Source organism: Tenrec ecaudatus, chromosome 16 (assembly GCF_050624435.1).
Source record: "Tenrec ecaudatus isolate mTenEca1 chromosome 16, mTenEca1.hap1, whole genome shotgun sequence".
NCBI classification, from domain to species: Eukaryota; Metazoa; Chordata; class Mammalia; order Afrosoricida; family Tenrecidae; genus Tenrec; species Tenrec ecaudatus.
Window position 1 is genome coordinate 81,792,378 of NC_134545.1, and position 143,196 is coordinate 81,935,573.

Genomic DNA, 143,196 nt, shown 5'->3' on the forward strand with positions numbered 1-143,196 from the left:
CGGCACAGGACCAGGGACAGGGGGAGGCTGCACTGCACACGTTGTGAGTCCAGGAAGAAGCCCTGTCGGAGAAGGAGGAGCCTATGGCACGGGTGAGTAACTGCCCCCATGAACAGCTATCTCCTTCGCCAGAGACCAGAAGAATTAGAGGAGCCCTGACTACCAGGACTAAACCCTCTGATCAAAGATTCCATAGAAGAATCCTGATCCAAAGAGGAGGGAACGCCAAACCGAACTTCAAGTTCTCATAGACTCTAGACTTCCTGGAGCTATGGAGAGTAGCTGAGCCCCTGACACCATCTTTAACTCTTAAACCAAAAATATGCCCTGCAGAACCAAACAGTAGTTCAGTTTCACTAGGAAAAAGGATCTGACTTGGCTGTATGCTCCTTTAAGAACTAGCCAGATGAGATCAAATTGACAATGGCAACTTGAAAGATTAGATTCCCCGTACAGCGGGGCAGTGAATTTATGCCCATGAGGAAGGGGCAGGAGGGTGGGAGCGATCGCACGGCTCAAAGAAAGGAGGGCCATGTCACTAATCAGTCCATGCAGGAACTGCAGAATGAGACTCTGTTTTGCTGTGTATCATCTCAACAACATAATCGAGAAATTTTAAGGGAATAAAAGACAAGCGTATGTAATTACAAATAGTAGCCAACACTAGAAAGGAGGCAGCTAGACTGCCGGGAGTACTGATGGAGAGGTGTGGCTTTGCCTGGACATCAGAGAGGCTTCCCGGAGATGCTGCTCAACCTGGTGCTGGTGATGGAGTTGGGACCAGTGCGGTGAAGGACTTCAGGGGAGAGGGACAGCTTCCAGGCAAAGGCCCTGAGGTCGGGGGAGCCTCCAAGCCTGGGATCCCAAAACCTGAAGGCAGGGACTAGAGACTGAGAGCGATGTGCTGGAGAAGGACGTGGGAACCAGTCCAATGGTTCTGCTAAAAAAAAACTCCCCTGTCCGAGAGGTCCCATGGAACCCCCTGCCCCCAAAGCTACTGTAAGCAATGAGTGAGGCAGGGCCTGGCCCTCCTGACTCAGGAGGGCCAGGAGTAAAAGCAGCAAAGCCTATGAGTGGCCCCAGAAGTTGAGCTGATCTCGTCCAGCACTGGGAATGTTGGGCCAAGGACACATTATTTTGTAACTTCTTAGGATGGACTTTTTAAAATTCTGAGGGTCAGACAAAAGTACTGCTGCAAAACCATAGAAACCTTGATCAAGCCACATTCCGGAAATGTCAAGCTATATTGTCTCTAGACAGGTACTCCATCTGGGTCTATAGGCTCTTTAAAGCAGTGTTTCCGCCAAAGCCTCCCCCAAGGGATTCTGCGGCCTTCAACTTGACCATGTCAAATTGAGAACGCCGGCCTCCTCCAGGGGTTCACACAGCGCCCTTTGTCAGTGTTACTTGGGTCCGGGGAACAAGAAGAAGTCTGCAGAGACAGGATGATCAGCACTGCAGGGTAGATGGGATAAGGTTTCCCACTGCAATTCTGGAAGGTCAGCCCTCTCAGCCCTCAGAGAAGAGCAGGTGCGTTGTTGCGACGAGAAACAACTTTCCTGACCTTTTTTCTCACCGCTTCAGTTGTCAAAATTCTGAAACTGTCTTCAAAATAAGGTCCATGACTGTCCGAGTCCTCTGAGAAAATCTCTCAAGATGGCCCCTTTGGAATCCTGATGATGATGATGATGATGATAATCATCTCCATAACCATGCCCAGCAGAATTCCTTGGAAGGCACTGTTCAGATCTGACCCGTTCTTGGAAGGCTCCATAACAAAAGCCAAGGAGCCCTGGTGGCTTAGTGATTGTGTTTGGCTTCCAATTGCAAGGTCAGCAGTTGGAAACCACCAGCCGCTCCCCAGGAGAAAGACGCGGCTTTCCACTGCCGTCAGGCGTTACCATCTCGGAAACTCACAGAGGCAGTTCTACCCTGTCCTATTGGGCGGTTGAGAGTTGGCGCTGACTCAGTGGCAGTGAACTTAACAAGAGCAAGACAAATGTATTAGAGAGAGAGCTTGTCTGCAGCGTCCACTGAACAGAGAGATGTGTGGAAACATTTTGTTTGGAATAAACCCGTGTGTGCATGGACCCTAGTGCTTTTTGACTTCCCCTTGAATCAATACAGAGACAGAGCCTAACGCACAGCCGAGCTTTTTCAGCTACATCCCACTCACTCCTTGAAGCAAATCCCAGATTGTTAGTCTGGGGCGACTAGAGAGACAAATTCAGAGATGCTCATATGGATGTAAGAGAGAACTTTATATCAAGAAGTAATTATGCATCAATAAAACATCCCAGCCCAGTCCAGATCAAGTCCATAAGTCCGATAGTAGCCCATGTGTCCGATACTTGCCTACAAAGTCTGCTTCAGACTCACGCAACACATGCAATGATGCCAAATGCAGGAAGATCACAGGCCTGTGGGTAGAAAGTCTTGTGGATTGAGTGGCAGTTGAAGCATCTCCAGGGCTGTGGCTCCATACGGCTTGTCAACAGGAAGGTGTAGCACAGAGTGTGTCCTGCCTCCAGGGAGGAAGAGAGAAAATTCCCAGGATCCCCATGAAAAGGCCACGGCCACAAGGAAGCACCATCAAGCTGTGACCTGACTGACAGGCTAGACTCCACCCCTGCAACCTATTTATCAAGTGGACATGAAGTTATGTAACTACCACACCCAGATACCAAATACTTCAAAGATATTTCAATATGAATCTCAACAACAAAGATTTATTTTACTGTGGCATAATATACATACATGATGTTTACCGTTCTAACTATTTTTAAGAAGGCAGCTCAGGCACTGAGTCTAATCACAATGGTGTATAACAATGACTACTATCTACTTGACCTTGTCTTTAACATAACCTTATTAACACACCTAAGTAAGGCTCATGATAACACAAAGGGAAATTTCTATCGCTTGATACTTAGGTACTTCCAAAGGGCCTTTCAGGAAGTTATCCCTCTCCAGGTCCCGGCTCCCACAAGCATGAGTAAAAGAGCCTACCTCCAGCACTTTCCCCAACACCAGGTGCCACAATCAGTGAGTCCCTAACCGGTTCGGCCTAAAGCCCAGGGCTAATCTTCCAATTCTAGATCCAGTTGATGAAGAGAGGCAGCCACGGAAGTGCTTTCGATGAAAATCTCGTGTCAACGCCCAACTGCCAGCCTGTTACTGACCCCAGTCGGGTCTTTAAGGGACAGGGGAAGATGACCCCAATCCACCTTGCTGATGTTACACCACTCCCTGGGAATGGGCCAAGGAGGGCTTCCTTGGGGCATTAGAGATCCCAGGAACAGCCCAACGGAAGGAAAGGGCTTCCTGAGTGAGTGGAAATTTAAAGGCTTGACTGCCTTGCTCCTCCTCAGCAATCTTGCCCCTTCGCAGCGCATCCTTGACCGCATCCTTCAATCAGGTACACAGAGTGCATTTTTTAAATAAGGGCAAACTAGATAAATGGGCTTTCAGGTCCTGAGAGCAGTTTCATCCTACGTCATAAGACCAAAGCACTGACAGGTCTCAAACTCTTTACCCATCTTCCCAACCTGACCGAGGCCTGGGCTTTATCTAGACAGGTCTGTGTCTTAGTGCATCCTTCGAATCTCAGCCCAAAATGCAGGCACCGCTCCTTATCCGGTGCGTTTGCTGAGCCCTCGCCAGGTGCTTGGCATTGTGGCCGAGCCCAGGAAAGGCCAGGGGGAGTAAGAGCCAGCACCCAGCCTCAAGGAAGTCACCGTCTCTCAGAGGAAGAACCACCTAACAGGAGCCACAGGGATGGGGATGGGAGGCGGTGGGTGGGGGGAGGCACCTTCACGTTGCTATGGGAATGCAGTCAGTGGAACAAACTCCTCTGCCGGAGAGGATGAGGAAACTCAAAGGGACTAATTCCATGGCTTCAACGTGAACTGCTGCTCTTGGATCACATACAGTAGAACCAAATTAAAGACATCGTCACAAGAGGGGCGCCTTGTGTTTCTTTGATCCTGTAATTCTACTTCTAGCGTTCAAATTACATATTTATTCACTCGTGTGAAATAATTAATGTCTAAGGAAAAACAAACAATAAATAAATGCCGTTTATAGACCAAAGATGAGCAATAACACGCATGCCCATCAGGAAGAGGGGCGGTATTCCTTGTTGCCGGATGCCGTACACACTTACCACAGACTTGCTTGCCTAGACCACAGAGACTGACCCAACGGTTAACACTTTGTCAGCAGATCCCCTCTGCAATGCAGACTGGACTTGATCTGGTTTCCAAAATGTTCTGTATTGTTGGTTTGTTTGTCTTTGATTTTTGTTTGTTCACATTGGGGTGTATCTCAAAGGTATTATGTCAGTGGAGGTCACTCTCTTGAAGCTGTGTTATATGCATTTCCCTTTCTCTGTCTATGAAACCCAGGATTGAGGAACCTATAGGGACGGCAAGTAGAAGAAGGGCAGGGAGGTGGGGGGGGGGGGGAGAGGCGCAAATGGGGGACAATGTTACATTCCTACTTCACATGATTGAAATCTGGAAAGATATGATATGTGTATTACTACTAATAATATTAAAAACAGAAATACTTTCTCTCTGGAGGTGAGACGTCTGGGACCACGGTGCTGGCAGAGCTGCATGCCTCTCCCTTCTTGGTCTCGTCCAGCTTCTGATGGAATAGCCAGCACTCCCTGGCTGTGGCTGCTTCACTTCAGTCTCGGTCTCTGCGGTCACACTGCTTTCCTGTCTGTTTACATCCCTCTTACAAAGATACATGAGTTTGTAATTTGCACTCATTTCCACACACCCCCAAAAAAATCAGGAAAATTTCTTCCAAGCAGATACAGTAATGTGGCTTACAGAGTTCCCAACCCAGCATTAGATAGAAAGCAGAGAAGGGTGGATTAGGAGCCTTGTAGCTAACAGTCCACCCCTTTGGCCATTCAGCATGCGGACACACTATCATGTACATCTCTGAGGTTCCACTCACAGAGTACAATCTTGGTGTTTTGCCTGACAAGATGCAGCAGTCCTTTGTACAAACTCGCCGTTACTTCATTCCATGAAAAGGGATAAGCAAAGTCCCAAGAGGTACTGTGTCTGTCTTTGACCCACAAACTGGGCACCCATTTCTGAAAGATGTTTGTTACTCCTCCGATTCAGACCTGGTTCTGGCTGAATAGATCTGAAAAGCAACTCTGTAACAGCAACCCGCAGGTAAAAGAAAAACGGGGAAGGACAAGAGAAGGAAAACAAAAGGAATTCCTTGATACGGCAAGCCAACACGCGAGAAGCACCGAAGGCGATGTGCACACCTGCTGCTGGGTCCCCTCTTGGGTGACTAGTCACAAGACTATCATTGATATTCCTAATATCCTTCATGCTCATTGTCTTCCCTTCACCCTCAGCAAAACACTAGGCTTCTCAGAGCCCTGTGCTTGAGAGGGTGACCCACACCTGCACTGCTGAAAGGTCTGACTCCTCGGGGGCCCTACCTTTTATCGGTTGCTATAGTTTCCCATCCTTTTTTACTGTTGACATGGATACGCTGCGCAAGGCGCCTTCAAAAGGCCCTGGGGAAAGACCACTTTTTTTTTTAATCCCATTTTTCATGTACTTCTTGAAGCCCCTTCCTACCAAAAGGTGTCCCAAAGCCACCCACATAGCTCTGAGTCCCCTGTGTAGCAGCACCCAATTCCTCCCAGGGTCACTGGAATTCGTCCTCCAGAGGAGCCCCTTGTTGTGTAGCTGTGGTTCAAAGGCACGAGGAGCCCAACGCGGTCGGGTGGCAGTATCCAGGGTCGCTTCAATCGATTCCTCATTGTGTTCCCGGAAGGAAGCCATATTCCCTCCGAGCCCAGGCCTTGGAAGCAGCAGAGCTCGGCATTTCAGGCACAGGAGGCAGCGACTCTACAAGCAAGATACTACATGTGACAAAGCGAGAGCGGCTCTTCCCATGTCTACCTCCTCTTCCTCCTCATGGCTCTGTGGAACCCTGTGCCAAGGATTCACCACTGATTCGAGCATATACTGCATCCTAGAAGATAGAACTGTAGTCTTCCAGGCCAACTGGTTCCACAACCAAGTACTTGGCACACCGCTTCACAATTCCATCTGGCCAACTGCTTCCGAGCTATAGAACGGGTGGTAGGACCGGTAACTCCCGTGAGCACAAATCTATTGCTGCACTTCTAAGTTCTCCGAAATGAGTTCCCTGATTAGAAGCAACATTATGTAAAATGCCATGACAGTGAATGAGGTACTCTGTGAGCACACAGATGGTTGGCTGGCAGAAGTATTTCTGGAAGGGATGGCAAATCCATATCCAGAGTAAGTGCCTATTCCAGTGAGGACAAATCAATGCCCCCTCCAGGATGGAAGAGGTCCAATGTAATCAATCTGCCACCAGATGGCTGGCTGGCTGGCTGGCTGGTCCCCGCCCCCACCCCCCTCCAGGAATGATGATCCTCTAAAATGCCTGGAGGGCATTATCTTTCCTTCCTATCCTCATTTGCTCAGTAATTTTCTGAGGGCCTGCTCTGGGCCAGCCCGATGCCAACCACAGCAGGGACTCTCTGTCAGGCACAGACTCGGCGTGTTCTGGACACGGACACGAGAGGCGGATGGCAGTGCCAACACTGTGACGGGATGGAGAGCGCACTGGGCAGGACATCGGTGGTTTGTTCTTCTTGGTGCCATTAGCATCCACGTGACAAGAAGAGGCACTGGACCTCACTCAGCTCGGTTCCCTTCTCCTTGAAAGAAGACAGGAGCTCGCTGGATGACACCCAGGACCAGGGGCTTGTAGGAAGGGTGGGCAGGACCTCTCCCCCTTGGGGATAGGCAATAAGGGGACCAGTTGTCTAGAAATTTTGAATTAATCTACTCAAAGTTGCTTCTCTCTTTTGTCCATCTCTGTTCTGAATAATTAACTTTTAATGTGTGTCAACTTGAAGTTAGCACTTTTATTACTTATTTATCATTTCATAAACGATGTATTCTGAGTGTGCATTCGTCCTCAAAACTCCGGCATACGAGGGCCCAGCTATGTGTGCTTATTCTTAGAGCAATCTGGTTATGAGTTGGACTCCTTTGAGCTTGCTTTGGGCTAAAATTCAAATAAAGAAATCAAAAAACAGGGAGACTTAGGAAAAGGACCCACTTCCCAGGCCTGCTGCATTAACTCTGGGAAGGTCACCTGCACCATCTAGTGGCCGAAGTGGTCACGACAGGCGCGTGTGCTTGACCGTTCTGCGGAAGGATGGCAACATGTGGCCATGAAGCACTTGAAATGGGACTTGGCTTGTCCACATTAAGCTGTGTTATACGTATAAAACACACACTGCCTTTCGAAGTCTTCGTACCAAAGAAAATGCTCTAAAAATCTCTTTCCGGGGGAGGGAGGGTAGAAATAAGGAGCTGTTACCAAGGGCTCAAGCAGAAAGAAAATGCTTTGAAAATGAGGATGGCAGCCTATGTACAAATGTGAGAATGTCAGAGTCCCCACTAAAAGTACTTAATAAAAAAATTTGTTTTAAGGCAAAAAAGATCTCTTCCACACTTGTGTATAGTGAGATGTGGTTTTATAGTGGTTTTACATGTTGGTTAAAGTGGTAATAACATCCACCCCACCCCTGAGGTTTAATGAAACAAATCAGTCAGAGGGTAGATGACATCCTGGGTCTGCCTAGGTACTGATGAGCAAGTGCTTTCACCTCTCAGGGCCTCCGTTTCTCATCCTTAAAAGGGATTCACGATACCCACACCCTAGGATTAAAGATTCGGCGAGATTAGACACCAAAGCCATGGGGTCCTTTCCGACCCAGAGCAACCCTCCTGGCCTTGCTCTGTGTAGCTGCTTCTCTTCCGTTCAGAGCTGACAAGAGTGGCAGGGACACTGGAGCTGGTGCCAGGCCTCCCAGACACCACAGAGCGGGGTTTAGATGTACTCCTTTCCCCCCAGCTTTATTTGGCCCAGGTATAATTAACCTCGCCCCTCTGCTTTCTGCCTGCTGCCTCCCAGTTCACACAGCTCCCCTCCCCACAGTGACCACCTTCCTGCCCATCCAGCCCCGTTTCCCACACCCAGGAGTGGGGACAAACTGCTCATCCCCACTGCTAACCTCCAATCAGAGCCTCTCCGTGTGTGTCCCAAGGTCTGGTGACTTACACACACACGTTCTTGAGCTTCAGCAATGTCAGGGGTAAGTACAGTCCAGCAACGTCTTGACAAGCTCCGTCAATGAAACTGAAGGGCCTTGTGTGGTGTGATGGTTACGAAATGGGCTGCTAACCACAAGGTCAGCAGCTCAAAACCAGCCACTCCTCCAGAGAAAGGCAGAGCTTTCCACCCCACCCCTAGAGTTGGTCTGGGAAACCCACAGGGCAGTTCCACCTTGTCCTCTCAGGCACTGACTCGATGACAGTAAACTTGAGTTCTTAAGAGATTGCCTAAGGTGCTCTGGAGGTGTATGGCTCAGTGTTGGGCTGAATGTCAGATGCTGGTCACGAACATGGAGAACAGTAGATCAGAGGTTCCTGGCTGGGCAACTCAGGACTCTCTATACATGTTTTTGGTTGGGTAAGGGGCCCTGGTGGTCTACTGAGAAACGTGTTGGGCTGCTAACTGCATGCTTGGCAGTTCCAAACCACCAGCCACTGTGGGAGAAAGATGAGGCTTTCTGCTCCTATAGAGATTCGTCGTCTTGGAAACCCCCAGAGGCAGTTTTACCCTGTTCCTGTAGCATTCCTAGTTGGAATTGACTGAATGGCAGGGGTTCTGTCTGTCTCTCTGTAATGGGCACAGGAGGGATCACTGGGCTACAGAGTAGAAATTCACATTTGGGAGATACTGCCAATCTTCCAAAGTCAGCTAACCAATAGAACACTTCCACCAGCCAAGTTCCAGTTAGGCTCAAAATCCTTGGTGTTTTCTGGGGTTCTACTAATACCAACAATACACTTGTGGTGCGGTAGGTTAGGCATCAGGCTACTAACTGCAAGATCAAAGGTCCAAACCCACCAGCTGGTCAACCTGCTGGTCAACAGCAGAAGGGGAGGCTGTCTGCCCCGGCAAAGATTTAGTCTTGAAGCCTTTTGCAGGGTTGCTAGGAGTCCTGTGGCAGTTACATCATCTCCTGTCAACTGAGCTAAGGGGTGGAGTCCAGCCTGTCAATCAGGCCATCGCCAGTGATGCCTCTGTGGGCATGGCCTTCTCCTGAGGATTCTGGGAACTCCTGTCTTCCTCCCGAGAGGTGGGACACGCACTCTGTGTGCTTCACATTCTGTTGACAAGCCACAAGAAGCTATGCTGATGGAGCCAGAGCCCTGGAAGCAGAGGAGCCGCCTGGAGAGCCGCGCCAGCCTGAGATGCTTCCACAAGACTTTTCACCCACCGCCTGGCATCCTCCTGCCTCCAGTATCACTGCAGGTGCTGCATGAGTCTGTACAAGAATTTATGGACTAATATCAGACGTATGGGCTAATAGAGGACTTGTGGGCGCATACCGAACTTATGGACTTGATCTGAACTGGGCCAGGATTTTTAAATATTCACTTACTCTTGGATATCAAATTCTCTCTCACACACAGATGAGTGTCTCTGGATTTGTTCTCCCGTCAACCCCGACGAACACAAGTCCAGAAGAGTTCGATGACTGGCTTGGCTTCTGCATCGGGACTGCCCTTCTTCGTGCCTGCAGGGCCATCCCAACAACGTGTCATGCCGATAAGCCACTTGTCTCCATTGCTGTCCCCAGGAGGCTGCCCAGGCTACAAATGTGTGTAGACACCTATGGGTACGTGAGACCATTCAACCAGCCTATTACTCATAGTGACAACTTCTTCCACCGCTGGCTGGATTTTTCTCATTCCCCTACTCAGAGCAGCTCCCTCGGATTCCTCAGGCCGCACCTTACCTTCCAGGGTCCCTGTCCAAAACATCCGCCCATAGGCAACTTCTATCCACCCTGCCCTGCCCCAAACCTCCAGAATGGGCCCTGTGCCCCTCCTGCTTTCATAGCTCCTCCCCTACACAACCCACCATCACTCACTGCACTGTGTCACGGGGCAGAAGCAAGGAACTAGACCCGCTTCCTGCCGTGATGTGGATCCATCAGACCACTACCTTCAACTCTCCTGTGTCCTTAGTGATGAGGACCCCCACACTCAGTACAGGTATGAGTCACCCACCTCCTCCACAGTTCAGCACATCCTCTGCAATGAGACTGCCATGTGCCGGGCAGTGAGAGGACAAGTACTGAGTCCAGACTGGGACAAAAGAGTCCCTGCCTCCAAGAACTTGGGTTGACACCACCCAGAACCAATCATTTCCTGCCATTGGGCCCCAAAACACAAAGCCTGCGCTCCTTCCTCCACGCCAAACCAATTCTGATATTGACTAGTAGCCAGGAAGTGGGAAGAGACAATGGGGAGCGCTCGTCGGGAGATGGGTGTAGCGACAAAAATCGTCTCCAGCCATAGGAAGGGGTCCCGTGGTAGCCAGGGACAGGGCAGGGGCCCCAGGGGACTGTCACAGAGCACCCTGGAGTTCTCTGGATTGGTTGCAGGGATGTCTACATCCGTCTAAATATGCCACGGCGCATTTGGAGAGCTGGCTTTGAGACAGACAGATTCATGTCCCCGCACTGCCGCTCACTGGCCTTCCACATCTCCGTTTCTGCCCACTTCACCATCTGTGAGCTAGTCCGACGGTGTTTGGGGTCCTTATTCAAGCAAAATCTCATTCCCGAGTCTCGCAGGACAGCCTCGTCAACAGGGACAGCATAGTCTGTGTGAAGAGAGTGTACCGCACCCTGGCCTGGGAATGCTGTGTGGGGTTTAAAAGCCTGCAGGCACCACTCTCAGTGTCTAGCTGGAGCAAACGACAATGAAGAAACTGGTGCACAGGGCTAATAGGGCCACACAGACCAGAGCCTCTTCTAGCCTGGGACCTGAGGGGCTAGGTGGTACCCTGGCTACATCTTATAAGGTCCCAGACAAAATGGAAGACAAACATAAAAAACTCAAGTTGCACACGCATGCATCTGCATCCTCCTTGTTTGGCAAAATCTCTTTCTTCTCGCCCCTGCCCTTTGTGCCCCTTTCCTTTGGCCCTCACCAGTTTACATCCTCCCTCTGAGAATCTCTCTCAGCCTCACGTGCAGGGCAGAGGAGACGGAACAGGGGGTTAGGGCCCTGTAGCTGGGCCTTAGGGAGTGGGGAGAGCGGGGCAGAGGGTTCTGGGCAGCCCCCAGGGAGCTAACCTGGAGAGAGAGGAAAGAAAGACCCTGCAGGGCTTGATTCCTATTCAGGATGAAAGTCTGCGGCAGTTACATCATCTCCTGTCAACTTGCAAAGGGGTGGAGTCGAGCTTGTCAATCAGGCCACAGCTTGATGACCTCATCTGAAGGTGCCACAGAGATAAACAGCTCACCAGAGGCCAGATACAGAGACACTCCCTGCAAGGCATTCCTGTGGACAAGAAACACGAACAGAGACAGAGACCTGGAGCTAGAGGAGCCACAGGGAGACCCATGCCAGCGCTGAGATGACTCTGCCACCACTGAATCCACAAGACTTTCCACCCACTGGCCGGTGATCTTCCTGCATTCAGTATCACTGAACATGCTGCGTGAGTCTGCAGAGAAATTTATAGACCGGTATCGAACATAGGGACTAAAATCAGACTTCAAGACAAACTGGGCTGCGAGGTTTTCTCATGTGCAATTACTCTTTGATAATAGAGTTCACTCTTACACACGAGTGCCTCTGGATTTGTTTCTCGCGTCAACCAGACTAACAGTCACTCTTCCATTAGCAAAAGTAGCCAAGTCAGCACCAACAGTCTGCTGATCATAGAATGTACCGTGGGCAGAACGTTGTAGCGCACACTTGCCACCCGCCAGGCTCGGTGCATGGCGGGAAGGTCTCGGTATCGGGGTGGTCAAGGACTCTCCTCGGAGTCTTGTGGAAACCACGCCATCTCTCCCAGAGTGAAATGCCCCCCCACACACACATAGCGTTGGACACAACCACGCCCCGGTAACAACCCGCAAGCGGGGTGCTTACATCTGGGAACCAGCTCAGGGCTTGGCACTAGCGAAACACTAGTGCTCGTTGGCGCTGGGTACAGAAGAGGGGACTGAGCGGCCAGGGGCACCGTGCAGTTCGCACAGCCTTGTTAGCTAGAGTTGCCTGACCACCAACTAGTCCTCGCTACCCTGGCTGAGGATATCACCCTGGCTTCCTCGGTGACGGTCACGGCCACTCCTGGAATGAGGAAAGTTAGACCACGTGAGAAACATGGATCCGGGCAAAGCATTCTAGACTCAGCCACGGGAAATAGGAAGGTCAGGTTCCAATCCCACTTGCCCGACTCACCCCAAGCCCCGTCACAGAGCTGGCATAACAAAGCCCTCAAAAAAAGGGGTCACCTCACCCCTTACACCAAGGAACTCAGAGACCAGTCAGAGCCCATGGATAGAAACAAATTTAATTTCAGAATACTGCATGAATATAAAAGATAATACACATGGCGTGGCTTTACAGTTACATATACATTTATATGCTATACAGTCCAACAAAAATGTGCTCAAAGGCAAGCACTTAAGGGACCTCGTCTCGTGCTGAAGGCGCTCAGAGACGTGCCTGAAGGGCTCTGGGGCGAGGAAGCGTGTTGGTTTTTCCCTGACAGGTTCTGCTGGCCCCAGCACATCTGGGGGAGTGCTCAATGGCTGTGGCCTCGCACGCTCCCATCTCCATGGTAACCCAAGCACTCAGGCTATTATGCATTCCACCTCCTCACGAGCCCCCCCAGGATCGTCTCTGCTGCTGGGAAGCTCTCCCTGTTACCTGCCTAGAAAGCCAGCTTTGTACCGTGAGCTTGAGAATGGGTAAGCTGCCACTGGCTTTAAAAGCTTATGGGTCTCAGGAACCCAAGTTGTGCCCAGATGCTAGGGCAGTCCTGCACATGCTGGTCTCTGGGTTGGAATCCAGCTACTTGTATCTCCAGCACAAAAGCTCTGCGCAAAGGAGGGCAAGGCCGAGGCGTTCTCCTGCGGAAATGAGTTCTACTTAAAAGGCCTCAAAGGGGGGGAGCCATAAATTGCAAGCAACGCCATGAGGGCCTGTTGAAAGTAAGGGGAAAGCTCTCGAGAAGTCCAAACCCAAAGACGGCTTCCTCAGTTAACCGTGGCCAGCCGAGATGGGGCATGTCCCAGTGACAGATCAGTTCTCCTTGGAGCAACGTGCTAAACCACATCTGAATAGAGTGCCAGGTGGGAGCTGGGTGGAGACACTCCTCCCAGGATGAGAGGGGGCTGCTCTAACACGGGGACCAAGCGGCTGCCGCACTGGCCACGAGAACAGCCACCTCGTCTCTGTGGTCAACAGTCCCCATGGAGCCCGCTCCCGGTCACATCTGACTGTCCTTGCCCGCTACAGAGAACAGCTGAAGGAGAGTCTGCCGGGAGTCCCTCAACACGTGCTCCGTGAGCAGGCCCTGGTCCGCAGGTCCCACCAGGACTTCCCAGTCCACTAGCTCACCGCCGCAAGAAGTGAGGTGCCCCCCCAGACCCACGGCAACAAAACTCCCGGTTGTAACCAGTGCCAGCCCTGCCCTGTCCACTCACCGCTCCACAGGAAGGCCCATCACCACCGGCCCCAGGGGAAAAGGTGACATTTTAGAAGACAAAAATGAAGAATTCTTAATGGGGTTGTCCCAACATGGAGAATCAACAGAACACCACATTTTACGGACAAAGATTAAAATGTTTGTGAGGTCCTGGCTCAAAAACTGCACCAGCAGCCCGTCTGAGTGGCGAGTAGCGGCAGTCCCCTGCAGCGGCGAAAGACTGGGGGGGGGGGGGGCCTGTGTCTGAGTGGCCCTGTGATGCCGCAGGGCGAGACGGCCGTGTACGTACGGCGGCCCACGGTTCTGCTGCTGCCTCCTTACACTTCCATTCCCGCTGGGTCACAGCCTCCGTGAGGAAAATGACCCACGACGTCCTCAACACAAGGGCAATCACACGCAATAAGTTACTTCCACAAAACACACACAGGGTCACTGTCCCAGGGGGCCAGCTGGACAGAGCCACGTGCGTGCCGGAAACATCCCCGTGGCCACCCGTGCTCCTGGAACACTAGCCATTCCAAGAAGGCCTGAGGACACCCAGCTCCCTCCTCAGAGCCACAGAACCAGCGTGCCCACAAGGAGGTGTCTCGGCCAGCATGCCACTCTGGCTGGTGCCAGGCCCTCGTGAGGGAGACACGGCGCCCTGCAGGGCAGAGCACGCTAGAAGGAAGAAGGCGGGAAGTACCGAGTCACGGGTGGGTACTGCTTCCATCTGGGGGTCCCCAAACCTGACTTGAATGGGGAGGCACAAGGAATGCTGGGTCTTTCATGATAAGGACAAAAGTCGGACAGAAACGGACACAAAAGAAGGTGCTGGCGGTTTGGGAGCGACAGAACGATGTCTGAGCAGTTGGCACAAAGCTCACTGGACAGTGTTCCGAATGCACCCAGTCCAAAGACCGCAGGGCAGTTTCTTCAGCACAGCTGCCACTGCCCGTAGACAGGAAGCCCGTCACCCGGTCCGTCTGGGCGACTGCATCTGCCCAGAGCCTTGTGGCAGCTCCCACACCCAGCTGGGCACAGCTGAACGGGCCCGGGCACACTGTCTGAGCAGGGATAGTTTCTACGACAGCACACGCGGTGTGATGGCACCGTCTCCAAGTCACAGCCGTGTCCACTCCGCCTGGCACCGCGGACAAGCGCAAGCCCCTCATCCGCCCCTGTCAGCCGTTAGAGACAGCAGCGCCCTCCCCTCCTCTGGCTCCAGCTGGCTCGTGGCGATGGTCTAGCCTGCACGCCTGGTCCCTGGGAAGGCAGGCGCAGAAGTCCACTCAGCCATTCCCACAGAAGGCCGGCCGGCCAGCCCCACCCTCCAGAGTATCCCACGATCTACCAAGTGCCAGCACACCTCGGTCAGGCTCTCGGTCAGGGGGACGACACTGGCACCAGAGATGTGTCAGGCCACAGGAAGCTGAACCAAGGAAACCAGTTCGGCCACCACACAATTAGCTTGGCATGGCTGCGGAAGGCGGGAGGGGGGGGCTAGCCAAGGGGGTAGGGAGGGGAAGGGAGGGGCAAACAGTCTAACCATGGAAACTTGTTAAAACTCTTATATCATTCTGAATTCTTCTTCAACATGGCTGCTTCAATGCCCTTCAATCTCAGACCCAAGAAGCAACTGACAATTTCTAGGAAATCTATACATTCTTTGGACACAAATAAGATATTGCAGGATACACCTCACCAAACAAAGATCTGTCTCAGAGCTGAGGTAAACTCAGACTCAGAGACAGCGGAGGCCTTTAGTCCACCTGCCCCCTGCCCCATAGAAATGGCTTCTAGAACATAGAAATATAACAATGAACAAAAGTAAAATAACAACCAAAATACACCACCACCACCCCCAACACTATCAAAACAGAGAAAAGCCAAAACTATCAGTCAAAAATAACACTGGCCCACTAGAATTGGCATCCCTGGTGGCAAACACAGGTCCCATAGTTTTGTAACACAGACTCTGCCTCAACACCACCCTGGCTGGGCAGTGCCCGCCTGACTGCCCATTTGTCTTGTTAGGTGAGCTGCCTGGCTGGTTAGTGGTTTCCCCATAATATTAAAACATAAAATAAAAGTTCCTATTTCATAGCATCTGTTCAGAAGGCACAGTCTGCAAACATCCAGTGAGCGGGATTAGAGGTATCGGTCAGGTATTATTAGATGCTTTCACACCATCCAAAGTGCAGCAAGCAAGCTGCACGTCTGAGCACTGCCGAAGGACAATCCGGGGGGGAGGGGCGGGCGAGTGGGGGCTTCTGGCTCCTTCAGAGGAATCCTAGGTTGAAAGAGAAACAAGAGCTTTAAGCACACTGATGAGCAGTCCTTTTTGCAAACATCCGACCTGAAACCTAGAGAATGTACACCGAATCTATACCGATCTGTGACGGTCAGAGGTCAAGCCCCTCTGGCTCCGTGGCACAGTGGTTAAAGCGCTCAGCTGCAAACCCATCAGCCGCTCCATGAGAGAAAGACGCAGCTCTGCTTCTTAGACGCTCCCCCGTGCAAGTCCTTTCCACAGGGCGTGATGGGCCGGGTCAGCCCCAGCCGGCTCAGTGGCACGATGACTGACCATGTGAACATGACCTCGTCCACAGCCACCAGATCCCAACTCGATGACTACGTCACCTCAGTGACAGCAACAGCTCACGTAGTAAGTGCCTATTTGTGTCCAGGGCTGTGGATGAGCTGTCTCATTTCTCCTCACCATACGTATGCAGCTTACCGTTTTACAGATGACGAAGCTGAAGCTGCAAGGGTTGGCTTGCCCTAAGACAGACAGACAGCTATCCAACAGCAGCAAAGCTGGGACTGGAACCTATGCCGAATCACCCCTCTCAGCAACCCGTGTGTACTAATTGCCTGCTGGGGTACAAGGCACTATCATTATTGGGGCGCTGAGGAAAAAGGAGACAGGAGGCCAAAAATATATTACGTCTGCTCCTGACCTTGGTCTTTCAGAAGAGAAAAGACATACAAAGACTGTGTGAACTGGACCACGAAAACCCAAACCCAAGGCCAGCTAGGCAATTCGACTCAGAGAGAGTTACATACGTCTCCTGGACAGGAGCAGAAAGCCTCATCCGAAGAGCAGCTAGTGGATTTGAAAAGCTGACCTTGGGATTAGCAGTCAGGGTCTGAGCTCTGTGTTGTCTTTTCCCTCCAGGCCTACCAGCTAAAGCCAAGCCTGAGTTATTTTCAAAGGATCCGACCGTACGTCGTTCCATGTCCGTTGTGTCTTTTGTCACTTCCATTCTTTAGGATAACCAAGAGATAATACTCTTCCTAGGCGACAATAATGCTTTGGGAAGAAAGAAATAAGGGGCGAGAACAACCCAGCTCGGTATTCCCTGAGACATGTTACAGCAGGGACTCTTGACCTGGGGTCAAGGGGTCTTGTCAAGTGTCTGACCTTGTTGATGCAAAATCCTAGACAGCACTTTTATGTGCTTTTTCCAGGAGGCAGAATCTGGTTTTCAGTAGTATCCAAACTGTCCGTGTCCCCAAAGGACAGAGCCCCTGTGAGCGCCCTCCACCTGGAGCAGACAGTGGTAGTTCGACCTAGCAGCTGCCTCAAGCAGGCAATTCATCTTAGAGGGCAGGAGTGAGGTGGGCGGAAGGAGAACTCAGATCATCTATTGGAGGTAAGTATGGAGACTCTACTGACCACTCGGTTTCTGAGACCCAGCAGCGGTCCATCCAGGAGGGCCCAACAGGGACCGTGCTCCCGGTGCAGAGGCAGGGAGAGCCTCTCGATCCAGAGCTGGCCCATCTCGTCGGTGGCCCCGGGTGACAAGACTCAGTCTCAGTCGGGTTTTTTCCCTATGAGCACTTGTTAATGCCTTCACGATTATAATAATGTGTTTCCAAAAGTGTTTTCATTGAGTCTCATAGAAAATCTGCGACACAATCCTCCTTGTTTTCAGAGGAGGAAACAGGCTCAGAGGGAGGGACGGCTTCACCAGGTCAGCAGCTCAAATCAGGTCCAACTACAAATCCCCCGTCTGCCCCGTGACCCACACGGCTTCTTCACAAGGAATCACACAGCCGCAGCCTTTCTGCTGGCATTAGACAATTTCTCCCTGCCTTCCATAACCCCAGAGAACGTGGTGTGTGATGTGGTGCCCAGTGTCCTTCTGCGTGAGTCACTGGCTAACAGGGCTGGAGTGTAGGCAGAAAGGAGCACATGGTGAGTGAGCATACTCTCAGAGCGTCGCTGCGTGATTTGCACTCTCAGTGTGCGTAATAAACCTTCCTGAGGCCTTTCACACGCGTGCCAGGTCTGTGCAAGGCCACAGAGAGCAGGTGGGCCTGAGTCCCCCTGGGGCAGCACTGAGCACCCAGACGCCCTCTTAACAACCGGCTGTAGGATGAGCCCGCCCGTATGGTTCCCAAGTCCACCTGGTGAATTCACACCATGCTGAGTGCCTGGAGGCAGCGAGGAGCAACGCCCATGAGAACAAGCACACGTACCTTTTTTCCCCTCCTTCTTCCCCTCACACCATTTCAATCTTGTTGGTGTCATCCTGACAGCGGGGGAGCCGGGCGACAACTGCAAGGAGAAACGTGCAAAAGGCTCCAGTGCCCTGTCACTCCCGTAGACAGAGCCGACCCACCAAGGGGTTGCCTGCTTGTTCACTCACTGTGAACAGCGCGCGGCCGAGTCTGGCCTATTTCACTGAACTGATTTTACTGCCCCTTGGACGAAGGAATCAAGCCCATGGGGAATGTAGGGCCAAAGCCCGGCTCAAATGCAGCCTGTCTTATGGGGTCTTCAGTGAGAAGGAGCTGCTGCTCCCCTCCAATACTTTGTCTATAGAACAGTTCACTATAGGAAGCGGCTTCAAAAATCACGGGGGAAATGGAATTAAAATGGAAATTTTTTCCACAAACTTTTTGAAGACCCCTCATACTGGTTATCAGGGGAGTTGAGAGTATGTGCTGACTGAGTCAGTAAGCCACCGAAAACTCAAGGAGTAGGAAGCAAAAGGAAGGATCCATTGGAAAAAGGCATTGTTGGACGGCCCAGAGAAACATATAAACAGATGACAGCACCGCTACCACTGTCCCCAGTCCCACCCAACTGCATAGACAGCCTGAAGAGCGGGGTCTTACTGAGTGCACATTTTCTTTGCTGGCTCGGCTCAGTTCACCAGTGGCCATAGATTCCGGAGTGGGGTACTGGCTTTTCTTTTCTGACATCACAGGATTCCCCAACACCTTCCGCTGTTTCAGGAAGAGAAAAGACATTGTTTACAAACATCTATTGGATTGATATCATAGCTCAGCTAGCCTCAAAACCTCAGCTTCTTTGGGTTCAAAGAAAACTCAGCCTTCTGATCAATTCTCTATAGATCTTCCCTGGTCATCTTACACAGCATGTTCCAAAAAAACACCAAGCCAACACCACCACGGAGACCAGCGCCCTGCTTTATGAGGTTACTCGTGTGCAAAAGCGCTGCACTGGCAGCAGCTACTTCCGAGCTGGCTGACGCTAGCTCACATGGGCCCCACAGTGTGCCTCTGAGACCGCAGCAAGCTCGTTATCGCCAGCCCAAGTTTCCCCTAAAGGGGTATCATTGTCTCTCGCAGCTATGAACAGCTTCCTTCCCCCACACGTCCCTGCCGCCCCACTAAGGATGCTTCGGCGGATCCGCTTTAAGATGTCACCCCCGCCAGGTCAACCCCGGGACTAGCGATGCAGAAGGGTCTGCAGGAGTCCCTAACAGAGCCACCGAAGGAGCAGGCCTCTCGCCGTGAGGAGCACACGGCGGGCAAGGCTGTCGTTCAGAGGCAGGCTGAGAGTGCTCATCTTGGAAGGGCTCGGGAGCTGATGTAACCTGCTGTAACGGCTGACAGGGACAATTCTGCCATCTTTGGAGATAGCTCCCCCTTTCTCCCCTTGGAGAATAAGTTTGAATTCCCATAAAAGAATATATCAAAATAAGAACATTATACACTACAGCATAAGTATCAGCAGCAACATTCAGGGTATTCTGATGTAATACGTTATTTACATAAGATGAATTCCAGAGGGGGGAAATCTAGCCCAAAGAGAGATCACGGCTGGATAAAAATCAAGGTGCTCAAATGCAGAAATGCTGGAAAAATAAGGCCGGTGCTATCCTTCCTTCAAACGTCAGCTGTCACCTCAGAGGGGGCTGAATCGGGATGCCAGGAGCCCAGGGCTGGTTGTGTAGTTTCTCTTTATTTAATTGTGGTAAAAGTAAACATAACAAGACATTATATCATCTCAACTATTTTTTACGTGTACAATTTATCCACTGAGTTTTTAAAAAGACTTTTCATTACTCCTTCAAAAGCTACTGAACAAAAAGCCGTATCTATTATTAGCTCTCAACTCCCCATTTATGAAGAAAAAACCACTTCTCTGTTTCATAAAATTTGCAGACATTTGTGTTTAACCTGGTCCTAAAATGTCTTCTCCTGATAGCAATAAAAGTTCCTTTATAAGATCGAAAGTCTCTCCTTCATAAATAAATATGCAGCTTTCAGGAGGATATTATGATATGTCATTTCTAGAAACAATTAGCAATACAGTCACTGTCAGAAGAACTCACTAACAACAGAAAATTACGCCCACCTAACTTCAGGTAAAAATACATTTATTTGACTAACACATAAAGATACATTCACTTGACTATAATTTCCTTTTTCTTCAATCAGCTCTGTGACAAAGGAGTCAGAGGGAATGACTATCCCAATTGAGAAGGAAAGAGAGTTTACCCCAAAGCATTTCTTTTACCAGCAGTATCAAACAGAAGCAAACATGCATACAGCATAAACATACAGACCTAGGGTTCTAGAAGGTTCTAGGCAAAGGAATTTTGATGTCAAGAAAAATCTAACGTCCCAGAGGCTATTGATCTCAGCAGTCTGGGACTGAGAATGAATCCTAAACTTCACATGAATTATAACTAAGGCCAAAATCAGAGTTAGATGAAGTTTCAAGTGCTAAGCAGCTGCAGCTTAAAGAATAAAAATACATATAATAAATATATATATAGTTCCTTGTTTCTTAGAGCAAAATGTGTTATTTCAATCAAAGTGCTCATTATAACACACTAGAATGTTAGATTTACAGATTTTACCGAAGTTAAAAACAAACAAAAGCAGAACACAGAATAGTACTGAACTCCAAGTTATAACCAGAATCTTGCCTTATTAATGGCTAGACATTTGAACCCCATAACCAGGGTATCTACTGCAACCTACTGGCAACATGCTTCAACTACATGTTCAGATCACTGGTGAAGACTCAAAAATGTCCTGTGTGGAGCCAGCAAAACCACGGGAGTATGTTTATATTTGTTTTAAACATAATGAAATTGATGATTAGTTTGATACAGGGAAGAGAATACAACTGATAAAAATATTAACTTCATAAAATATGAGTGATCTAAAACTTACTCACCTACTAGAAAATCTAATTTTCTAACTCCCTCCTTTCTCCCTAAAGTCAGAGATTAACACAATGGTGCGTGGGATGCAAATCAAGTCAGAGAGGACTGGAGCGGGTAAACTGCTCATTAACGAGGGCCTGGCCTCAGCTCCAGGAGAGAAAGACAGCCTCGATTTCTTCTGTTCCGTCCCAGAGTCTGACTTGAACAGTTGCTCTCCCGAGCCCTTCACGATGAACCGTTCTTTCGGTCAGACTGTGACATTTCCTCAGAACCAGTGGAGGGTCACAGAGCAGTGCCCCTACCTTAATCAGCCCGCTGAAGGAACGAGAGCGGGTCCTCTTCTGTACCCGGGGAGTAGAAGGTTCTCGCCCTGGGGTCTGGGTCGCAGATTGCTTATTAAACTGAAAGATAATAGAGCAAAGCATGATCGTATCATTCTCCCATCAAGAGACAGCGCTCGGTGACAATCAATGACTCAGCCCACAACAGCCCATGACCAAGTGAGGGTAGCACAAATGGATTCGTGGAGGGACAAGCAAATCCCAAGGTAGAAGTGGGTACTGCCAGTCATCAAACTTCAGGGGCTTGCTCTGCGGGATCCTTTGTGATTCACATGCACCAATGACTGCTCCCACTGAACTGACAGGGACACTGAGGCACAGAGGGCTCTTGTAATTTGCCCCACATCTCCAGAAGGAAATAGAGATTCGCCACAGAGAGCGCCTTTGATCCAAAGTCGAAGACAGGGAATCATTTTGTCTTTGTTTTTTTGGTCTGCTTTTAATTCTACACAGCTAAAACGGTTACTACAGCTCTTTAATGAATGCCTTCAGGACGGCTCCCAGCACTGCCCTCGGAGGAGAATACATCAGAGACGAGCTTTCTAAGAAGAGGGGAGGGTTCAAGCACTGCACAGGCTCATTCAATACTGTGACCAGCACTAAAATGAATAATAAAGCAGCACACCCTTCTTCTACTCTCCTGCCCTTTCGGACCATCCTCGTTAACGTTCTCAGTTGTTATCGGTCCAGGTTCAGATCTGGAGGCTACCACAGTGACAATTTTCTCAAGGTGCATCATCTCAGCAGAGAGGAGCTCTAAACCGCTTCGCTCAGGAAGGTACAAGGACAAGGACAAAGCCGGCCTCCTGCCAATGATGGCAGCAGGGCACTCAGAGGCCCTCAACAGATCCAACTGCAGGTGTGCTCGTTGGTAAAACGCCCTAAAAAGCTATTTAGCAGTATGTATCCAGAGCCTTTAAAACAACTGTAATACTTCTGATTAATTTGCCTATAACCATGAGACTTGGACACTACTAGTGGGAGAAATGCAGCAAAAAAGAGACAGGCTGAGTTTGGCCACTGACACCTGTAGACTTGGTTTAAAGAAAAAAGGAGAAGACGGATGGCAGGTGGACTGGTCTAAAGTTCATGACCTACCACGAGGGGGCCAGGCTTGTTGAGTATTGGTGAGAGCCCATGGTCTAAAGGCAAGGTGACCAATGGGCACCCTGTGGAAGCTGAGTGACTCAGCCCACATTGAGCTGACCAGAATCCGACCAGATGGAGATTTCTGAGCCTGTGAACTGGTGCATATTGTTGCTGACTTTATGGATGGCCTGTCCGGATTTGACGTTGCTTATGGATGCAGACTTCACAAGGTTCCAACTGGAATGAAGATTCTTCACACTGAAAAATGATTGTCTCCTCAGAGCACTGGGTTGATGTAAGTGGGCAGTATAGAAATTGGATACCCAAAATTGGGGGAATAGAGACATGAAGTGGTTGGCTTACAAACTTTCATAGGTATGGGAAAATATTCATAGAACTATAGGATTAAGGTGTAGGTGTTACTTAACTGCAATTGTGAGGCTAAAGAATTGTGTACAGATGCCAAGTTAGGAAGGGGTGGATTGAGATAGTTAAAGTTTATTGTGCCAACCTGGCTGATAAACACATGTGGGGTTAATTCAAAGGCAGAAAGATAAATGGCTCAGCGAGCCTAACCTTTCGAGTTCTCGGGTCTCTTGCTTTCTGATAGTCGGACCAGGGTGTAGCTGCCTTAGCCAGTTCCCTGCTTCAGCTGGTAAGGCTCACTTCCTGCAAGACATCCCTGAGGAGAAGCCATGTGGACCTACTCCTGTGCAGCCCTGGGTGCTGGAGCAGCCTTGTGGAGACCCCTGCCAGGGCTGAGATGCTGACACATTCACTGACTCAGCTTTCTTCCTGCAGTCGGCATCATAATGTGTGTTTTGTGAGATGGAGGAGGACTTTGCAGATTGGTGTTGGACACATGGGTTAATGTTGGATTTGTGGGCTTGGGCACACTGGGTTGAGATGCTTTCTTGATGTGCACTTACCCTTTGGATAAAACTCTCTCTTATACACATGAGTTTCTGTGGATCTGTTTCTCTAATGTACCCACTACTATTACCATTTTACAAAAAAAAACAAAACCTTTTTTGGAAATTCAGAATGATGACATTATTTTCCAAGCAAAGCTAGGGGTTTAAACTTTGCTACAACATACTGGTAACTAATGGGTCTCCCTCAGTACAAACTAGAGATGCTCCAAGCAAACGTGGATCTCCCCGAGTAACTCCAGAAACCCGAGTTAACGCTCCTCTCTCCTCAAGAGGTGCCGATCGGCCGCAGGACCCTAGGGTCCCGCAAAAAAGCCTGCTCTCGTGGCAGAACCATACCGGGGCCAAGAAGAACCAGAAAGGACACGAGATGAATCTGGATCAGCAAGATTCCCTCGTGATTCCACAAGCACATCCTAGCGCCGTCACCCTGTTATAAGCTGTCACCTGTCTCATGAGCTGCCTCTTCTTGGCCGACTCGGGCATGTTGTGGACATGCTGGAAGAGCTCTCGCAGGGCCGCTTCTGTGCGCTGCTGGGTCTCCTCCTGGAGAGAGCACAACTCTTCCCGGGCCCGTTTCTGAGACGTCGCCAGCTGGACAGACTTCTTATGACCCGAGGTTATCAAATCAAGGTCATCCTGAAGGAAATTCCAAAGAAAAGAAAATTAATCTATCCTGGCACGGTTTTTTGCTGTGTGTTTATTTTTTCATGTTCTCACAAAAGGTTGAGGCAAAAATAAAAAAGGAGGGTGGCATAAGGAGGCACAGTGGCATCTTCCTATACCCTAAAACAAGAATAATCTCAGTGCTTTTATCAGAGAGCGAGGACCCCATAATTATCAGTTACATGAATAGTCCCACTGTATAACCTGCCCAGAGAACCCTCCATTCACTCAGAATTTTGCCAAGAGTTATTCTTGCATAGGATTCACTCCTCAAATCATCTTTTAATCTCCGTAATTCTCGTGGCTATCCTGAGGGGAAATGCCCTCATTTCCATTTGGAGAAGGGAAAAGTGAAGTGAAGCACTGTGCTGAGAGTCCCGTGGCACTGATGTGAGGCACCCCGGAGCCACGGCGGACTGGCTTCAGGCCAGGCCCTTTCCACAGGCCAACAGGAGGCAGCGCTGCACGGCAGTGGCAGAGGAACAAAACCCAACTCTAGAGAGAGTCCAGCTAAAGCAGCAGAGATCACATACTAACTCTTTCCCTGGTCATTCCAAATATTTGCTGAGTGAAGGGTGAAACTAACTAACGGAGGAGAAAAACACATATTAGAAGCTTAAGTTTCTAATGGAGACAGTGAGCAAAAATTGTCAAATAGTGACGGTACAGTTCTTTAAACAAACCTCACGTCTGTTTCTGCTTAGGGGACCTTGAGTTGATGTTAATGGTGATGGACGACATGGAAAAGGAGAGCAAGAATGGGTGCACAACCTAGCCCACATGACTGAATTGCACATGTGTAATGTGTAGACATAGGTTGTGTTCTGCATATGTTCATCATTAAAACAAGTTTTAAGGTATTTACATTAAAATGTTATATAAAATGCTTGCACTTGTGACAATCATATGTAATCTTTCTGTTAATAAGCATTACACACACACACACACAAAATAAACATCACACATTTCTCTAAATTCCTGTGGTCTCAAATCTTTTAGTCTCAGTTGATAGCGTTCTCCTACTACTGAGCCTGAAATGAGGATATATGACATAAAAATGTATCTCCACACAAGAATGAAGAACATGTCCTAAACTGATTGTGGTAATGACTGTCCAGCTCTGCTTGATACAAATGAACTACTGAATAGTATGATATTTGAACTATATGCCAATAAACCTTTTTGGGGAAAAATATTTCCATTACTGTCAAATGCTTACGCTTTTGCTATTTAAAGATTGCTTGTCATATGCTACAAAAAATGTGCACAAAACTCGGGGAGAGCCCTTTGCACAGGCAGCCTGCCCATCACTCACGCACAGAGGACCCCACCACCGTGGAGCGCTCTGACGGTTGCAGACCCGGGCATGTCCATCTCAGCACCGACTTTCTTCTTCACACTCATTTTCCTGACCTCCAATGTCTAGACAACTGCGCGGTATAGCACTGTTCTCGTATTCGTGCTTTGCTTTACAAACATGGCTCAGGCCGAAAGCAGCCTCCCGTCCTCACCTTAGATACTTGAGTTCTGGAGCCCAGGTAGTGCGTCCTGGCACATTCCCGAATGTAAGCAGGAGCCTGGACAAGACATAAAAGAAAGTCAAGCCCCAGGGGTTAGTTGTACCTAAAATTCTCCCAGGCCCCAAGGTGCGGGATCCTGAAAAGACATGGCTGGTAGATTAGTTCAGAAGAGTACAAGAGCCTCTAAGTGCCCTGCTCCACAGCTTCCTCTTCCTTGTCAACAAATCACAGGAAAGCTTGTGAAAAGACACCCACCCGTGTAGTAGTTATTGTAAATACTGAAGACAGACTGATTAGCTGCTCACTTCCCTAGGAAACCCGCGTAACCACGAGTTCTCAGGGCAATCAATGGTGGAGCCAGCAGGGACGGAGAGGTCACGGAAGGAGAGGATGCTGTCAAACAGGGCCCAAGAACAAACAGCAGCAAAAACAGGTATTTGTAGTGATGTTCATGTTTAACAAAAAACACCCCAAGTGAGGAAACGAGTCAGTCAGGGTGCAGTGTAGCACCAATGAAACATACAACTTTCCTCTGGTTCTTTAATACTTCCTCCCCTCCCCCCACTATCATGATCCAAATTCTACCTTACAAATCTGGCTACATCAGAGCATGTACACTGGTGCAGCTAGGAACTAGAAACACAGGGAATCCAGGACAGATGATCCCTTCAGGACCAGTGCTGAGAGTAGCGAAACTGGAAGGGTGGAAGGAGGGTGGGGTGAAAAGGGGGAACCAATTACAATGATCTGTATGTGACCTCCTCCTGGGGACCGGTCACCAGAAAAGTAGATGAAGGGAGATATCGGACAGTGTTAAGACTTGACAAAATAATAATAATTTATAAATTATCAAGGGTTCATGGGGGGGGCAGGGAGGGATAGGGAAAATGAGGAGCTGATACCAAGGGCTCAAGTAGAAAGCAAATGTTTTGAGTATGATGATGTCAACAAATGTACAAATGTGCTTGACACAATGGATGGATGTATGGATTGTGATAAGAGCTGCACAAGACCCCAATAAAATGATTTTTTTAAAGAAAAGAAGAAAAAAAACCACCCCAAGTATCCTTTCACATCACAACTGTGAACCATGCGCTGTCAAGCTGGCTCTGACTCAGGGCGACCCCATGTGGGTCAGAAGACAACCGTGCTTCATAAAGCTGCCATGGCTGACTTTTCGGTGCATCTCCAGGCTTCTCCCCCAGGTGCCCCTGGGTGGATTCCTACCTCCACCTCTTCAGTTAGCAGCCAAGACTGTGAGCACTTACCCCACCCAAAGGCTCCTTCACTAATATAGGTACCCTGTATACTCAAACATAAGCCAAGCTGAGTATCAGCGAGGCACCTAATTTGACCACAAAACCTGCAAAAAACTGTTCTGAGAACTTGGCTTATACACGAGTGTACACAGTAAGCATGAGCACATCACAGCCCTGGTAGCACAGTGGTTCCACTTAGTTCAAAAACAGCAGATGCTCCGCAGGAGACAGAGGAGGCTTTCTACGCCCGTAAAGAGCTACTCTCAGAAACCCACCTTGTGCTGTGGACGGGAATGACTCAGCACCGACTCAATGGCAGTGAGTGTGTTTGAACTCACATGCATTATAGGATAAAGCAAAGAACACAGATGAAGGCATTTAAAATCTGGAATGCAGTGTAAGAAACAAAGAGATACAGATAAAAAGTAAAAGAAATCAAGAAGCCCTATACTCTTAAATCCAAATGGGAATTAATGGGGTTTGGGTTTGTTTATTTAATTCTTTACCCCAAAAGAGCCTAGAAGAAATGACACCGCAGTAGCAAAGGAAACACCCAGGGTCACTTAACAAAACCAGTGCTCCTTGGCGAAAGGGCTGATCCAGGCCTATGGCTACGCAAGGACTAAGTGCACGGGTAGCATTTCATTCCAGAAAACAAAGCGCTATCTATGACTGAGGGCAATTGCCACAGAGCCAGCTTGCCAAGGGCTATCATGGTCAAATGAAACAATGTGAAAATCAAAATTAGTATGTGGAAGTGACTAACACTTTAATACATCAAAATCCATGAGTCTCCAGTGCCAGTTATAAAAAGAGAAAAGAAAGCTATTTCAAAGACAGCTGACAAAGATTAAACAGCAGAATTAAAAACTCATTATTTTATAAGTCCCAATGTTATCTTTGATTCCAAACAGGACTATCAACAGATGCTAAAACAATTACATTAAAATGGTAATTATCCTCTAGACACATACTAATTTGCAAAGAAAAAAATGTACCTTTTTAAGTAAGTGATCTAGCAGTTAGTAAAGTTATCGCTAACAGTGGGGACAACCAGCCTCTTATGCTGATGCAGGTGATGTAATATGGTACACACACACACACACACGACCGAGGAAGTAGCTGTGCCAAAAATGCCTAACCTGAGTCTAATCAAGCCTCTACACTTAAATTCCAATGTATGCAATGACATGGGTGGAGCCAGAGGCCTGGGTCAATGACAGTTAGAAGCAGTTACAGCATTCTAGTGGGCTGGCTTCCGGGCCCCTGGAAGAAGAAGCCAAGGGACCCTGGGGCCAAGAGGCTGCGGACCAGACAGAGACAGAGAAGCAGCGCAGCTGAGGACCAATGACTGTGGTTACTGCTAACATCCTAATAAAGCTCATCATCGTCAGTTCTGTCTGTGAGCTCTGTGTGGTCAATGCGATGGACGATGGTGTCTAGCAGGGAAGGAGAGTGTCACGGAAGGAAAGGCTGGTGTCACACAGGGTCACACAAGGACAGCAGGTAGAGGAGGTCTGAAGTCTGTGGCAGTCGGCCTTGGGTTTGTGCGGAGGTGGACGCTCCTTCGCCCTTGTGTAGTAGCCAGAGGTCAGCTATAGCCCCGGAAACTCAAAAAACCAATGACATTATGTGGTGGGGGTGGGGGTGGCGGAGGGGTATCCATGACAGTTCCAGATCAAATTAACAAATAATCAAAAGCCACATATCACCCTTGATTGGCTTATATTGAAGAAAAAAAACAACAATAAAATACATTATTGAGATAAGTGCAGAAATATGGATAAGTACTGCAAAGGAGATTACATAAAAAGTCCTGTTATCTACTTGTGATAATGGCAACAGGAGTTTCAGGGAACATCCTAATTCATAGGAGATAAATGTTCCTGTATTTAGGGGTGACATGTCATGATGTCTACAATTTCTTTCAATGATTCATGGGAGAAAAGCCTGAATACAGAAAGGCAAAGCAAATTTGGCAAAATAAAAGCATCTGTTGAATCAGAGTGAGTTATATTAGTGTTCACGGTTCTACTTCCAATTTCTCTCTCATTTGAAAATGTTCACAATAAAAATTTCTGAAGGGCCTTGAAAAAAATTATAATAGCTATATGTAATTCTTAAATAAGAAAACTATACAGCAGAACTCAGTGCCAAAAGAAATTTCCTCCATACAAGTTATTACAGACCTATGGCACGTCTTCTACAAACTGTATTTACACACACACCAGCCAGTGACCAAAGAGAGACTATGAGTTGAAAAGATGTCCAAATTGGGATTAAATTTGTCTGAGGGTCTTATGTATTGTGTAATTTTTAACTAAGCTAGATTACCTTACATAGCCTTGACTATATATAAACCCCAGTGAACGGAAACGGTGATGATGGCTCCTGAGGGAAAGATAAGCCAGCGTGAGTCAGAGAGGCTGATCACAGCCAAGGACTACAAAGCACTAAGGGGGTCTAGAGAACATGGCCGTGCAGGGGGACAACGCAACCAACCAACCAAGAGGAATGCAACACAATTGAAGGGCGAAAGTGAGAGCCCACCCAGGGACACCCTCGATGAGGAAGATGCCAATGAAGCACAGGAAGGCAAGTCCAGGGGGAAACAGGAGGCCCAGGGCAGGGTGGAGCACTTCCAGTTCACACCGAGAATCCAGGAAAGACACTAACCTCTTGGACTGGAGAAGGGGTGAACAGAACACAAGGAGAACTGGAAGAGAGGAGCCAAAGAGAAGGCCCTCAGGACTAAAGAAGTCTCCAGAGAGGCCATTCTCCCTTAGTGACCCAAGGCCCAAAACCTAGAGAAATAAGAGCAGAACTGGGAGAGGAGGTGTGAAAGGGAAGCTACCGAGAAGGGAAAGGAAGAGTGGACACAGAGCGAGGTTGACGTCGTCTAACCATCAGCACACGCACAAAGCTGAATCACGTACACAAGAGTGTTGCTTTAGCTCCCAGGTCTGCACGCGCTCTACGCTCGAGAGCATGCACAGGAATGGTGCACACTGGACAGCAGACCAGGGAGAAAGGCCTCCGCAACATCAGCAGTGGAAACTGTGGCATGGCGTGGACTGAGAACTGGAATGCGAGTGGCTGAACGCTGAAACCCCACTCTCTAACTTGTGGGTGGCAGCTATGAAAGGTTAGCCCTAAACCAGTGGGAACAAGAGAATGCAAGAGACACGACTGCCAGGTAGCAGGCACCCCTGGGAGGAGTCTCCCAGTTTGAGTCACAGCTGCCGCCTCGTGCGGCCTCATTCCCCACAGCCAGAGCACCCTTCTACTTGCAGAGCCAGCATTGGGAACTGTTCAAGAACTCCTGAAGTTCAAGATTCTTGCTTGGAATTAAAAATTACCCTTTCTTCTGGTATTGAATCCCATTATCTGGCGCCTCACCTCATACTGACCATCATATTGACCTAGGCACCTTAGCTCTGAGTGCATCCCTGACCTTGGTTTCCAATCTGGGCAACCAAGGATTCTCCTCCTTTATTTCTAAACTCTCTAACCACCCTGTAATGGGTAGACCCTACCCCACGCTCCCCCTTAGATGGCCCCCTTCTCCCACAGAATGGAAGTGGGACTTGGGACTTGCTTCTAACCAACAGAATACTGCCACTGTATGTCACTCTTGTAATTGGGTTACATTACACAGTAAGGTAATGAGCTGTCACAATTTGATTACTATGTAAGAGATATGCTGCCCTGAATTGGTAGTACACACTGGCAGTTTCACCCTGCTGTGCTTGAAGAATCCAGCCGCCACAATGTGAAGAGGAGAGGGAGAAACTGAGGGAAGAACTGGCAAGCAGAAAAGTAGGAAGACTGGATGACCTCTCCAGAGGGCACTACAAGAAAAACATGTTCCAAAGACAAGGCCAAGAATGTCACCAGACAAACTCCATCCCGCCTTAGAAAGATCAAAAGGTCAGAGTACTCATCACACAAAGGGCCCTCTTAAGAGAGCAAACGTGTGCCTCGCAGCCATGTCCACCACCCCACCCGCTGTCAGTCTGTCTTATCACAGCGGCTTCTGGGTGGGTGGCTATGAGGCTAAAAGTCCCTGGTACGTCAATATCACAGAAGCGCCCGGAGTGGAGAGGTTTCAGGGGCGCGTCCTCACTAAGAAGAAAGTACTTCAAAACAGGCGCCTATGGAAACCTCGTGGCTCACCACAGAACAAACACTGCCCCACAGAGTGCTGAGAGACGACGCCCTGGGGCTGGAAGGCAGTCAGAATAGGCCGCCCACCAGCACAAAGATGGCGCAGCACCAGGGAAAGCCCGGCCTGGTGCCTGTGAGGTTGAGATCGCTACTGAGTCAGAGGCAACTTGTTGGCAAGTTACACCACAGCTCTCTCAGCGGGGCTCAAGTAGAAAAGGGCTTCTCTTCCCAAGAGCTATGTAGGTTATGGGTGCCTTTGCCTGATGGGATGAACCCTACTGAAGTCTGCAGAAGACCCTTGATGAGTTCTTAAGAAAGTTAGTTCAGCAAAAGCATTGCCCATCTGGACTGAACAGGCTAAGAATACAAAATGAAGAGGCAGACCCTCCAATTTCTTCTGGCAGGAAGCACGCTGATAAAACTATTCGGCTGCCAACAGGTACTACCTAACTCTCAGGAAACAGTGTGGGCACAGTGACCCAGAGGGCAATCTCAGGTACCCTCTAGTCCCCCCGCCTGGGCTGCTCCCTGGGTTTGGTCCCAGACAGTCCCTCTGGGGTCTTGATGTCTTCCAGTCTCACTTTGCTCCGTTTTCGTGTCCTGTTCCTATCCCAAACCCACCCCGCACCTACCTTAAAAAGTTTCTGGGAGTGCTTGATCATAAAAGCCATCCCATTGTTTAATTTTGTGATGTTTTCTTGAAGGTCATTTGCAGTGACCTATTTAGAGGAAAAGAACCAGGAAAAAGGGGGCGGGTATTAGAGCTGGGAAGTAGAAAATAGGTAATTCATTACTTAACAAGCATATTCTTTCCAAGTGTATCATGGTTTCTATCCCTTGGGATTCAAAACAGGCAGAAAGAACAGACTCTGTGTGGAGCCACACTTAGGTTTCTCCAGACGGAATGAAAACAATGGACTTGGGTCTGAGAAGCCAGGGCTGAGCATGCCCAAGGAAGGAACACCACAGTGGATGCCAACTTTTTAAACTAGACTGAACTAGACCAATAGCCAAAATGGGAAAAACTAGGAGTCACAGCACTGCTAGAAAGAAACACGCTCCCTCCCTCTCCCTCTTAGGGCAGGTTTGCATCCTTTGCACACAAATCTCTTGCCTGCGGAGGGAACAGCAGTAGCCGGCTCAGCGGCATCACACCGGCAAGAACGTGTCACTCTGGGAAGTTTCACCAGTCACCCACTCTCCTGCATCAGGCTCCTGAAAGGCTCGCTATGCCTCAATTGGGTCTCCCATTCTACAGTTTCAACCTGTAATTTGTTTCCATTCTGGTTACTGTTCTTGTTCACCTCAAGTTTTAAACCTTGGGTTTCTTTTAGTTCTGCTTGGGTTTCTTCCAGATCAACCCAGCACAAAGTCCCGTTAAAAACACTGTCAAAATGTCATTGAGTCTCTTCATGTTCCTCTTGGCTCTTTTGTGGCACCTGAGCACCTCTGCCATCCTAAAGCCCTCTTCCTCAACCTCATCTCTACTTTCTACTTGTTTTTACCCAACAACGTACTGCCATCAGGTCACTTCTGCCTCATAGCAGCTGATAGAACAAAGCAGAATTGCTGCATGGGGCCTCTGAGGCTGCAATCGCAATGGAAGCAAGCTGCCTCATCTTTCTCCTGCAGAGAAGCTGGTGGTTTTGAACTGCCGACGTTTTGGTAAGCCACCAGGGGCTCCTTCATTGGTACCCAGGCTCCCTAGGTGCTTCTCTGCACAGTCAGTTTACACAGTCAGCGGGTCTGAAAGTACTTCACCAGGACAAGAGTCAATGTCCTCTCCTCCCACACCTGCCTGTCTGGGCAGAGGCTCTCTCTTGCTCCTGGCCCAGAGTTTGATGTTCTCGTTCCCTCACTGCTTGTTAGATAAAAATGCTCCACTCTCTCCTTCCTTTCCTCATTTTTTACAATCTCAAAACTCACTAAGTCAGTTAGAAGCAACCCAGTTATTTCCATTATTCCCAACCTTGTGAACTCAGTGGTACAGGTAGCAGTAGGCCCTGGGTAGGGAGGAGGAGTCTAAGTAGAAAGGGTACAGTGTGAGAAACAGAAGGATTTCTCCCAAGTTGTCTTCCCCAAATATATGCCAAATTTAGCTGCTTGCAAGTGACTATACACTTGGAGGTCATCAGGAGTAGATCAGGGGTTATTCTCCCTAAGAGCTATCAGCCATCTAGAGCAAGCAGTCACCACTGTTTATCCCACAAGTAGGACCCACTCCCTTCTGATAAGGATATTAGTTGACTGTTTCCTTGTAGTAGACCCCAGAGAGGTCAAGCCCACCCAAGGGTGGCCAAGGTTGGGCTGCCATCATGAATCTAGGGTCCTCCCTTCTTGTCACATGGATGCCTCTAGTTCCTCCCCTTCCTATCAATGCTTATAACCCTAGCTCAACTCCTTCCTGCTACGCCTATGCCCATTGTACATCCCCTTCCTATAATGTGTGTGCCTATTGTCCTGCCCCTTCCTGTGACATGTAGTTACCCGTAATCACACCCCCTAAGTAGATAAAACCCTTGGTTATCAATAAACGGGATCTTCCAGCATCCTGCCTGGTCCCTGCCCCACCTCGCCTCAGCCCACATTGTGCACGGACCTGGTTGCTAAGATCATGGCCATCCAGGAGGTGAGCATGCTACCATGAAATGTGTCTGACTCCATTATTTCAATCTCTCTTCTATCTCTCATGCTCTCTATGACTTTAATATAATTTTTATAGCTCTCAGCTGTACTATTGAACCCGTGATTCATGGTGGGGGGTTGGTACCCCTTCCAGCCACAGTACAGGACAGAGGTCACAGAGCTGCTTTTTGCTCCCACCGTTGGTGCATCCAAGATCAGAATTCATTTGAGAGCTCTATTGCTCCTGGAAGTCGCTGAAAAGACCACAATCTTATAATCAGAAAGACGTGCAGCTCTACCCGGGAGCCTGGGCCATGGGAAACAGAAGCAAGGACAAGGCAGTAGGGTCCTCTGTGCCACGCCCCCGTGAAGCTCTCTATGCTGAGTTTAAACTCACCACGCGATTTTCAGAAATTAGAGTTTCTCAGAAGGTTTGCCTCTTCAGAAGGAATGCACCCAAAAAAGCCAAAAACAATGAACACTCTAGTTAGTAATTAAACTATCCTTCTCCACAAAGACTTTCTACTAATAAATGACGGCTGCACTGAAACTTATCAGAGTGATTTACACGTTAAGGTACTAAGAAGGGGCGCTCTCCAGTTTGATCACTTGGGGATGAGCCTCATAAAGCTCAACTCTAGACTCTGGACCCAAGGTCACCTTGCTCAGGGGAGGCCACAGGATGAGGCCCAGCCCAAGAACGCCCTGCGGGCTTCACTCCTCCCCTCTCATCTTCCAGTACTCACATTTTTGGGCCACAGGACATGGGGTGCAAACATAAGCGCAAGGTTATAGGCAGACATCTTATTCTTGTCTTGTTTTTTGGCTGTCTGGTACAAGAGATCTAGCAACAGCTTCAGCAAGTTACGATTGGGCGGTGGGAGGATGAGAAAGAGCAACTGAAGGGCCTCAATTTGCCGCTCCTTATCGGGTACACTGGTCTTGTTGCCTTTATCATCAAATTGCATCAGATCTAGAACAAGAACCAGAGAGGATTGCAGAGGCGGGAGAAAATAACAAGGAGGGCGGGAATCCGTGCTCCTACTTTTATCACCCTCCCAATAGAAAAAGAAAAAAATTTAATTACAGCAAAATATGATAGCAAAACAGTGTCAGTTTAACTCAACTGCTAAAGGGCAAAATAACTCAATTTATAAATGAACAAAGGATCTGCATGGACATTTCTCCAAAAGAATTATACAAATGGTCAATAAGCACATGAAAAGACGTTTAGCATTATGAGTCATGAGGCTACTGGAAGTCAAAACCATAATGCGATCACAAGGCTAGGAAGGCTATTTAAAAATAAAAAACAAGACTGACTGACATGAACAAGCAGTGGGAAGAATGAGAGAGTGGATTGGTGGGAATGTGAAACAGTGCGGCTGCGGTGGAAAAGGCTGCACAGGTAGTTCCCCAAAATCCAGAAGCTCATTGCCACCCTGCATGGGGCTTCCAGGGTTATACATGTTTATGAAGGTAGACAGCCTCATCTTTCCCTCAAGGTGCAGTTGGTGGATTTGAACCGATGACCCTGCAGTTAGCAGTTCATTGTCTACCCTACAACACCACCAGAACTCCTTATAGTCCCTATATGACCCAGCAATTCTACTCCTGGGTATATATCCAAAAAAGATAGGGGCATATTCACAGAAAAACATGCACAGCAGCCTTGTTATGATAGCTAAACTGTAGAAATAACCCAAATGCTCGTCAACTGATAGTGGACACACACAATGTAGCAGACCAAGCAATGCAGCCATGAAAAGGAATGCTGCACCGGTCCGTATACACAACAACACGGATCACCTTGAGATGATCCTAAATTAATGTCAGACGTGCCAAAACGAGGCAGCGTATGACTCCATTTGTAGGATACGTCCAGAATAAATAGGCAGATCCAGAGACACAGAAAGTAGTACGGGGTAGAGAGAAATGCGGGGGGGGGGGGGGGGGGGTGGTGCCTGCTGATGAATATGAGATTTCTTTTGGGATGGATGAATATTCTGGAATTAGTGTTGGCTGTGGACAATTCTGTAACTATACTAAAAACCATTTCAATGGGGTGAGTTTTATGGCATGTGAGTTATATTTTCTATGTACACCCAACCCATTGCTTATTGACATATACTGCATATTGACCAGGTCGTCATATGAAAAGTGGCATACTATGAAAGATGGGGGATGCCCACATCAGCTCACAAGGGTGACTACATTGCTAAACTGCCACATTATACCAGTGCACAACTGCCAAATCCTTACAATCATGACCCAGCCGAGGTGCCGCTTAGCTTCGCCATCGGCCAGCTTTCCGCTCACCCCGCCCCCAGCATTCCTTATAACAATGTCGATCACTCAGGCACAAGACTGGCCTTCCTCTCACAAATGCACACGGTCAGCTATGAAGTCAGTGAGTCAGGAGTACAATGAAAAAACGTAAATCAGCCATCCATGTGAAACACTTGGACTAGATTCTATGAACTAGCTATGTTTTCACATAGCCATATTTGATTTTAGGACAAGGAAGGCCAAGGTGAAATTTTGCTTCAGGAACACAATACTAATTGCCTTTTTCATTTTAGCAATTCCACCCTCCACTCTCTCCCCTGCTGCGAGAAAAACGGGAGTACATCCTGCCTTGAGGCAGGGTTATCCCAGACACGGCCACTATAGGCAGAGTCACCACTTCTCCCTTACAGGGTTCGAGGGCATCAACAGTCTCCAGACACTCTGAATGTAGGGTATGCCTGTATTTATGAAACGCTTCAAAAAGGTCATGGAAACATGGAATTAAAAGATAATGGAATTTTCCCACAAACTTTTTGAAGCTCTCTTATAGACCTAAAAATGATTTTAGTGTGCAGGGTAAGCTCCTTAATCTCAATAACAATTCAAAGGTATTTTAGATTCCAGGTTTAAGAATGTCAGGTGATATTCCTTGCAAATGTTCCCAGTTAATATAAAATGAAAGTAAACACTCCTCCCAGATATCAGCAAGGCAAACCAAATGCCACGGCTGTGCCCCACCTCAGTACGAGCTCAAAGGACAGGGAGCCACGGGGTGAGCGAGAGGAGGGCTCTAGGTGCTGCAGCAAACAAACAAAGCAAGAATCCTTCCGGCTAACGCTTCGGGGGAAAGTTTCTCAAGAAAAAAAGGTGAAAAAAAAAAAAAGGTGGAAACATTTTTTTTCAAACAAAGATATCAATTAATTTCTCCAAAAAAATGATAGCAAATTATATATGACGTTCTAGCAATATCTATTCATTTGTATTATATGGACTGCTACTGCAAAAGCTAAAACAGTCTGTCTGATCACTTTAGATTTTAGAAAATCAAACCTAGTTGAGTTTTTGTTTTGTTTTTATAAGCTAATTCTTTAATGACAATAAAGCGTATCCAAAAGAAAAACTACATATTTTCCCCTAAAATTAGAAGGCAGAGGAAAGGCAAGGCTCAAGGGCAGCAAGCAAAGCAGCAGCAGCACGGCTCTGGATGCCGCATGCTCTTAGAGCTGACAGCGCATAACAGCTGTGCGGTTGAAGAAGGACTTCCCTGCCGTGCGGGCACGGAAGCTGCAAAACGGAACAATCAGGAGATACATTATGTGAAAAAGCAAACCACAAAACCATGTGTATAATGCCCCGCCAGTACATAAAAAGAGGGGGCTAAATAATATAGGTAGGTATTTTCTAAGTATATGAAAGTTTTTCTCAGTGTATGAATGATCCCTAAAAGGATACATTAAAGTCAGCAATACTGGGAGTCTGGGAAGAACTCAGTGCTCAGGCAGAAGGGAAGCTTTCCGTTGTACATTCTTTGGAGTCTTTTGAATTTTGAGCCCTGTGAATGTGCTGCCTTTTCAGAAAACAAAGAACACTATTTTTAAAAGGAATTTCCCATTTGCAAAGGCAGCATGGTGATGGCTGCACAATATGATGAATGTAATTAATGTGACTGAATTGTACATGCAAACAATGCTGTTGAAGTAGTTTAAAAAGAACTGGTTTCCAAAAGTAGAGATGAATTCAAATGAAGCATGATGGTACTTGTTAGCAAACCAAGGTTAATCAGCATGTATGTGCATCAGCATGTATGTGCATCGATCATTGAACAGCAGGCATTTACTGAACAATGGCAATATTCAGAATGGTCTGTATGGGTCCAGCAGGCTACAAAAATAAACAAATGAGGGGTAACTAGAAAATAAATCAAAAACAAAGGACGGTAGGTAGGCAGGTAAAGAGATGGATAGATAGGATTAGATGCAAGAGCAGCTAGGGTTACACAGGCCCAGAGTAGCTGCTGATCACATTAGACAAGATTTAGAATCTCCTTCTTCTCGGACTCCAGCATTCAGAGGAGTACTGTTTCAATTATTGAGGCACAATGTGACTATGTGCTTTTCTATTCTTGCCTAAAAAACTTAAAGGCAAGCTTGAAAGGGTAAACTAACTCCATACAACTTTACTACATCCCAGATCTAAGTTCAAGAATATGTATAAGCAAAAATGGAGGGTCTAACATTAACAAAAAAATAAAAATTGCTTTGGGGGATTAAAAAAAAACCCTCCAGATTTCTTAACCCTCAGATCTAAATATTGGTCTGAGTGGTTACAAAAGGAGGAACAGTAAAATTGAAGTGGACTTGGAATCGTTAGTGACACAGAAGTTCACTTCAAATATTAAAAAAAATTATCTATAAGCATACAAATATAGCCTTATCTAACCAGATAAAATGTATAAAGCCTGCCATCCAATCCAAATTTACCAGGCAATCTATGCAAATGATCAGGGAAAAAAGAAAGTACACATCTTATTTTAAAAGAATCTTATTGAGCAGGAAAAACAAAAATCAAACTTAACTGGCCAATGCTCACAAATACCCAAAAAGTCTCAAAATGCCATTTTAGAGTCTAAACTAATGTTAATACAAGTATTGCTGTGGGTCACAGCAACAGAAAATTCCAAAGGACTTTACAAAATTGGGTGGGAAGCATTTACGCAGCTACCTTCTCAATTTCTATACTCACCAGCAATTTTGAGGTGTGCATGGAAATGTTTATGCGTCAGCAGTGGCTCCGGTAACTCTCCTAGAAACATCTTTAGCAAGGTGGCAATGTCATTTGAGTGAAACACCCCTGATTCCAAGTCAATATCACTCCCATTATTGAGAGCATCCCTTAAAATCTGCTGCCGGACACTATTTCCTGGTACTCGGAATAAACCCTCCACTCGCAAGTCTGTTTAGCATGAAATGAAAATAAAAAGAAGCAAAGAGATAAATATTATTAAAATAAAACCAAAAACCACTGCCATTGAGTGGATTCCAACTCAGAGCAACCCCATTGGGTTTCCAAGGCTGCCCATCTCTACAGGAGCAGGTGACCTTGGCTTTGTTCCCCCAGGTGGCTGGTGGGTTTAAACTGCCCACCTTGCGGCTAGCAGTGCAAGGCTTCCCCACAGCACCACCCGAGCAGCTGTCCACTGGAAAGGCCCTTTGCCAAAGCCTTTCCCACTGCCACTGAGTTCACTCTGGCCCGTGCCGACGCCACAGGACCGCGCACGACTGCTCCGTGGGGTTTCTACTGGAGCAAAGTGCCTCAGCGTTCTCCCAAGCTAGACATGTCAAGCTTAGCACTGCTGTGCTTAACCCACTGTTCCATCAGGACTCCTTTACAAAAGCTTGAGAGCCAGAGTTCTTTGGGGACATATCTGGTCCTCCTTGGGCACCTGGACGTCTCCCAGACTAAAAGACGACTTCAGTCAACCTCTGCAGGTACACATGACAACTGAATTTAACCTAAACAAGGGTGAGAATGAGCTTAAAGAGTAAGCTGGGGAAAAGCCAAATCTCCCTAAAGGCCCTTTCTCTTACCAGTCCCAGACTGTCTTAGGAGGAGCCAAGTGCACCTGTAGAGGCTTGCTGAGTCTATAAACTCTCCTCCACAATCGTAATGAATCTAGCCCTTCTGCACTGCTCCAGGAATTAGAATTCTGACCTGTCAGATCACCTCTCGGTCTCAGGGCTACTCCAGTGAAACTATTCTTTCCCCAACCTGAGGGGTTCACAAAGGATCAGAGGTACAATTTGGATCTGATCTGTAAAAGAAGTTCAAGCTCATATTGACAGCACAGGTGCAAACGCCTGGTGAGAATTTATCTAATAGTAAACGAACAAATGGGAACCTTGGCAAAATGGAGAGCGCACTCTCTGCTCTAGAAGCCCAGGATGCCAGTCGATCTTCCTACTTCCCAGAGAGGCGGAACACCTGAACTCTCCCCATTTTAAAACACTGATAACTCGGTTTGGTTTGGGCCTTTTACAAACAAACAAACCATGAATGCAGATGGCTCAAGCAGAGTTCCCATAGCACACAGACTATGCCATCGTTAGGTGCTGGTGCTGAATTGATCCGAGAAAGCATCCTTGTCCATTTTGGCACCGGAGGAGGCCACCCATCTGACACACGCTCGGTTGTGCTTAAGTAAGCACGTGGGGCAATGACGTGGCCAGCACGGCCACTAAGACCAGGAGCTGGAATTAAATGGCCAACGTGTTCGAATCCTATGATTTTGGAGATGAAAAGTACGTCTGTATCTTTGGGGCTAAATCATGCTCCCTTGAGTTGTTGTTACAACTCTTCAGGAATAAGGCATTTTTCCAAAATAAATACCTTTCTGAGTTAAGGAGAAAATTTGGCTTCATAAACACTATCTAATTTATATACCTCTTTTAGAAGGCAAATCACACATGAAATAAAATTTAAAAGAAAACATAAAGAACTACTCCACCTGAATTTACTGCGGGTCAGCTTCGTTTGTTAATGGGTAAACGTCCCCTACATTCTTGACTTAGAACAGTTACCTCTCACTAGAAAACTGACCGTCTTATAAAACCAAAGAACAGCCTGTCTCGCTGTCTTACTTTTGTGTAGATACTCAATCAGCTGGTATATCTGGGCAATGCCTTCCTCTGTCAGTGGGGATCCAAACACCACTCCTTTTTCTGAAAAGAAAAAAAACAAAAACATGGTAGGCCGGGGCTATGTTTTACACAAACAGCACAAATTCATCTCCCTTCAATCCACTCGAAGCATCCTGTTTTACATTTCAGCAAATGTTTGCACAGTCAGGAAACAAAAGCCATAAAGTGCACTAGAAAATGCAACTACAACTCTCGCCAAGACTGCTGCCGGAGAAAGGCTCCTCTAAGGCGTTCAGGCCCAATGACTCAAAGCATAAACTCAAACTCCCCGCCACTGAGGCAATTCCGACCCTGACTGAAACAACCCACACAAAACCTACCACTAGCACGTGGATATTTAATTTAAAATGCAACGAAAACCAGAACTTCAGAGCCTTCACTGTCAAAGCATCACAGAGGACCCACCACAGTTGGCACCGGGTCTCATCTGTTCTGATACTTTAACTTTCTTTCCTATCTCAACAATCTCTTTATATTTAAGAAAATAAAATATATCCAGACAGTGCTATAATTTCTTCATTTCCTGGGAAGGTTTGGGGGGATGGGCACAGTAATTCCTGTAGGGATCTGCCTTACCAAATCATTCCACGGAATGAAAATAGCTGAGAATCATTGCCATTAAAAAATATTCACGCTTTATGTACCACACGCTTCAGTTGTGTAACTTTTGTTGTAAATATTCTTTACCACACTATTAATAAGACATGAAAATAAAGGTGCCCTTGATAACCACCCAATCATTTTATCTCTTAGAGGCTGAATATATTTGCTGGGGCTTAATTTCTTTTTTATTTAGATAGTTTTTATCATTTTAAAAATCATTTTATTGAGGGCTCTTATAGTTCTTATCACAATACATACATACATCCATTGTGTCACGCACATTTGTACATACATTGCCATCATCATTTTCAAAACATTTTCTTTCTACTTGAGCACTTGGTATCAGCTCATTTTCCTCCTCCCCCACCCTCCCTCATGAACCCTTGATAATTTATCATTTTTTTTCATGTATTACACTGACCAATGTCTCCCTTCACCCACTTTTCTGTTGTCCATCCCCTAGGGAGGGGGTTCTATTTAGATCATTGTGATCAGTTCCCCTTCCCCCCCCCTCCCGCCAACTTCCCCTTACCCTCCTGGTATCACTACTCTCATTGTTGGTCCTGAGGGGTTTATCTGTCCTGGATTCCCTGTGTTTCAAGCTCTTATCTGTAGCAGTGCACATGCTCTGGTCTAGCTGGATTTTTAAGGGGGGAGGAAGCATTAAAGAACTGGAGTAAAGTTGGGTTTCATCGGTGCTACACTATACCGACTAGCTCTTCTCTCCCTTGCCTCCTGATGGTTTATCCCGCCTATCTTATCTAGATATACATGCAGAGACAATTCTAAGCACAAAAACAAGACAGAGCCAAATAAAACAACAACAAAACCAAGGCCAAAAAAGGAAAAGCCTATAAATAATTCCAGGTCTGTTTGTTGACCTTTAGGAGTGTTTTCCGGTGGAAGAGTCTGATAGGGTGCCATGCCTTGGCCCCAAGGTCTATTTTTGGTATTCCCTGGGGACTTCCTTGCTTTGCTCCCCTTGCTGCTCTGTTGCATGCCCTTAGTGTTTCACCCTGATGTGGTGGGGTCAGATCAGCCACAATTCCAGCACTGCAGTGCTCCAGTGCAGTACTACGGGTCAGTGAGGGGCACCGTGTCTCAGGGTGGGGCTGGCCCTATGGCCTTCTCTGTGCATTGGTTGCTCTGAGAAGGAATATCACCCTCGGGGCTTAGTGGGACAGGAGTTTTTTTTATCATTTTTATTACTATTCCTACTTAGAAAAAAAGAGATAATTGACTCAATGTTTTGTGCTGAGTGCCCCCTCCAGTAAGAATGTGCAGGAGGAAAAAAGAGAGACTGTGTAGAGCTGCGAGGGAAGCCAGAGAGCAGCTGAGGGCCGCCCACTGTCACCGTCACCAAGAGTCCCTTACCTTTTCGTTTGAGAGACATGAGAGACCGGAAGAAGCCCGGTGCTGAGCCAGCCCCGCCAGGCAGCTTAAGGTCCACTTCCCCCATCAGCTGCGCCAACTCGGTTCCAGGTAAATCAATGAGCCGTGTGATATTGCTGACCACCAACTCGGTGAACACCTCGGGCTTCTCATGGCGGAGCTTCTCCACAAAGAAATCAGGGTTGAAGATGACGGGCTGGCCTCGAAGGGAAGAGTCATTGCAGATAACAAAATTGCAGATGGCACCTCTGAAAAACAGGGCACAGGGAGGAGTCTTGGCGGGGGGATTAGATTTGTACATGTTTCTCATGCCTTCTCAACCATATAATTATATAAACCTAATTCTCAATCTGCTGACTGCAAAAAGAAGTCAATTTGGGCTTGTTGCTGTTTAGGTTGGAGCCACCTTAATAAAAGATACTTAGGAGTTTTTTCATGAAAAGACCAAAAAATCAAAACCTCTAGTCACTTATTATAAAACCAATGAAATACAACACAAGTCAGCAGGGACAAGTCACCACCTGTCAGTCGGGCAAAGCCGAAGTTCACCTGACTCACAAACATTCCCACACTAGAAACAATCACAACCTGAAAGTTGTCCACTACTACACCCTAGGTAACAACACATTATTCCAGGAAGCACGACACCTCTATTATAACTCATCTAAACACGCTTTGCCGATAATATAGAGACACTTCTTAAATCATGGTATCATGAAAGCCAGGCTTGGGTAAACTTTAAAGTTCAGCACCACTTTCTTGGAAATGATTACATAATTTTAATCAATGGTCCAATCTTTAATTGGTGGTTACTAGATTTTTTTTCTTTTTTCCACCTAAAATGATACTGTACCATGAAAACTCATGTATAACAATGAATGTGTGTACTCAAGCCAGTCACTAAGGAAAAGGAAGCTAAAATATTCATCGGGTCAGTCTTTCTACACACAAAGATAGGTTTTACTCCTGTATAAACTAAAAGATGCCAGTGATTATAATTTAAACCAATTAGAAGTGACTTCATCCTAAAAGTTGACAAGTAGTTTTTTCATATCAGCTTGTAAATTTTTTAAAGTCCCTGTAGAACTATTATTTATAATCACCACCACTGACAAATGACTATACTACAGACAGACAAAAAGTCATGATATGTTAGTACCAGTATGTCTAGTAATTTATCTAGTCTAAATAATCTATGGAATTTATATCATTATTAATTCTGAATAGATTTTTATTTCGGATAAAAGAAAATTTAAGATATAGTGTACATGAACAGTATCCATTATATTTCTGACATAGAGAACGATGATGGCAACAAATGTACTTGACACAAAGGATGTATGGATTATGATAATTGTTGTACGAGCTCCCAATAAAATGATTTTTTAAAAGCCACACACCTTTATTTGATTAACATGCTGAACAAGACTCAGTTACGCTTCTAAAACTTACACCACAGTTGATTCTTCGGCACTTAGCTAGATGGGCACAGAGGTGAAACAGATCAGGAAACACAGAGCCTTGTTTCTTAACAGAACCCTTCCTATCTAGCCCATCCGCGCCCACACAGGTAGGGCACAGAGGGACTGCTGCCCTCGCTCCTGACACACAGCACAAGAAAAAGACAGCTTGGGAGTCCCAGCACACAAGAAGCATGGCTCAATCTCCGTTTCTCGTCCTCTGTGCTCGTGTCTCTCCCTCCTTCCCCTGCTCTTTCCTTCTTCTGTTTTGCGCCACTTTGATTTCTTTCAGCTAGCTCCTCGTTTTTCCTGAGTGGACAACATTGAGTAAGATATTATCGAAGATAGGGAAAGGGTTAAAAAACAGTAACACAGAAGATGAGAAATGGGAAAAGAGAGTGTTTTACTGCTATTGTTTCCGCTATATCTGCATCATGACACCCACCAATCCCTTTCTAAAGAGTAGCTACTTATATATCAAGAAATACATTTAAGAACTTGAAGATTTTGTTTTAGTATTCCTAGTCTCTGATTAGGACTGAGGAAAAAGACTACATTTAAACAAAAGCAATTTCCAACTCTAAAATATCTTATTTTAAAACAAACTAAATTTGCTCAAGTTAAAGAAAATGAGTAAGTTTCTTACATAAGTGCTGAAAGCTTCTGATGAGGCATTGGTCCCTCGAAGAGACAGGGAAAAAGGTTTCTCCTTGCTGGTTGTGACAAAGAAACCCTCTTGTCCCTGCCCAGCACAGCCTACACAAATTCCTGCCATGTTAGAGGACACAAGGGCACATTGTAGGGACTGAAAGGCAGTAGGTATTAGGACTCTCAGTACTATCTACAAGTAGGAACAAAACAGAAATTAAAAATGAGACCAATTAATTTTATTTGCCAATGTGTAGATGAAGTTCAGAAAGCTGTACTAATTGAAGCTTAATGTAAGAGCCTAAGCACAAGTAGTTTTATAATATGGGGAAGAGGAATAATTCCTACCTACCTCACATCATACATAAAAAATAAATTTCAGGCAGAATAAAGCTCTAAAGGTGAAAAATCAAACTTTAAAACTTTTAGAAAACAATGTAGAAGAAAAAATTAATAAGGCAGAGTTTCCTAAGACACTAAAAAGCACAATCCATAAAGAAAAACTTGTATTTAACTGCATTAAAATGTAAAACTTCTTTACAACAAAATGTATAAACAAAAAAGTCAACAAGAAAACAACCTTGTAGAGGGTAACTGAGTAAAAGAGGTATAGAAATATAAGAGAAACTTCTCATTACATGCTCTCTTGTATTTTCTGAATATTTTAACCAAGTGAACATACTACACATTCATAATTAACAAATAAATTCAAGCTAAAAAGAAAAGCTACACACTGGAAAAAGGCATTTGCCATCCATATAACTAACAAGAAATTTATAATCAGAATGTATCAGTCCATTCAACTCATAGAAGAAGGGGCCTGAGTAACAAATAAGCATATGAAATCCAGCTCAGGGTAACGCAAATAAAAAAGCAGTAAGGTAGCTTTCCCTACCTGGCAGGCTGCTCAAAATGATTAGATCCAGATAATACCTTTTTATTCATTGGTTGCTAAGGATTTATTTACTTTTTTAAAAGCATCAACATAGTTTTTATTTCAGGGATAAACTAGACTGTGTTCAAGTATATTACTGTGTATCAAGTATATTACTATAGCAATTACCATCTCTATATTGCTGTGGGTTAAGTTTGTTTATAATTCTCCAGAAATGTTCCTAAATGACACTAGCCTGAAACGTCCCTTTCTTGTAATATCTTCATTAGGTTTTACATCAAGAGCATGCTGGCCTTACAAAGCTGCTCAGAGAACATGTCTTATTCTACTGCACAGAAAAGTTCATTTAAGATTGGTGTTGCTTCCTCCTGAAATGTTTGATCAAATTGGCTGATGAAACCATCTGAAATGAAAGTATTCATTGTGGCAAAGTTTTTAATTATATTTCCACTTCTTTTGTGTTATTGGACCATTCAAATATTCTATTTCTTCTTATATTAATTTCGCCAAGGTGTTTATTTCTAAAAATCTATTTCACCTAAATTTTCAAACTTTATTGGGATAAAGTTTTTTATTATATTCCCTTATGATTTTTGTTTCATTTTAATATCTCTAGTTCTGTGTGAATGCCCTGCTCTTTGTTCCTGATATTGGTAACTTGTTTTCTTTTTTTATCTATAAGTCTTATCAGAGGTTTTATCAATTTTATTAGTTTTCTCCAGGCCTTACCATTTGGCTTTATTGAATCTCCTATAGTAAGCCTGTTACTCCCTTCTTAACTTCCGCTATTATCTTCGCTATTTTCTTCTTTCTACCTTCTATACTCCATTTAGGAAAACAGTGGTACTGCAAATCAACGGGAATGGCTGTTCTTTTTACAAAGTGATTGAGATGTGGGTCAATGAACATGGCCCTTCTTGCCAGACCCCTTATGTGATGCGATATAAATTCTAGCCTGTTTCTGTGGTTAAAATCCCACTTTGGAGGAAATTGTCTGCTGTGCCAATGGACAAGATTAAGAGGGGATATATTCTAAGTCTCTACCTTAGTAGAGGGTGTGACACAAGTCACCACCTTTTGTTTCTGTGGGGGTATGGCTGGCTGAAAAACAAAAACCACATCTCCATCCTATGTCTTTTAGTCTAAAAAGCTTTCCTAAGATAGGCTGGATGAACTATCTGGAGGAAAAACAACGGGACCGACAATTCCGGGGGGAAATGGGATAGGGGGAGGTGGGGGGGTAAGGAAGTGGTGTTAACAAACCCAGGTACAAGGGAACAACAAGAGATCCAAATTGGTGGTGAAGTGGGTGTGGCAGGTCTGGTAGGGAATGATCAAGGGTAAGGTACCGAAGAGGTATTGTTGAAACCCAGGTGGGGACGGAGCATGATAGTGGGACAGGAGGAAAGTCGAGGGAAATAGAGGAAAGAGCTAGGAGGCAAAGGGCATTTATAAAGGTCTAGACAAAGACATGTACATATGCAAATATATATATATATGGATGGGGAAATAGATCTATGTGCCTATATTTATAGGTTTAGTATTAAGGTGGCAGAAGGACCGTGGGCCTCTACTCAAGCACTCCCTTAATGCATGAATACTTTCCTCTATTAAATTGGTATTCTATGATGCTCACCCTCCTGACACAACCGTTGAAGCCAAAGCGGGTGAACAAGCAAATGTGGTGAAGAAAGCTGATGGTGCCCTGCTATCAAAAGATATAGCATCTGGCATCTTAAGGACTTGAAGATAAACAAGCGGCCATCTAGCTCAGAAGCAACAAGGTCCACATGGAAGAACACACCAGCCTGTGTGATCACGTGGTCCCGAAGGGATCTGTTATCAGGCATCAAAGGACAAAAAAATCATATCATTGGGTGCACACCTCCATGATATGATCGCTGAGGACCAACGGGTGCATAAGCAAATGTGGCGAAGAAAGCTGATGGTGCCCGGCTATCCAAAGAGATAGTGTCTGGGGTCTTAAAGGCTTGAAGGTAAACGAGCGGCCATCTAGCTCAGAAGCAACAAAGCTCACATGGAAGAAGCACACCAGCCTGTGCGATCACAAGGTGTCAAAGGGATCAGGTATAAGGCATCATCAGAAAAAAAAATATCTTACCATAGTGAATGAAGTGGGAAGTGCAGAGTGGAGACCCAAAGCCCATTTGTCGGCCACTGGAGACCCCCTCACAGAGGGGTTTAGGGGAGATGAGTCAGTCAGGGTGCGATGTAGCACCGATGAAGAATACAGCTTTCCTCCAGTTCCTAAATGCTTCCTCCCCACCAACTATCATGATCCGAATTCTACCTTGCAAGCCTGGATAGAGCAGAGGTTGTACACTGGTGCAGATAGGAGCTGGAGGCACAGGGAATCCAGGGTGGACGATACCTTCAGGACCAAGGGTGTGAGGGGCGATACTGGGAGGGTAAAGGGTGAGTGGGTTAGAAAGAGGGAGCCAATTACAAGGATCTACATGTGACCTCCTCCCTGGGGGACGGACAACAGAAAAGGGGGTGAAAGGAGACGTAGGACAAGGCAAGATATGACAAAATAATAATTTATAAATTATCAAGGGCTCATGAGGGAGGGGGAACAGGACTTGATGCAAAGGGATTAAGTGGAGAGCAAATGCTTTGAAAATGATGACAGCAAAGAATGTACAGGTGTGCTTTATACAACTGCTGTATGTATATATATGGATTGTGATAAGAGTTGTATGAGTCCCTAATAAAATGTTTTTTTAAATTATTTTAATCAAAGTATATACTAAAGGTCCACGTCTTCATCCTGAAACTTTCTATACCGATGACTAGAACTCACAAGACTTAGCTGAAAGGAGCTCCAGCTTTAGATGCACCCCCTCGACTACTACAGGCAGACAAAACCTCCTATCCCTCAAAGAGAACTTTTGTTCTTTTTTTTAAATCATTTTATTGGGGGCTCCTACAACTCTTATCACAATCCATACGTACATCCAATGTGTCAAGCACATTTGTACATTTGCTGCCATCATCATTCTCAATACATTTTCTTTCTACTTGAGCCCTTAGTATCAGCTTCTCATTTTTTCAAAAAGAATTTCTATGCACACGTATAACTTAAACAAGTGTGGGGAAATGTTAACAACTGGAGCAGCTAAGTATTGAGAAAATTATTTTTCATTGTAATATTCATCCCACTGTTGCCTATGTGTGAAAAGTTTCATAATAAAAAGGAGAGAAAAGATGGGCGGCTGAGAGGGAATTTTTATAGCCCATGTGTAGCCTGCAATTATTACTTTCACCACTAGATGGAACTAGATGTGTAAAGTGATATGCTTAGTAGAATGGAAACAATCCAGAGCTGGAAAATCAATTCTAGAAAAATGAAACGTAAGTGCTTTTGAAGCATAGTGAACTCATGAATCTGCAAAACTCAAGTCAGTGAGGGGGAAAAAAACTGTATCCTGCCGATAGATCATTTGGCTGGCTACTACTAAAACAGCAGCCCCAGAAAACTAAATGTTTCCTCCCTAGAGATTTGCTTAACTTGATTTGTTCTCCAAGAACCACAACCTTGGCAGCAGCTATCAAAATCTGAGCTATATTTAAAGTTGTCTAAACCTGACATGCCATTCCAAACAAAGTATGTACTCTCTCATTGCCTGTGTATGTGTGTGTAAATATACAGACACATAAAACAAAAAGTTCATCATCTCGTCATTTTTAAGTGTACAATTCGAGTCATTAAATACACAGGGCTACCAAAAAAATCCAGAATTGTACTGGGCGGAGGGGAACTTTCATAGTATGCATTTTTTCTGCTGGGAGAGCACTGAGCAACGCACTCACTCTGAGTTAGTGCACCCAGTGGCATCATCTGGGAAGGTTCTCTGGGCACAGTAAATTTTTTTTACGAAAGTAGCTTTGCTAGAACCTCATTTTTGTGTTGGCTGATTTAAGAAAATAGCGTGTGGCTGTGAAATTTTGTCTCCTGCTCGGGAAAAATGCCAAAGAAACTGTTGTGATGCTGAACACAGCTGAAAAGGACAGCGCCATGGGAAAAGCTCAAGTGTTCGAGTGGTTCGATCCTATCAAAAGAGGTGAAGTGCCAACTGATGACAAACTTCAGTCTGGATGTCCATCTACTTCCTAAACAGACAAAAATATCGACTAGTAGTGCATTTGGAGTTCTTCCACCAGGTCAGACTGTTAATCAAGCTTCCTATATAGAGGTTCCAAAAAGATTGTGTAACAGTGTGCAACCAAAAAGGCCTGATTTGTGGCAGAGGGAGGACTGGTTTTGCCACCACACAATGCACCTGCTCACACAGCCATCTCAGTGCGCCAGTTTTTTGCAAAAAAACAAACAAACATGCCTCTCTTTCCACACACACCGTATTCACCTGACCTCGCTCTGTGCGACTTCTGTTTCCACGAATGCAGAGGGCTATGAAGGGACAGTGGTTTGGCAACTTAGAAGAGGAGAAGAAAAAAACGAGGAAGGTGCTGCCAGTCATCCAAACAGATGAGTTTGAAAATTGTTTCCAAGAATGGAATCGCAGATTTGGCAAATGTATTAAATGTAATGGAGAGTACTTTGAAGGTAATAAGGTTGTTTTGTAAAAAAAAGAATTTAAATACAGAACTTTGGAAGGGGGATTCCATTTTTTGGGGGGTACCCCTTCATACGTTCATCAGGTTGGATGATCATCACCATTACTTATTCCCTCCTCCCTCAGCCCCTGGAAATCAGTCATAAACTTTTCTCTAGGAATTTCAATAGCCTAGGTATTTCATATAAGTGGGATCATACACTATGTATCCTTTTTAAAAGAATATTTATTTAAAAACGAATATATATATTTATCCTTTTGTATCTGACTTATTTCACTCAGCATAATCTCTTAAAGTTTTATCCATGAGAACTGTGTCTTTTGTTAGGCAGAATATCCTTTAATTAATTTATTGGCATATGATTCACATACCATACAATTCAATGGTTTAAATATTTCAAAGAGGTGTGCAATAATCACCACAAACAATTTTAGAACATTTTTTTCATTCTTATAACCATTGTAATTATTAGCTCCCCATTCCCCCCACCCCCTCCTGCCATGACACTAAGAAACTATTACTCTAGTCACTGTCTGTATGGATTATCTATGCTGGATTTCATATAAAGAAAATCATACCAAATAATCAACAACAAAATAAAACACAGAAAAACCTCAATCCAAAAGAAAGCAGACTAGAGACTACAACAAATTAAAAATAAGTCAACAGGGAAAACAAATAATAAGTTACATTTTAACTTAACTAACTGCAGTAATCCACTTTCCAGTGTACTCTGTAACACTATTCACATCCCTGCTCAATGGTCTGAGGGAATTTAATAGAGGGCGAATCCATGTGGGGACTCTGAAGGTGGATTTGGGGCTTTCATTGTCATCTATAGCCATCTGCAATCCGAGGGCTCAAAACCACTGAAGCAGCCCCAAATAAAAGGATTAAAAATAAAATGAAACAAAAACTGAAGCTCTAACACAATTTCTTTGCTCTGACCTTGGATTTGATTATTTACAGTCCTTGGACCACACAGGCTGGTGTGCAACTTCCATGTGGACTTAGCTGACAATTCACTTAGATAGCTGCTTTCTAATAGCCAGGCACCATCTGATTTCTTCACCCCACTTTGCTATCACATCCACATCTTCACTGGTCACTTCATGAGGACAAATGTTAAGCAGGGCCACATCATAAAAACTAGGGTCTACAACTAAGTACAAGGTCAACATCGATTCATATATCTAAAGTATATATATCTCCCAGATCCACTTCAGAGGTAGCATTATCAGCTTGTTGAGAAATAGTTTAAGTAATTTCCATGAAAATTTTGATTATTCTAATAGTATCATTGATCTAGCCAGTGGTATAGAATTTAAAGTATTATTGAGAAAAGGAAAATATACATAGATAAGAAAGTTTTTTAGACTAAACTACATGGGATGTTTATTTAAACAGGTTAAAAATTTAACTGAACAGTTTAAGAAAGCAGTAAGGGCTAGACACAAGGTAAAATTTTCAACAATTCTCATTCATTAAGGCAAAACTGTCTACAGGACTAAGACATGTCACAAAAGCAAAGAAAGTATGAAAAAATTGAAGTATGTGGTAGTCTTAAACTGCCCACTATTGGGTATTCGTCTATTCTTCAATCCTAAAACCTCTGAAACATGGCTTATATGTGTCCTTTTTTTGGAGAGCTGTTAAGATAGAGAATACATTCAAGTAGTAAACAAAAGACTGTATTCTTCCCTCCTTTCAACAGATCAAATTTAAACTAGTATCATGAAAGTTACACAAAAAGAGAGAAGACAAAACAGGCCCTGTGTGCCCAAGATGGCAGTTTTTCTCTAATGGAAATAATTCAGTCAATAAATAGTACCCCAAATTTCTAGAACAATATCCAATTTCTTAGATAAAAATTTCTGAAACACACCTAATCTCTTGCCCTTAGGAGTAGCATACCCAAAGTTTTGTAATATAGACCTCCCATCTCTAATTTGGTCTGAATAGCCAACTATTTAGAGAGCATTCTTGATTCCTTACTTTCATAATCTAAGCATTTTTAGAAACCTGATGTAAGAGAATAATACAAGATTTCATTCTATGAAATAATGATGTAAATTTCTCAGTCAAGATGATTAATTATACTTCCTCGAAGTTATCAATGCCAATGAATTTTTAATTCAATTTGTATCCATTTGAATATCACATGGATTGGTATTAAGTCTTTGCTGACACTTCCCTCAATTTTTCCCCACCACACTGGTCTGTCTTTGTGTTAACAAAGAAACATCAAAATTTCCATTTGAATAACATTCGATAGTAAGTTCTCACTGACAATATGCATCTCCTACTCTCCGAAAGCTTTCTTCACCACTCAAAAGATATTGTAACAGTTCAGGAGCGCTTCTGTTCCTATTAAAACGCTTATGTTCACATTAAACTCCAAGAGTCCTTCTAATCCATTTGTTCCAAAGTCCAGAGTGCTACCACAAAAGACAGCGAAGGCTTTGCGGTATGGCACGTAGCTTGTGCGTCGTCATTATGCTAGTGTAGCATCACTATTGTCATCTATGGACCCTTGTGGTGTAGGGGCTCTGTGCTGAACTACTAATCACAAGGTTGGCCCTTTGAAACCACCAGCTTCTCCACAGGAGAAAAATGTAGCTTTCTACTCTCATAAAGAGTTTTAGTCTTGGAAACCCACAGGGGCAATTCTACCCTGTTGTATAGGGTGGGTCAGAATCGACTGAATTTGGTTTGAATTGATTATCAAATAATGAAAATTGCTAAGAAACTAATTTCTATAGTTTTAAGTCATTCCGATATACTCGATATTCTATGAAATGAACTATAAGTTTCTTCATCAACTGGCACAAGGTGAACTACAGGTAGCCAAACAAGAAGTCAGTCACTGAGGCACCATTTAAAATCAAACCAACCCAAAGCTACTCAGCCTTTGGCATTTTAAGGTACTGTCAGGCCCATGGACCAGAAACTAAAGTATCTATCTAGCCACTAGGAGCTTAAAATTTGAGGACAACATGACCAGACAGCATTTTCTTCTGTTGTGCATAGGGTCACTCGCTGTGCCTTGACAGCAAACACCACCACCACCACTACCACCCCCAAGATTTAAAAGAATAGCAAAAGACCGCAAGGGGAAAAAAAAGACAGGCGGACCATTCCTGGCACATGCATGAAAGCAAGAATGGGAATTTGGAACTACAGGACGCCCTTGACCCTAAACACTTGTGAGATTGGAGCTAGGTCTTAGAGGTCAGCCCGACTTGGCTGAATATTTAGAAAAGGTGATTTGGTTGGCTGGTTTTCTTATCTGTGTGTTTGTTTTTGTTTAATCATTTTATTAGGGGCTCATACAACTCTTATCACAATCCATACATACATCCTGTAAAGCACATTTGTACATCCATTGCCCTCTGTTTTTTAAGAAGCCAAAGTACTTCTTCCACACAGCATGTCCTTTGCTATGACCTTAACCTAGGGATGAACAGAGTGTAGTGGATTTTTTTCCCTACTCCATATTTATTTTCCCTTTTCTGGCAACAGTACCTCTAATGTTCTTGCGGCGATACCCTCGCCCCATTTCTTCGCGGGGTAAAGTTACCAGAGTTCTCAGTAACGGCTGGCTCGAGCCACTCTTGCTAGCGCTCTTGCTGCCTGTGCAGGAAGGGAACGTCTGACCTCCTTATTCTGCTATTCTGGAATCAGACTCTCATGATCCTTGTGACTCTGCCTCCATCAGGATCAGTTGTCTGGTTTGCACACTCATGGGTTTTCTTGCTGTTGATTTCCCTCAGATTTGTGATGATCTTTGAGTGCTTCCTAAGGCTTTTATTGATTTATCTGTTGTCCTTGTTACGGTGCCATCAGGTTGGTTGGTGTTCAACCAAAGGAAGCACTGCCTGGCCCCGTGCCATCCTCACGCCCTTCTCACGTGCGACCCATCGATGCAGCGCTGAGTCCGTGCGGCTTGTCGCAGGCCTTCCTCTCGTTTGCTTCTCCTCGCTTTACCAAGCACGATGTGCTCCTGCAGAGGCTGATCTCTCCTGACAACAAACCCAAAGTACGCGAGAGGAAGTCTTAACATCCTTGCCTCTAATGACTATTCTGGCTATACTTTTTCCAAGACAGATTTGTTTGTTCTTTTCTACCCCGAAAGCGTGAACTTCTGGCAAGTTTCCTACGTTGAATTTCCCACATGTTCCACCAGCACAGCAACTTCTCTGCCACCGTGAGTGGTGGCCAAGCCCTCTCCAGCAAGGGCAGGATCTCTGCCCAAGGGCCTCTCTTCCTTACTCTTTCTTATCTGGGCCCTAAGCTTTGTGGCTGAGACTTACCATATATACTTGTGTATAAGCCGAGTTTTTCAGCACTTTTTTTTATTTTTAAAAATCATTTTATTGGGGGCTCATACAGCTCTTATCACAATCCATACGTACATAAATTGTGTAAAGCACATTTGTACATTCATTACCCTCATCATTCTCAAAACATTTGCTCTCCACTTAAACCCCTGGCATCAGCTCCTCATTTCCCCCTCCCTCCCTGTCCCCCCTCCCTCATGAACCCTTGATAATGTATAGATTGTTATTTTGTCATATTTTGCCCCATCCGGAGTCTCCCTTCTCTGCTGTCCGTCTCCCAGGGAGGAGGTCACATGTAGATCCTTGTAATCAGTTTCCCCTTTCCAACCCACTCACCCTCTACTCTCCCAGTTTCGCCCCTCACACCCCTGGTCCTGAAGGTATCGTCCACCCTCCAGCTCCTATCTGCACCAGTGTACAACCTCTGCCCTATCCAGTCCTGCAAGGTAGAATTCGGATCATGGTAGTTGGGGGGAGGAAGCATCCAGGATCTGGGGGAAAGCTGTATTCTTCCTCGGTACTACGTCACACCCTGACTGACTCATCTCCTCCCCTAAACGCCTCTGTGAGGGGATCTCCAGTGGCCAACAGTTTTGTGGTAAATTAGGTGCCTCGGCTGATATTTGCGTCAGCTTATACTCAAGTATATACAGTATATTTGCTATCTCTAGAGCAGGGGTTCACATGCGGCCCACCGAGGACATTTATCCAGCCCACCAGGTGTTTTTGCCCCGTTTGTTTTTTACTTCAAAATAAGATATGTGCAGTATGCACAGGAATTTGTTCATAGTTTTTTAAACTATATTCCAGCCCTGCAACGGGTCTGAGGGACAGTGAACTGGCCCCTGATTAAAAAGCGTGAGGAGCCCTGCCCATGAGTCTCTACAGATCACGGCTTACGAGGCAATTCTTCTGTCACTCCATTCCCCTGGTAAGCCAGCAACTCTATCTGAGGTGCTCTGTTCACATAACGATGTCTGTCTATGGCTGAACTCTGACTGGCTGGTAGACCAGGTAAAAAATAACAAAAACAGATAGGCTCTGGCAACTAGAAACAACTCATCTAAAAACGATTATAAAACCACAGCTGAGAGGATTTATTCAAGGTGATCAGAGAATATCTTTAAGCAGGAAGTGCAGATAAGTGCTGACACATACACGGATACCCCCCCCCCAAAAAAAAACAATCCCCTCCAAGCTATGTATTTAATTTTCTTTTTTTTACAAAACAACCTTATCACCTTCAAAGTACTCCATTACACTTAATACATTTGTCAAATCTGCAATTCCACTTTTGCAAACATTTTTCAAACTCATCTGTTTGGATGACTGAGAGCACCTTCCTCGTTTTTTATTCACCTCTTCTATGTCTTCAAATCACCAGCCTTTCATGTCCCTCTTCATTCACAGAAACAAAAAGTAGTCACATGGAGCAAGGTCAGGTGAGTATGGTGCCTGGGGCAAGAGAGGCATGCCATTTTTGTAAATAAACTGGTGCAATGTCGTGGTGGCAAAACCAGTGCCCCCTTTGCCACAAATCAGACGTTCTTTGTAGCACGCTGTTAAGCAGTCTGTTCAGAACCTCTAAATAGAAAGCTTGATCACAACCTGACTTGGTGGAATTAATTCCCAAATGCACTACAAGTTGACATTTTCATCTATTAGGGAACGTACAAGTCGACATTTTATCCGCTCTGGGTGTTGATGGACGTCCAGAACGAGGTTTGTCATCAATTGACATTTCACCTTTTTTGATATGGGAAAGCCACTCATACACTTGAGCTTCTCCCATAGTGCTCTCCGTGTAAGTTATGTTCAGCATCACCATAGTTTCTGCTGCATTTTTTGCCCCGAGCTGGAAACAAAATTTCACAGCCACATGCTGTTCTCTTAAATCAGCCATCACAAAGTCACTGTAACCAGAGAGAACCATCCCAGGCAACACCACTGGGTGCACTAACTCAGGTGAGTTGCTCAGTGCTCGCCTAGCAGGAAAAATGTGTACTAGGAAGGCTCCTCTCCACCCAGCACAATTCCAGTGTGTTTGGGGTACCTCCTTGCATAGAAACGCCACTGCCATCAAGTTGATTCTGATTCCTCTAGGGCAAAGGCTCTTAGGTTTCCTAGACTGTGAAAAAAAAATTTTTTGACTGTAAATTTCTATAGCAACAGCCAGCCTCATCTTTTTCTGGAGGAGCCGCTACTGATAGGTTTGAACTGCCCACCTTACGGTTAGCATCCCAACACTTAACTTACTGTACCACCAGCATTCACGTATATATAAAATCTAATAGCACCTTCATCGGGAGTCCTGGGTGTGCAATGGTTAAGCACTCGGCTGCTACCGAAAGTTGGCAGCTCAGACCCATCAGTGGCTCCCCCAAGAGATAAGACCTGGAGTGCAGAGTGCTTTCTAGAAAAACAAAAACTGTGGAGCAGTCTACTCAGTCCCGTATCGGAGGGGACATTTGATTCTAATCAAACCTCTTCATTAACAGATGAAAGAAGAAAAAATCTAGAAACATTTTAGGTCATACTAGATAAACTAACAATCTTATGCCGCAGCATACTTTACAAAGCAGAACATAAATTGATTTGAACAAACACAAAGTTAATAGTTAATCTATAAGCATAAACTCACTACGGGAAAGAGTATACCAAACACCCTTGGAGAAAGAAAAACCACCAGACAAGTAAGGTGGACTCAATTAGGTAAAATAACCACATAATGCAGAATAGGTAACAAAACCAAAATCCAAACCCACTGCCATAAAGTCAATCCAACTCACAGTGACCTCACAGGACAGAGTAGAACTGTTTCCTAGGGTTTTCAAGACTGTAAATCTTTATGGGAACAGACTGCCTCATCGTTCTCCTAAGAGGCAGCTAGTGGATTTGAACTTCTGACCTTGAAGTTTAGCAGTCCAATGTATAATCCACTATGTCACCGTATCTCCTTGTCTGAGTAATAGAGGCCATTAAAAAGGAAGCTTTTAAAGATATTATGAACAATGAGAAGCAGCAGATTGTTCTACATCCTATTTTGATTAACAGCTAGAATCTTAAAAGTTTGTGAGCACCCATCTACAGTCCAATCGATGGTCTCCCTACCACAGGAGCAAAGGAGAGCCAAGAAAATCCAACAATGGAAGCAATTAATCCAAAGGACTAATGGTTCTTGTGAACCTGGCCTTCAGGAACCTGAGCCAGAACTAGATGGTGCCAGGCTGCCATTGCTGACCACTCTGGAAGAGATCAAAAGAGGAAAAGCTGGATAGCTGGGAGAGAACTGAGGGAAAAAAATTATTTAATTAAAAAGACCAGGCTTCCTGGTCAAATAGAAACTGGCGGAGTGCAGTGTAGCAACAATGAAACATACAACTTTCCTCTAGTTCTTAATTGCTTCCTCCCTGTCCGCACCCCCCATCCGAGGATGTACACTGGTACAGATAGGAACTGGAAACACAGGGAATCCAGGACCAGTGGTGAGAGTGGCGGTCCTGGGAGGGTGGAGGGAAGGAGGGGTAGAAAGGGGGAACAGATTAAAAGGATCTACATATTACCTCCTCCCTGGGGGACAGACAACAGAAAAGTGAAGGGAGACATTGGACAGTGTAAGATATGATAAAACTGATCGAGTGGTCCCAAAGGGATCAGTTACCAGGCATCAAAGAACAAAAAATCATATCATTGACTGCACACCTCCATGATAGGATCGCTGAAGACAAATGGGTGCATAAGCAAATGTGGTGAAGAAAGCTGATGGCGCCCGGCTATCAAAAGAGATAGTGTCTGGGGTCTTAAAGGCTTGAAGGTGAACAAGCGGCCATCTAGCTCAGAAGCAAATAAGCCCACATGGAAGAAGCACACCGGCCAGTGCGATCACGAGGTGCCCAAGGGACCAGGTATAAGGCATCATGCAAAAAAAAAAAAAAAGATATAAGTGTGTGTATGTATGTGTATATATGTGTATATGTATATATATGTATATATATATCATATTATATGAAGGGGGAAGTGCAGAGTGGAGACCCAAGGCCCAAGTGTCGGCCAATGGAGATCCCCTCATAGAGGGGTTTAGGAGAGGAGATGGGTTAATTAGGGTGTGAGGTAGTATCGATGAAGAACACAGCTTTCCCACAGATCCTGGATGCTTCCTCCCCCCAACTACCATGATCCGAATTCTACCTTGCAGGGCTGGATAGGACAGAGGCTGTACACTGGTGCATATGAGGGTTGGAGGTACAGGGAATCCAGGGTGGATGATACCTTCAGGACCAAGGGTGTGAGGGACGATGCTGGGAGAGTGGAGGGTGAGTGGGTTGGAAAGGGGGAACTGATTCCAAGGATCCACATGTGACCTCTTCCCTGGGAGAGGGACAGCAGAGAAGGGGGGAAGGGAGACTCCGGATAGGGCAAGATATGACAAAACAACGATGTATAAATTACCAAGGGCATATGAGGGAGGGGGGAATGGGGAGGGAGGGGGGAAAAAAAAAGAGGACTTGATGCAAGGGGCTTAAGTGGAGAGCAAATGCCTTGAGAATGATTGGGGCAGGGAATGTATGGATGTGCTTTATACAATTGATGTATGTATATGTATGGATTGTGGTAAGAGTTGTATGAGTCCCTAATAAAATGTAAAAGAAGAAAAGAGAAAAAAATGATTAGGGCAAAGACTGTACAGATGTGCTTTATACAATTGATGTATGTATATGTATGAACTGTGAAAAGAATTGTATGAGCCCCAATAAATTGTTAAAATAAAAAAAAAATAAAAAAAGATATGATAAAACAATAATAAATTTTAAATTATCAAGGGTTCGTGAGGGAGAGGGAGCAGGGAGGGAGGGGGAGAAATGAGGAGCTGATACCACGGGGCTCAAGCAGAAAGTAAATATTTTGAGAATGATGAGGGCAACAAATGTACAAATGTGCTTGACACAATGGATGTGATAAGGGTTGTACAAGCACCCAATAAAATGATTTTTTTTTAAAGAGACTAGGATTGGGTTTTTAAATACACTTTTACAAGCACAGGTCAATCTTTTCCAACTACTCGGTCTCTAAGTCAGTTCTGAGGTAAGTTGAATACTTCAATTATTATTTTTATTTTCACTATTGTTTTATTGTCAGTATCTTTATCAATTTTAATCTTGTTTTGGGGAGTGGAAACATTTCATGTAATCTTAAAGATCTATTTTAATACATACATAAAAATACACCAATCACAAAAATTTATTCCACTAAAAATGAGAGCTGAGAGACATGGCATCTTGTCAGGTGCGGTAGGCGCTCCCTGTGGAAGGTTCTTCTCGGTCATCAGGATTTTTGCTGGGAAAGGGGGTGTCATTTTTAGCTGTCTGTGTGGTCTTGGTCTCTTTCTTTTTCCTTCGCTATGAATTTCATGGTAACATCTTGTTCCTAAGTTTACCTATGAGCACTGGAGTGTGGGTCCAGGTTTTCAAGCATCTGAAACCCCCGGTTTAGTTTAAGCAAACTCCAACTAATCCTTTACTATTTTTTTTACTTCTTTCCTTGCTCTTCTTCATTTATTTATTCCTTCTTCAACATTTCTTGAAAAATATCCTGACCTGTCAACTCCCCTTCTTCATCATAATGTGAGTTATTTCATATTAGCAGTAGCAAAATCTAAATTCAGTGTTCTTAACATATGGATAACTTTTCTACCACTCTATCCCATATGAGCCTGATCAAATACTTAGAGCACATTCATATAATCCAGCAATTTTTTTCATCTCTTCTGTACACATTTTACTGTAACTTCCTCCCTGGACGAGGCAATGTTCCAGATACATGGTCAGCAGTAAATAACTCAAATCACGGGAAGTCGGGGACTCCCTGTATAGCTGGTACTCAGGTAATCCCAAGTAAAACAATCGCTACCCCTTCTCCACTCCAAGCAGCGGCACTCTAAAATAGCGGTTCTCAACTTGTGGAGCTTGACCCCTTTGGGGGCCGAACAATCCTTTCACAGGGGTCGCCTAAGACCATCAGAAAACATAACTAACAAATTTACAGTTATGAAATAGCAACGAAAATAATTTTATGGTTGGAGTCACCACCACATGAGGAACTATATTAAAGTGTCACCGCATTAGGAAGATTGAGAACCGCTGCTTTAAAAGGTGATCTCCAATGCCCCAACTCCTGTAAAGACCTGCTTGTTAAAAGACCAGTCCTTAAAACAACCCATCTGTTTGCAGCAGTGGGATGTATTAATACTTTTTTAAAAGTCATCGGCTTTTCCCTTTTGGGGCCATCGCTGAAGGGGCAGTGGACAAAATGAAGGTCAATCCCTTTGTGACTTTGGACTGGAGCAAAAACCAAAAAGGGGAGCCAGTCAGGGTGCAGGGTAGCAACGATGAAACATATAACTTTCCTCTAGTTCCTAAATGCTTCCTTCCCCCTACTATCATGATCCCAATTCTACCTTACAAATCTGGCTAGACCAGAGGATGTACATAGGTACAGACAGCAACTGGAAACACAGGGGATCCAGGACAGATGACTCCTCCAGGGCCAGTGGTGCGAGTGGCGATGCCTAGAGGGTGGAGAGAATGTGGGGAAGAAAGGGGGAACTGATTACAAGAATTTACGTATAGCCTCCTCCCTGGGGGATGGACAGCAGAGAAGAAGGCGGGGGGGGGGGGTGGGGGGAGGCAGGGGGAGACGTCAGACAGTGTAATATATGAAGGGTAAATGAGGTGGGGGGAGTGAGGAGGGAGGGGGAAATGAGCAGCAAATATCAAAGGCTCAAGTAGAAGGCAAATGTTTTGAGAATGATGATGTCAACAAATGTACATATGTTCTTGACACAATGGATGTATGTATGGATTGTAAAAAGAATTGTACAAGCCCCCAATAAAATGGTTTTAAAATAAAAGGCATTTCAATGCACCTTCCCACGTTCGCAAGAAGAATATGTCTCACCCTCATTCCAAGGAGCTGAGACAGAAATACAATGTCTGCCTATCCACAAGGATGATGAAGTTCAGGTTGCGCGAGGACACTACAAAGGTCAGCAGATTAGCAAAGTGGTCCAGGTTTACAGGAAGAAATACATCATCTACATTAAGCTCGTACAGTGAGATAAAGCTAACTGTCCAGGTGGGCATTCACCCCCGCAAGGTAGTTATTATGAGGACAAAACTAACAAAGACCGCAAAAAGATCCTGGAACGGAAAGCCAAATCTCGCCAAGTAGGAAAGGAAAAGGGAAAATATAAGAAAGACTCACTTGAGAAGACGCAAGAGTAAAATATCTTGTGCACAACTTCCATTAAAACAGGCACATTTGAAAAAAAGAAAAGTCACCGAGTGCATTTTACCCGCAGCCACCCTACAGAGCAGAGTAGAACTGCCCAGTTTCCAAGGGGAATATCATTCCTGAAGCAGACTACCATCTCCTTCTCCTATGAAGTTGCTTGCAAGGTTCAAAGGACTGACCTTGGGTTAAGGTCAGGTTAACCACTGCACCACCAGGGCTTGCTAATGCATTGATAAACTGTGAAATGTAATGGAATTCTACAGAGCAATAAAAAATAGTGAGTTGCTGATATAAATTATAATATAAATATCAAAAAGGTAACAATGAGTACACACTGAATGATTCTGTGTAAATAATGCTCAAAACAGAAGAGAAGTTGATCTACAGAAACAAATATTAAAATACAGAAACCTCTAAACTGGGGAGAAGTTGGGAGAGGCTCATGAGGGAGTCAGCAGAAACATTAGGATGGTTTTATCTAGATCTGTGTGTGGTTATATAGAAGCATTCACAAAAATTCACCTGGCTTAAAATTTGTATGTATGGTTAATATGTAAGTTATATCACAATTTTATTTTTTAATCATTCTTTTAAATAGTCTTCACCAGTGAAAATTAATGAACTACTAAGTATATCGTGGGTAAATCTAAGAAACACAATATTGATTGAAGAAAGCAAGTCTCATAAATCTACAATGCAATCTCAAAAATAAGTTACATGAAACAATGCCCTGCTTAGGCATACATTATCAGATGACTACCTAAAATGTATTTCTAGCATAAAACCATGTGATGTGATAACATTTGCAAGAAACTGCTAACATCCTGTGAGGAATGAGACAACAGGAAAGCACACAAATGTTACTGTAATATACCTAGTTCCTAAGTGAGAGCAAGGTTCATTATATGCTTTATCAAATATGATGCATCTATTGTCAAGTATTAAAAAGAGAGAATAAAGGTTTAAAAAGACAAAAAATGGTGCCTACCTAATAACACACTGTACCTCAAAGATGAGATTTTAAAATCTCGGGGGACAGGAGGGGAGGGAAAAAGAGGAGCTGATACCAAGGGCTCAATAGAAAGTTAGTGTTTAGAAAATAATGATGGCAACATATGTACAAATATGCTTGATACAATCGATGTATGGATTGTTAGAAGAGCTGTAAGAGCCCCAATAAAATGATCTTTTAATAAAATTTTTAAAAGCCTAAACTCTTCCATCTCTACAATCAGCAAAGTTCCACTTCTAGGTATAACAAATGAAACAAATAACTTTCTCCCTAGACAACACTGACTCTTTTCTAAACCCTCCTAATCCAAACACCACAGTATCCGATCTTAAAAAACAAAAACTCACTACCATCAGTCAGCTCTGACTCAGTGACCCAATGGCACAGGGAAGAATTGCCCCTGTGGGTTTCTGAGTCTGTACGTCTTTATGGAAGCAGAAAACCTTATCTTTCTTCCTCAGAGTGGCTGTTGGTTTTGAACTGCTGACCTTGGGGTGAGCGGCCCAACATGTAACCATTAGGCAAAAAAAGGCACAGCTCCAAGTCCATTTCAACTCCTATCAACTCTGCAGCACAGAGCAGAGCCGCTGTGAAGGGGACTCAAGGACATAAATAGTTAGGAAAGCGGATGCCTCATCTTTTTCCCTCGGAGCAGCTGGTGATTTAAACCTCGGCCTTGCAGTCAGCAGCTCGATCCTTAACCCACCGTGCCACCAGGACTCCTAATCTCACACAGAGATGACTGTTGTTTTTCAAGTGATCTGTGCATGAGCATTCATGAAGGAGCCTGAAAAGGCATACCTATTTAAAACAGATAAAACACAGATGAAGAACAATTTACATGCATATTATTTTTGCCCCACAAAACATGAGGTCTCAATTTCTCACAGTAATCACAACAGACACCTGACATACAGACGCCAAACAACATGGCATATGCTATCATGGCAGCAAATGAAAGTATATTCCAATCAAGCTAATCTTGTTAAATATCTCTGTAATTCAGCAGACAGCTGTTGTCCCTGCCTTCCACTTGTCTCTCCCTCCTTGTACATCCTCCCTGTAACAGCCTCCTTAGCCTTGCAGTTATTTTTTTAAAATATTTTTGGAGAAAAAAAATTGGGGAAAATAAAACCAAATTTAATTGCACCCATCACCACCGCATCAAAATCTAGAGTTGTTTGCTACGATCTAGTTACTCGCAGATATAAATAACCCACAGATGCAGTCCCTACCAGTGCAAACGTCTTCTCTGAGGACGCGTGTGACACCCACAACAAAGTAGCTGTAGATGCTAAAAAGCAAATGAATCCTGCTTGACTTTAATAAATCCTAGCCATCTTTCTAGAAAGATCCTCCTGATTTGGTTTTTTTTCCTACTGAGTCACTTGCACTGAATTGCCTGGTAAGGTTCCCTTTGTTGATCAAATTACTTGTATTTAATTTGGGAAAAGTAATCACTGTATACACATAAATGTAGATAACTACACAAATGTCATTCTGACTGGACTCTAGTGAATTGTTGCTCACTTTTAAGATGTGATGGGGGGGTATTACTGATTGCTCATTATGAGGCTTCAAAAACAGTCATGGAAAAATTAAATTCAAAGGTGGAATTCCGCCATGAAATATTTTGAAGCCCCCTCATATATATATATTCATCTACTTCTTTTCCCAGATAAAATTTCATCTCAATTACCAGTATTTCTTATAAATTAAAAAAATCTATTTCTTAGTACTTTTGGTTTCTTTTATGGTTTAAATACAACTATTTCAATAGTACTACTTCCTACCTTCTCAATGTTGAAAGTTTGTCACATTATAATCTAAAAACCTCCTGTACTTCCCCAAATGCAAAAGGATGGAAAACATTTATTTATTAGAGACTTACTACGCACAGAAAACTGCTAAAGGAAACTTGCAAACAGTATGTCCTTTAATACTTACAATGTGCTATTAAGAATATTATTACTACAAATGAGGAAAGGAATTCAAAAAGGAAAGCAGGCTCAAATGTCTCCTCTCTAAAAGTAGCAGAGCCAAGACTCAAATCCTGAACTCTCTTCCACTTGAACATGCCAACGCCCCAACAACTATTTTTAACCTATTTCTCTGACCAAATTCTATCTCCGGTTTCAAGGAACTTTCAAAGAACTTTAAGATCCCAACCTGATAATATCAAAATATTAAAATCCTCTTAGAAACGACACTAGTACATTAATTAACATGTATCAAATTTCTGGAAAGATTGCCTTCACTCAAACAAAACTAAGTTTACAGGAGAAAGAAAAAAATTTGACTGACAGATCACCACCATCAGTGCAAAAGAACTAACGAAGCGCATGCTTTGGCCTCTTCTGGGGGCCCTGCGTTATGCACTCAGCTGCTACCTGCAAGGTCAGCAGTTTGGACATACAAGCCATTCCCAGGGAGAAATGAGGCTTTCTGCTCCTGAAAAGATTGACAGTCTTAAAAACCCACAGGGCCAGTTCTTCTCTGTCAACCTTTGGGGTCACTGTGAGTCAGAACTGCCTCGATGGCAGTGACTTGGTTTGGGGGTGCAGGTTGGTCTCTCCATCAAATGATCCTACTAACAGTTAGGCTGCATTTAAAAACAACACGTTTTTGTCAGCCTTAAAAATGAGAAAGGATTCCATCAATGGACGATGGCTTTGAGAACCGTCTGTGAAATCAAAAGCAGAGGGATTCACAGGTAAGCAGAGCACACAAAAGATCCTCCAGGAAGTAGCTGAGAGAAGATAAAACACCATGCACGGTGTCCTAGCAGAGCATCCGAAAGACTCCAGGTTTGGAACTGGCAGGTGTCTTGAGAAGAGGGATGGCTACAAGGTAGCAATGGGGGTTATTTATTCTCCACTTCTATGGAGCATCTATGAGCCCTGGTGGCATAGGGATTACATACTGGGCTGTGAAATATAAGGTTCGTAGTTCAAACCCACCAGATGCTCCATGAGAGAAAGACTTTGCTTTCTACTCTGGAAAAGAGTTACAGCTTAGAAACTGTAACACGGGCGGTTTCTATTCCATTCTATAGAGTCTCACTTGATGTAAAAATTGACTAGATGGCAAGGAGTTTGGCTTTTGGGATTTTCTTTGGAACATCTAGCAGAATTCTTTACTCCAGGACTGATCTTCAAGGCAGCGTTTTCAAATTATAAGTCATGATCCATGTATTAAGTCATTAAGTTAATTTACTAAGTATTTTTAATAAATCATTTTATTGGGGCTCATACAACTCTTATCACAATCCATACATACATCAATTGAGTAAAGCACCCTTATACATTCGTTGCCCTCATCATTCTCAAAATTTGCCTTCCACTTGGGTTCCTGGGATCAGTTCATTTTCCTTTTTTTCCCTCTCCCTCCCTCCCAGGTTTAAACAAATAAAACAAAATAAAAATGTAACAGAAGAGACAAGAAAACTATCTACTACACGGGTCCACTGCATGAAATACGGCAAATACTTCATAAAAGTTTTATTTCAGCTAGACAAATACAGCGCATGCATATCCGTTTCTTACACTGGTTTTTTAAGCCGCTACTCTAAACAAGAGTAGGAAACTGGACCGAGGAGGAGGGTGCCAAGGTGGAAATCTTGGGCTGAAGATAAAGGCCAGATAGAAACTAACTTCTGTTGCTAGATGCCATCAGGTTGGTTGACTCACAGCAACCCCACACAACAAAACCATCTACTGCCCAATCCTGTGCCAGCCTCCTTCAGTCAATGCTGCTGCCACAGTGTCGATCCCTATCTTTGAGGCACCTCCTCTTTGTGCTGACCCTCTAGCACGCATGACGACGTCCTTCTCCAGGGCGGGCTGCTCCGACCAGCATGTCATCCTGCGTCAAAGGAGCATCCTGACTGTTCTTTTCCCAAGACAGACGTGTTCATTCTTCGGGCAGCTTATGTCCCTGAGCATACGACGCTATTAAAACAACTAAGGCTGGGTGAGGCACGCTCCGTGTTCTAAGTGGCGCCTGTGCTTTGGGAACACTCTGAAGAGGTCTCTGGTGCAGAGCGCGATACGTTGTCTTGACTTCTTGATTGCTGTTTCCACAGGCGGTGAATGTGCAGCCAAGAAAAATGAAATCCTTGACAATGTCCATCTTTCTCCATTTATCATGCAGCTCCTTCCTAGCCCGGCTGTACAGAGGAGGGTTTCTTTATATGAGGGTTTCTTTATATGAGGGTTTCTTTATATGAGGGTTTCTTTATATGTATTCTTTTATCTTCATTCGTGTTTCAAGTCCTCTTCTTTTCAGGAAGCAAGGTTGTGTTACCTGCATACCACTTACTGCAGCGGTTCTCAACCTGGGGGTGGAACAACCCTTTCACAGGGGTCGCCCGATTCCTAACAGTAGCAAAATGAGTTATGAAGTAGCAACAAAAATGATTTTATGGGATCTACATGTGACCTCCTCCCTGGGGGATGGAGAAAAGAAAAGGGGGTGAAGGGAGACGCCGGACAGGGCAAGATATGACAAAATAATTTATAAATTATCAAGGGCTCATGAGGGAGGGGGAGCGGGGAGGGAGGGGAAAAAGAGAACTTGATGCAAAGGGCTTACGTGGAGAGCAAATGCTTTGAAAATGATGAGGGCAATAAATGTACAGATGTGCTTTACACAATTGATGTATGTATGGATTGTGCTAAGAGTTGTATGAGTTCCTAATAAAATGTTTTTTTTAATTAAGGTTTGAAATAAATAAATAAAAGGAAAAAATGATTTTATGGTTGGAGGGTCACCACCACATGAGGAACTGTATCAAAGGGTGGAGGCATGAGGAAGGTAGAAAACCACTGACTTACTCAATGCCATTGAGTCAACGCTGACTCCACAAGCCCCTGTGGTTTCTAGACTGTAACTTTATGAGAGAAGAAAGCTCAGTCTTTCTCCCATGGAGCTGCTGGTGGTTTTGAACTACCGACCATGAGGATTGCTGCCCAACTCGTAACCATTACACCACCAGGGCTCCATATCTGCATACCACAGGTTGTTAAATGAGCCTGCCTCCAATCCTGAACTACGTTTTCTTCCTATAAACCAGCTTCTCAGATTGTAGCTCAACATGCAGACCGATTACGCACAGTGAAAGAACACAACCCTGACACAAGCAGTTCTTGATTTTAAACCACACAACAGTATCCCTTGCTGTGACTGAAGAACAACTGCCTCTTGCCTATGTACAGGGTCTGCACGAGCACAGTTAAGTAGGTGTTCCAGAATTCTCATTCTTCTTAATGTTATCCATTATTTATTATAATCCACATAGTCAAATGTTTTTGCATAGGCAATAAAACACAGGTAAACATCTTTCTGGTATTCTGTTTTGAGCCTGGATCCATCTAACATCAGCCATTCTCATTCTCAGTCAGGTTTGCATTTCTGGCATGTCTTTGCTCTCCACGGAAGCCCCTGACATAAAAAAAGAGAATTTCTGGCATTTCCCTGTTAATGTACTGCAGCGTCCATTTTTAATTATCTTCAGAACATTACTTGTGTGTGATATTAATGATGTTGTGTCCGAGGATATTTCCATTCTGTTAGGTCACCTTTCTTCTGATTGGAACACGTACAGATCTCATCCAATTGGTGGGCCTGGTAGCTGTCTTCCAAATTCTGGCGATAGATAAGTGAGCCCCTTTAGAGCTGCACCCATTTGCTGAAATGTTTCAATTGGCATCTCTCAGTCCCTAGAGCCGTATTTTTCACCAATGCTGTAGCAGTAACATAAACTGGTGTCAACTTGAGACTATTAAGAGGGAAGGGCTGGAGTTTAGCCTGTAAATCAGCTAACAGCTTGATGACCTCATTTGGAGGTGATAAGGAGATAAATAGCTTACTGGAGGTGGGACACACACACTTGCCTGTTGACAAGCCACATGGAGCTACGTTGATAAGAGCCAGAGCCCTGGAGCTGGAGGAGCCACATGGAGAACCACACCAGCACTGAGATACTTCTACCACCACTGGATCCACAAGACTTTCTACCCACTGGCCTGTGATTTTCCTGCATCCAGTGTCATTGCATATGTTGCAAGAATCTGGAGAGAAACTTACAGATTGGTATCAGACATATGGGCTAATATCAGACTTATGGACTTGATCTGAACTGGGCTGGGATGTTTTCTAATATTCAATTGATCCTGTATATAAAGCTCTTTCTTTTTCTTTCTTTTTTTACATTTTATTAGGGGCTCATACAACTCTTATCACAATCCACACATATACATACATCAATTGTATAAAGCACATCCGTACTTTTGCCCTAATCACTCTCAAAGCATTTGCTTTCCACTTAAGCCCTCTGCACCAGGTCCTCTTTTTTTTTGCCCTCACTCCCCGCTCCTCCCTCCCTCATGAGCCCTTGATAATTTATAGATTGTTATTTTGTCATATCTTGCCCTATCCGGAGTCTCCCTTCACCCCCTTCTCTGCCGTCCATCTCCCAGGGAGGAGGTCACATGTGGGTCCTTGTAATCAGTTCCCCCTTTCCAACCCACTCACCCTACACTCTCCCAGCATCGCCCCTCACACCCCTGGTCCTGAAGGTATCATCCACCCTGGATTCCCTGTGCCTCCAGTTCCCATATGCACCAGTGTACAACCTCTGCCCTATCCAGTCCTGCAAGGTAGAATTCGGATCATGGTAGCTGGGGGGAGGAAGCATCCAGGATCTGGGGGAAAGCTGTGTTCTTCATCAGCTTTCTTCGCCACATTTGCTTATGCACCCATTTGTCTTTGGCGATCGTATCATGGAGGTGTGCAGTCAATGGTATGATTTTTTGTTCTTTGATGCCTGATAACTGATCCCTTCGGGACCACTCGATCACACAGGTTGGTGTGTTCTTTCATGTTGACTTTGTTGCTTCTGAGCTAGATGGCCGCTTGTTTATCTTCAAGCCTTTAAGACCCCAGTCACTATCTCTTTTGATAGCCGGGCACCATCAGCTTTCTTCACCACATTTACTTGTTCACCCACTTTGGCTTCAGCAGTTGTGTCGGGAGAGTGAGCATCACAGAGTGCAAATTTAATAAAAGAAAGTATTCATGCATTGAGGGAGTGCTTGAGTAGAGGCCCAAGGTCCTTCCGTCACCTTAATACTAAACCTATAAATATAGATACATAGATCTATTTCCCCATCCTCAAATATATATTTGCATGTACATGTCTTTGTCTAGACCTCCATAAATGCTCCTTGACTCCCAGCTCCTTCCTCCATTTCCCTTGACTTTCCTCCTGCCCCACTACCATGCTCCGTCCCCACCTGGGCTACAGCTATACCTCTTCTCTACGCAACCTTACCCTTGATCATTCCCCACCAGGCCTGCCACTCCCCGCTCACTACCATTTTGGGTCCCATGTTTTTCCCTTGTCCCTGTGTTTCTTAACACCACTTCCTTACCCCCCTACCCCACCCCCACCCCAAGTCCCCCCGGAACCATAGGTCCAGTTGTTTTTCCTCCAGATAGTTCATCCAGCCTGTCCTATTTAGACAGACCTGTGGAGACACTAACATGCACGAAAACAAGACAGAGGAAAACAAAGCAACAGTATACAACCAGACAACTACATATGAATGTCTTTCTCTAGTCTACCCAGACTAACACAAATGCCTTCATCACAGTTTGAATTCCTTCTTTCAATGCTATCAGCTTTGGATTATAAGCTAACTCCTAAAATAGTTATATATCAATTAATTGTTTTGGTGCAGTGATTCTGTGTATTCCTGCAATCTTTTGATGCTTCCTGCATCATTCAACCTTTTGCCCATAGAATCCTGCAATATCACAACTCAAGGTCTGAATTTTTCCTTCAACTCTTCAGCTTGAGAAATGCCAAGTCTGTTCTTCTGTTTTGGTTTTCAAAATCCAGGTTTTTGCACATTTCATAATACTTTGCTTTGTCTTCTTGGGCTACTCTTTTAAATGTTCTGTTCAGTTCTTTTGCTTCATTTCCTCCTTTCATTTTAGCTACCCCACATTCCAAGTCTTCTGACATTCATTTTTGGTCTTTTCGTTCTTTTGGATTTTTTATGACCTTTTTTTACTTTCCTCATACATGAGGCCCTTGATGTCATCCCAGAATTCTTCATTAGTATTTAATGTGTCAAATCTACATTTGAGATGGCCTCTAATTCAGAAAAGATATACTCAAAGCTGCATTTTGGCTCTAGTAGACTTTTTTTTCTTCAGCTTCTACTTGAACTTGTCTATGCATAATCGATCATCTGTTCCACAGTGGTCTCTGGCTTTGTTCTGACAATATTGTTTCTCCCTCATCTACTTCCACCAATATAGAATTTCGGTTAGTGTAGTCTATCTAGTGAGCTACATGTGTATAGTCACCAAATGTACAAATGTGCTTGACACAATGGATGGATGGATGTATGAATTGTGATAAAAGTTGTATGAGTGGGGAGAGCAGGAAGGGAGGGGAAAAATGAGGACCTGATGCCAGGGGCTTAGGTGGAGAGCAAATGTTTTGAGAATGATGAGGGCAATGAATATACAAATGTGCTTTCCACAATTGATATATGTGTGGATTGTGATAAGAGTTGTATGAGCCCGAATATCCCCCTTCAATAAACTCACTTTTTCTGTTCAGAAAAAAAAAAGAGTTGTATGAGCCCAATAAAACGATTTTTAAAAAGTTGTACAAACCCCAATAAAATGACTTAAAAAAAGAAATGTCTAGAAAATGATGGCAACTTAGGTACAAATGTTGATACAACTTATGTATGGATTGGTACAAGAACTGTAAAAGCCCTCAATAAAATGGTTTTTTTTAAATACCAAAAAACTCCTACATAGCTACAAGACACAAAATGCATTGTCAGCAAGTCAGTTCCAACTCCGAGCAGCCCTAAAACGTAGAGGAGAAAACGTTCCTCCCCTTAAAGTTTCTAAGGCTCTAAATCTTTACAGAGCAGACCGTTTTCTCCCAGGAAGTAGTCTGATGAGTTCACCTTTAGGTTGGCATTTGAGGTGCGATCTTCAAGGTGAGCAGTTCGACGCCCCTAGCCATCTCAAGGGAGACAGACGGGGCTTTTTACTCCAGTTCCAATCTCGGAAACTCACTCACGGGGCAGCTCTACCCAGTCCTACTGGGTCGCTATGAGTGGGCATCAATTTGCTGACAGTGAGTATGAATCTCAGAGCATCATTTCATCTAATCCTGGCTTTTGGGAGGTAGTCATCATTCTGCCCACTGCGCAGAAGAAGAAACAGAAGCTGACCTTGACCTCACTGCCAGTGAGGCGATCCTGACTCATAGGGAGGACCCTAGAGGATTGGGTAGCGCTGCCCTGTGGGTTCCAAGACTCAAGCTGGCAGACGTTTAACAGCCCAACAACGGTCACAGGGCCACTACGCTTTCTCCTTGACACTTGAGAGCCGTGCTGAGAACCACGTGACCACCTCCAGGCACACTCAAGGTCAGGACCACCGCGTTCCCGCGGCGCTGCGGGAGTTCGCACAACGGCTCTTGCCGTCGGCTACGACGCCATCGAGATGCGTCTCAGAGCAAAGGCGGGCGGCGGGGCCACCGCCGTCGGAAAGGTTGGCAGCCAGCGCCGCGGGCGCCCCTCCCGCTCGCTCCCTGAGGGCCGGGAGCGGGGGGGGGGGGGGGCGGGGCCGGGCCCCCGCGGGGCGCCGGGGCAGGAGCCGCGGAGGACGGAGCCACTAAGCCGGCCCCGCTGAGTCACCACGACCCAAGGGCAGGGCAGCACGGCCCCCGGGCTCGTTTCCTAGCAGCTGGACTAGCAACGCGGGCTCACCTCCGGCTTGGCTCGCAGGCTGGGACCTCCCCTTCACTCAGCGCCTCGTCCGCCATCTTAGTCAGCGAATCTCTTTTGCCACCGTCGCCCTCAAGTCCCGCCCCCGAGCCTCTGGATTGGCTAAGATGTTTCCTCTCTTCCCAACTATTGGGTGACGTGGCCGCCCCGCCTCAACCTGAAGTTTTCCTTGATTCTATTGGTCTATTCAAATAACTACCCACCGTTGGTCCTCCCTAACCCTAGCAGAAACGAAAGGTGGGCCCCGCCCAGTGTCTGCTGGGAAATGTAGTTTCTCATTTTGATGCTGCTTCAAACTGTATGCTGAGCAAATAATCTGAGAAGCTAGACTAAAATGAAGAACTGGAGGGGGGAGGGGGGAGGGTGGGGAAAAAAGAGGACCTGAAGCAAAGGGCTTAAGTGGAGAGCAAATGCTTTGAAAATGATTAGGGCAAAGAATGTACGGATGTGCTTTATACAATTGATGTATGTATATATATGGATTGTAATAAGAGTTGTATGAGCACCTAATAAAATGTTTTAAAAAACATAAAGCAAAAAAAAAAAAAACTGGACACCGGGATCGGAGAAAGACTCGTTAACAAGCTGTGACATGCAGCCAACATAACCTCCTTTGCTGAAAATGAAGGGGATTTGAAGCACTTACTGGGGAAGCTAAGTAACTGCAGATGACAACCGTCACCATGGATTACACCTCGACATAAAGAAAACAGAAATCCTCACAACTGGGCCAGTTAGCAACATCACAATAAAAAGAGAAAGGTTGAAGTTGTCAAAGAGTTCATTTACTTGGATCCACAATCAGTGCCCATAGAAGTAGCCCTCAACAAATTGAGGAACATATTTATATATGAGGATATGGAAAAATATCTATGTGCATATATTTATAGGTTTAGTATTACGGTAGCAGATAGACATGGAGCCTCCACTCAAGTACTCCCTCAATGCAAGAACACTTTGTTCTATTAAACTGGCATTCCATGATAATCATCTTCCCCACATGATCGCTGAAGACAAAGTGGGCAAAAAAGCAAATGTGGCAAAGGAAGTTGATGGAACCCGGCTATCAAAAGATACAGCATCTAGGGTCTTAAAGGCTTGAAGGTAAACAAGGGGCCATCTAGCTCAGAAGCAACAAAGGCCACATGGATGAAGCACACCAGCCTGTGTGATCACAAGGTGCCAAAGGGATCAAGTATCAGGCATCATCAGAACAAAAAATTATGTCATTGTGGATGAGGGGGAGTGCAGATTAGGGACCCAACATCCATCTGTACTCAACTGGACATCCCCTTACATAAGGGCCCCAGGGAGGAGACGACCCATTCGGGGTGGAGTGTAGCAATGATGAAACATTCAACTTTCCTCTAGTTCGCTAATGCTTCCTACCCCACACTATCATGATCCCAATTCTACCTTACAAATATGGCTAGACCAAAGGTTGTACACTGGTACAGATAGAAACTGGAAACACAGGGAATCCAGGATGGATGATCCCTTTAGTACCAGTGGTGAGAGTGGCCATACTGGGAGGGTAGAGGGAGGGTGGGGTGGAAAGGAGGAACCGATTACAATGATCTACATATAACGTCCTCCCTGGGGGATGGACAACAGAAAAGTGGGTGAAGGGAGACATCGGACAGTGTAAGATATGACAAGATTTATAAATTATCAAGGATTCATGAGGGAGGGGGGAACGAGGAGGGAGGAGAAAAACTGAGCTGATACCAAGGGCTCAAGTAGAAAGCAAATATTTTGAGAATGATGATGGCAACAAATGTACAAATGTGCTTGACACAATTGATGTATGTATGGATTGTGGTAAGAGTTGTATGAGCCCCCAATAAAATGATTTTTTTAAATCACTCTCTAAAAGCAAGCTCCGTTCTCTAGTTTGGCAGATACTTGGAAGAGCCCAGGCTGAGTGTGAGGCTATACAGCACGTGGTTGTGTGCGGAGGAGTCACCCTGGCTCCCAGTGACCCTATAGGACAAAGCAGAACTGCCAGAGGGTTTCTGAGATTGGAAACCTTGATGGAAGCCGAACTCGGATCTTTTTTTCTTGAAGACAGTGACTGAGTGGGTTTGAATCATAGATCTTTCAGTTAACCTTTTATTGGAGGCTCGTACAGCTCTTATCACAATCCATCCATCCATCCATTGTGTCAAGCACATTTGTTGCCATCATTACTTTCAAAACATTTTCTTTCTACTGGAGCCCTTGGTATCAACTTCTCATATTTTCCCTTCTCTTCCCCACTTTACCTCCCTCATAAACCCTTGAACATTTATAAATTATTATTTTTTCATGTCTTACACTGACCAATGTCTCCCTTCACCCACTTTTCTGCTGTCCACCCCCCTCAGAGGGGGTTATATGTAGATCACTGTAATCAGTTGGTTCCCCCTTTCTCCCCCCACCTTCCCCTTACCCTCCTGGTATGAGCTACTGTCAATATTGGTCCTGAGGGGTTTATCTGTGCTGGATTCCCTGTGATTCCAGCTCTTAGCTGTACCCATGTACATGCTCTGGACTAGCCGGGCGTCATGAAACAACTAGAAGAAGGCCAAGTTCTTAACCATTGCACCGCCAGCATTCCAGTGCTCCTGATCCAAGAAGCGCATACTGCTCAATGCCGTTTGAAGCCTCCTTCCTCCAGTAAGGAATCTTGTCCCCAGCCACACAGCATAACAAACAGGGAGCCACATGCTCGCGCCCCCCCCCCCTTCCTTCACAGAAAGCCTACAACCTTAGTCAGTGGGTCCTCAACCTTGGGACCAAAAGCTCGTGTTTAGAGTGGCTGACTGAGCTCTGTACCCACAGAGATAGAAATAACAATGACTCTCCCCCTCCTGGCCTCACTGGCTTCTGCCGAGGATTCATTGAGGCAACAGAGGTGAGAACATGACAGTTCAAGCATGATGTTATTGTCACCGAATAATCTCACCACGGCACCACCTTGGCTCCTTTCAGCACATAAACAACAACAACAACACTGCCATGGTGTTGCTTCCGATTCACAGGCGCCCAATGGGACAGGGTAAAACCGCCACTGGTGGGGTTCTCAACTCATCTTTCTCCCGAGGAGCAGCTGGGCTTTCTAAAGGCTGACCTTGTGGTGAGCCTTCCCCATCGGGCTCCTTTGGGGCACCTAGTAAGGTGAAATAAAGGTTGATATGAAGAAGATTTTAAAAATGCTAAACTCAACCTAATTCATGTCACTGAATTGTAGGTGTGGAGATGTTAAAAAGGCAAACCACTATTGACATATTTTTACAAAAATTGTTCATCTCTCTTCTCAGATAACACATCTTATCTGCATTGCTGAGTGATAAGGACCATCCATTACAACATGGTTAAAATCAGGTATGCCGCTATGACTTCTGAGTAAAAGCAAATATTGCTGAGTGCTGAAAAACTCCCCACTCAGCTGACAAGCCTGCACACCTGGCTTCAGCCCGAGGTCCCTCCTGAAATCATCCTTCTAGGTTTCTCAGGCTGAGGATAAGGCAGGAACTCAAAAAAAGTTCAGAAACTCATCTTGTTTCCAAGACCCAGGAGTGACAAAAGGTCACAAAGAACGGTGGTCTCAGCTCTCCAGGAATTTACAGTCACCTCTGAGAGATAAAATTCACACACACTAGCAGCCAGTTTAGAACTGTTAGGTGTCACATGGAAAGCAGAATGGAATGCTGCCTGGTGTCACACCACCCTTGGCACTCAGCAAGTTTAAGTTATTGTGAAAAACCTATCTCACTTGTTAGGTTTCTCAGATTAGAAATGCCTCCATCCTTAGCTTCACACAAGAAAGCTTTCACACTGAAGCCTGGTTTGTGATCCCAGTGAGTTTTATAGAGGACAGAAGCTGTTTCAGGTTTTACACAGGCGCCCTCAGCGAACTTCACACGCCCACGTGGACGCCTGAGACCAGAGAAAATCACAATAGCAGTAGGCTGGTGGAAGAGAGGTGGGCTTCGGATTCTGGCTTTTTCAGGGCTCTCTGCTGGGAGGCGTGGTCAATGGTACTGAATCATGGCCCTCCCAGGTGTACTGGCTTCCTGCCTCAAGGGCCTGAACTTGTGCATGCCCTCTAGATTTTTTTTTGTGGTAGTTATTGTGGTTTTTTCCTAATCTTTTTTTAATCATTTTATTAGGGGCTCATACAACTCATATCATAATCCATACATACATCAATTGTGTAAAGCACATTTGTACATTCATTGTCCTCATCATTCTCAAAACATTTGCTCTACACTTACGCCCCTGACATCAGGTCCTCATTTTCCCCCTCCCTCTTTGCTCCCCCCTTCCTCATGAACCCTTGATAATTTATAAATTATTATTATTATTTTGTCATATCTTGCCCTGTCCGACATCTCCCTTCACCCACTTTTCTGTTGTCCATTCCCCACAGAGGAGGTCACATGTAGATCCTTGTAATCGGTTCCCCCTTTTCAACCCGGCCTCTCTCTACCCTCCCAGTATCGCCACTCACACCCCTGGTCCCCAGTATCGCCACTCACACCACTGGTCCCCAGTATCACCACTCACACCACTGGTCCCCAGTATCGCCACTCACACCACTGGTCCTGAAGAGATCATCCGCCCTGGACTCCCTGTGTTTCCAGTTCCTATCTGTACCAGTGTACATTCTCTGGTCTAGCCAGACTTGCAAGGTAGAATTGGGATCATGATAGTGGGGTGAGGGAAGGAAGCATTTAGGAACTAGAGGAAAGTTGTATTTTTCATCGTTGCTACACCGCACCCTGATTGGTTCATCTCCTCCCCCCGAAACTCTTCTGTAAGGGGATGGATGTCCAGTGGCCTACAAATGGGCTTTGGGTCTCCACTCTCCACTCCCCTCCTCATTCACTATGGCAAGATTTTTTGTTCTGATGATGCCTGATACCTGATCCCTTCCACACCTCGTGATTGCACAGGCTGGTGTGCTTCTTCCATGTGGGCTTTGTTGCTTCTGAGCTGGATGGCCACTTGTTTACCTTCAAGCCTTTAAGATCCCAGGCGCTATAACTTTTGATATCTGGGCACCATCAGCTTTCTTCACCACATTTGCTTATTAACCCTCTTTGTCTTCAGCAGTTGTGTCAGGAAGGTGAGCAGCACAGAATGCCAATTTAATAGAAGTGAATTAGGAGTGTAACAGCTCTTTTAGAATTTGTCTAGCAGGTTTTCTGGTTTTCCCAGAAAACCCATAAAAAAATGTGAATTAGGGAGCACTTGAGTGGAGGCCCAATATACTTCTGCTACCTCAATACTAAACCTGTAAATATATGCACATAGATCTACCTCCCCATCCTCATATATAAATATATTTGCATATGTACATGCCTTTATCTAGACCACTATAAATGCCCTTTGCCTCCCAGCTCTTTCCTCTATTTCCTTTGACTTTTCTCCTGTCCCACTATCATGCTCAGTCCCCACCTGGGTTTCAGCAATTCCTCCTGGTTACATTACCCTTGATCATGCCCTACCAGGCCTCCCACACCCTCCTCACCACTGATTTGGATCACTTGTTGTTCCCTTGTCCCTGGGTTTGTGAACACCACTACCTTTCCCCCCACCTCCCCCTCTCCCATATCCTCCCAGACTGTTGGTCCCGTTGTTTTCTCCTCAAGATTGTTTATGCAGCCTATCTTATTTAGATAGACTTGCGGAGATAATAACATGCACAAAAGCAAGACAGAACAAAACCAATCAACGATATACAACAAAACAACAGCAATAACAAACCAATGACCAAAAAAAAAAAAAAAACGCAATAAGAAAGAAAAGCTTGTAGTTAGTTCAAGACTTGTTGGCCTTTAGGAGTGTTTTCCAGTCCAGTCTATTGGGGCACCACGCCTGGCCCCAAAGTCCACCTTCAGCTTTCCCTGGGGACCTCGCCACTCTGTGCCCTCTACCCTTTATGGCTGGCTGAGCTCGCCTGATTCTCTGCAGCAACCTCCTGTAGGGGCACCTTGGCAGAGAGACACAACTCCCTATTTGGCTACCTACCAAGTCATCGTGGGCCCTTTATTTTGACAACTCCGATATATTCCTGGCACAGCTGATCCCTCCGGATGACGGGTCCAAAGCAAGCACAATCAGACAATACTCTACTGTGATCCATAAGGTTCTCATTGGCTCATTCTACCAAGTACCCTGCCAGGCTTTTTCTTCCTAGCCTGTCTGTGTTACAGCTCTGCTGAAACTTGTCCACTGGGAGACGCTGCTCATAGCTTCCAGCATCCCACCCACATGAAAGCCACCCGGGGTGACAAAGTGACGGATGGATGGTTGAGTGTAGAATCAGAGGGAGCTAAAGATCAAAACAGAACAGATGTATGTCACTTTTAGGACTAAGCTCCACCTGCCCCAAGTCATGGTATTTTCAGTGGTCTCAGATAGACATGGAATCTAGACAGTGAGCAAGGAAGATCACAGAATTGATGCCTGTGAATGATGGTGTTGGCCAAGAATGTTGAAAGCCACATGGACAGCCAGAAAGAGCACATGTGTCCTGGAGCAAACACAGCCAGAATACTCCTTAGAATTGAAGACAATGTCATGACGTCATCACACAAGCTCTGGAAATGCTGTCGGCAGAGACCAGTGCCTGGAAAAAGACAGCATGCTGCATAAAGTAGAGGTGACTCAGAAAGAGGAAGCCCTCAGTCAGATGACACTGACGCAGTAGCTCTTCTCACAGGCTGGGTTGTGAGGCGTTAAAACCAACTTGAAGGCAACCTAACAATAGCTTCAAGGGAGGCAGGGAAACTAAGAAAGACGTAAAAGAAGGAAACAGGAGAGAAAGAATTGGATCTGCTTCTAGCCCCCCCTGCCCCCACCCCTCATCCTCTTCCCCTACACACCCATCCTCTAACAGCACAAGGGAACGGTAGTTCCCAAAGGGAGCTTTCTGTTTTGAGCATTTGTGCCTGTGGTTCCCTCTGCCCAAATTCAAGTAAGACACGTTGATGCCCACCACAGATTAGAACAGCATCGTGGGCACAATAAGCATTTCTAAGCTGGGCATCCGTTCTGAGACTGTGTAGAGATGTGTGAAGGTGCCTAACGAACGGTTTGTTGGTTTGTGGCTAAACATTTCATGGTTTATTCTCATGTCAAAATTCTTACCCCCCCCCAAAAAATAACATAGAGAATTAAGGGGGAAGTGCAGAGTGGAGACCCAAAGCCCATCTGTCGGCCACTGGAGATCCCCTCACAGAGGAGATGAGTCAGGGTGTGATGTAGTACCGATGAAGAACACAGCTTTCCCCCAGATCCTGGATGCTTCCTCCCCCCAACTACCATGATCCGAATTCTACCTTGCAAGACTGGATAGACCAGAGGTTATACACTGGTGCATATGGGAGCTGGAGGCACAGGGAATCCAGGGTGGATGATACCTTCAGGACCAGGGGTGTGAGGGGCAGTACTGGGAGAGTGGAGGGTGAGTGGGTTGGAAAGGGGGAACCGATTACAAGGATCTACATGTGACCTCCTCCCTGGGAGACGGACAGCAGAGAAGGGGGTGAAGGGAGACTCCGGATAGGGAAAGATATGACAAAATAATAATCTATAAATTATCAACGGCTCATGGGGGGGGAGGGAAGGGAAAAAAAGAGGACCTGATGCAAGGGGCTTAAGTGGAGAGCAAATGCTTTGAGAGTGATTAGGGCAGAGAATGTACAGATGTGCTTTATACAATTGATGTATGTATATGTATGGATTGTGATGGGAGTTGTATGAGCCCCTAATAAAATGTTTTTTAAAAATTCTTACCCAAACCAAACCCTTATATAACAGCCCTATGTAAGGGTTTCCAAAACTGTCAATCTTCAGAGGAGCAGAGTCTCCTCTTTCTCCCCTGGAGCCACTGGCAGGTTCTGAACTGCCAGCCTTGCTGTTGAATCATTGCCCCAAATATCACATGCCCATCTGGAATACCCACTCTTTCCCCCCAGCTAACTTGTATTTATCATCACAGGCACCTTGAGATTGTGGTAGCTATTCGACACTGCTTGATATGATTGAACGATGGAGTGGTATGATGTCTGGGGTGGGTCCTAATAAATGGTTTGAAAGAAGGGGGAAAATGACTTTGAAATGGTCACTTGAATGACTTTCTCATCCCTGTCAATGCTTCCTTTTTTTTCTTTTTAGTTTGTTTATACACAAAATAGGTGCTTTAAAGATTCAAATAGATGGAAGATGCATGACTAGGTATATTTTCACCACACTCTCTTGTTTGTTTTTCATTGTTCAAATAAAGCAGATAAAACCCACCTTATCTACTGGTCCCCTCCATTCTAGTCTCTCCTCCAAGAAACCGCTCTTTTCAGTTAGATGCATTCTTCCAAATATTATTCTGTGCAACTCATTCATTCCACAAATAGGAATTCAGAGCCTACTACTACGCAGCCCCTGTTCTAGTCTTGGGGGTGCATTGTTAAGTACCACCCAGTCAGTTCCGCCTCATCAGCCCTATGTCCAACAAAACCAAACCCAACCAGTCCTGCAGCATCCTCACCAGTGTCCTTACGTTGGAGCCTCTGCTGCAGCCACTGTGTCGATCCAGCATCTCATCAAGGGCTTTTCCTGTCACCACCTCTTCACTCTCCCAAGCAGAATGTTCTTCTCCATGGACTGATCTCTCCTGGTAACATGTCCAAAGTTCGTGGGACAGAGTCTCGCCATCCTTGCCTCTAAGGACCATTCTGGCTGTACTTCTTTCAGGAAAGATTTGTGTGTTCTTTGGCAGTCCTTTGTCCTTTCAGCATTCTTCATAAACACCATGGTTCAAATGCATGGATTCTTTTTCAGTCTTCCTTATTCCATGTCCAACTTGCACATGCATATGAGGTGATTGAAAATGCCACGGCTTGGGTCAGGCACACCTTAGTCCTTAAAGGAACCTTCTTGCTTTTCAACACTTTAAAGGTATCTCGTGCAGCGAATTGCCCTATTGCCATGCATGCACCATTTGCTGCTTCCATGAGTACTAATTGTGGATTCAAGCAAGATGAAATCCTTGACATCAATCTTGCTGTTTATCATGATGCTGCCCAGTGGTCTAGTTGAGAGGATTTTTATCTTCTGTTCACTGAGTTATAATTCATAATGAAGGCTGCAATTCGCGTTCTTCATCAAGTGCTTTAAGTCCTCCCCTCGTTTTCAGCAAGCAAGGTTGTGTCAACTGCATGTCAAAGGTCCATAATAAACTCACTTCCAATCCTGATGCCACATTCTTCTTCAGACAGTCCAGCTTCTCGGTTATTTGCTCAGCATACAGATTGAATAAGTACGGAGAGAGGATCCAACCCTGACACAGACCGTTTCTGATTTAAAACCACGTAGTTTGGGAGTCAGCGGGAGGGGGAGAGGCAAAAAAATAAAAACAGAAAAAAAAATAAAACCACGTAGTTTCCCTTGTTCTGTTCACACACTTGCTTTTTGATCCATGTGCAGGTTCCTCATAAGCACACTGAAGTGTTCTGGAATTCCCATTCTTCTCAAGGCTGCCCATGGTTTATTGTGGTCCACTTAGTCAAATGCCATTGCGTGGTCAATGAAAGACAAGTAAACACCTTTCTGGTATGCTCCGCTTTTAGCCAAAGTACATCTGACATCAGCAATGATGTCCCTTGTCCCATCTGAATCTGGCCTGTACCTCTGGCAGCTCCCTGTCAATGTACTGCTACACCGTTGTTGGATGATCTTCAGGAAAATTTTACTGCGATATGATGCTATTGTTCTATAATTTGAGCATTCTGTTGGGTCACCTTTCTTTGGGATGGGTACAAATGTGGATCTCCTCCAGTCAACTCTCTATCTTCCAAATTTCGTGGCATAGATGAGTGAGGGGTGCTAGCTAGTGCTTCATCAGCTTGTTGAAGCGTTTCAATGGGTATTTGGTCCATTTCTGGAGCCGTGTTTTTGGCTAGTGCTTTCAGTGCAGCTTGGACTTCTTCCTTCAGCACTATTGCTTCTTGCTCATAAGCTACCTCTTGAAATGGAGGAATGTCAACTTGTTGCTGGTAGAGTGACTCTGTGTAATCTTTCCATCTCCTGTGGATGCTTCTTGCAGTATTCAATAGAATCTTTCAATATTGCAACTCGAGGCTTGGGGATTTAGGCATGTACAAAACACTGGCATTTCTTCCGGCATTTCATCCTAATGGTAGGAAAGATACATAATGAAATACATCATTTTAATTTTGAGATAAATGGTGATACATTGTACATATTATTCTCAGGTATGTATCATCGTGGAAATCTTTCATGTCCTACATGCAAATCTTCATCATACTGTTTAACTACTATGTATTATCCATGTTATACGTGTCCCTTGGTTTATTACTGTGTCGTCCCCTCCAGCAGGGCACGGAGGTTAGGCCATCAGGGTTGCAAGCACTGGAATTGGACTTCGGTGAAACTGGATTGACTGCAAAGGGATTAAGTTGAAAGCAGCAGGTTGCAAGTGGTCAGGGCGCTATAAACTCAGCCAAGGCTTTGTTGATACCACTGGACTCTCCCCGGTCTCCGGGCTAATGATTTCTCATCTGCACTTGGGTCGCTACATCGCTTCCGGTAGGGTGGGCAGGGGATAAGAGAGACGTTCTGATTGGTTAGGCCTAAGTCACCTGTCTCCACAGTCCAATAGAAAGCAAGCACTCCCTCTCACCAAAGGTCTCCCAGTGGGCAATAATCCGGAAAAAGAAAAGTGGTGAAAAACTGAAAAAACAAATGTTCGCTACAAGTTGTTTCCCATTGTTTTCCATCCTGCCCTTCCACTCCCACCTGGTCCCCAGTGTACCCCCAGTGTACATGAGCACCTACCTATTCTGTTCTGGGTCAAACAAAACCATGCCATCTCTTTCAGACACATCAAGGACTCTTAAGTTCCACATACCAAGGTATGGGGGGACCAGCCTCCACAACTGAATGGGGGGCGGTTGTGTAATTGAGGGGTAAATTGAGGAAACAGAAGGCAAGGGCTCACCCCCTCCTTGATGCCCAGAACCAGAGAATGAGTGAATGTATTCTCTCCCAAGCTTATATCATGCTGGGCATGCAAGCCATGTGACCCATACCTAACAGGAAGGGGACGGGCTAGGGGTGGGCACGTGACAGGGAGTTACATAAGTAATGAGATGGGCAGGTTCTAGAGTTGAGATGGAGGCTTAACCTTGGTAGTCTCTGAGCTGAAGGGTCCCTGAGCTCTTGTCCAATCTAGCACCTTAACAATCTAGCACTTTAACAATCTTGAATAATCTAGCACCTTAAAACTGGCATTCTGAAGGGGAACACGGCAGGGCATAACTTTCAGTCAGGAGAAAAATATATATATATTCCGCCTACACTCTCTTCGCGATTCTTAGTTTCCCTGACCAAGGGCATGGGGAGCAACCCCTTCCGTCTTAAGTTTCTCTGTGGAATCCCTTCATAACTGCCCGTAGGCACTATGATGGGAAGGGACGAGGCCCAATTCCGAGCCATGAGAAACAGAAACGGCCATGAGTAGGACGGGCACTCCTGAATAAAAACTCTGCTGGTCACTTTCCCCGCCAGGCAAAGGTAAGCTGGGGACCGCCAGGTCCTCAGCAGCAGGCATCGAGCAGCCAGCAGAGGGGAGAGTTGGAAGATGGAGCATTTATGATGCCCACAGGCGGCTGTCTAGGCTCCCGTAGGTCAGACACATAAGGTGACCAGATGTCCCGCTTTTGGCGGGACAGTCCCGACTCTTAACAATTTGTCCCGCGACCCACGGCTTTTTAAAAAGTCCGATTTTTTTAAACGTTTTATTAGGGGCTTATACAACTCTTATCACAGTCCATATATACATCCATTGTGTAAAGAACATCTGTACATTCATTGCCCTCATCATTTTCGAAGCATTTGCTCTCCACTTAAGCCCTTTGCATCAGGTCCTCTTTTTTCCCCTTCCTCCCCGCTCCCCCCTCCCTCATGAGCCCTTGATAATTTAGAAATTATTATTGTCATATCTTGCCCTGTCCGACGTCTCCCTTCACCCCCTTTTCTGTTGTCCGTCCCCCAGGGAAGAGGTCACATGTAGATCCTTGTAATCGGTTCCCCTTTCCAACCCACTCATCCTCTACTCTCCCAGTATCGCCCCTCACCCCTTGGTCCTAAAGGTTTCATCCGCCCTGGATTCCCTGTGTCTCCAGCTCCTATCTGCACCAGTGTACAACCTCTGCTCTATCCAGCCCTGCAAGGTAGAATTCGGATCATGGTAGTTGGGGGAGAGGAAGCATCCAGCATCTGGGGGAAAGCTGTGTTCTTCATCGGTACTACGTCACACCCTGACTGACTCATCTCCTCCCCTAGACCCCTCTGTGAGGGGATCTCCAGTGGCCGACACATGGGATTTGGGTCTCCACTCTGCACTTCCCTCTTCATTCACTATGGTAAGATTATTTTTTCCTGATGATGCCTTATCCCTGATCCCTACCACACCTCACGTTTGCACAGGCTGGTGTGCTTCTTCCATGTGGGCTTTGTTGCTTCTGAGCTAGATGGCCGCCTGTCTACCCCCAAGCCTTTAAGACCCCAGACACGATCTCTTTTGATAGCCGGGCACCATCAGCTCCTTCACCACATTTGCTTATGCATCCGTTTGTCCTCAGCGGTCATATCATGGAGGTGTGCACACAATAATATGATTTTTTGTTCTTTGATGCCTGATAACTGATCCCTTCGGGACCACTCGATCACACAGGCTGGTGTGTTCTTCCATGTGGGCTTTGTTGCTTCAAGTCCTGATTTTTGGAAGAATGTGCGACAAGCTAGGGAACAGCGGGAGAGCGCGAAGGGAATATACGGTTTTCGGCTCCCATGTGGCTATTTCACCAGGATATGAGTTTTATATTATTTTGGTTAATTTTATAATGTTAAACTTTAATAATAACAAATAATTGTTGAAAACTGATTATCGAGAACTGCTTATCCAAGTTCGCAATGTTGATCAGTTGTTAGAATTCGACCACCATTGTTTGGACTTAATGAACAATGGCATTTTTTGGCATTGACAACAACGAAAACATTTTGTAACTGTCTCTCAGATAATACACATCATACTGCGTGCTAGTGCTAGTTAAACAAGTGATGTCAACAAATCAGCTCTTCAGATAACTTAGGTAAGTTATTTATTTATTTCGTAAATACATAAATTTTCTTTAATTTAGCAGAGAGTACTCGTATTATTTATATTTTATAGTGGCGGCAAAAAGTCTAGCATCGGCCTTGAAAGTGACACTTACAACATACGTGATGGCAAATTCAGAGAAAAAATCATGCAAGTTAGTATTGTTATTATTTAGAAAGAAATATAGGATTAAAATTAAATCATTCAAAATATATAGTTACTTTATTATAAACTAACAATAAAATATGCTTATGTGATTATGTACCTACTTGCTGTGTTTTTAAGCAATATGTATATAATTTATAATATAATTTTTAATTATTTTAAAGATTTTTTAACATAATGAGTAAGAAAAGAGGATGCAAATTCAATGATAATCTAAGAAGTGAATTTCCTTTTATTAAAAAAACCCAAAAGTGATTACATGGTAAAATGTGAGAAATGTAATGGTGAATTTTCTATTTTGCATGGTGGGAAGAATGATATTTCAAAGCACTTGGAGACACAGAAACATAAAAGATATTTAAATACTGCTTCATCTTCCTCAAAAATACAGGAATTTTTTCAGAAAACTATTTATGGAGACGAAGAAAAGAAATTAGCATTAGCAGAAGGACTTATGTCTTTTCATGATATTAATCACAATCATTCCTTCAGATCTATGGATTGTACATCACAAGTTGTCAAAAAGTTAATGAACAAAAAATTTGCCTGGGCTAGATCAAAATCTGAGGCAATTGTATGTAATGTGCTTTCATCATATGCATTTTCAGAATTAAACAAAAATCTAGAAAAAATTAATTTTATATCCATCTATTCTGACGCACCTAATCATAAGGATATAAAGTTATTTCCAACTATTATTAGATATTTTTATTCGGAAACTGGAATAAAAATTAGAACTTTGGATTTCGTTTCTGTGCCTGGCGAAACTTCTGAAATAATTTTCAGTTCCATTATTAATATTTTGGAAAAAAGACATTTAAAACATAAAATGATTGCATATTGTGCAGACAACACGAATGCAAATTTTGGAGGAAAAGCGAGAAGAGGTACAAATAATATTTTCCACAAATGAAACAAAAGCCTTAATCAAAACATTATTGGTGTTGGTTGTGCAACGCACATAATACATAACACCATTCAAACAGCTGCTGATTTGTTGCCCGTAGATGTGGAAAATATTGTTATTAAAATATATTCTTATTTCTATATATACACTGCGCATGCTGAAATGCTTAAAGAATTTTGTGAAACTGTGGAAGTTGAATATCAGAAAATACTTGGATACAGTAAAATGTGCTGGTTAGCTCTTTTGTCAGCTGTCGAAAGAATTTTGAAAATATATGATCCTTTGAAATCCTACTTTCTAGATCATAAAAAAAAACAAGGTGCAATAAATCGTACAGAATATCATGAATCACATTTAAAAGTTCTATAGTAACTGCATAGATTATTTAGAAGAGTGGATGGTATATTACAATGATATTGAACATTTTCATTGAGTTACATTAAAACAAGAACTTAATTGGAATGATGTGCAAAAATCATTTGATCATATTACTCAAAATTTCCCATATAGTAATATTTCCAAAAATGATCTTTTAAATGAGGTATCATTGTTAAAAAATATATTGATAAGAAAAAGGTTAAATCTTGGACATCAGCAAAAATCACAATAGAGAACAAATGGTTAGAAATATTTCATCATTTTGGCTCTCCTCCCTCTCTCCATTTCTCTGCCACCCCGAGTGCGGTGGTGCTCCGACTTCACCATGTCGTCTCATAAGACTTTCAGGATCAAGAGATTCCTGGCCAAGAAACAGAAGCAGAATCGGCCCATTCCCCAATGGATTCGAATGAAAACCGGTAATAAAATCAGGTACAACTCCAAGAGAAGACACTGGAGAAGAACCAAGCTGGGGCTGTAAGGAGCCCCCTGAGGGTGGCACGCATGGCCGCATTTTCCCAGCCTCAAATCATGACTTTTGTCCCCATCTGATGACTTGAACTTCTATTGGCAAATAATCTGGTTTATTCCTTGGTTTTTGGCTTCCTAATCAAGTTTAACAATAAATGATGTAAGGCTGTTGGTGTGAAAAAAAAAAATTTCATCATTTTGAAACAAACCATGTTCCATACCATAATGCACTAAAAATTGTGGAATACGTGCTGTCCTTACCAGGAACTAATGCTGCGACTGAAAACGTTTTGTTGTTGTTTTTTTTTAATAATTTTATTGGGGGCTAGTACAATTCTTATCACAATCCATTTGTTGCCATCATCATTCTCAAAACATTTCCCTTCTACTTGAGCCCTTAATATCTGCTGCTCATTTTCCCCCTCCTTCCCACTCCCCCCACCTCATGAACCCTTCATCATTCATATATTATTATTATTTTTACCATATATTACACTGTCCAACGTCTCCCCCTGCCCTCTTCTCTGCTGTCCCTCCCGCAGGGATGAGGCTATGTGTAGATTCCTGTAATCAATTCCCCCTTTCTACCCCACATTCTCTCCACCCTCCAGGCATCGTCACTCTCATCACTTGCTGAATGCGTTTTTTCTACAGTAAATAATGTGTGGACATCAGAAAAATCACAATTAAGTGTTGAGATTTTGAAAGCCATTTTATGTATGAAATATAATTTAACAAATTCTTGTGAAAATTTTCATGACCTTTTAAACAACATTAGCAATCTACTAAAAAAATTACTCAAATGAGAAATATGCCAAAGAATAAAATAATACTATACATAATTTTAATGCATTATATTTGTAAATTGTACTTATGTTGAAATTTTTAAAAATACATTACAATACTATTTTTGTGTTCTATGAAAATTTTTGTTGCTCCATATAGACCAAATTTTTAATCAAGAAACCTCCCGGTCAATGGTGTCCCAGATTTTTAAAAATCTGGTCACCTTAGACTTGGAGGCATGCTGACTCCAATCTAAAATCCCCAGACCTCAGATCAGGAGGTCCCCATGCTGACGGTGAAGATGCAAAGCAGTGACATGTGTGACGCTCAGGTGTGGCCCAGGACACTGTGAACCTGCAGCGTCAAGTACTGTGGCCTCCGTCATGTGAGCTGACATCCAGACAGGCATTTCTTTCCTGACCCATTCTCATGGGGAGTTGTTTCGGTATGGAGGAAAATCTTGCAAATACTCTCTAGCGATTAAGAAATGGGGTAGGGTCATCTTTCTTTGGCATGGGCACAAAGATGGATCTCTACCAGTCAGCTGACCAAGTAGTGTCTTCCAAATTTTCTGGCACTGATGAATGGTAGTACTTATTTTTTTTAGTACTTATTTTTTTTAATAAACATTTTATTAGGGACCCATACAACTCTTATCACAGTCCATACATATACATACATCAATTGTATAAAGCACATCTGAACATTCTTTGCCCTAATCATTTTCTTTTTTTTCTCCTCTTTTCTTTTTTTACATTTTATTAGGGACTCATACAACTCTTATCACAATCCATACATATACATACATCAATTGTATAAAGCACATCCATACATTCCCTGCCCAAAGCATTTACTCTCCACTTAAGCCCTTTGCATCAGCTCCTCTTTTTTTTCCCCTCCCTCCCCGCTCCCCCCTCTCTCATGTGCCCTTGGTAATTTATACATTGTTATTTTGTCATATCTTGCCCTATCCGGAGTCTCCCTTCACCCCCTTCTCTGCTATCCCTCTCCCAGGGAGGAGGTCACATGTGGATCCTTGTAATCAGTTCCCCCTTTCCAACCCACTCACCCTCCACTCTCCCAGCATCGCCCCTCACACCCTTGGTCCTGAAGGTATCATCCACCCTGGATTCCCTGTGCCTCCAGCCCTCATATGTACCAGTGTACAACCTCTGCCCTATCCAGCCCTGCAAGGTAGAATTCGGATCATGGTAGCTGGGGGGAGGTAGTACTTATTAAAGTTGACTTTGTATTTTAAAAAAAGGGAGGTGAAGGTCAGGGGAAAGTCCCAAGGTTTCCCCTACCTCTCAGAACTTCAAAGATTGCCCTAAGCAAAGGTCAAAGACAGAGGAAATTGTTTCCCAGCACCCAGACTTAGGTCCCAGACCTTTTCCTGTCAATCCCAGTTGCTCCAACCTATCTTCTTTCAAGGGCATAGGAAGAAAGAGCTGCCTTACTCACTTATTGTGAGGGGAATCCAGCCCCTAACACATCATCACGGGTCTGGTAGGCGCTATTGTACAGCGATAATATGTTAAGATTATAGCAAAATCATAAAGAACATGAGAGATAGACTAGAGATTGAACTAATGGAGTCAGACACATTTCACGGTAGCATGCTCACTTCAGCCTCACTTGGTGGTCCACATGGAGAGAGAAAGATATTTAATGCTAACCAAGGCTGTTATCTTCTCTGGGGCCATGCAAGTCCCCTAATTACAGGTGAGGACATACATCACAGGAAAGGGTTGTGCTATAGGTACCACAGTAATGGGAGGGGGGCGATCTAGGGGTATACATGCAATAGGAAAGGAGGGACGGGGGTATACATGTGACAAGAAGGGCGGGTCCTAGATTCAGGATGGCCACCTAACTTTGGATGTCACTAACCGGTTTGATCTGCTCTCTGGATCTCTATAGAGACCTTTATCAGTAGGATGTGAACCCCACCTACAGGAACCAAACTAAGCCTTTAGGGAGAAGTAGCCCATTGTCCTTAAAAGCAAGGAGCAGGACTACCCTAAGTGGTGGGACCAGACTGTAGACTGGAAGCTGACTGCTTTCAGAGAAGTAACTTGACAATTATTTACCAATAGCTGCAAGCAGTGTTCTATTTGGGGGAGAAGATTTGAGAGGAATCTTTCTGTTTGCCACAACTTTGTATATTTTAGTGTGACTTAAACCCAAGGGTATCTCATGTGGAACAAGTGACTGGAAAGAATCACTTCTAATTGGAATAGCGGCATGGTGTTCAGTTCAGCTATGTGCACATAGTCACAGGAATCAGGAAGCATGGAGCCCAGCTAGAAACTCGGGTACTGTGCCTCAGAGTATCCTCTCCCATCTGCTGCATTTCTACATGTGTTTATGTTATGGGTTTTTTGCTAGCCCTGCCTTGTTCGCCCCTCCCCCCCCGCCCCATATGGCACTTAACTGTAGACTGTAGGAGGAGATAAGGACCATATATAGATAGAGCCTAGGCCAAAAAAACACACATTCCATCTTAGATATGTCACAGTGGGACACACCATGGGCTGCTGTCAGGTTAATGGTTTGAAACCACTGGTCGATCTGTGGAAGAAAGATGATGCTTTCTACTCCTGTAAAGAGTTAACAGTTGTATGGATTGTGGTAGCTGTAAGAGCCCCCAATGGAATGATTGAAAAAATAGATAGATAGATATTTTTTTAAAGTTAAGTCTGAGAAACTCAGAGAAGCAGTTCTACCCTCTCCCGTAAGATCAACATGAGTCAGAATTGACTGGGCAGTGAGTGAGTGAATTTTTGGGTAATTCTCCATTCCCTATGGTCAGTCTCTGTGTTTTGGGTAAAACTAACCCCATTTCTGGCTGTAGGGATAATTAGGCAATCAAGTCCGGTCAATTAGAGGCCACTAACATATATGTGATTTTCTCTGACACAAATACAATGTGATAGATTGCCAATCAAGTCGATTCCGAGTCCTAGTGACAGAGTAGAGTGCACCTGGGCTTCCTGAGACTCTAAATCTTTACAGAAGTCATCTTTCGCCCATGGAGCGGCGTTAGCAGCGCAATGTGTAACGCATTCGGTCCCCGGGTCTCCTCGCCTGCCCAAGCCCTAAGAACAGATGTATCTGGTAAGAGCGCAACACAGTTGGTGAGACTAAGGGCAGGGGAGAAGCGCAGAGGGTGGGAAAACCCACTGCACGGGAGGTGGGTGTAACTGAACTAAGGGTTACATGGATGCAGATTCGAGGCTGGGCATTTTCTGCACAGAGAGGATCAGAACTGCCCATGGGGAGATATGAACACATCAAGTGTGTTTGGAGGGCTGCCAAGGCGCCGGTCTGCCTGAAGCAAAGAGCTCATGTGAGAGTGAAGGGCAAGTTGAAGTTGGAGTGGACCTGAGCCAGACCTCGGAGGAGTGAATACTATGTGAAGGAGCTGAGGGCTTTACTCTGGAGGCCACAGAGACTTACTCAGAGGCAGGATGATGGGTAACCTGAGCAGCACTGGGCATTAGGAAGCTGATCTGACTCGAGTGGATTAAAGGGAGAGAGACTGGGCCAGAGACACCAGTGACATGGATCTGGCCAAGGAAACATGAAGGGCATTGGCAATGGGACCAGAAATAGGCATGAGTGCTGACTGAGGAACTGCAGGAGGAAAAATTAACAGACACTGGGGAATAAGACACAGTCAGAGTGATGGATAGATTCTGCAAACAGAGGGCGATGATGATGGCCCAATGGGCTGAGCATCGTGAATGTCACTGAATTGAACATGTCAAACAATGACTCGCTCACAATAAAAAAATAAAGAGTTAAAAGACAGACCAGAATAACCACACACATAGTGATTTGGAAAGGGCAAGCTTTGGCATCAATGAGACTAAATTTGAATCCTGGCTTTGGCAGGTAGTCGTTTCTATAATCTTGGGCAAATTTAGATACCTCTGCGTTGTCTTCTTCTCATGCATAAAAAGGGAATGATTCTCATAATACCAAACTAATAGATTATTGGAAGACTAAATGAAATAATACTTGAAAAGCTCTTGTCTTTGACACCTACTGTGGTAATAATTTCTTGTAGAAGAATTAATCCCAGAGGAGCCGGAGATCAAAGATGTCCCAAACGTCCAACGATTCCAAGATGTTACTCTACTCCACTGGAATGACATCTTGAGTAAATTTCCTCATGTTCCTGAGTTAAACGATTTGTTACAATGTCAAAAAAGAAAATCAGGAAACTTTAAGGAAATGCCTCAAGTGCTTGTGAATGCTATTAATTCCCAGATCTAAAGGGAAAGCGAAGGTAAGCCAAATGCAGGGTTCAGAGCCAGGAGCCAAAATGTCTGAAGGTCAAAGCAGTTCTTCTTGCTTCCACGGATGCTTGTCAGGAAAAGGAGATCGCCAAGAGGGAAGGTTGTGATGGAGGTGTTTACCCCCAGGGAAAGCACAGGACTGTGACTTAAGTCGCACCCGCCAGTAAAGTGGGGTCTAAAGATGCATCCCCTCCCAAAACAAAAATAATGAAGCTTCGCCCCACCCTAATCCTGAAATAGAGAGCTCCCTCCAAAATGGGACCTTACCCCCCAGCAGAGGCTAGACTCTGCAACGCATACCAGAGTGGATTCTGGGAAAGGAGACTGTGGCCATGTGGAGTGATCTACGACACCTCACCTGTGCGTGATGAAAAGTGGTTCTAAAAACAACAAAAGAAAATAAAAAAGAAAAGTGTTCTACGAGGTACACACCAATGAATGTGTTTCTTTTTTTTTTGAATGTGAGTTTCTATATGTATTCCGAGTCTTATCTTTTCAGAAAAATGAGATCACAGTATTTGTCCTCTTATTTTTAAAATAATTGTTTTACTGGGGGACTCCTTCAAATCTTATAACAATCCATCTTTCAATAGTATTAAGCACACTTGTACATATGTTGCCATCAACATTACCAAAACAATTTCTTTCTACTTGAACCCTTGGTATCAGCTCCTTTTTTCCCCCTCCCTCCCCCACAGTATTTGTCCTCTTTTAATGGACTTATTTCATCCATCTTAATAGCCTCCTGATTCATGCACATTATATATATATATGTGTGTGTGTGTATGTATGTATATATACAAATGCTTATATATATTTAATGGGTTTATTGGCATAGAATTCACATATTGTACCATTTAATAGTTCAATCATATTTGTCCACATTATTTTTAAGAACTTATCATTATTCCTTATAGCTGCTTAGTATTCTATGTATGTACAATAGTTTGTTTATCCATTCAGCTACTGACCGGCACATAGGTCGGTTTTCTTTGGTATTGTGACTAGTGTAGCCATGAAGGTAGGTTTGTGTCATGTGATGATTCGTTAGAGACAGAAAATGAGATGTGAAGTGAATAATACACAAAATTCCATTCACAAATTGGGTTACAAATTGAGCTGTAGACACAAGAAGAACTGCAAATGGCCAACTTATTTTCCTCAGTGTCCCCTCTTTCTTACAACAAAAGAAGTACACACACATATATGTATACATGTACATATATGTGTATAAATACACACATATGTATATGTGCACATGCACACATCTATACATGCACATGTATATATTGTACACACATATATGTACACATGCACATATATATTATATTCACCCCTCATATTAGCAAAGACATTTGAGAGCCAGATAACTTAGTGTTGGTGAAATAGGTCTGCTCAAAGACTGCTGAACAAAGTACAAACTGTTGCCACCTTTCTGGAAAGTCATCTGGCTATATAAATTATGAACTCATAATCTCACACCCCATCATTGCGCGTCTAAGAATGACACCTAAGGAAATAACTAGGTCAAAGATTTTTATATCCATATATAAAGATATCTAGCACAGCATTACCTAAAATAGTGTCGAATTTGAACTGCCCCTAATTATATTTTGAGAGAAACTTTAATGACATAAGAAAATACCCCCCCAGGGGGATGAACAACAGAAACATGGGTGAAGGGAAATAGCAGATGGTGTAAAATATGAAAATTAAGATAATTTATAAATTATCAAGTGTTCACGAGGGTTGGGGGAGGGAGGGGAAAAAAGAGGAGCTGATACCAAGGGCTCAAGTAGAAAGAAAATGTTTTGAAAATGATGATGGCAACGTATGTACAAATGTGCTTGATACAATTGATGTATGGATTGTTGTAAGATCCCCTAATAAAATGATTAAGATTAAAAAAAAGAAAATGCCCAAATGAAATCAATTAACAATAAAGAGATGACTAGAATGTCATAGAAGATGATACTATGAACAGCCAGTAAGTGTTCGCTACTCATCAAGGATACGCACATGATCCCTTCAGGACCAGGGGTGTGAGGGGTGATACTGGGAGAGTAGAGGGGGAGTGGGTTGGCAAGAGGGAACCAATTACAAGGATCTACATGTGACCTCTTCCCTGGGGGATGGACAACAGAAAAGTGGGTGAAGGGAGACGTCGGACAGGGCAAGATATGACAAAATAATAATTTATAAATTATCAAGGGCTCATAAGGGAGGAGGGGGAAAAATGAGGAGCTGATGCCAGGGGCTTAAGGGGAGAGTAAATGTTTTGAGAATGATGAGGGCAATGTATGTACAGATGTGCTTTCCACAATTGATGTATGTATGGATTATGATAAGAGTTGTATGAGTCCCTAATAAAATTATTTTTAAAAAAGAATCAAATGGGGAAAAAAAGGATACATACATTAAAATTACAATCAAACACCGCCCTACACCCCCAAATGTAAAAAAGTTGACAACATCAAATATTGGCAAGCAAGGATGTGGAGCAAGTCTCAAATGGTACTGTCATTTTTTAAAAGGAAGGGCACCCCAATAAAATGATTTAAAATAGAATATATATATATATAATTATACAATAAATATTTGATGGAAAAAAATGGAAGGGCAGTTTCTTAGAAAACAAAACATATACTTGCCGTATATCCTAGCAATTCCACGCCTAAGAATTTTCCCCCAAGAAATAAAAACTTATTCCCACAAAAAATATGTCTATAGAAATGTCCACAGCTAATTTATTCTAATAATAAAAATTTTTTTTAATAACCTGGAAAGAATCAAGGTATCTAGAACCCAGGTATCTGACAGCTAAATAAATTTTATACTTACTCAATAAAGTACTATTTGGCAATAAAATTAATAAATGGCTAACATACATAAATCCATTGTCAAAGGGTCCATTCTAACTCCTGGCAACAAAGTAACATCTATCTGGAAGGCTCTGCTTTCAGCCTTGATCTATCTGACGTCCCTTTCTTATGCAACCATCTCTCTCCTCCCTGTCCTCCTTTGAGACTGGCTTGCATTTCTGGCTCTTCCTTGACCTGACCGTGCATTGCTGCAATCATATTTTAATGACCTCCAACAAATTTTATTTGCATGTGATATTAATGGTATTGTTAGACAATTTTTTGGAATGGGAACAAATATGGGTCTCATCCAGTTGATTGACTGAGTAGCTATCTTCCGAATGTCCCATCATAGATGGGTGAGCGCACTGCACCTATCGATGCTAACATTTCCATCGGTATTTCATCAATTCCTAGAGCTTTTTTTTTTTCTTTTTGCCAAAGTTCTCAGTGCATCTGAATACCTTCCTTCAATATCAGGTCTTGTTCTTTTTGTCCCCCAACCATTTTATTGACGTACAACTTGCATTAATTCAATGTTAGGGTTTGCTCCTACAGGATGTCGTGGAATAGTTGGAGGAGCCCTGGTTACGTAGTGGGTTACGAGTTGGGCTGTAAACGCAAGAGCAGCCGTTTGAAACCACCCTCCAGGGCCCTACGGGAGAAAGAGGAGGTTTCTACTCCTGGAAAGACTTACACTCCTATGTCCAACGAAAGGAGACCCAGAACCACCATCTGTTTAACACCTCGGTGCGCTTCTTGAATGAAATGATAGGTTTTAATATGTTAGGCAAGAATCGGCACCTGTCAGAACTGATACAGGGAAATTTGCCCTTGCACCAATTCCCATGCTCACTGTAAACAGTGCGCAATCAATTAAGAAGTCTCTCTGCACAAAGCAAGAACTCATGGATTGCAACTCTAAATTGACTATATCTGCATAAACTCCTCATTTCAACCAGATCTTAAATTCTGTCACTGGGGGAAACTAATGTTGTCTATGTAATCGCCTTATACCCCCGGGGGATGATTGACAATGTTTTTCTTGTTTCTTTGGTTGTTGTTGATTTTGCCTTTTGTTGGTTGGTGTTTGTTTTGTTGGGGTTGCCTTTCTTGTGGGTCTGGGTTTGGTCATCCTACGACTGCCAATGAAAACCACAGTCACCACAGTCGTTCATAACCCGGGACAAGCTGATGGATTCTGGGCTCCCACTGAAAACTAGCCCCAATCCAAGAACAGTTAGTTCTGATCCCACGGCCCTACTCCATACTGGCCTCCATGAAAGAATCAGTGAAGATAAGAGTGCTCCAGCAAAGTGTGGTGAGGAAAGCAGGTAGTGCCTGGCTATCAATCAAAATAGTGTCTGGGATCTTAAAAGCTTGTATTCAAACAAGCAGCTATCTAATCGAGACGTCAACTAAGTCCACACATAAGAAGCACACCAGCCCATCTCCTCTCCTAAACCCCTCTATATGGGTTAATTAGGGTGTGAGGTAGTATCGATGAAGAACACAGCTTTCCCCTAGATCCTGTATGCTTTCTCCCCCCAACTACCAGGATCCGAATTCTACCTTGCAGGGCTGGATAGGACAGAGGCTGTACACTGGTGCATATGAGGGTTGGAGGTACAGGGAATCCAGGGTGGATGATACCTTCAGGACCAAGGGTGTGAGGGACGATGCTGGGAGAGTGGAGGGTGAGTGGGTTGGAAAGGGGGAACTGATTACAAGGATCCACATGTGACCTCTTCCTTGGGAGAGGGACAGCAGAGAAGGGGGGAAGGGAGACTCCGGATAGGGCAAGATATGACAAAATAACGATGTATAAATTACCAAGGGCATATGAGGGAGGGGGGAATGGGGAGGGAGGGGGGGGAAAAAAGAGGACCTGATGCAAGGGGCTTAAGTGGAGAGCAAATGCCTTGAGAATGATTGGGGCAGGGAATGTATGGATGTGCTTTATACAATTGATGTATGTATATGTATGGATTGTGGTAAGAGTTGTATGAGTCCCTAATAAAATGTAAAAGAAGAAAAGAGAAAAAAATGATTAGGGCAAAGACTGTACAGATGTGCTTTATACAATTGATGTATGTATATGTATGAACTGTGAAAAGAATTGTATGAGCCCCAATAAATTGTTAAAATTAAAAAAAATTCCACTTAAAAATAGATTTTATTAAATCCGCCTAATGTGAAAAAAAAAAAAAGAAGCACACCAGCTTGTGTGATCCAAAGATGGCACTGGTAAAATTTAAATGGGACAAAGGGAAAAGTATCAGAGCTGAAATTGTGACCACCCAATTTGTAGAAGTCTATGGAGGACACTGGGAGCACAAAATCCATCTGCAGACTATCGATTCAGATTAAGCCTCTGGAAGATCCCCTCAGGATACCAGGACCCTGAACAACTGTCCTATCTGACAGAGATGATTGTAAACTTGATAATGGTGAATCAGACCATGATAATAAGATACTTGGTCAGTTGACCTCCCTCTTGACCTGAATTTGCTCTCATCGCAAGTATTTCTCTCTTGTTCCATGACAGAAGTTTCTTCTCTGGCCTTTAAATATTGGTGGTGGTCTTTTCTTTGGTACTCTTTATTTGACCACAATTAGAAAAATAATTACACGAATAGCAATGAACATAACGAGGAAGAAGAATATGTTCTGGAATTGAATGTGGTGATAATTGTACAGCCTCCTTGATAGGCTTGAATTACTGAATTGTATGGTATGACATGTGGATGAAGTGCTAATAGAACTGTCAAGAAAGAAGGAAGGATTTACGGTCTGTGAAACACACAGGGGCAGTTCTATTGTATCCCACAGTGTGACCATGAGACTTGACTTTGTGGGTGTGAGTGAGCTACGTTGTGGAGGCAGCTCTTCGACAATCGTATTTGCAGTGCCTTCTAACTGAGGGACCCAGCTCTATCAGACAGTGTTTCAGGGCCATTCATAAGGTTTTCAGGGCTACTTTTTCAGAAGCGGTCCTGTTGTTCCTTTCTCCTATTAGCTTAGTCTAGAAGCTCTGCTGAAACTTATCTACCACGAGTGATCCTGCTGGTGGTATTTGAAGTACCAGTCGAGTAGCTTCCAACAGCACAGCAACGTTCAAGCCACCACAATTCCACAAGCAATGGAGACTTGTACTTGTACTTCACAAGAAGGGTACGTTCCATTTGTAGTGAGTACGCTAAGTTCCTGTGCGACCGTTAAGATAGCCCAATCTCAGTCACCCTGGTCTTGTCGCACAAGGGGCTGTGGTGGCGTGCGCTGGTGTCAGCACTGATGGAACCCATTGGGAGAAAGGGAAATCTTTCTGTACATCTGTACAGCCTTGGACAGTTCTACCCTGACCTAGACAGTCACTCTGAATCAGAATCAACCAGAAGGTAGGGGGGTATTTTTTGTCTGTTTCATAATACCTCTTGGCTTTCAGCAGGCCCACCAAAAGTTCCCCTAGGAGTGCCGTTTTGGCAAATTAGGCCTGAAGGGTGTGGGGTGTGAAGTGTGGTCTAAAGACCCTAGGCATGTAGGATTAAAGGCGCCTTTTCTGCCCTTAGGGTAAAAAACGGAAGCCATGGTTAAGCTTCAAGTCAACCACAAAGTCCCATTTCCGTCCAAGATCCTCTGCATTTTCCTCTCCCATTACCTCCTTACAGCAGATCCTTCCCCGCTGGGCTAAGGTATTTTTCTTCACACAATCTTAATGCTCACAGGTCCTCCCAAGTGTGAAAACTCCCCCTCTGTCTCAGCATTGGCAGCCCTAGTCCAAGCCCGCCCACCAAAGCTCCCTTTAAGAAATAATAATCTCAGATAAACCCCTCAGGACCAATAATGAGGGTAGCATCCCAGGAGGGTAGGGGAAGGTAGGGGTAGAAAGGGGGAACCAATCACAATGATCTACCTATAACCCCCCTCCCTGGGGGATGAACAAAAGAAAAGTGGGTGAAGGGAGACATCGGTCAGTGTAAGACATGGAAACATAATACTAATTTATAAATTATCAAGGGTTCATGAAGGAGAGGGGGGGAGGGGAAAACATGAGCTGATACCAAGGGCTCAAAATGTTTTGAAAATGATGATGGCAACATATACACAAATGTGCTTGACACAATAGATGTATGTATGGATTGTGTATGAGCCCCCGATAAAATGATTTTTAAAAAGAATAGAAGGCGATATAAAATAAGGTCTAATATAAGCAGGATTGAGAGACTTCAAAGGAGATAGAATTTAAGCCCGGCCTCACAAGATCACAATAAAAACACTTCGTACGTACAAGAATAAATAAAAGAAAGAAATATTCGCCTCATCAATGGGTGGTCCTCCTTTGCCACTTCTAGCTCCATCACTCCCACTCCCCACCTAGCGTCCCTTCCATCTCCATTAACCTCGGCTTCTCTTTCTCTTCTCCCCGCCCGGCCTCTGTCACCAGCCACTCCCCAGGGGCCAGCACCCAGGCCCAGGAAGGCGTCCACACGAAAGCCAGAAGAGTTGTTGTTCTTGGAGGAGAGGTGTGTGTAGGTGTGTACGTAAGTGAATGTGCTCGTGTGTGGAAGAAACCAAGGGATCCACGTCGATGGCCCGCTCCTGGAAATGTCCATCACGGCCAGCCGAGCAAGCGCGAATCAGCTCGCCAGGGGACTCCCACTCGCCGCCTTCAGCCCTCCACAGCTCAGACGTAGCAGAGCTTCGCCTGAATGAGTCCCAGACCTGCAGGCCCCTGCTCCGCAGTGACACACCACCCCCGGTCCCCGAGCTTTGGTAGAGTCCGGCGCTGCGTCACCCATTGTTTACAAATCCACCCGAGCCGGTAGGATTCCGGCTCCCGCGGCTCCGGGTGTGCGGCGAGCGCCAGGCCGGCTCGGGCTTTCCTCGTCCGCATCGGCCCGGTTCTGGCTTCGGCCTCGGGGTCGCACCCAGCTCTGCCGCAGCACCCCCGAGCTCGGAGAGGAACCGAGCCCCCGGCGACGCCAGCAGAGCCCCGGGTGCCCGGGCCGAGGGCCATGCCTTGCCGGAGGGAAGAGGAAGAGGAAGCCGGCGAGGAAGCAGAGGAGGAGGAGGAGGAGAGCTTCCTCCTGCTGGAGCAGTCGCTGACTCTCGGCGGGTCGGGCGAGGTGGACCGGCTGGTGGCCCAGATCGGCGAGACGCTGCAGCTGGACGCGGCGCAGGACCCCCCGGCCCCCCGGGGCGCGCCCCCGGGGCCTCCGCCGCAGCCCCCGCGGCCCCCGGCGGTGGTGGCCGGCGACAAGGCCCGGCCCCCGGCCCTGCCGCTGCTTTTGTCCCCCGCGCCCGGGTCCGCCGAGACCGCGGGCCCGGGAGCCCTGCGCTGCACCCTGGGGGAGCGTGGCCGAGTGCGGGGCCGGGCTGCGCCCTACTGCGTGGCCGAGCTGGCCGCCGGCTCCAGCGCGCTGCCCCTAGTGCCGCCGCAGCCCGGTTTGTCAGGGCCTCTGGGATCCGGCAAGCCGGGCGCCCGGTGGCCGGCCCGGCGAGGATGGCTCGGGGGCGCTCCTGCCTCCCGCCGCCTGCAACAGCGACGCGGGCCCCGGTCGGAGGCCGGCACGGGAGACGAAGACCCGCACCGGCTCCTGCAACAGCTCGTGCTCTCCGGGAACCTCATCAAGGAGGCTGTGCGGAGGCTTCACTCGCGACGGCTGCAGCTCCATACAAAGCTTCACCAGCGCCCGCTGCCGGGACCTGCGTCGGCGGCCGGGGCGCACGAACCCCCTTCTCCGGGCAGCCCTCGCTCGGCCTGTAGTGACCCCGGAGCGTGCCGCAGGAGCTCCCAGCGCAGGACTGCCGACGGCGTGCTGGTCCCCGGCAGCTAGCACGTCCCGGTGCACGCGGCGCCGGCTGCTGTCTCCGAGTCCGGCCCCGCTTGGGGCTGCCTTCCCTGCTCGCCCATGGTGGAGAACCAGCGCCTTTGAAAGCGGGGAAATGGCTAGTGAAGACGGATAATCGAGAAGTGTTGCCGAGAGGACCTGGGAGCGAGCGCCCCTCGCTGTTTGAAATACAGGGCTTAGCCCCGTTGTAGTTCGAACCCCCAACTCTCAGTCTTTACCAGACCCTCGTTTGGCTGGATGCGCATTGGCGGCGCTGCAAGCTAGTGGCCGCAGAGCCCCCAAGGACGCGGTCCAGGACAGAGCCCCCGACGCCTGGCTCGGGAGTCATCCGCATCCGTGGACCAGCGATCCCAATTCTTATTTATCGCTTCAGGGCTGGTTCCTGAACATTTGCGGGGCGGGTATGGGGCAGACATTAATCATTTCGGCGCGTGCCCCACTGCTAGACTTGAAACTTTACATTTAAAAAGCGAAACAGCTGACATCTTTTGAGGTGCGCCTTCTTAGTATGAAACGCCATAGATTAAGGGAACCGTCGGGGATTGAACTGGGGAGCCCTTTTTTCTACCCCCTGCCCCTTTTGTGCAACCGACTGCTGTTTTCGGAGCCGTCGGGGGCAGGAGAGTGGCCTGGAGGTCCCGAAAGGTGGGACGGTGTGGTGGACACGTTGAGTGAGACGCGGAATAACCCATCCGGTCCTCTAAACTTTAGAGTGGTTTTAAAGGCCGCCCCGCCCCTCTTCGGGGCTCAAGGTCAATTTCCTGGGTGCACACTGGGTTTTCGGCTCCTTTGCGGCAGAAGAGTCGCGGGGTTCGTCCTGTACTTGCAATTACTGGAGCCTCGAGGTCACGCGCACCCTGGCACCGCTGGTGTGGGGAGGGGAAGCCGCGCGGGGGAGGGGGGCGCTGCGCTTCCAGCGGGCACCGGCCACCCTGGACGGTCGTGGACACTGCCCTGAGGCCAGGCTCTGGCCCCTCCTCTGCCCTTGGCTGTACGCGTTCCTCCAGCGGGCGGCCTAAGGGCCCCAGACTGGGGAGACGCCAGCCACGTGACCTGCACTCCAGGGACACACAGCTTCGCGCAGCAGCTTATAAACGGGCTCTCCGGGGCGTTTGCAGTAACAGCTGCAATTCCCTGGATAGACGGAGTTGGTTTCCTCCCTCCACCCATCCCCCAGCCTCGGCGCGCCTTTGTAAGCATGATGCGCGCTCACTCTGAGGGTACTGGGCCGCCTTGTTCTTGTTCTAGTTTCTCTGAGATCCAATGGCCTGCCCGCTATCTGGAGGTCGGCTATCTGGAGGTCGCTGTTGACATATCTACACTTCGCACCGGAGTGACTGGAATTGTGGCTATCCTGATAACAGGATTTTATCTTAAAGAACTTTTGAGTAAATGTCTTAGTGTTTTGTTTGTTTACTTGGTTGGTTGCTCTTATCCTTGCTGTCATGGGTTAGATGTATGGAGAAAACCAAACCAAACGCCCTGCCATCTTGTCAGTTGTGACTCAGTCACCCTATAGAGTGGGATAGAGCTGTCCCTGTGCACTAAGGAGCCTGTAACTCATGTCCGGAATAGAAAACCTCATCTTTCTCCCACCAAGTGCCTGGGGGGTTCGAACTGCTGACCTTGCTGTTAGCAGCCCACTCTCTTGGAGAGATGTACAGAACACATTTATCTGATCTCCACAAACATGAAAACACCTGAAATCCCTGCCAGCCTGACTCTGGAGATGGTAATTAGAGCGCCTTTGTGTCTCAGGATCACACGCCACTTGTCAGACCAGGTCGGCTAGCTGGGTGTGGATTGGCCCTGGCATGCAATCAAATGAAAGTGAGGTCAGGTTTGGGAGCAATCCCATTCCCCCAAAGCTCGGAGCATCTGAATGACTACTTAGTAATGGGGCGCCCGTACGTTTTAGGATCATGAAAGGACTTCCCTTGGGTGGTACAAATACTGGATTACTAGCCAAAAGGTGGCTGGCACCCATCCAGAGCTCCGTCAAAAGAAAGGCCTAGTGGTGTGCTTTCCAAAGGTCGCCGACTTGCAGACCCTTTGGAGTCCAGTTCACATTCTGCCACGTGGATGGGGGTCTTCGTGTGTGAGAACCGGCTCTGGGGCAAGTGGCGTTGGGTGTGGCCATTCCTGAGCTTGTGCCAGGAGGTGGCATTTTAAAGCTGGCTTGGGGGCTGGATTGCCTGACCTGAGAGATGGAAAAACAGGCTGGGAGTAAATTATAGGACCTCTGTCTGCCCTTAGCACGCTGCGGAGATCCTCGCTCTCAACCGTGGCTGGGTCTGAGGGGGGTTTCGGTTGCTTTTATCCTCCACTTCTGAATGATTTCCGTTTGTTCCTTCAAGGAAAGGGAAGGGCGAATCAGCAGGGGCTGGGTTGGGCTGGGCAGCAGAGAGGATCCCCAGGCTCAAGTCCACTTAATAAATAAATGAGGAACCTTGGACATGTTGCCCAACCTCTGTGGGCTTCAGTTTCCTCATGTGTATGATCGGGATCATGAGATAAAGGGTACATGGTGGCAAGTACGTACTGGAGATGACAGTGTCTAGTCCCCGCCCCATCTTCCCTCCTTCCCAAGCCTGCCTGCCCCCATGCAACCAAGCAAGTAGGTCTTCCATTTCTCCTGAAATGAAGGCAGGTCACAACCTCCAAGGGCCCTTCTGGAGAGGGTGCTCTGTGACAGAGCGGCCCTGCTTTTCTAACCGCTTAACTCAGTGCCCATGCGCCGTGCCTCCCCATCCACTCTCAAATCCACCACAGACCCCCGTGGACTCCGAGCAATGCCTCCAGAACACACTGAGTCAGCCGTCTCCCGCACTGCCCAGAAAGGCACAGGGGCTTTAGCCCAGGGATGGCCGGCCAGGGAAGGGCAGTTATGGAAGCTGAGAAAAGGGGGGCTTCCTCCTATAGAAAGTGGGGTCAACCTCAGGGCAGTGGTTCTCAACCTTCCTCATGCTGTGACCCTTTCATACAGTTCCTCATTGGTGATGACCCCCAACCATAACATGATTTTCATTGCTACTTCATCACTGTCATTTTGCTACTGTTATGAATCAGGCAACCCCTGTGAAAGGGTTGTTCGACCCCCAAAGAGGTCGTGACCCACAGGTTAAGAACCGCTGCTGTAGCTCCTGGGTGTGAAAGGAGAGGGTTAGGAGTTGACCTCCCCTGACGATGGAGTAGCCCCGGGGTCCTCAGCCCTGCTTCCAGTTGGCGTCAGAACATTAGGAGCAATCCAGAACCTTCTATCCATCTCCAGATGGGCCATGATGCTAGCTAGCGTTTTCTGCCCTGACTGCTAGCTTTTTCTTATACTAAGAATGGTTGGCTAAGGCGAGAATCAACCTTGTACTCACTCAGCACAAGACCCAGTTGTGTTGGTTCATTCCCTACTAGTTGGGACCCCATAGTTGTCAGTAGAACCTGTGCCACTAGGTTTTCCATGACTGGTATGGGGAGTCGATTGCCAGACCTTTCTTCCAAGGCACTGATCGGTGGACTGGAAGCTCCGGCCTTTCTGTTAACAGCTGAGAGTGTTACCACTTGGCCACCCAGGAACTCTTTCTTCTTGAAAAAGGGAGAGTGGAGAAAAGGATGCCTGGTAAGGATCAGGCACTTAGATGTACTATGACCTCTAACCATCTTTGTAAGAATTCTGGCAAAGTCTGATTGGTTTTTTCCCCCTTAAATAAGGCAGAATTGACATGGATAATTTTTAAAGTTATGATCCCATTTTATAGGCAGAAAACAGTCCAGGAATAAGGGCCAGACCCAAGTCCACGGCCATCGAATTGATTCCAACTCAAAGGTTTCAAAGCTATAAATCTCTACAGGAGTAGAATAGCCCTCATCTTTGTCCCACACAGCGAGAGAGTAGGATTGAACCGCTGACCTTGGGGTTAGCGGTCCAATGTTGACCCATCAGTGCAACCAGGAACGAGGGCAGGGCAAAACGAATTCCTGAAGTCAGAGATTTAGCAGGTCTCCCAGTCGAAACCTGTTTCCCATATCATCAGACAGGACCCAATCCTGTTCACTGCAAAGCTCCACACACGCACGACGATGTGAATGACAGCCCGGGCAGAGTCCAACTTGGCAGCCCCGTCATTGGAACCCTGGTCCCAGGGTGAGCTCAAGAAAACCAGGCCTACCACAGCCCTTTCCTTCCCGAACGCTAAAGACAGTTGACCACGGGAAACAGCCAGGCGGACGGCTTCAAAACCACCCAGGCTATCAGCCCAAACGAAAAAAATAAATTACAACATAGAAACCGGGCAAACAACAGAAGCGATTTGGAGAACACACCACACCTCGCAGCAAACTCCAGAGTCTGCCTTTCTAATGGTTTATCCCAAAGAGGGCAGCCGGGCTGCACCTTTCGAGTTCGGTTCTATCCCTTTTGCTCTTGTCCTTTGCCAGCTCAGAAGCAGAAACATGGAGTGAAGATCAGACCAAACCCTGTGATCCCTTCCTTCCAATCAGAGAAGAGTTACCCTGGCAACCAAATTACTAACTCGCTCAATTAGCTCCCCCTCCCTTCACCCCTCCACCCCCCATTCCACCCATGCACAGTAATCACAGAACGTCTGCCCCAAGAGAGGGAAGCCTTGGGCAGTCTAGTGCTACAGCTGCCTCGTTTAGAGACCACGAAGGCCTGGGACCAGAGAGCTTTGCCCAGAGGTCACTCCATTTAAACACCATGAAAGCTAGTGTGGGCAAAGGCAGCAAGCCCAGCTGTCTCCTGGTTGTTCATCCAACACTGAAAGGAGAGCAAGTGACCTGCCCACCACACTATTTCCCAGGAGACTAGTAGACAAGAGCCCGGGCCCTGGAAGTAACTGCCCACAATTAGACGTGTGGTTTGGAACCGGATTCAAAACCTCCATCACCTCGGTTAACTCATAAGCAAAATGGAGCTAAGACTAGAGCCCATCGTAAGGAACTGTGTGAGGATTAAATTAAAATGGGAAGAAAATAGCGAAGAATAAACGCAGCATAACAGCCCTGGTGGTGTGGTGGTTATGTTATGTGTTGGGCTGCTCACTGTAAGGTCTGCAGTTTGAAACCACCAGCCACTCCTCCAGAAAAAGAAGAGGCTTCTCTTCCCATGAAGAGTTAGTCTGGAAACCCACAGGGGCAGTTCTACCATGTCCCACAGGGTCACTCAATGGCACTGAGTTTGGCTTTTGGGGGTTTTGTTTAATTGCATAAAGACCACTACTTTGAGTCTTTTTTTAAAAAAATCCTGCCTTTTAACAACTTTCTTGGTTTGTTGCTTAATAAGCCTAAACCATTGTTTCCGCTGAAGGTAAGACCAGTTTCTCACTCATGCAATCCCCACTGCTGCTTCGGTAAGTGTTAAGGGACCAGCGATGTAGTGGGTTAGGAGTTGGGCCTCGAACAAGGTCAGTGGTTCGCATCTACCTGTGGCTTCACAGGAGAAAGAAGAGGTCTTGGAAACCCACAGGGGCAGTTCGACTCTGTCCTACAGACTTGCTATGAGTCAGACTGGATTTGACAGCAGTGAGTTTGGCTTTCTTGTAGTTTGGGGGGGAGTCCTTGGGTGGCCCTTGACTACTAGCTAAAGGGTTGGTGTACACACACACCCAGAAGCAACTCAGAAGATAGGATTAACTGTTTGCAAAGGGCCAGAGCCTTGGAAACCCCGTGCAGTAGTTCCACTCTGCACACAGGGGGTCGTCATGAGTTGGAGCTAGGGATGCAGGAGCATCAGGGAACATCACCCACCAAGGGTAGGGTTCCTGGCAAGGACCGCCGGGGCCGAGGGTCTGACCTTCTGCATCTCCTAAGGGAGACCTGTCCCCTTCTCATTCGGATTCAGGGCTCAGCTGAACTTCAGCTCGCCTGCTCTGTCCATTCGGGTCCAAAATGTGTAAGGAGAAAATCGAACCATCTCTTTGAAGACACAACCTTCCAGTTCGTCTTATTCTCTCTCCTCCTTGTAGTTACTGTCGTTATACGGTTATCGCAGGGGCTCATATGTATGTTCTCCGCCCCTAGATGATAGATTCTTTGATGGCGGAGGAGTGACAAGAAGAGGAGAATGTTTTAGGCAGATTAATCAGGCAGCGCACGGCCTGGGGGGTGGCCAGGCCAGAGGAGAGCGTTTCTGGTCAATGCCAGTGAGTTGGGTGGCTGTTACAACAGCAAGGGCTCCAATGATAAGGGGCTGGGTGGAAAGGAGAGGACATGCAAGGACACGTTTTCAAAGGACAATGCTAGCTGCAGGCCTCAGAACAGTGTAGGCATTCACACTTGGGGTCCTGAGCCAAATTACTGGGGGCTAGTCCTGGCTTTCTTTATTGAGGAGGATGATTTTTGTTGTTAGAAGAAACATTTCTTTTTTTTTTTTTAAGGGGATAGCGCGAACGCAGTCCCCCACTACCACAAATTATGCAGTCGAGTTTCCCACATTTGGGGAAATCGCAGGGGTCAGCACACCCGGAGTGCAATGGGTGAGCCTCGCCCTGGGAAAACCGCCTTCGTGATCATGGTATCTCCCCTGCCAGGTAAGTATAGAAGAAACATTTCTAAAGCTGTTTTTTGCCCACTCAAATGGTCATGTGTATAGTGATCCTGGTTACATTAATCGTGTTATCTGTTCATTCATTAATGATGAACTACTCAGGTGGTTTCCACCATTGGGCCCTTGTGAACGGTGCTGCAGTGAACATTGGTGCACACGTGTGTGCTTCTAGGACTGCTTCCTGCTCTCAGGTACAAGGGGAGGGGGCAGGGAGGCGGTGGATCACAACAACACAAATGTACTGCCATCATATCAATTCTGAGTCACAGTGACCCTACGGACAGAGTAAAACGGCCCCTTTAGGTTTCTGAGGCTGTGAGTCTTTGAGAGAGCAGAAAGCCTCTTCTTTCTCCCAAGGAGTGGCTGGTAGATTCAAACTACTGACCTCATGGTTAGCAGCCTAAAGTGTAACAGCTTCATAGGTACAAAAAAATAAAACACCAAACGCACTGTCATTTAGTTGATACCGACTTGTAACGACCCTATCAGACAGGATAGTACGGCACTTGAGGATTTCTGAGACTGTAACTCTTTATGGGAATAGAGCCTCATCTTTCTCCCATGTAGCGGCTGGTGGTTTTGAACTGCTGACCTTGTAGTTAATATCCTAATTCATAACCACCAGGTCACCAGGGCTCCTGCATAGGTACCAGGGACCTTCAAAAAGTTCATGGAAATTTCCATCTTTCAGTGCCATTTCCCACGAACTTTTAAAAGCTGCCTTATACATCCCAAGGAACAGAACTGTGGGTGGCATCTGGTACCTCAGCTTTCTAAGCTCTCTTTCTTCACTGGAGAAGCCCAGTACTAGTGAAAGTTCCTAACTCATCGGGTGGTTGAGATGATGTTTGAAAAATGCTTAGGACTCTTCCTGAAACAAAGCTATGTAGCAATGCCTGCATATTAGCATTCAGTAAATATTTGCAAAGTAAACAATGGGACATTTCAGCAGACACGTGGAGGCTACAGGAGTGAGGTGCTTGAGGTATCAATGAATCAATCATGATGTCTCCAAACTCACTGCCATCAAGTCGATTCTGACTCACCGTGATCCTATAGGACAGGGAAGAACTGAGCCTATAAACTCTTCACGAGAGCAGAACTCCTCATCTCTCCCCCACGGAGCCGCTGGTGGGTTCAAACTGCTGACCTTGAGGTTAGCAGCCCAGTTCTTAATCCACTATGCCCCTGGGGCTCCTTTCATGATGTCTAGAAATTCAAATAAGATGGGAAAGGAGGACCAGGTGCTAAGCAGGAGAAAGTAGGGTCAAAAGAAGGATTTTCTAAAGCGGGAGACACCAGTGCTTATCGGGAAGTAGATAGGAGGATTTGCGAAGGGAGGAGTTGGAGAGAAGCTATAAAATAGAACAAGGCTCCTGGGAAGGGATCCAGTGCTGCGTCTGTGTGGGACTAAAGCACAGGATTCCGGGGGATTGTAGGGATGGCCAGCCCAGCTATCGGTCTCCTTTGTCACCCACTGTCCTGTCGCATCGAGCCCGCGACCTGACACATTGGCTGCTGAAACCGCCCTGTGCAGCCTTTCATGGTGTAGCTGGCTGGGTGTGTTCCTGTTGGTTTTGTGCCATTGAATCCCTCTTCTCGGGAGCTTACTTGACTAGAAAGAAAACTAAAACTGATACCAAGGAGTTGATTAACTGTTCTCCCTTATCAATTTGTTCACTGACTCACAGGAAGTGAAATTCACCACCCCTAACTGCCTTTTGGGCCGTTTGTTTGACTTACTGACTTGGGTGGCTGAGCAGAACCCCAAGCTGGTTATCATCGACCTTTGCCCTACCTTTGGCCTGCTCCTTTATTACACTCTAAATTCGAGGCCAGGAGTCCCTGCGTGGCGGATATGGTTAAAGCACTTGGGTGCTGATTGAAAGGCTGGAAGTTTGAGGCTACCCAGAGTTGCCTTGGAAGAAAGGCCTGCGTGATCTGCTTCAGAAAAATCAGCCATTGGTTTGGAAACCCAACGGAACACAGTTCTACTCTGACCCGCCCGGGTCGCCGTGAGTCAGAGCTGACTGCACAGCGGCTGGTGGATGAGATCCCGCAGCTTACTGCTGGTGGGGATGGAAGTGTAGGTTTTCACCAACATCTTCCCCAGACACGGGGATCAGAATCCTCTCCCACCAGTTGTGCCCTGAGCACTAACTACTTTCCTTCTGCTGGACTCAGCAGGGGAAAACCCACGATGCGGATGTTGAAAATGCTTCTCAATGGTGCCGATAAAGGGAAGTTGAGTAACTTCAGGGTTCAAAACAGACAATGAAAGTCATTACGCAAGATCTGATTCCACATAGCCTGGGCTGTGTGTGTGTGTGTGTAAATACACTTACATACAGCCCACCAACCCCTCCAGCTCCCCCTTCAACATCCCTTGGCTTCTCTATTATATTGTCTTTCGCTCTGCCCTTTCTGTTAAAAACTCCTCCCACAGAGAGAGATATTGGGATGAGCTGGTCTTTGTGGCGTGCTCAGAACAGAGCCTGGCTCACGGTCAGGACGGTGTTCTGACTTCTCAGTGATGACATCTTCCAGGCTCCATCACTCCTGAGCTTGACCCAACCAATCTGCAGCTTCAGCCCTACCTAAGTCCCTGTCACTTTCCACAGGAAGCCTCTTACCTCCCACCACCCATCACTGCCTCAAATACACACCCACAGACCAGCGTCTCTTCACCTCTCTGATTCTAGGCCTCTGGGCTGGAGCCTCACCGAATGCTATCAGAGAAACCTAGACCTCAGCCCCTTCAGCAGATGGTCTAGCTTCAACTCTTCCCCTGTCCATACCCCTAGCCCTGTGCCCATCCATGTCACAGGGTGTGTGGTACAACTGGAAGTCATTCTTGCGCTGAGTGGTAGGAACAGGCTATTTTAGAATACCATACCTCCTTGAAACAGAGATGTGACTGTCCGAGGCCACGGGGTGAGACCAGGCTCTCTCCTGCCTTTTCTAAGGGCTGAATTAGTAGCAAGAAGTGGAGTGCAAGGAAGGGAATGTGGGTAGACTCAGGAAGGAGCTTGGCTTTACCATCTGTAACTCCTTTTTTTTTTAGGGAGCCCTTGGTGGCATAGTGGTTACACATTGGGCTGCTAACCGCAAGGTCAGCAGTTCAAAACCACCACTGCTCCGATGGAAGAAAGATGAGGCTTGCTACTTTCATTAAGATAAAAAACTGGAGCGGGGGAAATGAGCTGATACCAAGGGCTCAAGCAGAAAGAAAATGTTTTGAAAATGCTGATGGCAACCTATGTACACATGTGCTTGACACAATGGATGTATCTATGGATTGTGGTGAGCTGTAAGAGCCCCCAATAAAATGATTAAGAAAAAAAAAAAGACTCAAAAACCCAAAGGGCCTATGGAAGGGTGTCCGGGAGGAGACGAGCCAGTCAGGGTGCAGTGTAGCAACCATGAAACATACGACTTCCCTCTGGTTCCCAAATGCTTCCTCCCAGCTCCCCGCCCCCACTATCATGATCACAATTCTACCTTACAAATCTGGCTAGACCAGAGGATGTACACTGGTACAGATAGGAACTGGAAGCATAGGGAATTCAGAGCAGATACCGGGAGGGTGGGGTGGAAAGGGGGAACCGATTACAAGGATCTACATATAACCTCCTCCCTGGGGGACGGACAACAGAAAAGTGGGTGAAGGAAGATGTTGGACAGTATAAGATATGATGAAATAATAATTTATAAATTTTCAAGAGTTCATGATGGAGAAGGGAGCAGGGAGGGAGGGGGCAAAAATGAGGAGCTCATGCTAAGGGCTTAAGTGGAGAGCAAATGTTTTGAGAATGATGAGGGCAATGAATGTACAAATGTACTTTACACAATTAATGTATGTATAGATTGTGATAAAAGTTGCATGAGCCACTAATAAAATGATTTTTATAAAACCCAAAGGGCCAGTTCTACTCTCACTAGGAGTCAGAATTGAATTCAAAACCACCAACTTCTCCCTGGGAGAAAGATGCTTGCTACTTCCATAGACTGTAAATCAGAATTAAGACAGCAATGAATTTGAATTTGTCATAAAAAAGCAATGTTTTGTAAAAGATGTCAGATTGCCTATCACTCACTGTCATCAAATCAATTCTGACTCTGTAGGACAGAGCCAAACCGTCCCCATGGATTCCTGTAATTTTTTACCTCTTACAGGGGTAGGAAGCCTCATCTTTCTACACCAGAGGGGCTGTTGGTTCTGAACTGCTGACCTTGTAGTCAGCAGCCCAGCTTGTCACCATTGTGCAACCAGGGCTCCTTTGCAGGCCCATACTGGGGCTCAAGCAGTCCCCTCCTCCCCAGCTCCTGTACACCTTGCTTTTCTGCCCATCACCTTCTAACTTCATTCCTGACAGCTGTTCTGGCCAGGGCCAGACCTCACAATCCCACCTCATGCCCTCATCGTCGGTTCTCAAAGAGCCAGTCAGGCAGCATCTGCGACCTGTGCCTGGAGTGTCAGCGGCCTTGCCTCACATGAAGGTCTCAGCCACCAAACCTGCCTGTGGGCCTACCAGAGCCTCCCAAACCCTGCGCCCCATCCCATTTTATATGTGGCTCGTGTGCACAAAAACACTTGAGAATGGTGGTGCTACTGTGTTGGGGGTCGATGGGAGATAAGTCTCTGAAACAGGTGGCATAGTACCACCAAAAGGCCTGGGTGAGGGAAGCAGGAAACCCTAGGACCACACTGCAGTAGTTCAAATCTCAGCTCCCCCCCTTAAAAGACACCAAGAGCATCTGATTCCTGGGCCTCACTGTTCTCACCTATAAAATGAAGATCATAGTGCCTACCTCATAGCGTACAGAACCATGAGACAATGTGGCGATGTAACAAAACACCCGGAAGGGACATTCCTAGCTCACTGACATAAACAGTAATGCCACTACCCTGAGGGACACGAACTGAGACACCTCTTGGAAGGTGTGTGAAAGTGGCCTTCAGGAAGTCCGGAGGTTGGAGACAGCTGTGCATATGGTAGGAAGGGTAGCTGAAGCATTCCGGAGGGGCACATTAACGAGACAGATACAAACCCTGGAGGAGGAAGGGGCAGTTAAGTTTGGTGCCCTAGACACCTTAAGTTCCCGTTTAACTCACCCCACGAAATCTTGTTTTATAAAAAAGGTTTGAGATGCGGTGCAGTGACTTGCCCTCTGTGACGTAGCTGGTGGCTAGTAGGGCCGTGTCCCCTGCAGTCAGCAAGCACTAGTCTTCCCTCTGCTGTCCCAGTGTGGAAGGGGGCTGGCCCAGAGGGTAGGCAGATGGAAAGAGGGGCTGACCAAGGGAAGCAGGTCCCCCATAGGGAGACGTATTAGCAGAGCTGGGTAGGTGGGGCCAAGCAGTAGGTTTTAGGTCTGGGGAGACCAGGAGGAAGATGAGGGGGATGTCCTTTGGTAATCTAAGTCCTGCCTGCTCAGAGTCCCATGTGACTCCCCGAGAAACACCCTGCGGTCCTTTCTCGAGGCTGCGCTCTGTCTGGGTCAGTTTAGGAGAAGAGAACTCTGCGCCCTCCCCATTCTTCACAGGAAAATTCAGACCAAAAAACTCCCTGTCCTCTACCTCCCTCCAGACAGTCACTTGAGCCCAGAAAGCATTTCTGGAACATGTTATTTTTTCCATGAAGGAAGTAGTAGTTCATCTAGCAGATTTTTCCCCTTTTTTTTTTTTTAGACTTGTGGCCCAACCAACCCAGAAAGCCCCAAGCAGAGTTGGCTGCTCCAACTCTTTGCCCAGGTCCCCACTCCTTCCCCCTTCAGTCTCCCAAAGTATATGGACTCTTCTATGTGAACCATGTTCCAAAACACAAAACCAATGTATTCTGCAGACATTTTAATTAAGACATCCTATAAATCAGGACCACCACGGGGTCAGACACTCCGCTGCGAAGTGCACATCAACAGCTTCATCAGGAGGATGAACAGGCCATTGAATCTTGTTTTTAAAAACAGGTTTAGCAACCTTAAAGGTGGGTGGGAAGGGGACACCTTTCTACGGTGCCATCAAGTTTCAAGATGGTCAAGTCACTGGGTTCTCCTCTCGGAGAGTCACATTTTTTTTTTTTTGTTAAAAAAAGGTCTCAGTCAGAAAGAAGAGCTGGCAGGGCACAAGGGAACCGTGCCCAGTGAGGAAGTGCAGACGCTGAGGCCCCTGGCACCAAGAGGGGCCAGAACACGGCAGAAGAAATGTGCAGGTCCTCTCACCCAACCTGGGAAGACTTGGGAAAGAAATGGACAAGAAAAGAGGGCAGGGAGGACGGACAGAAGAGCAACTCCAAAGATTGTTTATCACGGTTTCTGAGAAAGCTCTGGCATGGCCAAGAATGGCCTCCCAGGAGGAGGAGTTCTGGAAGGAAGAAAGCTCTGGAAAATGAACTCTCCCCACACCTGTCATCCTTCTCTCACGCCGCCCTGTGTCCTCGTGAGACTCCAAGCGGTGGCAAAACAGCCAGGGCTCCTGGTGGAGCTGGAGACTGAGAAGAACCAGGGCTGGTGAGTGGCCTCTCTCAGGTATTGAACTTGCAGCAGACTGTGACCTTGACCCGCAAGTGGCAAGGTCAATTCTTTTCAAAAGTCCACATTCAATGCAAACTGTCTCCACCTTCTGAAGTCTCCAGGTCTGTCCCTCCCAGGCCCGCACTGGAGTTTCCCTGCCTATCCGTCACCACGAGGCAAGGGAAAATGGGGTGATACCAACACACCCACCACCAAGCCTTCACCTTCTCCCTCCCTATGCAGCGCAGTGTCTTTGTAGGGCAATTACAGCACCATGTTCAGGATGCTCCTCCACCAAACAACAGAGAGAAAATGTATGCATGCGTGTCATGAGTTTTCAAGTATTGTTATCTAGCCCTCACGCTCACCGCCCCTCTGAGCCCCATCTGTAAAACAATCCAAGAACGTGATGTCCCCAAGGGCTAAGGGTCAAGGTCTGAGAAGATGCCGGTAGCTGCCATAGATCTCCCAGTTTATCCCAGGATGGCCGGGGCGCACCCGGGCCGGTGAATTTCTCCAGTCTCAAAGGACTGGTAACTTCTTGGCTTGAAGTTCGGTCTCTCCCCACCGCACCTCCCCACAACCTGGGCAGTCTCTCCCAGAGTAGCACCCAAGGCTTCGGATCAGGACGGGCGGCGGGGTGAGGGCGCCGTCTGGTAAGCGCGGCAGGCCTCGCATTCCTTCTCTGGGGAGGCCCTGGTCAATGCAGGGTGCCCGAGGGCTGCAGCGCGACGGGATCCGGTCCGCTGAGGCCACCCCCAGATCCAGGGGCGCCCCCAGGGCCTGTGGCTGCAACAGCAGCGACGGCTCTCTGGAGTCTCCGCACGGCCTCTTTGATGAGGTTCCCCGAGAGCACCAGCTGCTGTAGAAGCCGGTCATCGTTGGAGTCCTCGTCGCCTGCATGTGTCCCGGCCTGGGGCCAACGCCGCTGCTGCAGGCGGCGGGAGGCGGCGGCTCCTCGGAACCATCCTCGGCGGCACGGCCCGGGCAGCGCGCTGGAGCCGGCGGCCAGCTCGGCCACGCAGTAGGGCGCAGCCCGGCCCCGCACTCGGCCACGCTCCCCCAGGGTGCAGCGCAGGGCTCCCGGGCCCGCGGTCTCGGCGGACCCGGGCGCGGGGGACAAAAGCAGCGGCAGGGCCGGGGGCCGGGCCTTGTCGCCGGCCACCACCGCCGGGGGCCGCGGGGGCTGCGGCGGAGGCCCCGGGGGCGCGCCCCGGGGGGCCGGGGGGTCCTGCGCCGCGTCCAGCTGCAGCGTCTCGCCGATCTGGGCCACCAGCCGGTCCACCTCGCCCGACCCGCCGAGAGTCAGCGACTGCTCCAGCAGGAGGAAGCTCTCCTCCTCCTCCTCCTCTGCTTCCTCGCCGGCTTCCTCTTCCTCTTCCCTCCGGCAAGGCATGGCCCTCGGCCCGGGCACCCGGGGCTCTGCTGGCGTCGCGGGCGAGGAGTCGGCTTCCCTCTCGGCTCGGCGGGAGGCCGGTGCGATCCTGAGGCCGAAGCCGGGGCCCGGAGGACGCGGAAGCTGGAGCCCGCCCGGGACCCGCCGTTCGCCGCCGCCGCCGCGGGAGCCGGACGCCTACCGGCTGGGGTTGATTTGTAAACAATGGGTGACGCAGCGCCGGACGGCACCACCGCGCGGGGCGGGGAGGGGCGTGCGCGGCGGCGTCCCGGCGCGGGGCGACCGGCGGGGCTCCGGGTGGCGGGCTGGGCCTCTTGGCCTCTGACCTCAGAGCCTGCCCAGGAGGGAGGGGCTTCCGGGCGTGCGGGCGCGTCGGCACGCCCCCACCGGACGGGCCGCGGGAGGACGCGGCCCCTCGGAGGCGGTCCGACTTGGTTTCTCCCACTCGCGGACACGCCCACGCCGCCCGCCCCGCCCCCTGTCCTCGGACGCTTCCTCTCGGCCCACGTGTCCGCCCGCTCGGCCCCGCGGCCCGCGCCCCGCTGCGCCCCGGCCTGCACCCCGGCCGAGGGGGCGCCGGAGAGGCAGGCCCGTGGGCGGGTCCGCTGTCGGAGAAGCGGGGCCGGGAAGAGGCGAGGGCTTTACACGTAGAGCACCTCGATCCCAGGTAGGGGCCCCCGAGCCTGCCGCACCCCCCAATCCTCAAGCCGCCGGGGACCTCGCGAGGAAAGGACTTCGGAAATCTCCGCCCGGCCCAGAACGAGTAGACTTTGTACTTTTAAAGAAAACCAAAAAAGGGGTCCCGCGGAAATACAGGGCGGTGGGAAAATCGCAAGCTCCCAAGACTCAGCCGCGGTTCATTATTTTGGAAATAGACCTCCGTGCCAGCTTTCTGTAGGAAAGGGCCTTCGACAGACACGCTTCCGTTTCTGTACGTCGCCCGTCCGCGTTGCATCAGCAACGTTGCTCGTGTTGGTGCATGCTCTTTGAAAGCATTTAACGACTGCCTCCGTTTCCATTAAGTGTCTGCACCATGAATTATTAAACAGCTCCTTGAGCCTTGCCGTTTGCCTGATTCACCATTGTAAACAAATGTGTAACTGGAGTATTTTTGTCCGTAAGCCTTTTAGCAGATGATTCTTTGCCTGAGACCGTTTCCCCGGGGGTGGAGTTGTGGGTCAAACGATAACGAATATTTTAAGGTTTCTGAAACAACGTGCGAAATTCTTTCCCCAAAGAATTGAGTAAATGTACCCCTCCGTCCTCACTGCGTGGGCATGTAAGCGTGATTCATTGTGCTTTGAATAGTATCTGGGTTTGATCATTGAAACGTGGTTGGTTGTTTTGCTCTAGTGGAAGTTGATATCTCGGTTTTCATATATTTGATTGGAATAGTTTCGTCATGTCACTTTTTGTGTGTGAGTTGTCTGAGCCTCACCTTTGCTCACTTGGCTACCAGGGTTTTTCCTGAGTTTTCTACATACCAGAGGTTATTCTGCTTCTTTCATATTTTAAAATACATTTCATTCCATTTCTTTCACATTTTGCTGCAGATATTCCTTGGATTTTTTGTTTGTCCTACGTAATTCCCCCCCACCCCCCAGTGAAAGAAATCTTAATGTAATCACATCTAAAAACCTCCTGCCTTTGAGACTTCTCACTGGCTGCTAAATTTAGAATTACCTTGCCTCCAGTCAGTTGTAAAATTTTCTGTTCTATTTATCTAATACCTTGACTCTTTCCAATCCACCTGAGGTTAATTTTGGCCTTTGGTGCAGGGAAGCAATATGAAGATACGAGATGGCTTGGTCATGGTGGGTTGTTTTTGTTTGCTTGTTTTTCTTTTTTTCCCTCCAGAGAGCTTGCCAGGCTGGGCTGTGTTTCATCAGGATAAGGGTGTGGGGGCAGTTTAAACACCAACTCTGCCCTAGTGAGTTCCCGGTTGCCAGGTTGCCAGTTCAGGTGACGGTTGAAGACTGGGTGGGGCTGGGAATAAATATTTTGATCAGGCCGGTGGCGTGTGGAGTGAAAGAACCCTAAACAGGCTGTACAAAGACCTAGATTCAAGCCTCCTTCCTGCCACAACCTGGGGGTGTGGCTCCTGGTAAATCAGTTTACAAGGGTTTTCACTTGTAAAATGGAAAAAAATAATCCCTGCCCTGCCTTCCTCAGAGGATTGTTTTCAGGATCAAATGAGCTAATGGGAACGGGCTTTGTCAGGCATTACACAAATGTAATGTGGGATTAGGGCCAATGGTTTACTCTCGGAGGGCTGGCTCACTTCCAGCTGTTTCCCCACGGAAACAGCTAATAGATGGAGGGTAAGGCTCCCCTTTGCAGCCCACTTTAGGAAACGTGTCCTGAAGGCATCGTTTCAAGGCCACGGCCTGGTCTCTGGAATTCTTGCCCGGGTCTCCTGACCTGCGGTGGACAGCCTTCCTGACGTCTGCCCAGCCCAGAGACTCCCCAGGCCCAAGGTGTGTCAGCACACTAGTTCTGCAGGTCTGGGTGACGATTCTTGTTCTCCACGCATACTTGGCGTTCTCACCCTATTTTTCTTTTAATTGTTTTATTAGGGGCTCATACAACTCTTATCACAATCCTTACATACAGTAACTGTGTAAAGCACAGCTGTGCACTATTGCCCTCATCATTCTTAAAACATCAGCTCTCCGCCTGGCATCAGCTCCTCAGTTTTTTCCCCTCCCTCAGTCACCCCACTTTTCTGAGGAGGGTAGGAACCCGGTCCCCGAGAGAGGGATTCTCATTTTTATTCTGATGGTACTTCCTGGAGAATTTCAAGGGGGATGGAAATTAGGGGAGGGCTTATGGATTCTAGAAGAGTTTGAATGGTAATTTTCCCTCCCTCTCTGTAAGGCACTGCCTGCCAGTTAGGAAAGCCGTTTTATGCGCCGTTGACTTTCCACGTTCAGGGGGCCGGTGCAGCTGTTGTCCTTGACCCAGCACCCTGAACTGGGTCTTTGTGCCCTGGCCCCGGTGTTGTTGGTGCTGTTGGAAATGGGACTTGAGGTGGTAATTGTAATTTAGTGTTTTTAATCTTGCCTTTGTAATGTTTTTATGTGAAGATGTGATGTAACCAAGCTGGGACATCTTGCATGTCACACGCCCCATGATAGGAATGGATTCATTAGCAGAGAACGACCTCTGACCTCTGTTTTCCCGGGGGCTGTGGGGGGACACTTGTCTGGAGAGCTCTGGGAGGGAAGTGCCCGTGGTGCCAGGCCAGTGGGAGGCGGAGAAATGTCCTGGATTAGGATTCAAGATTCAAGATGCTGGAGAGGCTGGCGTGCAATTAAAAGTAATGAGAGGGTATCAGAAATGGAGGCAATGAGGGCTGTGTGCCTGCCGCTGGCTGCCTGCCGCAAGGAGACGTTCAGGGAAGCGGATTCAGAACCACTCCTGGAAGAAGACAGAATTCAGGGGTTTCGTTTCTTTTTTGCCATTCGCCTGAAAATTCACTCCAGGGGTCTCCCTTCCACTCACTCGAACCTTGCTCCCAAGGTGCCTGTGCTTAGAGACACGATAAGCACTTAGCTATCGACTGAATGGTGAGTGGTTTGAATCCACCCATCAGGGCCTCAGAAGCAAGCCCTGGCGCCCCACTTCTGAAGGTCTGTAGCCGCTGAGAACCCGAAGGAACACAGTTCTGGGGATACATTGGGATCAACCCAACTCCACCTGCAAGAGTTGGTTAGTTACACTTAGGGTAAGGTGACCAGATTTTAACATTGGTAAAGAGGGACACCAGCGGGACACCATTGATAAAGCTCATATCCTGGCGAAATAGCCACGTGGCAGCTGAAAACCATATACCCTAGCTTGTACATTCTTCCCAAAAATCAGGCCTTTTTATAACACCGCAGGACTCGGGAAAAATTCTTAAAAATCGGGACGTTCTGGTCACCTTAACTTCCAGAGACCAAAGCTATGATGAAGTAAGTGGGTTGGGTGTCTTCATCCTTCCATGCCTCGGTTTCTCATCTGACCAGTGGGGAGATGGGCCTTTCTTTATTCCTTTGTTGAATTAGGTGGGGTGGGGAACAGATGTAAGCTTACTGATAGCAGACTCCACAGAGGGTAAATGTGCTTCTGCTTAGGTAGCTGGTATTTCATGGGTGTTTTTTCTTTGTAACTGTCATTGCTTGGCTGCTAGGAGATAATTGAGTCTTCAGCGATCCGAGTCTTCAGCGCGCTCCGAATGCAGCCTCCGATCGGTTTCAATTTTGAAGGCACAAGGAAAACAACACACCGAACATGTCAGATGGCCTAACTGCCTGGCTCCTGCTACATGGTTTTTCTGGCGTGGGCTGTTGCCTTCAGCACAGAAGTGAATGCTTCTCCAGTCAGGCAGCAGGGAGACCGTGGCCATGGCCGTGGCCATCGCTGGATGAAGGTCTCGCAGTCCTTCCCATTCCTAACAGAACCTTGCCCTCCTGGGAACCTGCCTCCCTCCTTTGTGATAAAGATAAAGGTGGTGGAACCTGAGACACTCTAAAGGGAGGGGGACTTTGTTTTTGTTTGCTTGCTGAAGGACAGGAAGTTCCCATCCCAGTGGGAATGGTCCTTAGGGCTGCTATGCCCAAGGCCAGCCATTCGAATCTACAACCCCCCACCCCGGGGCTTTCTGCTCCCCTAAGCAGTTAGAACCAGGTCTTTCTCCCAGGGAGCCCCTGGGCGGGGTTACCTTGCAGACCGCCCAGCTGACAGCTCAGTGCTTAACTGCTGCACCACTAGGGCTTCTGCACACTGAGATTAATACTTGTTCTAGATAAAAGTATCGGGTCAGCTCATAAGCCCGTGGTTTCCAGGGAGTGGGGTGGGGGGGTGGGGGGACTGACTCCAAAGTTGGAGAGCACACAGGAATCTGGGGGAGGTGGAACTGCTTTGGATCCAGGTTATGATGATAGTTGTACAAGTGTCTACCTGTTTTAACACACTCGTAACCCCTCACTCAGACAACACAGACCAGACTATAAACACGGCGTCTTTATTATGGCGGTGATTGCATGGGTGTGTACATTTGTCAAGACTCAGCTCACAATTAAAGTGAGGGAATTTAATTCTATAGCTCAATAAAGCGGCTTTAAACGTGCCATGGAAGAGGAAGGACCACGGCAGTGTGTACATCATGGATCCTCTAGATCCAATCACGGGGGAAGGCGTAAGAAGTGAGCCCTGGGCCGTCAGCTGCCTGCCCCAACCATACCTCTTCCTCCTCGGGGAGGGCCCTGGGAGGGGACTCATGGCCTGGGGCACAACTTGAGAGGGCTGGGGCACCATTCCTTCAGTCACTTAACACTGTGGCAAGTGCCTAGACCACCAGGTTCCGGGGCCACAGCAGCCCACCGTGGAAATGGACCTCACCTCGGTGGTGAGGTATCCACAAAGACCCAATCACCAGAGCCCAGGAGCATGATCATTTACATCAGTGGTTCTCAACCTGGGGGTCCCAACCCCTTTGGGGGGTTGAATGACATTTTCACAGGGGTCACCTAAGACCATATTTCAGATGGTCTTAGGAACCGAGACATAGCTCCTCTGTCCGTCTCCTGGGGGGTCACCCCAACATGAGGAACTGTATTAAAGGGTCTTGGCATTAGGAAGGTTGAGAACCACTGATTTACATGGTTGAAGGACTTGTGCTGCTGGGATTAAATGCAGAGTTTAGATGGGAGGTTCTGGATCATCTGAGTGGACCCAGTGTAATCACAAGAGGAAGACAGGAGGGCCCGTGCCAGAGAAGGACGGACGTCGGATGACAGGCACTGGAGTGATTGCTGACCTTGAAGATGGAGGAAGGGACCGTGGGCCAAGGAATGTGAGCAGCCTGCTGATCCGAACGCACTGCCATCGAGTCAGTGAGGCAGGGTAGAACTGCCCCTGTGGGTTTCCCAGACCCGTAACCGTTTTCTTTTGGGAGTAGAAAGCCCGGTCTGTCTCCTGTGGAGTCGAGCGTGGTTTCAGACTGCTGACCCATGGTTAGCAGCCCAACACATAACCACGGCGCCTCCAGGGCAGCCTCTAGAGTAAGAAACCACCCTGGCTGCCATGGGTCCAGGCCAACCCCTGGCAAGCCTGTAGAACCGTCGGACTGCCCCTGTGAGACTGCAGCTCTTTTTGTAAACCTTTTATTAGTTACTCTCACAGAAGTTATTGCAAGCCATAGTTCCCTTAGAGCAAGCATAATTATACAATGGCTTCCCTCATCATGTTCAGTACACTTTCTGCTCTTGAACTCCTTGATATCAGCTCCCTCTGTCCCCTCCGTTCCCCACTGAACCCTCAGCATTTTATATATTAATATGATTATTGTTTTTGCCTTCACTTACACCATCCCATTTGTCCATTCTCAAGTCCTGATGTTCGCTCCCTCCGAGTGGGTTCTACAGTGATCATAGCTCTTTGTCCCCAGACTGTAGCTCATGATGGGAGTGGAAAGCCCCACCTTTCTTCCGATCAATGGTAAAACCCATCAGTGCCGGCTGCACACCTCTGGATGCTTTGCAGCCTGTCAAGTCCTCTGGGGCCGTTCCCCAGAGGGAGTGTCTCCCAGAGTAGGGATTGGACTCCCCAGTTTTGTTTTTGGTGTTTGTTGAGTTGGTGTCAATGTTCATCAACCCTTCATACGACAGAACAGGACAGAGTCAGATCCTGCTGCTGCCTCTGTCTCAACCCATCTGGCTGAGGACCTTTTTTCTTCTAAGTCTTGAACACTTTTATTGGCGTATAATTCACACGTCATACAATAGTTCAGTCACGTCATCACAATTTTAGAACATCTTCGTTCTTTTTTTTAAAGATCTATTTTGGGGGGCTCTTAGAACTCTTATTACAATCATACATCGATTGATGAGCCATAGTAGTACAGATATTGCCATTGTTCCTTTCTAGACATTTACTTTCTATTGTGCCCTTGGGATCAGCTGCCCCCACCCCACTTTCTTGGTCCCTCGATAGATTATAGATTGTTATGATTTTCATATCTCACACCGACCACTGTCTCCCCGTCTGGTTTCTGTTGTTCTTCCTCCTCTTTCTTTCTTTTTTTTGGCTGACCTTCACATATCCAAAGTACATGAGACCAAGTCTCACCATCCTCGCTTCCAAAGAGCATCCTGGCCGTGCTTCTCCCAAGACAGATTTGCTTGTTCGTTTGGCCGCTCGGGAGCCTTCACAAACTCGTCATTCAAATGCACCGGTTGTTCTTACTGTCTTCCCACTCATCTTCCCCAAGCACAGGAGGCGGTTTAAAATGTCGTGCACGACCTGGGTAGACCCGCTTGGGTCCTCAGTGTGACATCTTTGCTGTTTAACACTTTGAAGAAGTCTTTGGCAGTAGATTCTCCCAAGGTGTTATGTTTACCCGCTGCCGCCAGGCAACTCCAAGTCAGAGCAACTATAGGACAGTGAAGAATTGCACCTTTGGGTGTGCGGGGAACCTTGGTCCTACGTCTGCATAGGAGCAGAGAGCCTCATCTCCCTGGTGGATCCAAACTGCTGGCTTTGCCAGCATCCCAACACACCCACTGTGCCACCTGGGCTCTTTCGGGTGCCTTCAATGGGGTCATAGGAAGCCTGGGTACAAGTTATGTACCGCAGCTACAGCAAGACTACCACCAGTCGACACTCAGGTGACTAGAAGTCGTCATTCAGGGACCCGGCTCTAAGGGGACAGCTTTCTGTCTCACCTTGGAGGGAAGCCTCTTGTCTCTTGTCAACATCTGTGGGCCCAGTGTTTCTTGGGGAATCTCCATGTGTCTTGGCACAGGTTCTCAGCCCAGAGACCCTGGATCCAAAGGACACTTTCTGCACCTGGTTCTTCCTCGATGGTAGTCTCCACCCCCATGTCAGCCACACCCCCATGTCGGCCACACCCCCCACGGAAACCCTTCACATCCTGTCAGGGCTGTGACTGGAGTAATCAATCCCCTGATCGCCCATTGGTTTGGTCACGTCAGATCACATTTTGGGGGGGTGATGGCATCATTGAGAACAACTAAATTACATCATTCTATAACTCCCAAACCACTAAGAATCATGATCCAGACAAATTGAGACATTTGAGCAGGGGGGGGCGGACTGGACAATTCAAGCTATGATAGGTCCCTAGTGTGGTTACACCACAAAGAGCCAACTCACACTGTTCATGATGAGTTGAAGGCGCCCTGGTGGGGTAGTGTGCTGTGCTGGGCTGCTCACCTCTGCTCTGCGGGAGGAGGAGGCTCTCTGCCCTCCTGAAGATTCAGAGTCCTAGAAATGCATCTCCTCTGCACTCCCTGGCAGTGGGTTTGCTTGGCTTACAATGAGTTAGGAAAGGTTTTCTGTATACAGTGACCCAAGCTGACACTGGTGTGGCCAAGAGTGGACACAAGTCCATTTCCACTTCCCCGAGAGCACAGCTAGAATCTGTGTCCCAGCATCCCTTGCAGTAAAAATTTTCCCAAGTGATTGGGTTCTAAGCCAGAGAAATAGGAGGTGAAATCATGTGTGCTGATCCATAAATAGGCTCCCTGGAGGGGGCCCTGGAGGCATGGTGGTTGGGCTGCTAGCCACAAGATCGGCTGTTTGAAACCAACTGGTGCACCTTCCTCGGGGAAAAGATGGGGCTTTCTGCTCGTGTAACGGCCTCAGAGACCAATGGGGGCAGTTCTACTCTGCCCTACAGGTTGCTGTGAGTTGGCACTGACGCAATGGCAGTGAGTTTGCGTATGGTGTACCGGTTACTATAGTTACTCGCTGGGCAGCTGGCCACCAGGTCAGCCATTCAAGTCTCCCAGCTGCTCCGAGGGAGGAAGCTGAGCCTCTCCGCTCCAGGGAAGATTCCCTCACGGGACACCCAGCATGCTAGTCCTGCGACCGCCCTTTAGGGCCACTCCTACAGACCCTGACTCCAGGCCGGAGCTTTCGCTGTGCGTTCCTGGCCCGCCAACGGTTCCGAAGGCCAGGCCTGGGCTTCAGAGGCACCTCTGGGTGGACGCTCACCTTTTTGGTCAGCAGCCCAGCTCCTTCACGCGTTGCACCGCCCAGTCACGGCCTCCTCCTCTCCCTGTGAAGCAGTCAGGGAAACTCTTGGCTGGGTTGTTTTCGTGAAGAAAGGAGACTCAGCGCCTGGCTTCCGTCCGGGCTTCCAGAGCTCAGCCTGGGTTCTGGAGTCCCTCCTCCCTCCTCCACCAGCAGTCTCGCCTCTCCTGTGAGAGCCTCTTGCCAATTGGTTTGGCTTTTATGGTGTACACTTGTGGCTCTACATTCCAATAAGCACTCTGTCTCCTAAAGAGAACCAACCCACACGGCAAGGTTAGAGATCAACATTCAGATGGGCAAACTTCAGGCTGCTTCGTCTGTAGGACCCGGCACGCGGAGCCCTGACGGCACAGTGGTCGGGAACACGAGAAAGCTGTGCACGCCTGTTGCCATCAAGCATTCGTTTGTTGTTGGGGGAGAGCAGGGCAGGAGTTGGGAAGCAATCGATGAGGGGGGCGGAGGGGGGAGCATGAGAAGTGATTGTGATGCTGTATAGGCAACTTTTAAAAATCATTTTATTGGGGGCTCATACAACTCTTATCACAATCCATACATACATCAATGTGTAAAGCACATTTGTACATTCTTTGCCCTCATCTTTCTCAAAGCATTTGCTCTCCACCTAAGGCAACTCTTTTACAAAGTGATTTAACTGTTTAAAAAAAAATGGGGAGGGAGGGGGAAAAAAAGAGGATCAGATGCAAAGGGCTTAAGTGGAGAGCAAATGCTTTGAGAATGATTGGGGCAGGGAAAGTGCAGATGTGCTTTATACAATTGATGTATGTATATGTATGGATTGTGATAAGAGTTGTATGAGCCCCTAATAAAATGTAAAAAAAAAAACAAAAAACAAACAAGTTGGCGTTGGGTGCCCCGCCACGGCGTGCTGCGGACTCACGTGCCCCGTGTACCACAGGACCAAACACTGCCCTGTGCTGCTGCTGCTGCGTCCCAGCTCACAGTTGCAGCCAGTGTCCACCTCACGCAGGACTGTCCGCCTTTTCCCGACGCGGCGCTGTACCAAGCACCATGGCCGGGATGTGGTCCAAAATACGAGATGATGTCTTGCCGTCCCTGCTGTACTCTGGCACTCTCGCTGTGCTTCTCGCAACACAGATGGGCACATCCTCGCCCACACCAGTGTAGACGACAGCTCTGAAAATGCTACGGGGCCCGCTGAGCTCTGTGGGGTTGGTATGAGTTAGGATCGACTCAACAGCCAGCAGTTTGATTGGGGGTGGCGGTGGCTTGGCGTGTGCTGCTGTGCGTTGTATTTAACCAAGACTCCACATTCACTGCCATCGAGTCAATGCTGACGCCTCTTGACCCTGGGGGACAGGGTAGTACTGCCCTTCGGGGTGTCTGACACCGTAACTCTGCACAGGTGCAGAACGCCTCTTCTTTTTCCCATAGAGCGGCTGGTGGATTTGAGATGCTGACCTTACAGTTAACAGCCCAACCTGTGACCCACTACGCCACCAGGGCTCCGACCACAAACTCGGGAGTTAGCGGGTTCCTGTCTCTGAGATTGTCTCTGAGGAAATGCGGGCATCGAGCCGTCAGCGGCCCGGCAGCCCAGTGGGCGCCTCACCTGGGACTCACTTGGTTGCAACCCTGGGTCTTGAGAAGCCCTGTGCCCAGGGAAGAGGGAACTTTGGGCTGCCCTAACTCTGGCTCTCAGCCAGGGGACATTTGGAAATTAATCATTGTAACCATGATGGTTTTTTACGGCTTTTGCTACTGCCAATACTTTCCAGGTTCCCTTACCATGGCAATATCCCGGAGAAAGAATTCCTTCCCTGTTATGCCCGCCGAGTGACCTGCGTGCCCAGGAGGCTGAATTGAATACCCAGGATGACAGTTACTTACGTTTTCCTTTTTTTAATTGTGCTAAACGACACCTAACAGAATTCAACCACTGGGACGCTTTGCAAGTGTGAAGTTCAGTGCACTCAATATGAGCAGTCTTGTGTAGCCGCCATCACCGCTATTTCTACAACGTTTTCATCATCCCAAACAGAAACTCTGTACCCGTGAAGCAATAACCTCCCACTTCCCTGCCCCCAGCTCCTGCTGAACCGCCCGGCCTTTCTCTACGATGATCTGCCCTCTCCAGAGGTTTCTTGTCCGAGTTCACGCAGTTTTGGTCCTTGTGTGGCTGACGCCTTGCACTTAGTCTGCAGTCTCCCGCGTGTGCCACAGCCTGTCGAGCTCCATTTGTTCCCACGGTGGCCCAGAACCCCACTGTGTGTGCACACCCCATTTGGCTTAGCCATTCGTCCCCTGATGGTCACGTGGGTAGTTTGGGCTGTTGTGAATAATGTGTGCGCGTCTGTTTTGAGTCCCTGTTTCCAGTTCTTTGGTGTTACAGGTAGGAATGGACTTGCTGGGCATGTGACACATCTGTGTTTAGATGTAAGGAGCCACCCGCCCTCTCCTCCGCAGCACCTTCATCATTTCACACTCTCACCGGCGGTGGCTGAGGGTCCCACTTTCTCCCCACCCTCCTTCATGCTTGTATTTCTCTGTAAGAAAGCAGTCGTCGTGTCGTGTGACGCCGTTAGCTGCCAAGCATCTACCTGAAGACTCAGGATGCTGTGCATCTTACCAGGTGCTGATTAGCAGTGACTCACATCCCTTCAGAGAAATATCGATTCAAACCTTTTGCCCATTTTTTCCCCTTGTTGAATGAATTGGAGGAGCATTTCATAAATTCTATTAATCCCCTGATCAAGTAACTGATTTGAAAATATTTCCTCCCCAATCTGTGAGTTGTCATTTGCTGCCCTGAGATTGTCATTTGATGTACACGTTTATCATTTTGACGAAGTTCAAATGATTTATTTATTCTTTCGTTGCCTGAGTTGTTGGTGTCAAAGTTGAGGCAAATTGAAGGTCATGAGGATTTTCCCATGTTTTCTCCCAAGATTCCTTTCTTTTGATTGTGCTGAAGTACACTTGTCATAGGCATGTGTTCACGTGTACAATTCAGTGACGTTAATTGGGCCCATCGTGTGCAGCCGTCCCGATGCCTTTCCCCATGTCCTCACCAGTGAGCAAAACAAGTAAGTGTCCAAGGCTGTCAGTCTGTACGGAAGCAGAGCTTCCCCTGTCTCCTGAGACGGATGGGTTTGAACTGCCAACCTGGCTGTTCCTCATCCAATTCCTACATGAGGGCCACCAGGGCAGAGGAGACAAAAGAATCACAGAAACCCAGTGCCCCTTCAGCAATCGTTCCCCCTTTAAGACTTCTATAGTTTTAGTTCTTAATTAATTGGTTTATCACCAGGACCCACTTTTGCTGGCTAGGCCAAGGCTTGCAGGAAGAATCTGAGCTGGCCTGACCCGCCGGGGAGTGCCTTCCCCTAGAGAACACTGGCTGCCTAGGAGGGGACGAAGGCCCAACACCTTAAGGAGTAGCTTGTCTAAGCTGCTGCTGCTGGGTGTTTAGCAAGTTCCTTTAAACCTAGAGGAGCCCTGGCCAATATTGAAATCTGTTCACTGCAAGGTCAGCAGTTTGAAACGCCCCCTGCAGCCACTCCAGGGCTTTCTGCTCTTGTAAAGAGTGACAGTCTTGGAAACCCACGGGGCGGGTTCTACCCTGCCTTTTTGGGTCGCTATGAGTCAGAATTGGCTCAAGGGCAGTGAGTGTGCTGTTTTGGTTATTAACCCCCTGTCCTTAAGGGGGACTTCTTCTCTGAAGAATGCAAAACCGAAAAACCAACCCGCTGTCGTCACTCGATTCCGAAGTGTCATTTACCTATCGGGCGGAGTAGAACATCTTAGCAGGGTTTCTGAGACTAAGTCATTGTGGGAGCAGGCAGCCTCATTGGTCTCCTTCAGAGTGGCTGGTGGATTTGAACTGCTGACTTTGCAGTCAGCAGGCCAGCACTGAAATTGTCTGCTCCACTAAGGCTCCTTCAACGAGAGCACATCACAACTGGAATGGTTCCAAAGCTTGGTGGTTTCCACACGTGGTAAAAGTCCTCTGAAAGGCTTGTAAGTCTGCATGCGTGCCAGTCCTCAGTGGCCACGTGAGGGGCTAGGAGAGGGATGGAGAGAGATGGAGACCAAGAGAATGGACGGAATCAAAGATAGGTAAGAAGAAATGAGTAGCCGCTGGCTGGTGCACATGGTTAAGCACCCCGCTGCTAAACAAAAGGCTGGCAATGCCAACCCACCCAGAGGCGCTTAGGAAGAAAGGCTGGCAATCGGCTTCTGAAAGGTCGCAGTCCTGCCTGGAAACTTGATAGAGGTTCTGCTGAGTCAGCAGACGCAACTGGAAGGGAACGGGTTGCTACTGGTTGGTTGGAACTGAAGGCAAGTTAGAAAGGGAGCCAGGAGAGCCGGAGGGCCAAGTCCACCCCCTCCCTGAAAGGGGAAGAGGACCGAACAAGCACCACCTGCCTGATCCCTGGGGGTGGGGGGCGGGGCAGGAGAGCCAGGCGTGGCACAGCCCCACCCTTGTCCCACCCAGGGCAGAGTGAAGTCAGAGAGGTTGGTTTTCCTTCTCCGGGCAGGGCTTGGGGAACACAGCAACTAGAAGGTGACCCGACACTGGGGTCTCAAGTACCAGCGTTTTGAAATTCACAGGTAAACAAGCCTCTGTGCCAACCCGGGGCCTCCCCAGGCCACCGTTAGGCAGCTCTGGCCAGAACGCCCAGGCCTGGGCGATGCCTCACCTGACCTGCCCACCTTTGCACAAACCACTCATGTGCACAGCCTTTGAATGGGGCAGCCACGATCACGTGCCTGGCACAGGGATCAAAAGCCACCGTGGGTGTGAAAGCGCTTGGCGAGAGAAGAGTCGGGGCTAGCGGGCCTGTAATTATCAAGGTCCCTGCACTGGTGATTCTGATCTGGCACGTGGGGCTCCGGAGGTAACCGACCGACCCACTGCAGGCTGGGTGTGAAGCCCTGGGGAGGGGGCCCTCGTGACCATCCACATGTGGGTGAGAAAGAATTCCCTTCAGAGTAAATGCTGGCCAGCTGGTGATTATGGGTATTTGTTTTAGAGGTGTACCCCACCTCACCCCTGCAATGATTAAGGGAGCAGCATTTAAACACCGTGGCCCAATCGATGGCTGTGGCCCAGGAAGACCTACTGGGGCCAGAGTGTACCTCGCCATGCTTATGAGCATATTTACACACACACACACACACACACACACAGTGGTCTACAGCTGTCTACAGGTGGTCTACAGGGCTGTAGCTGACTTGGTGGCTTTAAGTCCAAGGTCGAAGCTGAAGTTTGGGGTCTTAAAGGCTTGAAGAGAAATAAGGGGCCATCTAGCTGAGAAGCAACAATGCTCACATGGGAGAAGCACATTAGCCTGTGTGATCATGAGGTGTTGATGGGATCAGGTATCAGTCATCAAACACCCAGAACAGAAAACCATAACGATGTGAATGAGGAGTGCGGAGTGGAGACCCAAAGCCCTTCTGTAGACAATTGGACATCCCCTTACAGAAGGGTCACAAAGAAGAGATGAGGCCAGTCAGGGTGCAGTATAGCACTGATGAAACATGCAACTTTCCTCTAGCTCTTCAATGCTTCCTTCCCCAACCCTCATGACCCAATTCTACCTTACAAATCCAGCTAGACCACAGCATGTGCACGGGTACAGATAAGAGCTGGAAACATAGGGAAAGTGAGAGGAGAAAGGGGGAAACCAACCGATCACAATAATCTATATACAACCCCCTCCCAGGGGGGTAGACCACAGAACAGTGGGTGAAGAGACTGTGATCAGTGTAAGACATGGAAAAAAAATTACCAAGGGTTTGTGGGGGAGGGGGAAAATGAGTTGATATCAAGGACTCAAGTAGAAAGAAAATGTTTTGAAAATGATGGCAACAAATGTACAAATGTGCTTGACACAATGGATGGTTATGGATTGTGATAAGAGCCCCCCGTAAAATGATTTAAAAAAAATTCTAACATAATAAAAAATAGAAATTAAAAAATCTTCTTTAAAGATCTAAGGTGAAGCAGCAGTTCTGGTAACCAGATCTTTCGAGCCCTTGGGGAACCCTATGGTGCAGCCCCAAGGACTACAAGCTAGTCTCAGCACCAGGCACGGACCACCTGCCGTCAGCTGCCTCAGACCCTCCTGGGAATTCTGACCTGATGTCAGCTGTACCCATGCTGCAACTGGTATCAGCCCTGGGACTCGGGGATCCTGCTGCCCCTGGAAGTGTAAGGCAGCATTGAAGTCCACCCAGGATGGGCAGGGACAGGATGTGAAGGCAGCGGGCCTGACTGAGCCACACAAAGCTGCTCAGCTAGAGGCTCAGACTCCAGAGAGGATGTCAGGTCTGCAACCCTAAGGAGGTTGGGGAACCCAGAGGTGGCTAGGCGGCCATTACACCCTCCCCATGGAGATAAAACTGTCCTGTCCCAGGGACCCTTAGTCACAAACCATTCACAGAATTCCCTTAGTCTGGCTTTTATGCCACCCCCCCACCCCCCTGCAGAGCCAATCAGCATGGCGGCTTGGTAAGTCTTCTAATGGCAGCCGTCATGTTAAGCATAATTTCCAGAAATGGGAGCCAGCTTACACTGTCCCAAATCAGGGTTCTCTTTCTGCAATACAATCAGCCCTCTCCATGAATCAAAAATAGAACAAGCAGTCCTGATAGCGGCATTTTCTCATATGTCTGGCGGCTAGTGATGCCACTAGGCCCCATGTGCAAGCAGCAGCATCCTGATGGATGGCTTAGAGATCCTATAATGAACGGAGCTACTGCTCCCTGGACAGGTACTCGGAGCGGTTCATTGAGAAGAATGTTTACAGAGCTTCGACACTGGGAGGCTGCAAGCCCTGCTGTAGGGAACAGAAACATTTTTATCCAAAAGCTTTTTTAAAGCCCCTGACTGCTAACCCAAAAGGCCAGAGGTTCACATCCAACAGGCGCTTCCTGGGAGCATGACAGGACAGTCTGCTTCCATAAAGATCACAGGCTTGGGCACCCGATGGGCCAGTTCCGCTCAGTTTTCTAGGGTCACGATGAGTCGGAATTGACTCAGTCGCAGCAGTTAAGTTGTCGGCTTTATTTCAGTGAAATACAGTGAGGTTAACAGTGAGTCTAAGTGGAGGGGTTCTGGATTTCTGCGTTCACTTTTCTGAAGAAACAAAGTACAATTCTGCCATCAAGTGCACTCTGACCCACAGGAGAGCTGGGTGGGATTACACCTGGGGCTGGAAACCCTCACGGGATCAGAAAGCCTCCTTTCCCCTTTGGGGCAGCCGCTGGTTTCAAACTGCTGACCTGGGGGTGAGGAGCCCAGTGTGGAAGCCGCACAGAGGGCTCCAAAGGTAACCGAGAAAAGCAATAGGGAGACAAGGGCTCTGAGGACTGAACCTTGTAGAACTGACTCACATGTTGCAAATAGTTTAAAAACCTTCCTGGGACTAATCACTGAGCCCAAGGCCAGCTTACCACTGAGACAGCAGCTGCAGGAGTGAAGGCTAGGACCGTGCCCACTGACCCTGCCACCAGCCCCGTTTTTGCTGAGAAGGGAACCATTGCAGGAGTGGGACTGGTTTCACCTGGCCCACATGGGTCCAGAAGGGTAGCAATAGGGGTCATAACCCAATAGCCTTGCCAACGCGATGCTGCTGTTTCGGTGAGGTCGGAGAACCTGTCTGCCCTGCTTTGAGTGAGCAGAGGAAAGACTGGGCAGGGAGTCTGCAGGGCCTCCGATTCTGTTGGTGCCCAAAACGCCATGAGATCCAGAACCACTGGTCTTGGGTGGAGGTTCTCAACTTTTCCTGTGTGCCCTGTAACCAAGCGAATCCATGTGGCAGATACTCTCCGCCAGGCAGTGAGGTGCCCTGCTTTATTCCCAGTGTTGACAAAAGTCACTGATTTGCTTAACAGATGTTTCAAGAATGCAGAGTTTCTGGGGCAGATTAATTCTTGCCTCCGCATGAAGATAAGATGCATCTGAAGTCTACTTCTGAAAAAACCTGGAGTTCAGCACAATACTAATACCAGCCTATCTAGGTCACCTGGCCCTCCCACCTGGGAAAGGAAACAAAGCTCCCAGGAAAACAAGCTGTAATGAGCAGCTTGGCTTCGGGCTCCACTGTTTGTTTGTTTGAAACGTCAATGCTGGCCAACAGCCAGACTTACTTCACACAAGCTCCCTGGGGCATGGGGGTTGCATTTCCGGGAGAGGAAGTTAAGAAAGGGCTAGGATTGGCTTCCTTTGACACATCCCGTCCATAAGTGTAATGGTGTGCGTGGGGAAGGCACACAGGGCTAAACACCCTCCCCACCTTTGCAAATCCTTAAAAGAACCGACTTTTTCAGAATCCTTTCTTTTGCTTCCTGTCCTATTCTAGGCCATATATGACCAAGACATATACAGAGCACCCCCTCAGGGTGAAGTGAGGTACCACCCAGCTTCCCAGCCCTAAGTCGTGGGAAGTGTGTCCAGATTTTGGGGGGGGGGGGGGCGCACAGTCAGTGAATCCAATTAAGACATGAGTTGCCCTAGGAAGATAAGTCGTCTTGTTTCATAGGACAGGCGGGGCTAGGAGAGGCCCAGACCGGGGAGTATTATCAGAGCCAGAAGTATTAACCTGGAACAAACACTATTAGGGATTTAGGATGAAGGAAGCCTCATCTCCAACGGGGGCAATCTGGGGAAAGTGATCTTTCCTCGTCTGGGGGAGGGTTGCAGGGAAAGCACGCCCCGCAGGAGCAGGTGTCCCCGAAGCACAGGCTCTCCAGAGCACGACTGGGCCAACCCACCAGGGCTGGGCCAGGTGAGCCCCTGGCCTGGGTAAGAGGAGGACCAACAGGACAGGAGAATGGGCCTGCATGTGGCACGTGGCGGGGCTCAGTAAACACTGGGTTGGATCAGTGAACAGAGCTGCCCAGAGTGTTGTCTGGGGGCAGCAGGTGCCCAGCTTTCAGCCCACAGCCACCACCGCCGTCGCCTCCAAGTCCCTAGTGCTGCTGCCGTTACTGTGAAGGCCAGGAGGCCCGGCAGGGGCAGGTGGGGAAGAGCCACAGCCCAGCAGTCTGGGTGCAGTGTCAGACTCTGTCATTGTGCGACTGGAGGCTGGGAACCTACTGGTGCTGGCCAAGGACTGAATGCTGTTCTTCCCCTCGAGGGGGCTGGTGAGGAAGCATCGGCGGGGCTAATGTGGGGCGGGGGTGGGTCACATTTATTCCAAGTTTGGTACACCTCATATTCCGGGCCAGTGGGAGCCACCAAGTGATGTATGGTGATAGCGGGTGATCCCTGGGCTGTCTGTTCTGTCATAGGCCAGCTCGGCAGGATCACGGCGCCCCAGTGGGCCTCCTCAGGCTCTGAGGCCACACCTGCACCTGCAGACGCCAGGGCGGCTCCCCTCCAGAGCATCCAGTGTCCTGGCCCCGGCATGGGAACCCTGTGCCAACCAGTCGGTCTGACGCCAGGCAGGAGCTCCTGCAGCTGGAGTCAAGATGAGGGCTGAAAGGGGCCTCTGGTGGAGCACAGGGCTGGTCCAGGGCATGGCGTTTCAAGGCCGGCGGTCCTTCCGTCTGAGCTTGTGTCCCACCTGGGAGCCCCGCTGGGCGGCTTTCACCAGGCCTTTGAACTGACCCTGCAGCTTCACTTTCTTCCTGTGGGGACAAGGAAACGAGGGATCACAGTGTTCACGTGGAACAGGCTGCTGCCCCAATACCCACAGGCGAGCCGCTTCTGCGTGGCTTCCTGCTGGCCGGGCGGATCCACTCGGGATAGAAACTGCCAGTCCAACCCGGGCTCCCTTCTGTTTGGTGGTAGCTTCTCTTCAGCAGAGCGGGTTTAGTGACTAACAGTGTGTGAAGCACCACTCCCATTTGTGTGAGTTCCACAGCGCTCTGGTGGCATCGTGGTTACGTGTTGGACTACTACCCAGAAGGTCAGCAGTTCAAAACCACCAGCCACACAGAGAGAGAAAGACAAGGATTCCTACTCCCCTCATGAGGCCCCAGGGGTGGTTCGATCCTGACCTACAGGGTCACTTGGAGCCAGAATCGACTTGGTGGCAGGTGTTTTCTGTTGCTGGGTGAGTTCCAAAGCACACTGGGATACGCAGTCATGTGACCTTCACACTAGTGCCCTGACCCCCACCCCCAATTAATGAATGGCCAAAGAGCAGGAGCAACTCTGACTTCCCACTAGTGAGGGACTCTGGAGCGACCTCTGGTGACGGGAGAGCTGCCCTCGTTTCTAAGGTTGCCAGGCCCCGCCCCCGGAGCTAGCTGCTGGTGCTGGCTGCACAGCCACAGTGCCCCAGGGCTCCAGAAGTCGACATGGCCAGACACCGTGCTCCACAGCAGTGTGTGCTCACACCAGGAACATGCTAAGGAAGTCAGATGCATGCACCTCCCACCCTCATCTGTAAGGAACACGCACTCAAGCCAAAGAAAAACAGCAAGATCGCCAAGCAACCAAGTTGAGGCTTCTGTGAGCATGAGCCCCAACCCAGAGCCCCCACCCCCCGGCCTGCAGCACGCACCTGCGGTTCAGCTTGGTTCTGTTGAGGGGGATGTAGGCGTAGGGGTCCAGCCGACCCTTCTTCTTCATGTCACCCTTTGCTTTCTGTTACCCGACGAGAGAGGGTCAGCTAGGAGTGGCCTTCTTTCCCGGTTTCTCCCCACTGACCCCAACTGTGCCAGCCCCTTATCCTCCCCGTCATTCCTAGGCTGAGGTGGTGCCAAAGTTCTGGGAGGCAATTCCACAGAAGTGACAATGCTTCAAGTGCCAACCAGGCCTCAGTGCGCCTCTGCCCCCACCCTTTCTCAGTCAGCTCCACCCTGGAGCTCCTCTCCAGGAAGGTGACAGACATAGCAGGGCTGTGGGGCCGCCTCCTGACACCCTCTCCCCGACCCTCAGCCTTTACCTTGGCCTTGTACTCAGTCCCAGGCCTGGCTTTCTTGGCCAAAGGGCGATGGATGCCAGAGCCTCCAGCTAGAGGGAGAAGAGGGGCAGGGGTCAGGCAGAGGCAAGGTGAGGCGAGGCAGCCACCTCCTGCAGGCCCTGAGACCCGAGGAAGGTGGGGAGATAGTGAGCAGCTGAGGAGGTGGTGGGAGGGAAAGGCAGAAGGCGGCTCTGTGCCCACCAGCCAAGGGCAGAGACCGCCCGTGGAGGTCCACAGACTAGGTCCCAGCTCGGCCACACACCAGCTCAACCTCAGCCAAGTCTCGTAACTTGCTGGTCCTCTTCAGCCTTTGCAAGGTTCCCCTGCCCCCCTCCGCCCTCTGCATTCTACACCAGCACGGGGAGAAAGGCAGGTGGCTGTGAACACTCTGGACGATGCACTTAACATGACCAGACCAGTGCCACACAGCTCAGTAGCAGCCGGGCCGGGGCCTCCTGACTCCAGGTCTGGGCTCTGCTCCAAACCATCTCGCCTCGGAGCAGAGGCTGCAGGGGCTCTGGCCGGGGGAAGTGGGGCAGGAGGAGCGCTGAGGCTCTATGGCTAGGCCCCGGTGACAAGGGCCAGCAAGCCCTGAGAGAGACTGGAAGCTCACCTCGATACTGCGGGGGCGTCTCCAGCTCCTCGTCAGCAGCCTCCTGGCGCTGCTTAAGCTTCTGGTATTTTCTCTGTAGAGTCAAAAGACAGGAAATTAGTGACCAAGGGCATGTGGCCATCCGCACGAGTAACCACAGGAGAGGCAGCAGTCACCTGCGCTGGACATGAAATGAAAGGCCCTCTGGTGAGCACGCGACCCCCCAGTTGCAGCCAAAGAAATGAAGGCTCAGCGAGGGCAAGCTGACTGCTCTTGATCACACCAATCACGAGTCTCCACTGCAAGGCCTCAGCACGGAGCCCACCTCACACACCACTGCCTGCGTGTCACCTGTCTACTTTGCCTGCGTCACGGCGAGGAGGTCCCAGAACCCTGAGACAGCAGCCCCCCCACCCCACCCCCAGGCCCTTGTCTCACAAACAGCTCCTCTTCAGCCCCCATGAGCCACCCACTCACTGATCTTCCACCGAGTACCAGGCCCAGGGACACAGGTGACAGAGCTCCATGCCTGTGCTCCGGGGACATGCAGGCTGGTGGGAGACCCTGTGCTCTGGGGCAGCATTAAGGGGCCTCTTGCAAGCTAGTCTCCACAGTGAAAGTGCACAGCAGGGGACACATCCCTTTGTCCTGCTGCCAGTCCAACAGGAAGGGGGTAACGTTCTTGGCTCTGGAGATGGAAGACCTCCAGAGAGATGCTTTGTGCCTGTGCGGCACGTACCCTCAGCCGCCAGGGCGTGAGAGCTCTGCCGCCTCCTTCCTCCAGCTGGACTAGCAGTCAGTGCTGATGGCCACCACCAATTCCCACTGACCCACCACCCAGCACACCTGCACCGACAACCTGGGGCTGCCACCGGCACTCTGGACGCAGGGCAGCAGGACAGGAGTGTGGGAAAGGGACTTGGGTCTGAGGGACACCTCCCCAAACCCCAGCAGAATCACTCACACTCCGGACAGTCACATCTTCCATCAGGTCAGCTACCTCCTCTTCCTCACCTGGAAGGAGGGACCAGAGGGAGGCCTGTGAGCATGTAGGTAGCCCACTTGCTGTCCCGCAGCCTATCCTGCCCGTGTCTTGCGCCTTCCCAGGAGGACTGCTTCACCTTCCTCCTGGCAAACCTGACCCCTCCTCCCCCGCTGCCACGGGCTTCGCAACCCTAGGAAATTGCACTCAAACCAAAGATGTCTAACAGCAGCATGTGACAGGCAAAGGCTGAGGATGGGGCGCCCAGGAATGGGAATGAGGCCCAAAGGGTAGGGGGCTGGAGGGAGGCTCCAAAGGACTTGAGCAGGGACCGTCTGGAGAGACAGAAGGAGGGAGGGTGTTCTTGGCAGCAGGAATGCATGGACAAGGGGAAGCAAGGAGCCTAAAAAAGGGGTGAGAACAGAGCCAGGGGCTCACTGACACTGCCTGAGACCCGGAACTAGGTCCGTGCTGAGTGCTGAAACCGGGGCACAGAGAGGTGAAATCACTGCACTGAGCTGCACGTCTGGGAGGCAGACGCGGGCCCCACACCCAGCTCCCAAGTCCAAATGGCTCCCTAGCTATGCCTCCAACTAACAGGAATTCACACAAGAGCTGCCCTCCTGCTGTGAAGATGGGTGGGCTAGGCACGTGAGGGCACTCGGAGCAGAAGACAGGGAAGAAGGCAGCTGTCTGCTGGAGAGCCTGGGCTTCAAGATGAACCAGGGCGCTGGAGGCTCTGTCCGAGTCCAGCTCTTCCTGCTGCTAAGTGACCCTCAGGGTCTGTAACTCTTGTCAGGAGCAAAAAGCCTCATCTTCCTCCCACGGAGCAGCCGGTGGTTTCGAACTGCTGACCTTGTAGACTGTAACCCAACTTGAAAGAGATGCAAATCAAAATAGTGAGGTGTCCTCTCACCTCAGCAATAATAGAAATGATTGAAAAGCGAAAGGAAACCACACGTGGGTGAGGACTCGAGTGGGCAGGCTGGGCCTCGCACCCACTGCTGGTAGGATGACAAAATGTCACTGTGGGAGGCCCCTTCCTTAAGCAATCAGAAACCGGGAGCTCGGGGGATCCAGCTGTCCCTTGACGAGCTAGCTAGGCTGAGCAGTGGGACCGACCCGTAACGAGACTCAGTACGTGCTCATACGTTATTCACAGCACCGAAAAGGCGCCCATCGATGGAAGAAGAACAAGCTATCCTACACGGCCCCAAGCGGGGTGCAGTGGTTACACACAGGGCACCAGCGGCTCTGTGGGAGAAGAGTGGGGGCTTTGCGTCCTGTAAGCAGTCAGTCTCTGGACCACTCTGGGGCGGGTGCTAGGCCATGCTCAAGGATGAGGATCAGTCCATGAATGCTTCATCACGTCGGGGAACCTGGGGATGCCACACTGCGGGAAGTCACTCGGTCCCAAAGGGCGAGATGAGCACGAGAGCACCACGAACACAGGGAGTCCTGAAAAGGTGGTGCCTCAAAAGCACGCACGTGCTTGACGGGTACCAGGATGGGTGGGGCAGCATGCATGGCAACTCCTCAGCGGGCACACCGTGACCCAGGCACAGGGAGGCACTGCGGGGTGAGCCAGGGCCGAAGAAGCACGCCGTGACCACAAGTCCCCTCGCAGCCGCAGGGCAACACAGTCAGTCACTGACGAGCGAGGACGCACGGAGACGTGGGGACGGATAAAGCACCTTTCTACACCTGTATTTGCAAGAGCATCCAGGTACAGTTCTGCGAGCAAAGTCCTGGGGCTCACAGATGAAGCACCTCAGGCACTTTTGCGTGGGAACAAGGCCCACTCCCCGGGACCACCTCGCAGCCCAACCACAGCCAGGTCTACAAGTGAGCAGCAGCCCCTGGGGGACAAACAGATCCCTCCGATCAATGAGAGCAGACCAAAGGGGCAGCATCTGCCCGGATCACGGTTCAAGAGTCAAAAGGGCACAGGAGAGATGGGCGGAGGGAGGCAGGGGTCCCTGGAGGAAGTGCCATCACGCCGAGGGCTCGGGAGCCAGTGCCCTGAAGCAGAATGAGCGTCAATCGCTCAACGGGACACCACGGTGCTTTGCAGTCAACTCCCACCCAAAGCAGAGTGAAATGCCCAAGAACCACTAAGAAGGGAGGGTGGAGAGAGAGGAGACTCCGGAGCAGTGAGCCCATCACACAGGGCAACGAGGGAAACCCCGTCTGGGGGTCAGTCTGGTTGGACGACCCCATGGTTGTAACATAAGACTTGTCAGTGTGCGAGGAACTCACACCAAGCTTGAGGAAGTTATCTTAGAAACTTCTGTTTCCACTTTACTTGCCCAACAAATGGTTGCAGGCTCGCGAAAGAATGAATGAATGCATGCATGCATGCATGCAGGCCTGGCCCGGGAGCAAGCGAAAGAGAGAGAAAATATGAATGAATGAATGAATGCAGGTCTTGCCTGGGAGCAAGCGGGTGATTAAGAGAGATGAATGAACAAACGAATGCACGCAGGCCTGGCCCGGGACAGACAGGCAGGTGGCCCTACCCTTCGTGCCCTCCTCTTCCTCCATCTGGTCTCCGTCGTCATCTTCCTCGTGGATGATCAGTCGGCCGTCGGCACTGATCTTGAAGCCGTGGTCCTTCTTCTTGCCCCGGCCTGGTCCGGGCTGTGTGGCTGGGGTGGCAGAGTGTGGGGTGAGGGGTGGCGGGCATGACCCACAGTCCAGTGGTGTGCCCCAAACCACCCTGGATGGCAGAGGGGCAGGGGTCCGCTGCTCCCCCGGGAACCTGGATCAGGTCAGGCCTGTTCGCAGAGGCAGCAGGTGGCACTTCCTGCTTACCTAGGACACGCTGGGCCACCTTGGGGTCCAAGAAGTTGAGCGGCTCATCCCCACCACCCTCTTTCAGCCACGCCCGGCTCCTCTGCCGAGCCAGCTTCCGCTGCTCCTTGCCCCGGCTCCTTTCCGGCTTCTCCTCCTCCTCGTCTTCCTCCGAGTCGGCCAGAATGTCCTCAATGCTGAGGACAGAGCCCAGAGTCAGGGGGTGCCCTTCAGGGTAAGGACAGCCAGGCCCCATCTTTGTACGCTGCAGGGGGCAGGCCCACTGTGGGTCTCACCTGTCGCCTTTGCCCTGGGCGGGCTCCTCCTCCTCCTCCTCTTCCTCCTCCATGGCAGCCTGGCTCAGGGAGCGGTGCCGCTTGGCCCGGGCCTCGGCTTTGCGGATGTTGACCAGGACTTTGTGGTACTCCTCTGGCAGCAGCCCCTTCACGAGCTCAAACCTGAGGGGACGAGGAAGGGCAGTGAGGGGCTCTGCCTTTAGCCTCACCCAGCCCGGGACCTCCTCCCAGGGCCCCTCGCAGGCTGGGTGCACAGACCCGAACTTGCGGATGAACTTGGTGAACAGGTTCCTGAGCTTCGTGCGGAAGTGCCGCCGCATGTCGTCCGAGAGCTTCCCGATGGCATCCATCTGCAGGCAGAGCGCGGTCTCAGCACGGCCCTACCAGGGCGGCCAGCGTGGGGTAGCCACATGTCCACCTCAGTGCCCCTTCACAACACCAGCCCTGACCACTCCACCTACGCCACATCTTCCAGATTTGCCGTGAGCGACCTCATGGGTGCTTTCCACAGCCCCGTGAGTAGACGCTGCTCCTACCCCTAAGTTACAGATGAGGAGGCCGAGCACAGAGGGCACGTGGCCAGTGGCCGAAGCGGCAGGGGCAGGGGCAGGAGTGCGGGCTTGGGCGTCCCCTCCCCTCTGGTTTGGCTGCTCTCCAGCCTCCGCCCTGCCTGCTTTGGGCCACACAGGTAACGGCCACCACCTGTAGCAGATCCTTTACCCGCAGTGTCTCCTGGGCAGGCTGGGGGGCAGGGTCTCAGCCCGGCTAGAAAGGGGACGCTGGGGTTTGGAGGGCAGTCCTGGCTTGCTGAAGCCTGATGTCCCCACCCCCAGAAGGTCAGCAAGGACCAGACTTGTCTGCAGCCCGAGTGGGGACATGTCTAATGGAGTTGCCTGGATCCAGGACAGTAAAGGCAAGACAAATCAAGACATGACGGGCCCCCGAGACTTATGTTCTGTTGTCTGTGGCCTCTGGCTCCCCTAGAGGGACGGGGACGACACCGGGAGCAATCTGGACACCGGGACCTTCCTGGCCTCACTGGGCCCCGTCCCCAGGCTCCCCATCACCTCTGGCTGCACAGGCTGTGTGTGGCTGAGACACTGGCAGGGCCGGGCTGCAGCTTCGTGGGCTGCAGGGGCACTCACCACCAGCTGCACGTGCTTGGCCAGGTGCGCCCCGTCCATGACAGCCACCACCACCTTGACGAAGCCTAGCGCGGACTTGACGACGTCGCGGGTGCGGGAGGCCAAGAGCAGGCAAACGCTCTCCAGCAGCTGTGCCACCAGGCGGGTGCCCAGCCGCTCTGTGGAGGGGAGGGGGCCGCCGTCAGCCTCTGCCCCTGCCAGGCCTCCTCCCGTGCCTGGCTCTCCTCACTCTCCACTGAGCAAGAAGAGGCTTTGGCCCTTCGACCTCCCCCTGGTGATGGGGGGCTGAGACTCTGTTGCATTCTGTACACACATCAAGACTTCATGGTCGGGACAAAAGAAACTTGCTCCAAGTCTCACAGGGTTGCCCAGAGGGGACAGGGCTGGGCTGGGCTGGGGAGGCCACTGCGGGCAGGAGGGCAAAGCCCGGGGCAGCAGGTACCCTTCCCCCTCCCTTCTGTGGTCTGTTTCCTGTGCCAGAGGCTCCCCTAGCCCCACCTTCTGGGCAGTTTCTCACCCAGAGGGCTTGTGGGGCTCCGAGAAGGAAGCATTTACCTTTAAACTCAAAAAGCAGGTGGGTCAGAGCCAAGATGGTGCAGCTGACCGTGGTCACTGGGCCCACGAGGCCAGGGTAGATCAGGACTAAGAAGCGCTGCAGGGCTGCTGTGGTGGGGGGGGGGGGGGGCAGAGACTGGGGCTGAGGCACACAGGGACCAGGCTGCCTGCACCGTCCTGGGCCTTGGCCAGCCCCTGGGCCGTGCACAGTGTCCATCTCGTCCATCCCCGTCCCCCAGGCCTCACCTTCCTGATTCTCGCCAAACCGAAGGAAGGCGTGGCCCATCTCCACCAGCAGGGCGAAGGCGTTCTTCCGTGCCCCCACCGACACCTCCTTGGTGCACAGGATGACCTGCCCACACAGGCCAGTGAGCGCACCTGCCTCCACAGAAAGAAGCCCACCTCCCCACCCTCAACCTCGCCCCGAGCTGCCCACTGCCATAGGCCCCACTGCTTGGGGCTGCAGGGGCGCAGGGAGGGGCTCCGCTCCACACCCCTCACCTCTGGAATCAGCGCAGCCATGAAGTCCTCGTGTTCTCCAGAGAGTTGCTTCACAATGTGGATGAGGCACTTCAGGCGGGGCTGCGGGGCGGGGGTCAACACTCAGGACCCTGGGGTGCCCGCCCCTCCCCCACAACCCCATGGGGCCACCCCAAGCCTCACCCTCTTGGCAGGGGAGGCCGTGGTGCGCAGGGAGTCCAGGAGCGTCTTCTTCAGGTCATCCAGGTGGCTCTGTACAAATTGGGTGCACGGGCCCTGGGGGCTGGCGCATACCTCCTCCAGCACGCGGTAGGCCTTCTTCTGCACCCCATGCTCCTTGCTCTGGGAGAGGGTGTGGTGGTCAGTG

General features: G+C 47.6%; 4 protein-coding genes and 2 non-coding genes across 7 annotated transcripts in view; 2 read left to right on the forward strand and 4 right to left on the reverse strand.

Annotated features, from left to right (window-relative positions):
• Window positions 1–12,458: 12,458 nt before the first annotated feature.
• Window positions 12,459–72,744, reverse strand: ARHGAP19 (Rho GTPase activating protein 19). 2 transcript variants are annotated; one of them, XM_075534249.1, is made up of 12 exons: window positions 72,663–72,744; window positions 42,595–42,860; window positions 40,558–40,638; window positions 38,663–38,872; window positions 34,378–34,604; window positions 31,639–31,725; window positions 25,572–25,637; window positions 23,842–24,033; window positions 21,335–21,433; window positions 18,724–18,834; window positions 18,082–18,160; window positions 12,459–15,886 (listed from the first exon to the last, which is right to left on the reverse strand). In XM_075534249.1, exons 1-12 carry the CDS (start codon window positions 72,716–72,718, stop codon window positions 15,876–15,878), a joined length of 1,485 nt encoding a protein of 494 aa, XP_075390364.1. In that variant the 5' UTR covers window positions 72,719–72,744; the 3' UTR covers window positions 12,459–15,875. The 2 variants fall into 2 exon arrangements, with proteins under 2 accessions (XP_075390364.1, XP_075390363.1); XM_075534248.1 differs by lacking the exon at window positions 72,663–72,744 and having other exon boundaries at window positions 42,595–42,922.
• A 5,089-nt stretch (window positions 72,745–77,833) lies between these two features.
• Window positions 77,834–77,894, forward strand: LOC142430036 (U7 small nuclear RNA). Its single transcript, XR_012780525.1, has one exon. It is a non-coding gene; the product is annotated as a U7 small nuclear RNA (small nuclear RNA).
• Window positions 77,895–100,551: 22,657 nt separating this feature from the next.
• FRAT1 (FRAT regulator of Wnt signaling pathway 1) lies at window positions 100,552–102,968 on the forward strand. Its single transcript, XM_075533776.1, has one exon. It carries the CDS (start codon window positions 100,739–100,741, stop codon window positions 101,558–101,560), a length of 822 nt encoding a protein of 273 aa, XP_075389891.1. The 5' UTR covers window positions 100,552–100,738; the 3' UTR covers window positions 101,561–102,968.
• A 4,993-nt stretch (window positions 102,969–107,961) lies between these two features.
• Window positions 107,962–108,125, reverse strand: LOC142429949 (U1 spliceosomal RNA). The gene has a single exon (XR_012780457.1). It is a non-coding gene; the product is annotated as a U1 spliceosomal RNA (small nuclear RNA).
• Window positions 108,126–113,981: 5,856 nt separating this feature from the next.
• FRAT2 (FRAT regulator of Wnt signaling pathway 2) lies at window positions 113,982–116,328 on the reverse strand. Its single transcript, XM_075533685.1, has one exon. The coding sequence runs from the start codon at window positions 116,038–116,040 to the stop codon at window positions 115,345–115,347; it is 696 nt and encodes a 231-aa protein (XP_075389800.1). The 5' UTR covers window positions 116,041–116,328; the 3' UTR covers window positions 113,982–115,344.
• Window positions 116,329–132,121: 15,793 nt separating this feature from the next.
• The window catches only part of RRP12 (ribosomal RNA processing 12 homolog), a 27,272-nt gene continuing 16,197 nt past the window's right edge, over window positions 132,122–143,196 (reverse strand). The window contains exons 21-34 of the mRNA XM_075534990.1: window positions 143,013–143,171; window positions 142,851–142,931; window positions 142,596–142,701; window positions 142,350–142,457; window positions 141,795–141,952; window positions 140,908–140,999; window positions 140,650–140,811; window positions 140,375–140,550; window positions 140,080–140,208; window positions 137,543–137,592; window positions 136,600–136,672; window positions 135,969–136,036; window positions 135,585–135,667; window positions 132,122–134,703 (exon numbers count right to left, since the gene is read on the reverse strand). Coding sequence (XP_075391105.1) covers window positions 134,601–134,703; window positions 135,585–135,667; window positions 135,969–136,036; window positions 136,600–136,672; window positions 137,543–137,592; window positions 140,080–140,208; window positions 140,375–140,550; window positions 140,650–140,811; window positions 140,908–140,999; window positions 141,795–141,952; window positions 142,350–142,457; window positions 142,596–142,701; window positions 142,851–142,931; window positions 143,013–143,171 — 1,548 coding nt within the window. The 3' untranslated portion in view covers window positions 132,122–134,600. The remainder of the gene's footprint in view (window positions 134,704–135,584; window positions 135,668–135,968; window positions 136,037–136,599; window positions 136,673–137,542; window positions 137,593–140,079; window positions 140,209–140,374; window positions 140,551–140,649; window positions 140,812–140,907; window positions 141,000–141,794; window positions 141,953–142,349; window positions 142,458–142,595; window positions 142,702–142,850; window positions 142,932–143,012; window positions 143,172–143,196) is intronic.

Bases quoted from the DNA above. Each gene is read 5' to 3' on its own strand.
- FRAT1 (XM_075533776.1), top strand. From the start codon at position 100,739: ATGCCTTGCCGGAGGGAAGAGGAAGAGGAAGCCGGCGAGGAAGCAGAG.
- ARHGAP19 (XM_075534248.1), bottom strand. From the start codon at position 42,922: ATGAGAAACATGTACAAATCTAATCCCCCCGCCAAGACTCCTCCCTGT. The intron at 25,638-31,638 runs GTAGGTGCGGGG...TGTCTTGTCCAG, and splicing joins ACTCCCAGAAACTTTTTAAG to GCTCCTGCTTACATTCGGGA. The intron at 24,034-25,571 runs GTGAGGACGGGA...AATTTCCTTCAG, and splicing joins CCAGAACTCAAGTATCTAAG to GATGACCTTGATTTGATAAC.
- FRAT2 (XM_075533685.1), bottom strand. From the start codon at position 116,040: ATGCCTTGCCGGAGGGAAGAGGAAGAGGAAGCCGGCGAGGAAGCAGAG.